The sequence below is a fragment of the Pelobates fuscus genome, chromosome 12 (genome assembly GCF_036172605.1).
Source record: "Pelobates fuscus isolate aPelFus1 chromosome 12, aPelFus1.pri, whole genome shotgun sequence".
NCBI lineage: Eukaryota > Metazoa > Chordata > Amphibia > Anura > Pelobatidae > Pelobates > Pelobates fuscus.
Genome location: NC_086328.1, coordinates 38,673,170 through 38,817,348, shown reverse-complemented (window position 1 = coordinate 38,817,348; position 144,179 = coordinate 38,673,170). Strand labels below are relative to the sequence as shown.

The 144,179-nt window shown below is 42.1% G+C and overlaps 3 protein-coding genes across 3 annotated transcripts in view; all 3 read left to right on the top strand.

The window, feature by feature from the left end:
* LOC134578477 (5-hydroxytryptamine receptor 3A-like) overlaps nucleotides 1-5,458 on the top strand; it is a 62,187-nt gene extending 56,729 nt beyond the window's left edge. The window contains exon 6 of the mRNA XM_063437476.1: nucleotides 5,230-5,458. Within this exon, the coding sequence (XP_063293546.1) occupies nucleotides 5,230-5,458 (229 nt within the window). The remainder of the gene's footprint in view (nucleotides 1-5,229) is intronic.
* A 424-nt stretch (nucleotides 5,459-5,882) lies between these two features.
* LOC134578476 (5-hydroxytryptamine receptor 3A-like) lies at nucleotides 5,883-57,063 on the top strand. The gene is made up of 5 exons (XM_063437475.1): nucleotides 5,883-5,889; nucleotides 11,231-11,376; nucleotides 13,255-13,459; nucleotides 39,980-40,183; nucleotides 56,668-57,063. Exons 1-5 carry the CDS (start codon nucleotides 5,883-5,885, stop codon nucleotides 56,937-56,939), a joined length of 834 nt encoding a protein of 277 aa, XP_063293545.1. The 3' UTR covers nucleotides 56,940-57,063.
* A 27,361-nt stretch (nucleotides 57,064-84,424) lies between these two features.
* LOC134578579 (5-hydroxytryptamine receptor 3A-like) lies at nucleotides 84,425-139,069 on the top strand. The gene is made up of 9 exons (XM_063437548.1): nucleotides 84,425-84,522; nucleotides 101,894-102,042; nucleotides 105,411-105,455; nucleotides 112,449-112,558; nucleotides 119,196-119,377; nucleotides 122,948-123,111; nucleotides 124,470-124,674; nucleotides 131,694-131,900; nucleotides 138,773-139,069. Exons 5-9 carry the CDS (start codon nucleotides 119,248-119,250, stop codon nucleotides 139,051-139,053), a joined length of 987 nt encoding a protein of 328 aa, XP_063293618.1. The 5' UTR covers nucleotides 84,425-84,522; nucleotides 101,894-102,042; nucleotides 105,411-105,455; nucleotides 112,449-112,558; nucleotides 119,196-119,247; the 3' UTR covers nucleotides 139,054-139,069.
* Nucleotides 139,070-144,179: the final 5,110 nt, after the last annotated feature.

Sequence of the window (144,179 nt, the reverse complement as noted above, 5' to 3'; positions counted from 1 at the left end):
TTACAGCTGGAATCTGTCGAAGCCACTCCCCTAACTTGGGGGTCACAGTAAAGAGTACTCCTATCACAACTGGGACTACTACTGCCTTCACTTTCCACATTCTTTCTAGCTCCTCTTTAAGTCCTTTCACCTTCTCATGTTCCTTCTTCCTGATGTTATAGGTACTGGGTTTTGCCACATCCACCACCACTGCAGTCTTCTGTTCCTTGTCAATCAACACAATTTCAGGTTGGTTGGCCAGTATTTGCTTGTCTGTCTGCATGTGAAAGTCCTACAGGATCATAGCCCTGTCGTTCTTATGACAAATTGCTTGGTCACTTTTAACTACTGGCTCCTGACCCTAGTCACCTCGTGCATAACAGAGCTATTTCCAAAATACTAACCCTTTTCCTGCTGTACCTTCCAACCAGAGAGCCCAAATACCAACCTACAGACTCTCAGGGACTCGCAAAAGGCTTTCACAGGTACAGTCCCTCCAACCAGAAGCTATCCAGAAACTTCATGGAACTATGACTCGGATCAGTTTTGTGGTCCAGTTAAACTTCATCGAGGTAGCTCTCGGTCCCGAACCACCAAACAGGGTGCAATTTTGAAGGGAGATCAAGGAGGTGATGAGGAATCCACTCCTGTTCTCAGATATTCTGATACTGTCAGACCTTTCGTTCTGAAAGTACAGTTGTAATCAACATTATTTAACCCTCATTGTTTATTGTCAAAATTTACAGACTTTCAGCTGTTTGCAAAGACCAAATCAAACAAAAGCAATTACTGTATATACTCAAGTATAAGCCGACCCGAATATAAGCCGAGTCCCCTAATTTTACCCCAAAAAACTGGGAAAACTTATTGACTCAAGTATAAGACTAGGGTGGGAAATGCAGCAGCTACTGGTAAATTTCTAAATAAAATTAGATCCTAAAATAATTATATTAATTGACTATTTATTTACAGTGTGTGTATATAATGAATGCAGTGTGTGTATGAATGCAGCGTGTGTGTATGAGTGCAGCGTGTGTGTATGAGTGCAGTGTGTGTGTATATGAATGCAGTGTGTGTGTATATGAGTGCAGTATGTGTGTATGAGTGCAGTGTGTGTATGAGTGCAGTGTGTGTGTATGAGTGCAGTGTGTGTATATGAGTGCAGTGTGTGTATATGAGTGCAGTGTGTGTGTATGAATGCAGTGTGTGTGTGTTGCAGATCCTTGGTGGGGGGTGGGCAATTTTATTATTATTTTTTGTAATAATTTTAATTTTTTATTATTATTATTTGTAATTATTATTTTTTATTTTATTTAATTATTGTTTTTGTATTATTATATTTTTTGTTTTATTTTATTATTATTTAATTTTTTTCGTCCCCCCTCCCTGCTTGATACATGGCAGGGAGGGGGGCTCTCACTCCCTGGTGGTCCAGTGGATGGGCACTGTGTAGGAGGGGGCTGGCAGAGCTCTTACTTACCTCTCCTGCAGCTCCTGTCAGCTCCCTCCTCCTCCGCGCCGGTCCGGTCAGCTCCCTCTGTCAGCTCACACTGTAAGTCTCGCGGCCGCACTATGACCCCGCGGTTCTCGCGAGACTTACACTGGGAGCTGACAGAGGTGCTGAACGGACCGGCGCGGAGGAGAAGGGAGCTGACAGGAGCTGCAGGAGAGGTAAGTAAACTCTCTGCAGCCCCCGCAGCCCCATGTCTGTATTATGGCAATGTAAATTGCCATAATACAGACAATTGACATGAGTATAAGCCGAGTTGGGGTTTTTCAGCACAAAAAATGTGCTGAAAAACTCGGCTTATACTTGAGTATATACGGTACATAGTTACATAGCTGAAAAGAGACTTGCGTCCATCAAGTTCAGCCTTCCTCACATTTGTTTTTTGCTGTTGATCCAAAAGAAGGCAAAAAACCCAGCTTGAAGCACTTCCAATTTTGCAACAAGCTAGGAAAAAAAATCCTTCTTGACCCCAGAATAGCAGTCGGATTTATCATTGAAAAGGTTTCCACACGTTCAACTGAAAATGCACCTTATAATGACTTCTCCATTCTCAAAATTATTCAACCTCTTCATTGCAAGCATGTTTAGTACTAAGTAGAACACCCTTTTGCTTTATGACCTGCTGCAAACGAGATGCATTGCCAGACACCAGCTTCTGGAAGCGTCCCTGAGGAATCTTAGTCATGTTGCTAATAAGCAATGGCCTTCAGTTCCGTAATATTCTTTGGTTTGTTTGCTGCAACCGCCTTCTTCAAATCCCGACAGAGATTTTCTAAAATTTTACAGTAAACCTGATTTTCAGTGGGGGTTGAATAATTTTGATTACAACTGTAGGAACTGTCCTCTCTCAGAGAGAAACACAAAACATGCCACTTCACCACTCCATCCTCTTTTTCTAAGACATGAAGTATGGCCGAAAAGAATCATGACACCAGCAGTAGAGAATCATTTGCCATTATTCTTGCCCTCAAGGAGTGGAGACATTTATGGGAAGGTTCCAAAGATCCGGTCATGATCATTATGGATCATAAAGACCTTTCATACATTAGTGAAGCTAAATGACTCACTTCCAGGCAAATTTGGTGGTCCCCGTTTCGGTCACGATTTCACTACATTATTACTTACAACCCGGGTCATGCAATGCTAAGCCTGATGCCCTCTCTAGGTTTGAGAATGAGGAAAATAAAAGTGTAGAAGTATCCTCTATCGTTCCTCTGGAAATAATCCTTGCCACTACCGTTTTATCTATATCCAGTGGCTCTGGACTTTATGAGGCCTTAGGTGAAATGCAAACATGAGGCTCCACTAATAAAAAAGTGAAAAAAAAATAGAGTTGCAATACATGCACACTGTCACATATACACATTGATGCACAGTTTACCTGTGTATGTGCCTGAGTTTGTGTGTCTGACAGAGAGTATCCTTGTGTGTGTGAATGTATGTCTCTGTGAGCATGTTTGCGTTTTTGTCTGGGACCCTATGTGTATGGTGTAGCTACTTGAAGTGTGTTGTGTGTATGGGGGTGGAGGGTGATGGTGAGAGGGAGGAGGGTGATTGTGTGAGGGGGATGATGTGAGAGGGAAGGGGGTGATGGTAAGAGGGAGAGGGGGGGATGGTGAGAGGGGGAGGCGGGCGATGAGAGTGAGAGGTGGGTGATGAGAGGGAGATGTGGGTGATGGTGAGAGGGGATGATGGTGAGAGGGAGAGGGGTGATGGTGACAGGGAGAGGGGGATGATGGTGGGTGGGATAATGGTGAGAGGGAGTGGGAGTTGATGTTGAGGGAGGGAGGTTGATGGTGAGGGGGTGATGTGAGGGTGAGGGGGTAATGTGAGGGTGAGGGGGGTGATGTGAGAGGGAGGGGGGTTGATGGTGAGGGGTGAGGGAGGAGGGTTGATGATGAGAGGGGGTGATGGTGACAGGGAGAGGGAGGTGATGGTGAGTGGGGGTGATGCTGAGTGTGGTGAGGGGGGGTGATGCTGAGGGAGGGGGGAGACAACATACCCTCCAGTGTGGGCTCCCTGGTGGTCCGGTGGCCATTACTTCCGGTCTTCAACTCATTGGCCAGTTCTCGGCGAGACACATGGTCTGCAGCTCTGCTCACTGTGGAGCTGCAGACCAGTGTCTGATGGCTGGCCAGGCAGCCGGGTCCCCTCCTGGTGTCAGTGACCAAGAACCAGACATTGTCTGCCCTCAGGTGGTTGAGGCGGCCGCGAGGCCCCAGCCAGCATGAGTCCTTAGGCAGCCGCCTAATTAGAGAGCCGCCTCTGTCTATATCCTCATCGTTACTGGAAAGGATACAATCGGGACAGAATCACGCACCACCTGAGAAACCCAGTCATAATTTTATATTAACTGTATATTTGTCCTGAGCATATTTTACAAGCACGTTTACATGCTCAGAATACGGGAGGACATTCAGGAAATAGGATAACTTTATTTAATGTTAGGATGTGATGGAAAAAAGATTATTAATTGTTAGGTGACAGCCACTAGATGTTGATTTTATTCACAGATCAAATGACAAGAGAACAAAAGAGAGAAAAACAAATATATATTAATACAAATTTAAAAAAGAAACAGAGTTTATTTTACGGTTTCTCCTCTTTTTACCTCTATTGGTTACTTCGTCTCACTTCATCTGTGAACCAAATGACACAAATATGCACCTATCAGTACACTGCAAAATATATACATATTTATAGTTTGCTGTATACTGATTGGACAGTTTTCTAGTCCTTTTTGTTTGTCTGTCGTTTTCATAAATAGTTTGTATGGACAAAATTTGTCCAAACCAAATCGCCATATGAATGAATTTCTCAAACTAGATATTTTTTTATTATTATTACAATTATCTGGTTGAGAAAGCGTCTAGTTAGACGTGAAACGTATATCTTTTTTATACATTTGTTTTTAGTTTTCTGTCCCCCCTTCCCCACTTGCAGTTTGAATGCAGGAGATATTAGAACTACATTTCCCCTTTTCCCCTTGTTTCCGATAGCCCCATGGGAGGTGTGGCTAAGGCAGAGATTACCCACTTCAGTTTGGCCATACAGATTCATATCTGCAATGGCACTGTGATAGGCTAAATGCGGTCAGCTGAAATTCTCAGCCAATCACAGCCGCTCATTGCTGCTCAGGATAATTTCTCATAATACCAAGTAGCACAGTGGGGATGGGTTGATGGGGACTCTTGTAAAAATAATTTAATTCTGAATGAAACCTCAGTGCAAGGGTATTCCAGATGCCATAACTAGTTCAACAAGCAGTTATGGTGCCTACAAAGTCCCTTTAAGTCTTACTCTCTAATTCAATGGCCTTATCCACCCCTCAGACTGTAATCCATATTCAATTTCCTGGGACTATATGTGCTCTTTATGATATAATAGCTTATGTAAATGAACAGGGCATCTGAACACTGTTGTAACCACTTGAATGATCCTTCAGTGGCCTGTTGAATAATAGAAGCTGACATAATCGTCAACATATAAAGTAGATCAAAAATGTGGTGGCCCTGAGAAGGGGCAATTGACCTTGGCAATTCTCCCCCTTCCTGTAAAATATATAAAGTTATTTGGGAGATAAAATTTTCCTAGTAATATTTAAAGAATACTGTCTTATTACCAATATTAGAGTTTGGTAAACCACGTTTTTATTTATCTGAGTTTTGAGTTGTGTAGCAGATGTGTAAAACTGCACATCTTGTTCTTCGTGATGTAATGCTTTTTTTTTATTTATCCAGAACTAAATTGGATGAAAACCTTATGATTTCCTATTACATGCTCCAAGCTGATGGACAAATGACACAGACAAAGCCATTACGGATTATTACTACCTGCAACTTAGATATTTCTAAGTTTCCCTTTGACACGCAAACTTGTAACATGACTTTCACTACCTTTGTCTACCCAGGTATGTTTGGATGGCTTATAGGAATCTGTAATATACAGTCTTTGGTTCTAGATAAATGATCAGTAACACTTGAGTTAGTATAATACATTATTTCTTAGACATGGAGCTAGATTAGAAAGGTGAAAACAAAGTGAACCTTTTTGAACATTTTAATATATCCATTTTGTCTGTTTTGACATATTTTTGTGACTGCATTCTGAGTTCTTACTGATTAAATTAAATAAGGAAAAAACAAAATGAAATCAGTAAATACTTGACATTGTCTTGGAGAATTTACAATGAGATTGAGAATATCACGCCATCAGGTCTTACATTGGGATTTGGGTACTTGGGAAATTCTCACAGTAACGGAGCTAAAGTACTCTGGCTGAGAACCTCCATCAAGTCTTCTTCCTCGCTGCTATCAGGGTCCCTGGACTGCAAACTGGAGACCCTGGTCTCCAAAAGTGCTATGAACCCAGCCCTTTCCCCAAACACCAGACAATGCTTGGTGAGGGTTAAAACAACCTTAATTAAGCACAACACAGGTATTTATAGGCACATTCCCCACAGGAGGTCATCAGTTAGAACAATGCAAGACTTGGTGTCCAGGACATAATTAGGCTAAGTTATGATAATTGAGTTTCCTGACAGACACCAAGACATAATGCACAATAGCTGTTTAACAATCATACAATTACCTAATTAACTTCCATTCTGTTTCACATTTTATACAATAACTAAACAATAGCATAACATATCCTCACATTCTATATATCGTTCAAAAGTCCATATTGTCCATATTGTCCAAAAAGTGCTGTGATCAGTAAACCGCTCCAGAGGTAGGAGCTAGTAAAGTTTTACCAGGTCACAGCTATTTTCCAATCCACTTTAGACTTCCAGCCATTTGGCTGCTTTTCCCGGTCTTGCAAAGCAGGGTTTCTGGTACTTTAGGGAGGCTGGTACCCCTACATGTTAGGTGTCCTTGGAAAGCTCTCCCATGCTGGCCTAATAGCGCTCTGATCGGATAGTTATAGCAGGTTAAAGTCTGATCAGGCCATGACTATTCTCCGATCCGTCTCAGAGTTCCAGGCGTTTGGCTGATTTTTCCAGTCACCTTGTCCGCCCTCTAGCAGGTCAGGGTAGGAAGCTCTCTCAAGTCCAAGGTGTCTTCCGATGCCTCTTTTGCTCACAGACCTCCCCTCTAAAAAGCACCTTAATGGGTGCTTCTAGGACCGAGAGCGCTCTTCACAGGTTTTAACAGATCGCGGCAACTTCACAATCTGACTAAGAGTTCCAAAGAGTTTGTGGGTTGCTACCAGTCAGGCGCACCGTGCCTCTGTAGTCTCGTGGTCAGCTTGGGGTGACCTCTGGGCCCAGGGAAAGGGGCACTGAGCTGAAAGGCATGGACTGGAGGAGTAACTGGAAGTGATTATAGTCCTTGGGGCAGTGTACCCACAAGTAGCTGGGTTACTACCATTTAGGGTGTCCCTTACCTTAACTGAACAGTTTATTTTACAACATCAAGATAACATTCATAGACCTTTATCTAATTAAAGTATTCACTTGCTACTAAATACACCTTATCACAATGCTAATTGGGATAATTCTTTCTGAGCATCAACTTCTGTATAGTTCCATACCTTCAGGGGTTAATAAAACAAAACAAACCTGTTTCTTCCTAGTTATACCTGAAAGGGTTAATGGGCTCAGATTTTTTTTTTATATCTTTCCTGACACCCCATTGGTTCTCCAATATTTAAACTGACCAATTACAAACCTTTTCTCCCATTTATAAACCAGACACTGAGCACTTGTCTGGTTCCCCTCTGATGAGCCAGATTGGTGAAACATGCGTCAGGGGTTCTGACAAGCAAACTTCATAGCCACTGTATCATGAGTGAGCCCATGTTCGGCTTATAATGCTTATACACATGGGCTGCCCTTGAAGAGCAATGAACCAACATGCTCACTTTGAGAGGAGGCTTGCTTGTCACTGGTGTCTCTGGCCCGGCCCACTTACAAGTGGACTGCTGTGATTCAAAAATGCCCGGGCCAAATTTTTTTCCCAATCTGGCCCAGTTTGCATGAATTAAAGGTGGAATTAGTGTGCATACATGAGTTGGATGTTCTAGGAAGATATACATTCACATATTTTGGACCCAGAGGCGGCTCTAGACTTTATGAGGCATAAGGCGAAACCTAAACATGAGGCCCCACTAACACCAAAGTGAAAAAAATTGTTGCAATATAATTATATTTATATATTATTAAATATATAATTATTATTTATTATTAAATATCATTATATAGAGAGAGATACTGCAATTAGTGATGTACCGAACTGTCTGCCGGCGAACAGTTCCCGGCGAACTTAGCGTGTTCGCGTTCGCCGCCGCGGGCGAACACATGGATGGTTCGATCCGCCCCCTATTCGTCATCATTGGGCAAACTTTGACCCTGTGCCTCTCGGTCAGCAGACACATTCCAGCCAATCAGCAGCACTCCCTCCCTTCCACACCCTCCAACCTCCCTCCCAGCATCCATTTTCGATTCATTCTGAAGCTGCATGCTTAGTGAGAGGAGGGAAAGTTTAGCTGCTGCTGATTAGATAGGGAAATTGATAGCTAGGCTAGGGTATTCAGTGTCCACTACAATCCTGAAGGACTCATCTGATCTCTGCTGTAAGGACAGCACCCCAAAAAGCCCTTTTTAGGGCTATAACATCAGGCTGCTTTTTTTTTGTTTTTCCTGTGTAATTTAATTGCAGGTGCCTGCCTGCCAGCTTCTGTGTGAGGTTCACATTGGATACTGTGCCTACTTGCCCAGTGCCACCACTCATATCTGTTTTAACAATTGGTTAAGCTTTAGATTTAAAAGAAATTATTTGTTTTCACTGTAATAGAAGAGCAGTTGCCTGCCTGCCAGCTTCTGTGTCAGGTTGGATGCCTTGCCCATTTGCACAGTCAGTGCCACCACTCATATCTGTTTTAACAATAGCTTAAGCTTTAGATTTTAAAGAAATCATTTTTTTTCACTGTAATAGAAGAGCAGTTGCCTGCCTGCCAGCTTCTGTGTCAGGTTGGATGCCTTGCCCATTTGCACAGTCAGTGCCACCACTCATATCTGTTTTAACAATCCATATCCATTGTGATTTAGGAACGTTAGGTGATTTCTGCCCTTTATGGATTAAAAGCAGACTCTGCATCAACTTTGTAATTTTCCATGGGAGTTTTGCCATGGATCCCCCTCCGGCATGCCACAGTCCAGGTGTTAGTCCCCTTGAAACAACTTTTCCATCACTTTTGTGGCCAGAAAGAGTCCCTGTTGGTTTTAAAATGCGCCTGCTCATTGAAGTCAATGGCGGTTCGTGCGGTTCGCCGGTTCGCAAACATTTGAGGAAGTTCGCGTTCACCGTTCGCGAACCGAAAATTTCGGGTTCGCGACAACACTAACTGCAATATCAGTAAATCCTAGGTGGGGATTATACCACCAACTCTGTCACTATAGAGCAGTACAATTTTTATATTCAATACAGCTATTATTGTCTTACTGAGAGCACTATCTGTGGCTATTCTTATTTCCTCTCCGAGCATCTAGACAACTACCAGCCGAGGCCTACCACCACCATATCCCATAAGTGGGGATTATATCCCTATAGGCGATCCATACTAGAGCTGGTCATAGCTCTCTTATATGTTAGTGCAATATTATTATTAATAACAGGCCTACTTAGCCCTGACACTGCACTATCAGGTTATTTTGTCTCTTTCTCACCCACATACGGAGACTAAAGCCAACAAGACCCCCCAAGTATAAAAAACCTAGAAAGCACAATTGAACCTACCTCCCAAAAAAGAGACAATTTTATATGTGACCATTTGCAGATCTGGAATAAGACTATTTTATCTTATTATATGTGGAGCAGCCCTTAACTGTCTTTTGCTTAGATATTCTATATATGTTTATTTTTATCTTGTTTATTTTTAGGAGGATTAAGTAGTGGTGTTGAATGGGTTAGTGGTAATGGAGGAATTTAAAGCATTTTTGGCCATATCAAGGTATTCTCAAGTCAGATTGGCCTTAATGAGAGCAGTTTTTTGCAGGAGGTCTGCAAGGGAGGGGGAGGCAGAGGGAGCCATAGGGCCAGGAATACAGCTTTGTATTCCTGACACTATAGTATCCCTTTAACTCTATATAGGGTGAGGTAGAGGCAAAAAATGCCTACAAAATTCAATTTGTAAACAAAAAAAATTGAAAATTAGACCTGTGCTGCAGAAACTCCACACTGAAGTCCCAACAGTGTATATACAACAGCCAAAAAGCAAACACCAGTCCTGCGCATCCAGTATAGGTGTGCACACCCAGGTGCTACCACAATTTATTTGAGGACAAAGTTAAAGCAGCTTTAACTTTGTCCTGAAATAAATTGTGGTAGCACCTGGGTGAGCACACCTATACTGTATGCGCAGGACTGGTGTTTGTTTTTTGGCTGTAGTATCCCTTTAAGATGCATACACGTCACGTACAGTGTAAAAACAAAATCAATATTAACCAATGTTGCACCAAATAACTATTAAAGTGCATAACATACACCTTTCATAAAATACCAATCTCAGTGTACAAAGAAGTTTTGAGTTTACAAAGAAGGTTATACTTATATATAAAACATTCCAATATTCTCAGGCCATATAAAAATAAAAAGAATACATCAATAGTTCATACATGATAGTACAAAAGTCTAAAAAAATCCCCCTCTTCTAATTGGTGCACTCACATGAACCAAAGCCCAACACCCAGCTCTAGGTAAAGACTGCTCTGCAAGGGGAGGGGTTTTACATGAGTATTAATTTCTTCTTATGTGTATGTTGCAGCAGTAAAACAAAAACCAAAAACAAAAAAAAGAGAACCAGGGAGGCTCACAATAGCATTACACAAATTAATTTATTTCAAATAAACTAAAATAAAAAAGGCTTACACAAATCTTGGTGAGTTCATGTCAAATGAAGCCCACGTGATTGGGTGAAATGCATCACTGAAGGTGAGTCTACGTATACATCGCATCACGAGTAAAAATACGGCTGTGCCAACCTAGTCCCTATTTGTTGTATTACTAGTTTCCCATATTTCTACAATGCCAGTTATATAATTGCCATCACAGCACTATATGTTTCCATCCAGATTTTCCCAGGCTATTTCCTATAGTTTGTGTATATTCTAACCATGTCCTGTTGTGGTGGAATCTCGGTAAAAATAAATTTAGTAGCCGAGATTGCCACGTGGTATGTGCACATGTATATGCTGATGTATCGGTCGGTTGGTTGCACGTGGCAACGATACAATCAGTAGTGTAAGGAGCATGTGTAGAAATACAGGATATACGAGTATTCCCCTCCTCCATTGTGCTGGGCAAGCCAAGTGGTCAAACAGGAACGTTAGTCTTTATTCTGTTGATTGGGTTAGAGTACATGTAGGTGGAACTGATTATAGGAGGAGCTATATGTCTATATAAGGGACCTACACTGTACGATCAGGACTCAGATTTTAGCTGTTTTTGGTGACATTAGTCCCTCTGAGTCCCGGTCGGTGAATCGAAAAAAGATCTCTTCCTTCCTGAAGAAACCTGTGTCCATCTCTCTGTGCTTGGCTTCCGTCAGTTTCTCCGGTATCACTGTCTGGTTTTTTTCAAGTGCTCTCATAGCCACGCACCATCATTCATAATTTGCATTATTAATAATGTTCATTACTTTCACATGTATTGTGTTTTTTTTTCTGTATTGCAGTCATACTAGGGAATGAACCTGAGAAAAATTGTCCTTCAGATGTTTTATATAGATTGTCTTGTTCTATAGGTGTAGATCTTATTGTTAATCCTTCTGTGAATAATTCTGAAGCTGCAACTAGCCTAACAGAAGGAGTGTTTTCTAGTAAAGGAGAATGGACCCTCGTAAACGTCAATGTAATTCACGATGTGGATGCAAACTTGGTGAGGTATCAGGTAAGAATATATTTGCTAAAGCTCAATCATAGACTTCTTTGTTGACTGCTATGAAACTTTGTGATGAACTTGAATATGGGGAATGTTCTGACAGACTAGAAACAGTAAGGCAACACTATATGAGAGGGGGAAAATAACAATCCAGTAATCCAGGTAGAGACTTGTATGGGGACCAAACTTCAATGAGAAAGAGTCAGATGCTATGCCGCTCTTCCTAAAAACACAACATTTACTTGAAAATAAAAAATATAAAGAACAGACAAAACACACAGTGGGATAAGGCCCGTAAGCAAAAAAATAAATAAATAACAAACGAAACATGTTTTGTATACTATGAATTTACTGATAGGGATATCTATAAATGCATCTGAATTGAATATATACCTTAATGAGGTGTTAAACTACCATTCCGACTTTATTTACCCTTCGTGCATTTATTTTTAATATATTAACAAAAAATATATAAATTATTATATATAATACATAATGTCTTTTTCTCACAACCGCTAATTGTCTTTCTGTGAGAGGTGCAGAAGTGAGTGGCTTAAATATCTACGTGGGGCTGCATCTATCCTATCTAGACATAACAGACTTCAGGTATCTGAATGAGACTATTGAAGTGTGACATCAATCAATATGGTGTGCACACTGTGAGGGGAAAGGTTACTATATGCCACGTTGGACCCAGCCCTCTACCTCTGACTTTACCACTAAACCAGTCTAGCTCTGGCTGTGTAAGGGTGCTCCTTGGCACACCCCATGAACCAAGGCAATGCAGAACTTGAGTCTCAGAGTCATCTTTACACCTTTGTCTGTACGAGTGGAAGATAAATATTAAGATACCACAGAACCCTAGGCAGGCTTCTTTATCCACAGAGAGATGGTAAATGGGGGCAGGCAAATGTATGGTTCTTGGGTGCTGTCTAACTCCCTATGTGGGTAACCCTGCTCTGAGCCTATGCAAGTATGTCTGAAATGCAGACAACAAGGCAGTCTGTGATGTGCACTGGCTGCTGTACAGACAAGCTAATAAAGAGCAAAATTACTTTCATAGTGTCTGTACATAGCTACCCAGATAGTATCTGGGATCATAACTAGCTTGAGAATTCTGCCATGTACAGTTGTAAGACTAGTTCTGAAATACTGCTGGTAAAGAAAATATAGAGCAAGTTATCTTTGATCAACAACTTTTAGGTTAAAGGACCACTATAGGCACCCAGACCACTTCAGCTTAATGAAGCGGTCTGAGTGCCAGATCCCTCTAGGGTTAACCCTGCCTGCTGTAAACATAGCAGTTTCAGAGAAACTGCTATGTTTACATTTGGGTTAATCCAGCCTCTAGTGGCTGTCTCATTGACAGCCGCTAGAGGCGCTCCTGCACTTCTCACTGTGATTTTCACAGTGAAAAGGTGCCAGTGTCCATAGGAAAGCATTGAGAATGCTTTCCTATGGACTGACTGAATGCGCGCGCAGCTCTTGCCGCACATGCGCATTCAGCCAGTGACATCAGAAGGAGGAAGAGAGTTCCCAGCGCCGAGGGAGCCCGGTGCTGGAGAAACGTAAGGGATTTAACCCCTTCCTCTCCATTCAGCCCAGCGGGAGGGGTGCCATGAGGGTGGGGGGGACCTATTAACACCACAGTGCCAGGAAAACCCCGCATCACAACAACTTCACACAGACAGTAATTTAATACTGTCTGTATGGCAGAGAACAAATAAAAAATGTCCTTTCTCTTTTATTTAAAAGGTATTGACTGTGCACAATGAAACTCTAAGTCAGGGCACAAAGCTCTTTCTTCCAACCCTCATTCTATTTTTTTTATTAATACATCTTAATAATTACTGGATTTTTACTTTTTATTTCTTTTCTTTCCTTTAGATTTCCTTACAGAGAACTCCTCTAAAGTATGTCATTAACCTTGTTTTGCCAACCATCTTCATGGTTTTCATGGATGTTTCCAGTATGTTCATGCAGTCATACGAAACCAGGTTTAGTTTCAAGATTATCCTGGTTTTAGGATTCTCTGTGCTGCTGCTGATTCTCAATGCTATGCTCCCTAATTCTGACAGTCCACCAATTTTGGGTAGGTACCTACCATAAGCAATTTGTTAATTCTTATTATCTGATAACACATATATATATATTTCCTCAAAGGTGATAAACAGTTCTTGTAGGTATTAGTATAATGACCTGCATGGTCATTTTACCAACAAAAGTAAATTGAGAGGCTGGGCTGACCAGGTAATATCATACTTATATATGACACACACACACACACATATATATATATATATATATATATATATATATACATACATACATACATACATACACACACACACACACACACACACACACACACACACACACACACACACACACACACACACACAAACTTATTACTGGGAAAGCCTTGCATGAGTAAGACTTAAAGTGGCCCTGTCACCGTCTAGACACTTTGCCGAACACCAACGGTGACATTGCTGCTGGGGTACTTTGGCCAGGGTATGGGGCAGGGAAAGATGAGTTCCACTTACCTTAGCCAGTTCCTCCTTAGCCAGTTCCCCTATTCTTGTACCTGCTCGATAGTACAGCACCAGGGCCGGTGCAAGGATTTTTGCCGCCCTAGGCAAAAGAAAGATTTGCTGCCCCCCCCCCCCTCTCCCACCTACCCCCTCCCCCCCCAGTGACATTGCAATGCCCCATCCATATGATCTGCCATATGAACTAATGCCAGTGCTGCACACAGTGTGTGTTTACATTAAAAAGCCTGCAGGGACAAACTATAGACACCAGAACCACTTTATTAAGCTGCAGTGGTTCTGGGGACTATAGTGTCCCTTTAATGTGAGGCAAATTATAGATTCGTGTCACTAATAATATACTAGATTGCTTACTTACAATCAGATGAGGATGGTGATGGGCTCTGACTGCAGTCTGGCTCCACTGGTCTGGTGTAGAACAGGATCTCTGGAGGCTGTTTGTAACTGTGGTCACAAAATTCAATGTTCTGGGAGAACGGGAAGCAGCTCCATTTTTGGGACCCCTTACATAGCTCAAGGTCTGGGCCCCAGGGCCTGACGGTGAGTATGCCTATAAGGCCCACCCATAAGTCCACCTACATGTGTGTAAGGGATGCATTGTGTGAATCTGTGTTTGCATGCATAAGGGATGCAAAGTGTGTTTCTGTGTATGTAAAGGATGCAGTGTGTGTGTCTTTAAGGGGTTCGTTGAGTGTGTGTAAGAGATGCATTGTGTTTCTGTGTCTGAGTAAGAGAAGCAGTGTGTGTTTGCATGTGTGTGTAAGGGATGCATTGTGTGTTTCTGTGTATATGTGCAAAGGATGCATTGTCTTTATGTCTAAGGGTTGCATTGTGTGTGTGTGTGTGTGTAATGGATGCATTGTGTGTTTCTCTGTGTGTAAGGGAAGCATGTTGTGTTTCTGTGTGTAAAGGGATGCATTGTGTGTGTGTGTGTGTGTGTGCGTAGTGTGAAAGAGCTCCCTGTCCTGCCCCCTGTCCTATAGAGATCTCCCCTGCCCCTTAGTGGTCTCTCCTCTCCCCCCCACCTCCCTTAGTGGTGTCCTTTTCTCCCCGACTTTCCATTAGTGATCTCTCGTCTCCCCCTTAGTGGTCTCTGCTCTCCTCTGCCCCCCCCTTTCCATTAGTGGTCTCTCCTCTCCCCCCACCCTCCCCTAGTGGTCTATCCTCCACCCCCCCTCCCTTAGCGGTCTCTCCTCACCCCCCACCCTAGTGGACTCTCCACCACCCCCTCCCTCCTTTAGTGGTCTCTCCCTCCCACACGTTCTCCTCACCCCCCTCCCTGTGTTCTCATCTCCCCCTCATGTTCTCCTCTTCTTCTCCCCCGTGTTCTCCTCTTATTCCCCCCTCCCTATGTTCTCCACTTCTTCCCCCCCTCCCAGTGTTCTCCTCTTCTTCTCCCCCCGTCCCTGTAATCTCTTCTTCTCCCCCCTGTAAACTTCTCTTCTTCTCCCCCCCCTCCCTGTAATCTTCTCCCCTCCCCCCTGTAATTTTCTTTTCTTCTCCCCCCTTCCCTCCCTGTAATCTCTTCTCCTCCCCCCTAATCTTCTCTTCCCCCCCCTCCCGGTAATCTTCTCTTCTTACCCCCCCCTCCCGGTAATCTTCTCTTCTCCCCCCCTGTAATCTTCTCTTCTTCACCCCCCCTGTAATCTTCTCTTCTTCTCCCCCTCCAATCTTTTCCACTCCCCCCTTATTCCCTGTAATCTTCTCTTCTTCTCCCTCCAATCTTCTCCACTCCCCCTCCCTCCCTGTAATCTTCTCCCCCTCCCTCCCTGTAATTTTCTCCACTCCCCCTCCCTCCCTGTAATTTTCTCCACTCCCCCTCCCTCCCTGTAATCTTCTCCCCCCTCCCTCCCTGTAATCTTCTCCCCCCTCCCTCCCTGTAATTTTCTTCACTCCCCCCTCCCTCCCTGTAATCTCTTCTCCTCCCCCCTAATCTTCTCTCCTCCCCCCTGCCGGTAATCTTCTCTTCTTACCCCCCCTCCCGGTAATCTTCTCTTCTCCCCCCCTGTAATCTTCTCTTCTTCACCCCCCTGTAATCTTCTCTTCTTATCCCCCCTCCAATCTTCTCCACTCCCCCTCCCTCCCTGTAATCTTCTCCCCCTCCCTCCCTGTAATTTTCTTCACTCCCCCCCCCCTGTAATTTTCTCCACTCCCCACCTCCCTGTAATCTTCTCCCCCCTCCCTCCCTGTAATTTTCTTCACTCCCCCTCCCTCCCTGTAATATTCTCCCCCCCTCCCTCCCTGTAATATTCTCCCCCCTCCCTCCCTGTAATTTTCCTTCCTCCCCCTCCCTCCCTGTAATCTTCTCCCCCCTCCCTCCCTGCAATCTTCCCCCCTCTCCCTCCCTGTAATCTTCCCCCCTCTCTCTCCCTGTAATCTCCCCCTCCCTCCCTGCAATATTCTCCCCCCCTCCCTCCCTGCAATATTCTCCCCCTTCCCTCCCTGCAATATTCTCCCCCTTCCCTCCCTGCAATAATCTCCCCCCCTCCCTCCCTGCAATAATCTCCCCCCTCCGTCCCAGTAATCTTCCCCCCTCCCTGCAATATTCTCCCCCTCCCTGTAATCTCCCCCTCCCTCCCTGCAATCTCCCCCCCTCCCTCCCTGCAATATTCTTCCCCCCTCCCTCCCTGCACCCCCCTCCCTCCCTGCAATAATCTCCCCCCCTCCCTGCAATATTCTCCCCCCTCCCTCCCTGTAATTTCCCCCTCCCTCCCTGCAATATTCTCCCCCTCCCTCCCTGCAATATCCCCCCCTCCCTGTAATATTCTCCCCCCTCCAATCTTCTCCTCACCTCCCCTGTAGCGTGGCCGAGCTCCTCTCCGGTCTGTGACCTGGACGGACTGACAGGAAGTGCATGCACTTCCTTTCAGTCCGGGTGGGTCGCGGACCGGAGATGAGCTCGGCCACGCTACAGGGAAGGGGAGGTGAGGCAGTGCGGCAGCCGTCTGAGCGCTCTCTATAGAGCGCTCAGGCGGCTGTAGCATTTAAAGGGCCGGCGATGGGGGCGCAGGGTGCCCCCTCCTATATGGCGCCCTAGGCGGCTGCCTAGTTCGCCTTATAGGAAGCGCCGGCCCTGTACAGAACTGAGGTCATCGGAGGATCCCGCAAGACAACAGGATCCTCCATAGACAGAGCCAAATCCCTGCAGACATCATTGTTGATGAGGATTTATACTTCTAGATGGCGGACGCTCCACCTGGTATCCAAGAAAGTGTATCCAGAGTAGTCCATACTTTGTCTTATGTTTGTATTTAGAAATAAATGAAAACTTAAAAAAGAGAGAGTAAGAAAGAGAAAGAAAAGAAAAGTTTGGAATTTGGGAAATGTTAAAGGACCACTATAGTGCCAGGAAAACAAAGTCATTTTCCTGGCACTATAGGGTCTTTGGGTACCCCCCACCCTCTGGGTCCCCCTCCCGCCGGGCTGAAGGGGGAGGAAGGGGTTAAACGCTTACCTTTCTCCAGCGCCGGGCTCCCTCTGCGCTGGGGAATCTCCTCCCTCTTCCGACGTCATCCGCAGAATGCTACTACTCAATGCTTTCCTATGGACGCTAGCGTCTTTTCACTGTGAAATCACAGTGAAAAGCACGGAGCGCCTCTAGCGGCTGTCAATGAGACAGCCACTAGAGGCTAGATTAACCCTAATGTAAACATAGCAGTTTCTCTGAAACTGCTATGTTTACAGCAGGTAGGGTTAACCCTAGATGGACCTGTCACCCAGACCACTTCATTAAGCTGAAGTGGTCTGGGTGCCTATAGTTGTCCTTTAAGTAAGGTGTGATAGTAAGGATGCACTGCAGTTGGTTAGCTTTGTTATTGACTAAAGCAAGAAAACAAAAGACCTTCAAGCCAGATGTTGACAATATGAAATATTTATTTTCGGTCTTTATTTTATTAGGTTATGCTGTCACACAATCACACATATTTTTTACTAGAGGCAGGGAAGATAGTTAGAACATTGACATTTTGTGGTGGGTGGAAGTAGTTTGGGTCAATTATAGGAAGGCAAGTTTTAACCTAAATTGTGATGTTACGTCTTAAAACTGTGAAGATGTTCTGTATTCTGCAGCTGTAACTTGACACTTAAAACCAGTGTTCTCCTGGTGTCATTCATAAGCTATACTTACACCCAAAATAAAAATACACAGGAAATCAACATACCATGCTAAGATGTAAACTCAGAAGCTGTGGAAGTAGCTATCACAGATCTTTTGTTTTTAACTCAGTATGTAACTACATTTTTGAGATATTAATTTTTTTTCCCAACTAGTAAACTGATCTGTTAGTGTCACTACTAAAACAAGCACAGTGTTTTATTAAGTCAAAACCCTAGAGTATTATTGGGATTTTTATAACTTGGTCCTATCCCTCCACACATGGGTGTTTTAGTATAGCGTTGTGTACATAAATGCACTGTAAAAGATGGCATTTAATAATGATTATTTTCTCTATGGGTGTACAAAACACTTGCAAACTAGACCAAATCAAAATTTAATATCTAATGTCTGCTGATAGCTTGGGCTATAGACTGCCAAAAGCTAGCTCATCAAACAAAATAAAGTGAAGGGAAACATTTTTATGATCCCCAAAATTACTACAGGAATCTTCCCAGTAGTTTCTGATAAGGATTGAAAAGTCCATTAAAGGTTTATTCAAAGTACCATTTGAAAGGTTTACTCCAAGGACAGCTGTTTGAAGTTGACATAGTTGTCACACTACTACCATTTGTTGCCCAGGCTGTTAAACAGCCTGGGGACGTCTAGATGGTGGAGAGGGACACTTCCCACAGTCCCTCCACTCTCCTCAGCAGTCCCAAGGCCAACTGCGGTGGCTCCGCACCCTTTTATGACTCGGCACGCACGTGCCGACGTCATGACGCAAATGGCATCATGCCCAGCAAAACGTTCGTATTCAAATATTTTGGGGGTGTGGCTATATAATTAAAGCTACAAACAATAAAAAGGCACCATAGGGCATGAAACTATGATTCCCAATAGTGCTTTACTGTCTGTGTATTTCTGGTATTTTGATCTCGGCTTTTCTGACTATTCTCCATTCTGTAATCCTGTCACTCAGCTATTGGTTTTCGCTTCCCTGATTTCTGGTTTCCCTTACTCGGCTTGTCCCTGACTATTCTATATCTAACAAGGTTTAAGCTCAGCCATTCTAGGGACCTGTATACGTTGTCATTTCTATTATCATATACACTCTGCGTGTTGGGTCACTAGCTATTGTGACAATAGTACTTGGAGTCAGTGTAAGCATTGTTTTGTTATGAAATAGTGTACATTCTGAGTTCAACTCCTTTGCTGCCAGAGTTGTAACTCCACCTCTGGTAGTGTCATTGGGATGTCAATAGGCTATTTCGGAACTCTTGGCTAATGTCGGTTTTGTGCATATTTTTATGAAGTGTGCACAGAGGCTGATGTCAGTAGTGACATCAGCAGAGGGATTTTCAGTTCACTGAGGGCTCTTTGAGCCCTCTATACTGTGTGATTGCAGCATGAAAGCGCACTTTCGTTCTGCTGTTCCTCACACAGAGATGGTGCTTGGCAGCTGGAAAAGCCCATTACTGATCTTGCTGCATGAGGCAAACAGGGAGACCCTGAGGGTCTTCCTTACACAGGTGGCCAGTTACATGCTGGGGGGTAAAGCATTTTTAAATTTATCGTGGCAGCGCGAAGATAACGTCATGAGTAGTATTCACTTTGACTGCTTATAGCTCTTCTGTCAGTCTGGGACCACTATTTAAACACTGCAGTGTAAACATTGCTGTTCTGCAGAACAGTATTTCTTTACATCACAGGGACAAAACTACAGGGGCATGATACTCAGACCACTTAATTGAGAAGTAATCTCTTTATTTCTTCTTAACTAGTGTGTCTTTCTGTCCATGTCCCTCTCTTTCCTATTCTTGTGGGCAGTATTGACCAGGATGTCACTAATCACCGTATCAGCTATATGTGATTGTTTCTGTGGTTAGCTCCAACTAAGCAGTACTTGGAGGTACGGGTTACAGCAAAAGACCTCTTTTCACAATACCTAACAAATGTTTGATACAGATTATATGTTTTAGATATGTGCATTCGTTATCGGACGAATATGATTTTGTCCGAAATTTTTGACTTTTTCATATTAGTTTACTATAACATTAACAAAAGATCTACATACGAATTATATACGAAACGAAAGGGCAAATTCCGAATGCATTACATTTCATTTAATTTCTTTCGTTTAATAGACTCTGTGCTGCAGGATAATTAACCCCTGCAGCAGTGAGGAGAAACAAAAAACCTGGATCTCCCTGCAGCAGGAGACTTAACCCGTGCGTGTAAGAGTCATGTGGCGGAACTTACCTCCTATTCGTATGTTTTACCCTTTATTTCATATGTTTTATCTTTTTTCAGTTTGGAAGTACTCTCGAATGAGGACCCCCCTGTACCCCATTAGAACGTTAACACCAACAATTTAATGGGTGGCTGCCATTTCGTATAACCGAACACGTGGCAGACAAAAGAATGGCGGCCATCTTGTCTACTGATCGTGGGCAGCGGTGCTTGGTCATCGAGTGCCTGGAACTCTTTTCGGCTAGGCACTCGCAAACGCCAGTAAAACTTAGACCGCTGCCCGTTCTATTTCCCGGCCACCTATACAGATGACATTAGGGAGACATGAACTACCGATCAGGGGGAGCAATCATATCCTGAAATGAATAGATTCCCTTGCATGGTGTTCGCATAGGAACCTCACAAACGGAGATCGGCCAGGGCAGTAGTTTTAAATGACAGTAGTAGCCACTGGCTTGTTTGCTGTTTAGGCCACATGCCACGAGTAAGGGCATACGAGAGGATTTAACCTCCCTTTTATTAATATGTGGGTCATAGTGACCCCCATAGGTTTTAATGCAGGGGGGGTTGGAATTGTTATTATTTATTACAAGGAGAGAGCTGGTAGCAGTGCCGGCTCCCTCCTTGCTTTTTTTATTTTTCTTGCACATATGCAGTGTAATGTTCGTCCTAATGGACAGAAACAAATTATTTTTTACCGAATTTCGGTAATTGTTTTATGGACGAAATTCAGAACTGACAAATTATATTTTTATTTAGTAAAAGTTCATTCGTACGAAACGACAATTTCACTGGTGCACATGTCTACTATGTTTCCATGTGCTGCTTCTCGTCCCTTCTATACTCTATCCAGGGCCGAAGATCATGACAGATAATTATGAAGCAAAAAAGTGCATTTTAAAAACCCACTAAAGGCACCCAGACTACGTCATCTCTTTAACCCCTTAAGGACACATGACATGTGTGACATGTCATGATTCCCTTTTATTCCAGAAGTTTGGTCCTTAAGGAGTTAAAGTGGTCTGGGTGCAGTGACCTTTTCGTTCGAATAATCCAATATAAAACATTGCAGTTTTGTAGAAAGTGCAATGTTTCCATAGCAGTATTAACACACTTCTAGTGGCTGTCCTCCTAGCAGCCACTAGAGGCACTTCCACGATGAGAACAAAGTCTAACTCAGTTCTCAATTAAATGCCACTCATAGAGCAGCAGTTGGTTTGTGCCGCACAGCTTTTGCTGCACATGCACACTAGCCTCCCAATGTTTCTCCATAGCGAAACATTGTATCTTGATGATCTTAGCCAAGGAGGCGGAGAAGCAAGACAGAGACTGTCATGGCAAAGGCTGAAAGGTAAATATATCTTATCTTTCAATCTCTTACAAGCAAAGGGTTGGGGGGATCTGAATAGATAGATTAAAACAATAGCGTTACACATACATGTTTGTACTCATAGCGCTACAGCTTCCTTTAAACATTCCTTTAAACTAGAACACTCTGCTATAATATGCAGACACCAGGAGCTAACCTATGATGTTGGCTGAGTATGGTAGAAAGTACAAGTATAAAGATTACAGGTATATAAATGCGTGCTGTGCCTTTAAGATATAAGAAATGTGTGCTGTGCCTTTAAGAAAACTAACATAGTATGCGTGGCAGGTCTAGTGGCAAAAAAATAATAAAATAAAACGGAGGGAAAAAATGTAGAATGATAGTAAAAACAAAGGATGAATCGAATAAGCAACAGATAAAAACAAAGAGAAAAAGATGGAAAAAATAAAAATATAATAATACAAAAATAAAAATAAAAATAGAAATAGGTAAATAGTAAAAATGCAGCCGATGATATGTGCAGTGCAAATATCTCTATCCCTGATATAAAATAGGGTAGTTGATATCCGCTCCAAATAATATACTTTGTATATTTCAAAGATGCGATTCAAATATTTAAAAGTATAGTAGCAATACAGTATAAGGAACTGGATGCTAGGGTGATACAGAAAATGTATCACTAGATATAGAAAGCAATGGTACAAACTGGATGTAAATAACATAAACCAGTTTATTGATAAAAAGATAAAAATATAATTCAGGAACAGTTCATACAGTTGTTACCAGTCTAATGAGGCTCAGAAAAGTGCAGAAACCCTTGGATTTGGCTGGGATTGATGTTGATTGACTTCGGCCGATGAGCTTTGGAAATCCTGCTGCCGGTGAGGACGGCGGGCTTCTCTGTGTGCGTCCCGATAAGAATCTCTCTCCAGGGGACGTGCTCTGCAAACGGCTCCACTCAGCAAATGCGCCAAAGGTCCTGTGCGAATACGGTTCTCTGCTGGTAAACACTCAGTATGCTGGAACTCAGTCCTGATGAATTACTGTGTCTTGTCTAACGCGTTTCGTAGGAGAGTGCCCTACTTCTTCAGAGACGGGATATGGACCATTGCTTTCTAGTTACTTATATATACATGCTTGTAATTGTTAATAAAGCCTTATAATCATACATTACATTCTCATTATTAAAAGGACTTAAAAAACTCATCGGTCTGTACATAATAAATAAACCTCACATAAATTTCCATGTATGTCATGTAGATACAAGTTGTAACATAATTATGTGAAAATTTGAACCTAATTGCCAGTTCAATTAACTGTGTGTTTCTTGATGCTTAACAGTTATACAATGTAATATAACATATAACTTGATGGTGCTACAATGTTGTTCTTATTAATAACTGTGTAATCACTCAATACACAGGGGGAATGATACAAGGAAAATGAGATGGTAAGATAAATAAAATAAAATAAAATAAGAATAAAATAAATTAAATAAACTAAGAATAGATCTCGAGGAATATAAATGAATGGATGACATGCCTTATACATATAGTAAACAATAGTAAAACAATAATAATAATAAAACCGGTTCTTGCATAGTGGTATATAAAATATGCTTGATGTCATATAATAGGAGTATGCATAAAGATGGGAGACATATACATATAAAACCCTATATGCATGATTGACTATAAATTAATACAAAAGGCTATGCGGTAAGATATAAAATATGAAATATATAATATAATATAATATAATATATATAGTCTTCTCATCTAAAAAGGAAACACATTGCTTAGTAACCAGTAGATGGATGATAAAATCTAAGAATGAAGGTTGAGATGAACAAAAAATATATCTAATTGAGGGACAATAATTAAAGTGCCATATGTGAAAAAGTGATAGGTGCATAGTGTAGTGCATACCAGATAGGGAGTGAATATAGAGAATATCTAAGTGTGTGGTGTCAAATTAGAGGAATGCATGTAGCTCAAAATCTATATTTAATCCTTTGGGGGCTAGGGTATCTAATTCAAAGATCCATTTTGCTTCTGTCTGGTCTAGTAATTTGTCAATGCTGCCTCCTCTCCAATGTACATTAACTTTTTCTATAGGTAAAAATTCTAGACCTGTAGGGTCTCCCCCATGTTTATCTTTAAAATGCTTTGAGAGGTTGTGTGTTAAGAGTCCCTTTTTGACATTCCTGATGTGCTCGGCAATGCGTACTTTCAGTGGTCTCTTTGTGCGTCCAATATATTGTTTTGGGCATGGACAGGTGACAAGATAAATGACTCCTGCAGTATTACAGTTCATTCTGCTCTTCAGGTCATACTCTTCTTGATTGATCAATGAAGTGAATCTGGTGGTTACTTCTCTCATTGTGGGATTATTTTTGCATGCTAGACATTTCTTGCACTTTGTGAATCCATGAGTGGGGTTTTGGCCCCTGGTGGTATACGGGGGTTTGATGGTGGGTGCCAACATGAGTTGGAGATTAGGGGCTCTGGTGAATATGATCTGTGGTTGGTGATCAAGGAATTGAGAAAGGGTTGGGTCACTCTTAAGGATTCCCCAGTGTTTTTTCAGGATCTTCTGTATTATCGGTGCTTGGTGGTTGTACTTCGTGATAAAAGTGGGTGCCAAAGTATGTGATTCCAAGGTTTTATTTCTTTCCCTTAGAGTGTCTTCCCTTGGGATAGATAATGCTTTCTCCATGGCTTCTCCTAATAATGTTGCAGGATATCCTTTGTTCACAAATCTGGTCCTCATTTCTTCCATTTGGTTCTTGCATACATCTATTTTGGAGCAATTCCTTCTGACTCTCCTGAACTGGTTCTGAGGAATGTTCCTTAGCCATGTGGGTTTATGGTGACTGTATATACTTATATTTTTTATCTTTCTATCAATAAACTGGTTTGTTATTTACATCCAGTTTGTACCATTGCTTTCTATATCTAGTGATACATTTTCTGTATCACCCTAGCATCCAGTTCCTTATACTGTATTGCTACTATACTTTTAAATATTTGAATCGCATCTTTGAAATATACAAAGTATAATATTTGGAGCGGATATCAACTACCTTATTTTATATCAGGGATAGAGATATTTGCACTTCTCTCTGTTTTTATCTGTTGCTTATTCGATTCATCCTTTGTTTTTACTATCATTCTACATTTTTTCCCTCCGTTTTATTTTATAATTTTTTTGCCACTAGACCTGCCACGCATACTATGTTAGTTTTCTTAAAGGCACAGCACACATTTCTTATATCTTAAAGGCACAGCACGCATTTATATACCTGTAATCTTTATACTTGTACCTTCTACCATACTCAGCCAACATCATAGGTTAGCTCCTGGTGTCTGCATATTATAGCAGAGTGTTCCATTTATGTATAGGTTGTAGTGAATCCCTATTTTCCAGTTTTTGAGCGACCTACTGTTAGTCAGACTCCCTCTCCCCTGGGCATTACATTAGGTATACCAGAACTGTTTATTCACATTCCTTTAAACTAGTATACACATGTTTCTACATGGCCCAATTATCTATGCTCACATATGTTTATATAGCAAAATTCTATTTCTGTGTATTTATATGCAATCAGATGGACATGTTTCCTTATTTAAAGAAAAACTGCCATGTTTCTGGAAAACACACTATTAAATAATACAATGAAAATCAACCATAATTGATGCTTTTTTATTTTATTTTTTTCTGATGCTCCTTTTTAAAAAGAAAAGAAAAAAGAAAATACATATACCCTAAGGAGAAAGCTTTTGATGCCATAGCGCCTCTAACAGGGTGTCGATGTCACCCGACTTCATGATCCACTTTACACAAAAGTGTCGACATTATAACATTATGTGGAAAGGCTGGATAAACGACTGAGGTAATGGATGTCGTCGCAAAGGAAACGCCATCTGGAGTAAAGGAATGTGCCGTAATGTCCAGTGCACGAACATCTGAGACTTTTACAGGAGATGAGACAAAACTACATAATTAACTTTGTCATGAGTCAAAGGACAAGGCTCACATCCCATAAGGAGGAATATTTAGGACGTGGAGGATGTACCAATATGATGCCACGAAGGAGTCGACATACCAAGAGACATACCAAGAGATGTTTACCTGCAGGAAATACGTTCTAACTCTGGTGGCCTGCCTATATGGCTGACCTATAGAGATTGCTAGTCCATGCTAGTCCATGGTCAAACAGTGAAGCGAGGAAACTCAGGACCTGACTCACAGGTGCAGATATGGGATCCACATGTTGTTCCATCCAACAACCATTCCATGAGTTCCAGACATGGATTTTCTTGTTCCTGGTGCCCAAGAACCCGGCAGGAGTTCCAGAGTTGTTCTTGGAACGTTAGGGACAAAACAGAGTCTCCAGACAGGAGCCATGCTAATAGTCTGAGACGTCCCTGGAGGAGAAGGGAATGTGGGTTCCCGTTGAGATCCAGCAGTAGGGGTGCTGTCCTTACAGCAGAGATCAGATGAGTACTTCAGGACTGTAGTGGACACTGAATACACTAGCCTAGCTATCAATTTCCCTATTAAATCAGCAGCAGCTACACTGTCCCTCCTCTCACTAAGAATGCAGCTTCCAGGGGGCGGGGCCTAGCTGTCATGGAGGAAAGACGCACTTCGTGTGAGCTCCCTCAATATCTCACTTTAAGCAGCTATCAACAAGCAAATTTCACCCCAGAAGGGGATGACCCAGCAATGTTGCTCCTACCTGACCGACTCGACATGCTTAATAGCGGTCAGCAACTCAACAGAGTCTTACTTACCTCCACGTGGCCTGGTGCTCACCGGGCATGAGAGGCGTCCGATCTCCCGATCCTGGGATGCCCAGGAGCAGCTACTTCCCGGCAGGAGCTCCGTTACCCCCCCCCTCGGAGCGGTGGGGGTATCCCGGTCCATACCTGAGAGGCTGTCTGGAGCTAATGGACGCACAGAGCACAGCCGCCCGGGCTGACATACTCATCTGCGACTCTCCCAATATGGCGGCAGCCGCGTGTCCTCCTGGTACCAGCAAAGCATGGCAGGATATTGAGTCTAAGCTGTACAGACTCTTTAATCAATTTTGGAAGCAAATAACAAGCAGGAAGCCCCAACAAGCTCCACTACAGCCCCAACAAGCTCCACCACAGCTAAGTGAAGCAGTCCCCCTTAAAATCCACCAACGCAAAAGGCGCCGAAGACGGGACCGGAGGCACAAACAGAAATGCAGAGCCTGCCCCATGTCAAGCACTCGCCTCCACCTTAAGCCACCACAATCCCGCACCGTACGTGAAGCACCACCGGGACAGATCCGACCACCCGACAAAACAAGCTTCCACCACCTCAAGCCACGGACCCGGCACTCAGCCAGAGACTTGCCTTTGTTGTTCAAGGTATCAGGGACTCCCAGGGTCTGCACCAGGCGCCCAGAAGGGATCGTATGAGCACAAGCAGTAAACAGCAGCCTGCCAAGCATGTCCCACTATAGCCGATCCTCCACACAATGCCTTTGATCACATGAACTGCTCTCTGCACATTAACTAATCGTAAAGTAGCAAGCGTTTAAACATGTCATTATTTCACCTCCTAAAGAGTTTATTGTCGTAGTTCCTTACATGCCTTTACCTTAACCGTTCATGTATTATGTTATTCACTAGTCTCATCTCATGGGGCGACTCACACTTGATTTATAACTAGTGGTGGAGCTGCTGATATAAATACACAGTTGATAACGTGCAAGCTACAGCCTAAACATGACAGCCATCTTTCACAACAATGTACTGCTATATACTCATACCCTCAGCGCAACTAGCCATGATATACGCACGTTCAGCCTAGCATGCTCAAATATAACACACTTCTGTCTAAAAAAAAAAAAAAGAAGAATGCAGCTTCCGAATGAATCTAAAATGGATGCTGTCCAGGAGGTGGGAGGGTCTGGGAGGGAGGGTCTGCTGCTGATTGGCTGGAATGTGTCTGCTGACTGTGAGGTACAGGGTCAAAGTTTACTCAATGATGACGAATAGGGGGCGGACCGAACATCACATATGTTTGCCGTCCGTGGCGAACGCGACCAAGCTATGTTCGCCAGGTACTATTCGCCAAGGAACTATTCGGGACATCTCTAGTCAGGATAGATGCCTCTGGAATGGGAGGTACGGGTTGAGATGGTACGCATACCAGTGTCTCAGGGGCCAAATAAGCATTTCTGGACAAAAGTATTTGATGGGCCTGGGCAATCTGGTCCATACGGTGATCCTGTTCTTAAAATCTTGCCTCATAGGAGGCCATTTGCTGTCCTAAACCTGCAGGGCCCATGGTCCTATCATAATGTCATGATGTAATACCCCAACACGCAGAGTTTAGGATAGCAAGGGACAAGACTAGGATATAACTTATTACCTGGACTTAGAATGGCCAGACTAAACGTCAGACAGAGATAAAGCGTAATCAGAAACGAGACGAGGTCATGGAAACAGAGAGACTACGAAAACGAGAACAAGCCAGAGTCGAGTAGATGGTAATCAGTCACACGGGCAAACAAGACAGGAAAGGGTTAAAGATAAATTCAGAGTCAAGAACAAAGCCATGGTCAATACCAAAATAAACAAAATAGATCAAGGAACGCACTAAAGGGTATTGACACAGAAACCACGATAGGACAAAGTGGATAGGGCTAGGGAAGTTTAAATATCCTTTAACATTTGATTGGTCCACATCATGCCTACACCCCAAAAACGTTTGTGTGTGGGGGTGCTGGAATGACGTGGGCCAATGGGAGCCTGAATCAACTTTTGGCTCCCAGTGCCCCTTTAAGAGCGAGCTCGTGACTCGAGCCATGCTCCTAGTGCCAGGCGGGCCACGTGACTGATCACTGCGGTCAGTGCACGTGGCTAAGTCAGAAGAGGACATTAAGCCGCATGCGGCTTGTGTGGAGGCAGGAGTGATCCAACCACGCTTAGGAGCCAGGTCGGTCCCAGGATAAGGTAAATACAGCCACAACCACTTATCCCAATCACACACCTTTCCTAACGTCCTATCCGATTAAAAGCATATTACCGCGTATTTAATAAAACAGATAGACCCCCTACTTCATCCAGGTTACCGATCGATTCGATATTCTGAGCCCTCTCTGATTTACTGTACACGACTATTTGATATTCCCACACATTTTATATAGCATTTTATGTTTGTTTGAGACCACCTTTAAAAATATTGGATATCGCTAAAAATCATGATCACTATATACTTTCTCTACAAACCTCTAAAACGAACCAAACTACTCATCCATCCACTATACCACTTTATCCCACCTAGAACTAGTGCCCAGTTAAAATACTTGACTCTTACTTACCCACACTCAGTCATGCCACACACATTTCACCACTACTCTCACTGAATCCCTCTGACTACGGCTAAATTCATCTTCTACATCAGAACACTACTCCGAAGATTGGGTTGTATCCATGTCTCGGGTCTTTCATTTAGAATAGGGGCAGCTTCGGTCTCCTTCAACACTGACACTCCAGTGCATATTATTAAAAGATTGGGCAGATGGAAATCCTCAGTCTACAACCGATATATTCCTCATCCTGAGAAAGAAATGAGGAAAGCTTTTAAAAGTTTGGCTTTGTAAATTTGATGCAATTAGTGTGTTTTTCTTTAATACCTTTTCACCCTCTTTGCATGAACCCGATTTACATATATTACTAATATGTTTCTGAACATATATATTATATTATACACTCACTTACTCACTCACTCACTCACTCTCTGGGCCGGCCTAAGACATCATGCTGCCTAGGTCCAACGATAAATGACTATGGGGGATAATGTATAATAAACACAGGTTACTGGCTATGGGGGGGGGGGGATAATATATAATAAACACAGGTTACTGGCTATGGGAGGGATAATGTATAATAAACACAGGTTACTGGCTATGGGAGGATAATGTATAATAAGCACAGGTTACTTGCTATGGGGATAATGTATAATAAACACAGGTTACTGGCTATGGGGGGGTAATGTATAATAAGCACAGGTTACTGGCTATGGGGGGATAATGTACAATAAGCACAGGTTACTGGCTATGGGAGGATACTGTATAATAAACACAGGTTACTGGCTATGGGAGGGATAGTGTATAATAAACACAGGTAACTGGCTATGGGTGGATAATGTATAAAAACACAGGTTACTGGCTATGGGAGGGATAATGTATAATAAACACAGGTTACTGGCTATGGGAGGGATAATGTATAATAAACACAGGTTACTGGCTATCGGGGGATAATGTGTAATAAACACAGGTTACTGGCTATGGGGGATAATGTATAATAAACACAGGTTACTGGCTATGAAGGGATAATGTATAATAAACACAGGTTACTGGCTATGGGAGGATAATGTATAATAAACACAGGTTACTGGCTATGGGGGGATAATGTATAATAAACACAGGTTACTTGCTATGGGGGGATAATGTATAATAAACACAGGTTACTGGCTATGGGAGGATGATGTATAATAAACACAGGTTACTGGCTATGGGAGGATAATGTATAATAAACACAGGTTACTGGCTATGGGAGGATAATGTATAATAAACACAGGTTACTGGCTATGGGAGGATAATGTATAATAAACACAGGTTACTGGCTATGGGGAGGATAATGTATAATAAGCACAGGTTACTTGCTATGGGGATAATGTATAATAAACACAGGTTACTGGCTATGGGAGGATGATGTATAATAAACACAGGTTACTGGCTATGGGGGGATAATGTGTAATAAACACAGGTTACTGGCTATGGGGGATAATGTATAATAAACACAGGTTACTGGCTATGAAGGGATAATGTATAATAAACACAGGTTACTGGCTATGGGAAGATAATGTATAATAAACACAGGTTACTGGCTATGGGGGGATAATGTATAATAAACACAGGTTACTGACTATGGGGAGGATAATGTATAATAAACACAGGTTACTGGCTATGGGAGGATAATGTATAATAAACACAGGTTACTGGCTATGGGAGGATAATGTATAATAAACACAGGTTACTGGCTATGGGAGGATAATGTATAATAAACACAGGTTACTGGCTATGGGGAGGATAATGTATAATAAACACAGGTTACTGGCTATGGGAGGATGATGTATAATAAACACAGGTTACTGGCTATGGGGGGATAATGTATAATAAGCACAGGTTACTGGCAATGGGAGGATACTGTATAATAAACACAGGTTACTGGCTATGGGAGGGATAGTGTATAATAAACACAGGTAACTGGCTATGGGTGGATAATGTATAAAAAACACAGGTTACTGGCTATGGGAGGGATAATGTATAATAAACACAGGTTACTGGCTATGGGAGGGATAATGTATAATAAACACAGGTTACTGGCTATCGGGGGATAATGTGTAATAAACACAGGTTACTGGCTATGGGGGATAATGTATAATAAACACAGGTTACTGGCTATGAAGGGATAATGTATAATAAACACAGGTTACTGGCTATGGGAGGATAATGTATAATAAACACAGGTTACTGACTATGGGGAGGATAATGTATAATAAACACAGGTTACTGGTTGTGGGGGATAATGTATAATAAACACAGGTTACTGGCTATGGGAGGATAATGTATAATAAACACAGGTTACTGGCTATGGGAGGATAATGTATAATAAACACAGGTTACTGGCTATGGGAGGATAATGTATAATAAACACAGGTTACTGGCTATGGGGAGGATAATGTATAATAAACACAGGTTACTGGCTATGGGAGGATAATGTATAATAAGCACAGGTTACTTGCTATGGGGATAATGTATAATAAACACAGGTTACTGGCTATGGGAGGATGATGTATAATAAACACAGGTTACTGGCTATGGGGGAATAATGTGTAATAAACACAGGTTACTGGCTATGGGGGATAATGTATAATAAACACAGGTTACTGGCTATGAAGGGATAATGTATAATAAACACAGGTTACTGGCTATGGGAAGATAATGTATAATAAACACAGGTTACTGGTTGTGGGGGGATAATGTATAATAAACACAGGTTACTGGCTATGGGAGGATAATGTATAATAAACACAGGTTACTGGCTATGGGAGGATAATGTATAATAAACACAGGTTACTGGCTATGGGAGGATAATGTATAATAAGCACAGGTTACTTGCTATGGGGATAATGTATAATAAACACAGGTTACTGGCTATGGGAGGATGATGTATAATAAACACAGGTTACTGGCTATGGGGGAATAATGTGTAATAAACACAGGTTACTGGCTATGGGGGATAATGTATAATAAACACAGGTTACTGGCTATGAAGGGATAATGTATAATAAACACAGGTTACTGACTATGGGGAGGATAATGTATAATAAACACAGGTTACTGGTTGTGGGGGATAATGTATAATAAACACAGGTTACTGGCTATGGGAGGATAATGTATAATAAACACAGGTTACTGGCTATGGGAGGATAATGTATAATAAACACAGGTTACTGGCTATGGGAGGATAATGTATAATAAGCACAGGTTACTTGCTATGGGGATAATGTATAATAAACACAGGTTACTGGCTATGGGAGGATGATGTATAATAAACACAGGTTACTGGCTATGGGGGAATAATGTGTAATAAACACAGGTTACTGGCTATGGGGGATAATGTATAATAAACACAGGTTACTGGCTATGAAGGGATAATGTATAATAAACACAGGTTACTGACTATGGGGAGGATAATGTATAATAAACACAGGTTACTGGTTGTGGGGGGATAATGTATAATAAACACAGGTTACTGGCTATGGGAGGATAATGTATAATAAACACAGGTTACTGGCTATGGGAGGATAATGTATAATAAACACAGGTTACTGGCTATGGGAGGATAATGTATAATAAACACAGGTTACTGGCTATGGGGAGGATAATGTATAATAAACACAGGTTACTGGCTATGGGAGGATGATGTATAATAAACACAGGTTACTGGCTATGGGGGGATAATGTATAATAAGCACAGGTTACTGGCTATGGGAGGATACTGTATAATAAACACAGGTTACTGGCTATGGGAGGGATAGTGTATAATAAACACAGGTAACTGGCTATGGGTGGATAATGTATAAAAAACACAGGTTACTGGCTATGGGAGGGATAATGTATAATAAACACAGGTTACTGGCTATGGGAGGGATAATGTATAATAAACACAGGTTACTGGCTATCGGGGGATAATGTGTAATAAACACAGGTTACTGGCTATGGGGGATAATGTATAATAAACACAGGTTACTGGCTATGAAGGGATAATGTATAATAAACACAGGTTACTGGCTATGGGAGGATAATGTATAATAAACACAGGTTACTGGCTATGGGGGGATAATGTATAATAAACACAGGTTACTTGCTATGGGGGGATAATGTATAATAAACACAGGTTACTGGCTATGGGAGGATGATGTATAATAAACACAGGTTACTGGCTATGGGGGGGATAATGTATAATAAGCACAGGTTACTGGCTATGGGAGGATACTGTATAATAAACACAGGTTACTGGCTATGGGAGGGATAGTGTATAATAAACACAGGTAACTGGCTATGGTGGATAATGTATAAAAAACACAGGTTACTGGCTATGGGAGGGATAATGTATAATAAACACAGGTTACTGGCTATGGGGAGGGTAATGTATAATAAACACAGGTTACTGGCTATGGGAGGATAATGTATAATAAACACAGGTTACTGGCTATGGGGGATAATGTATAATAAACACAGGTTACTGGCTATGGGAGGATGATGTATAATAAACACAGGTTACTGGCTATGGGGGGGATAATGTATAATAAGCACAGGTTACTGGCTATGGGAGGATACTGTATAATAAACACAGGTTACTGGCTATTGGAGGGATAGTGTATAATAAACACAGGTAACTGGCTATGGGTGGATAATGTATAATAAACACAGGTTACTGGCTATGGGAGGGATAATGTATAATAAACACAGGTTACTGGCTATGGGAGGGATAATGTATAATAAGCACAGGTTACTGGCTATGGGAGGATACTGTATAATAAACACAGGTTACTGGCTATTGGAGGGATAGTGTATAATAAACACAGGTAACTGGCTATGGGTGGATAATGTATAATAAACACAGGTTACTGGCTATGGGAGGGATAATGTATAATAAACACAGGTTACTGGCTATGGGAGGGATAATGTATAATAAACACAGGTTACTGGCTATCGGGGGATAATGTGTAATAAACACAGGTTACTGGCTATGGGGGATAATGTATAATAAACACAGGTTACTGGCTATGAAGGGATAATGTATAATAAACACAGGTTACTGACTATGGGGAGGATAATGTATAATAAACACAGGTTACTGGTTGTGGGGGGATAATGTATAATAAACACAGGTTACTGGCTATCGGGGGATAATGTATAATAAACACAGGTTACTGGCTATGGGAGGGATAATGTATAATAAACACAGGTTACTGGCTATGGGAGGGATAATGTATAATAAACACAGGTTACTGGCTATCGGGGGATAATGTGTAATAAACACAGGTTACTGGCTATGGGGGATAATGTATAATAAACACAGGTTACTGGCTATGAAGGGATAATGTATAATAAACACAGGTTACTGACTATGGGGAGGATAATGTATAATAAACACAGGTTACTGGTTGTGGGGGGATAATGTATAATAAACACAGGTTACTGGCTATCGGGGGATAATGTGTAATAAACACAGGTTACTGGCTATGGGAGGATAATGTATAATAAACACAGGTTACTGGCTATCGGGGGATAATGTATAATAAACACAGGTTACTGACTATGGGGAGGATAATGTATAATAAACACAGGTTACTGGCTATGGGGGGGATAATGTATAATAAGCACAGGTTACTGGCTATGGGAGGATACTGTATAATAAACACAGGTTACTGGCTATTGGAGGGATAGTGTATAATAAACACAGGTAACTGGCTATGGGTGGATAATGTATAATAAACACAGGTTACTGGCTATGGGAGGGATAATGTATAATAAACACAGGTTACTGGCTATGGGAGGGATAATGTATAATAAACACAGGTTACTGGCTATCGGGGGATAATGTGTAATAAACACAGGTTACTGGCTATGGGGGATAATGTATAATAAACACAGGTTACTGGCTATGAAGGGATAATGTATAATAAACACAGGTTACTGACTATGGGGAGGATAATGTATAATAAACACAGGTTACTGGTTGTGGGGGGATAATGTATAATAAACACAGGTTACTGGCTATCGGGGGATAATGTATAATAAACACAGGTTACTGGCTATGGGAGGGATAATGTATAATAAACACAGGTTACTGGCTATGGGAGGGATAATGTATAATAAACACAGGTTACTGGCTATCGGGGGATAATGTGTAATAAACACAGGTTACTGGCTATGGGGGATAATGTATAATAAACACAGGTTACTGGCTATGAAGGGATAATGTATAATAAACACAGGTTACTGACTATGGGGAGGATAATGTATAATAAACACAGGTTACTGGTTGTGGGGGGATAATGTATAATAAACACAGGTTACTGGCTATCGGGGGATAATGTGTAATAAACACAGGTTACTGGCTATGGGAGGATAATGTATAATAAACACAGGTTACTGGCTATGGGGGGATAATGTATAATAAACACAGGTTACTGACTATGGGGAGGATAATGTATAATAAACACAGGTTACTGGTTGTGGGGGGTAATGTATAATAAACACAGGTTACTGGCTATGGGAGGATAATGTATAATAAACACAGGTTACTGGCTACGGGAGGATAATGTATAATAAACACAGGTTACTGGCTATGGGGAGGATAATGTATAATAAACACAGGTTACTGGCTATGGGAGGATAATGTATAATAAACACAGGTTACTGGCTATGGGAGGGATAATGTATAATAAACACAGGTTACTGGCTATCGGGGGATAATGTGTAATAAACACAGGTTACTGGCTATGGGGGATAATGTATAATAAACACAGGTTACTGGCTATGAAGGGATAATGTATAATAAACACAGGTTACTGACTATGGGGAGGATAATGTATAATAAACACAGGTTACTGGTTGTGGGGGGATAATGTATAATAAACACAGGTTACTGGCTATCGGGGGATAATGTATAATAAACACAGGTTACTGGCTATGGGAGGGATAATGTATAATAAACACAGGTTACTGGCTATGGGAGGGATAATGTATAATAAACACAGGTTACTGGCTATCGGGGGATAATGTGTAATAAACACAGGTTACTGGCTATGGGGGATAATGTATAATAAACACAGGTTACTGGCTATGAAGGGATAATGTATAATAAACACAGGTTACTGACTATGGGGAGGATAATGTATAATAAACACAGGTTACTGGTTGTGGGGGGATAATGTATAATAAACACAGGTTACTGGCTATCGGGGGATAATGTGTAATAAACACAGGTTACTGGCTATGGGAGGATAATGTATAATAAACACAGGTTACTGGCTATCGGGGGATAATGTATAATAAACACAGGTTACTGACTATGGGGAGGATAATGTATAATAAACACAGGTTACTGGCTATGGGGGGGATAATGTATAATAAGCACAGGTTACTGGCTATGGGAGGATACTGTATAATAAACACAGGTTACTGGCTATTGGAGGGATAGTGTATAATAAACACAGGTAACTGGCTATGGGTGGATAATGTATAATAAACACAGGTTACTGGCTATGGGAGGGATAATGTATAATAAACACAGGTTACTGGCTATGGGAGGGATAATGTATAATAAACACAGGTTACTGGCTATCGGGGGATAATGTGTAATAAACACAGGTTACTGGCTATGGGGGATAATGTATAATAAACACAGGTTACTGGCTATGAAGGGATAATGTATAATAAACACAGGTTACTGACTATGGGGAGGATAATGTATAATAAACACAGGTTACTGGTTGTGGGGGGATAATGTATAATAAACACAGGTTACTGGCTATCGGGGGATAATGTATAATAAACACAGGTTACTGGCTATGGGAGGGATAATGTATAATAAACACAGGTTACTGGCTATGGGAGGGATAATGTATAATAAACACAGGTTACTGGCTATCGGGGGATAATGTGTAATAAACACAGGTTACTGGCTATGGGGGATAATGTATAATAAACACAGGTTACTGGCTATGAAGGGATAATGTATAATAAACACAGGTTACTGACTATGGGGAGGATAATGTATAATAAACACAGGTTACTGGTTGTGGGGGGATAATGTATAATAAACACAGGTTACTGGCTATCGGGGGATAATGTGTAATAAACACAGGTTACTGGCTATGGGAGGATAATGTATAATAAACACAGGTTACTGGCTATGGGGGGATAATGTATAATAAACACAGGTTACTGACTATGGGGAGGATAATGTATAATAAACACAGGTTACTGGTTGTGGGGGGTAATGTATAATAAACACAGGTTACTGGCTATGGGAGGATAATGTATAATAAACACAGGTTACTGGCTACGGGAGGATAATGTATAATAAACACAGGTTACTGGCTATGGGGAGGATAATGTATAATAAACACAGGTTACTGGCTATGGGAGGATAATGTATAATAAACACAGGTTACTGGCTATGGGAGGGATAATGTATAATAAACACAGGTTACTGGCTATCGGGGGATAATGTGTAATAAACACAGGTTACTGGCTATGGGGGATAATGTATAATAAACACAGGTTACTGGCTATGAAGGGATAATGTATAATAAACACAGGTTACTGGCTATGGGAGGATAATGTATAATAAACACAGGTTACTGGCTATGGGGAATAATGTATAATAAACACAGGTTACTGGCTATGGGGGGATAATGTATAATAAACACAGGTTACTGGCTATGGGGGGTAATGTATAATAAACACAGGTTACTGGCTATGGGGGATAATGTATAATAAACACAGGTTATTGGCCATGGAGGATAATGTATAATAAACACAAACACACAAAAGAAAATACAAAAAATAAATAAAAAAAGAATGCAGCTTCAGAATTAATCTAAATTGTATGCTGTCTAGGAGGTGGGAGGGTCTGGGAGGGAGGGTCTGCTGCTGATTGGCTGGAATGTGTCTGCTAACTGTGAGGTACAGGGTCAAAGTTTACTCAATGATGACGAATAGGGGGCGGACCGAACATCGCATATGTTCGCCATCCGTGGCGAACGCGAACAAGCTATGTTCGCCAGGAACTATTCGCCAGCGAACCGTTCGGGACATCACTACCCGCAGCACGCGCCCCAGCTGTGCGTACTTGCATCGGGTTCTATCACAATGTATACACTGACTAACTATACACCAATGCAGTGATATATTATAGAAATAATAAAATCAATACAGAGTAAATTGGAGTGATTCTTAGCTGAGGAGGCAGCAGCAAAGAAATCGGAGTGGCTTAAGGTCACACGGGACATTATAGAGCAATGAGCATTCCTATTGGTTAATATGTTGTATGATGGTTAACCCTAGGGTACATGTTGTATTTTTTCTTTAAATATTTACAGTATCCTTTCTTTGCTGCTGAGGATTAAAGAAAGAGATAAAGCATAATATGAGCCTCCATATCCTTTAATAAAATTGGTATTCTTCATGTATTTAGTTCATATCTGATGAATGAGAATGCTCTTCATTTAAGGGGGTACACATGTAATTATTTTCTTTTTTTTTTGTTAGTCTTTCTTTTATTATGTGATTTGCTTCACAAAGTACAGAATAAAGAGAATTATTACAAGGTAAAACAAAATAAAGGTAACAGCATTGTTTGGAATACACTCCTAAGAAAGACTGCCACATTTTTACAATATATCATGAACAGATTAATTCAGGCTAGGTTTAGCTATTACACGAGAATAATTAAAGATTACGTAAACTGTTCTTTTCTCGTGAAAAATATAGTAGAGTAAACATGCTAAGCAAGATGTAGACTAAGTGCAAGCTGAATTAGTATGTCTAATGTGATGGGTCACGCTGGGGTCAACAAGCTTGCAACATTAAACACATCTGCCTTCTCAAGTGTGTAAATGTAGGCTTTCAAGAATATTAGAAACCAGAATGAACAGTAGTAATTCAACTATGTTAGCTTAAATTGACAGGCTAAGTGCCACCTTAAGACACACATGCTTCACTATGTTTGTTGTATCTGCAGTTATGGGGACCCCCAAGGAGAGCCAAACTAACTTATATACGTCTATCTTAAAGTAGTTGCTGAGGTGTTAAGAGGTGTGCAGCATTTAGGGATCGCTAAAAGTCAGTGTCTGCTTATGTGGGTTAGATGTTGCTCAGCAGTAGCGGTGCGATTCTTCCTGGGTGTCAGTCTGGGTGTTGTGCTCGCTCACAAGCTTGGGCGCAATTCACGGATAGATTTGTCAGCCAATTTCCTTGCGTGGAATTGTAGAGTCTGGTGCTTGGGGGTCTGTAGGATGCAGGTGAGTTGCGAGAATGGTGAGGCCTCCTCCCAGCCCCAGGCCTTGTGTGGGGTCTGCATTTGTGTACCACAAACTCGGGTGCTCGTGGAGGCCGAGTTTTTCCCTACATGGGCGTCACGGAAAGCCCAGATGTTCTGTCGCCGCCAGCGGCAGTCGGGCTTCTGGCGATGTGGCCGATGCTGCAGAGGTAACCTCCTTGTGACCCTCAGCCTGGGTGGAGGGTATGTATTACCAGGGACAGGCCTACTCCATCTCTGCCTCCACATCTCCCGTGGTGTACCTCCGTGTGCCGAGGAGGACCTTGCGAGGAGTCGTTCCAGTTTGACTCAGAAATGCTGGAATATGAGGTCCAGGCTTGTGGGTTGGGGTCGTGTATCAGGGAGGTCAGAACCGGTAAAATATGCACTTGTGTGGTGTCATCTCGCAGGTCTCGGTGTCCCCCCTCCCTTGGTAGCCACAACAATTTGGGTTACAGCCTCTGCTCAGCAGGAATCGGCAATACGTAAGGTTAGGAGTGGGAGCAGCAGCAACATGCATCTGCTCCGCTCTGCAGTCAGGCCCAGCCCCCTGTAATTATTTTCTATCTCAGGACTTTTCATGGGTACCTTCCTTTAAAATATACATATACATTATACACATTTTTGAAACAATGCCCATAATTCTTAAAGCAAAAGTAAAAAACAAGGTTAAATACAGTATGTTCTGACAATAAACCATTTTTTAATGCAGGTATATTCTGCTGTGCATGTATGGCTCTGATGATTTTCAGTATAGCTGGATGTGTGTTGACCTCGTACGTGATGGAATTATCTTCTAAGCAATCCAGGATACCAAGATGGATAAAGACTTGCTTGCTAAATAATCTGGCACATGTGCTGTGTGTCAAAGTAAAGGATGTTAAAGACTTGGAAATGGTAATTTCAAAGGACAAAGGTGAGTAGAAAAGACAACAAATTTCAGTTCACTTTGAATATGTAGTGCAATTTTGTCATTAGGAGAATAGGTGGGCTGCAAAATTAATTAGATCAGTAGAAGATTTTATATTGGAAAGGGGGTGCAGGAAAGGAGGGCCTTCAAAGTTACTGGTGAATTAGATAAGACAAATAACACTTACAATTTTGTATATAAGTGTGCTTGGATGGTACAATCCCTGCCTATGGGTGTGCTGATGGCCTTGGACCTTTGTTAGAAGATGTATCAAGGCCAGTTGGTAGCTTTTAATAGTAACCATTTGGAGTGTTCTCCTTCAGTTCACAGTGTTTTGACAGTAGAAATTCACCAGTGTATGGATTGGAAATAAAACAGAAAATAGTGCTCTCTGTATTGATACAATAAAATAAATAATAAAAGGAGATATACTCACAAAGGGAGAAGAAAGGTTTTCCTCAATCCAAAACAGAGTAGGTAGTATATTCCACACCAAGGATTTATAATCTGAATCCTGCGAACAAAATCTTCAGGGAGAAATTCAGGAAGGTCCGGAATAAAAAAAATATTTTATTGAAAACAAATAATAAAACTAATATATAGCATAAAACATAACTAAAGCATTGACGTGTTCTTGCCAAAATGTTGTCTTTTTCAAAGTATTAAAGCATAATGAACCTATGTGACCAAATCTGATAGAGGACTAGAAAGGGATATCAGAATACTTTGAAAAGATATTAAAATACCGTATTTTTCGCTCCATAAGACGCACTTTTTTTCCTCCTCATAAGTGAGGGGAAATGTCTGTGCATCTTATGGAGCGAATGTGTCCCTCTCTCTCCCCCGTAGGTCTCCTACCTTTATGTAGCATGGCCGAGCGGAGCAGCGCGCACAGGGAACCCGGCCGGACTGAAAGGAAGTGAGTACTTAGTGCTCACTTCCTTTCAGTCTGGCCGGGTACAGGAAACTGAATCTCCTGTACCGCGCAATAAAAGTGTAAAAACATGGCTGTACTTTTAGGGAATTAGTATAAGTGACAGCTAAAAACACATATATCATAGATAATTAAAAAGGTTGAAATCAACTTTTACCCATGGGGTGCCAGGGTGTTTAGTTTAAAAACCCAACTCATTCCTTTTCTCCCTAACAAAAGGTTTCCACCTCGACAAGGAGGGGTACTTTTTTCTATTGCACAATATTTTAAACATTTCAGATCTTTATTATGAATTAAAAAAAAAGTTTAGAAACAGAGTGATTTAGAAAGCCTTTTGTTGTGTTTCTACTTTGTTCAGCAATGTGAGTTTTGGGGTTTCTAGTGGTCATGTCGATATATTGGAGTTTACAAGGGCATTCTAATAAATAAGTAAAGTATTTTGAGTGACGACATAAAGGTATTCATATTATATTTTTGAGGTAAATATTTTGACTTGAAAGCAGGAATCCTTGTGACGTCCCTGTTAGTACTTCTACATATAGGCAGCATTTGCATACCTTTTTGTTAATTAAAAGAGAATTTATTGGAGTTGATCTTTTTTGTATAGTTCTTAGTGAGGAATTGTTCTATGATAGGGGCCCTTATAAAAACTATTTTGAATTTATCTGATAAAATCTGTTAACATTTTGTCTACTTTAAAAAACACTCCAGTGTTCCTTAATAAAAAAAAAATATTAAAAAAAACTCATATTGCTAAACACTAAAATGATAGGCAAAACAATATCTTTATTTTATTTTGATCTGAGTTGTGGTATTGCAGGAGTTGGCTTCTATCTAATGGTTTTATTCCTGTGATAGACATGTCAATATCCTTTACATTACCGTTTTTTTCTTTTGGAGGCAATGTCTGTATACAGTTTTATGCCTTTGTCATTATAATTTAAAAAGGATAGGAAATCTGTAAGATCATTTCCTGTACCATCCCAAATACAAAACAGGTCATCTCTGTACCTATGGTATAAAACGAGATTTGTTTTCCGTTTAAAATTAGACCAAATAAAAGTTTCTTCCTAGTCGTCCATAAATCGGTTTGCGTAGCATGGTTCTACCCTCGTATCCATACCATTGCCTTTCTGAATGTCTTTCAAACAATGGCAAAAGCGTTCAACTGATGAGAATCAGTTCTTGGTGAGACATGCAGTTATAAAGGTGTTAATGAGAAAATAATAGTAAATATTTGTAACCCCTTCATGTCCATAAATTACATAAATAGTAAACTCAAAGCACACCAATAAGTATTGCACATAAAAATATTTTATTATATGATAAAAAAAAAAAGAATACATCAAAGTTAAAGTGCAAATATGCAAAAAAAACATGCAAAGAATATACATCATATATATGACAGATATATATCAACTGAAACATGCAGTACAGTAGTGATGTCGCGAACACAAAATTTTCGGTTCGCGAACGGCGAACGCGAACTTCTGCAAACGTTCGCGAACCGGGCGAACCGCATAGACTTCAATGGGCAGGCGAATTTTAAAACCCATAGGGACTCTTCTGGCCACAATATTGATGGAAAAGTTGTTTCAAGAGGACTAACACCTGGACTGTGGCTAGTGCTGTCGCGAACACAAAATTTTCAGTTCGCGAACGGCGAACGGGAACTTCCGCAAACGTTCGCCAACCGGCGAACCGGGCGAACCGCCATTGACTTCAGTGGGCAGGCGAATTTTAAAACCCACAGGGACTCTTTCTGGCCACAAAAGTGATGGAAAAGTTGTTTCAAGGGGACTAACACCTGGACTGTGGCATGCCGGAGGGGGATCCATGGCAAAACTCCCATGGAAAAATTACACAGTTGATGCAGAGTCTGGTTTTAATCCATAAAGGGAAGAAATCACCTAACATTCCTAAATCACAATGGATATGGATTGACACCTGACATATGACATATTGACACCTTGACATATGGATTGACACCTGTCCTCAGAGCCCCTGATAAACACTGACACAGAGCAGAATAGGGACTGTTCCCCCTACATAGCGTCACTTGGCAGATATGGATTGACATCTATCCTAAGGATCCCTGATACACACTGACACAGAGCAGAATAGGGACTGTTCCCCCTACATAGGGTCACTTGGCAGATATGGATTGACACCTGTCCTCAGAGACCATGATACACACTGACACAGAGCAGAATAGAGACTGTTCCCCCTACATAGGGTCACTTGGCAGATATTGATTGACACCTATCCTCAGAGACCATGATACACACTGACACAGAGCAGAATAGAGACTGTTCCCCCTACATAGGGTCACTTGGCAGATATGGATTGACACCTGTCCTCAGAGACAATGATACACACTGACACAGAGCAGAATAGAGACTGTTCCCCCTACATAGGGTCACTTGGCAGATATGGATTGACACCTGTCCTAAGGATCCCTGATACACACTGACACAGAGCAGAATAGGGACTGTTCCCCCTACATAGGGTCACTTGGCAGATATGGATTGACACCTATCCTCAGAGACCATGATACACACTGACACAGAGCAGAATAGGGACTGTTCCCCCTACATAGGGTCACTTGGCAGATATGGATTGACACCTGTCCTCAGAGACCATGATACACACTGACACAAAGCAGAATAGAGACTGTTCCCCCTACATAGGGTCACTTGGCAGATATGGATTGACACCTGTCCTCAGAGACCATGATACACACTGACACAGAGCAGTATAGAGACTGTTCCCCCTACATAGGGTCACTTGTTGTTTCAAGGGGACTAACACCTGGACTGTGGCATGCCGGACGGGGATCCATGGCAAAACTCCCATGGAAAAATTACACAGTTGTTGCAGAGTCTGGTTTTAATCCATAAAGGGCAGAAATCACCTAACATTCCTAAATCACAATGGATATGGATTGACACCTGACATATGACATATTGACACATTGACATATGGATTGACACCTGTCCTCAGAGCCCCTGATACACACTGACACAGAGCAGAATAGGGACTGTTCCCCCTACATAGGGTCACTTGGCAGGTATGGATTGACACTTGTCCTCAGAGACCATGATACACACTGACACAGAGCAGAATAGGGACTGTTCCCCCTACATAGGGTCACTTGGCAGATATTGATTGACACCTGACCTCAGAGACCATGATACACACTGACACAGAGCAGAATAGAGAATGTTCCCCCTAAATAGGGTCACTTGGCAGATATGGATTGACACCTGTCCTCAGAGACCATGATACACACTGACACAGAGCAGAATAGAGACTGTTCCCCCTACATAGGGTCACTTGGCAGATATAGATTGACACCTATTCTAATGATCCCTGATACACACTGACAGAGCAGAATAGGGACTGTTCCCCCTACACAGGGTCACTTGGCAGATATGGATTGACACCTGTCCATAGAGACCATGATACACACTGACACAGAGCAGAATAGAGACTGTTCCCCTACATAGGGTCACTTGGCAGATATGGATTGACACCTATCCTAATGATCCCTGATACACACTGACAGAGCAGAATAGGGACTGTTCCCCCTACATAGGGTCACTTGGCAGATATGGATTGACACCTGTCCTCAGAGACCTAATTGTGTAATAATGGTAATACTATTACCTATTATATAATATTGGCAGGGGCAAGGAAATTCCCTCTAAATAGATGGGTATAGGCAGAGAGTATGGAGACCGGAGTGATAAAGTGTCAATAAGGTGATATAACGTTAAATGTATCACAGACACACAGACACCCTTTATCTTAGCTAGTTTCCAGAAATGCTGGATAGGTAGAAGGGCTATAAAGACCCAGAGAGGTCTAAGAAGAATCCTCTAAACTAGCCCTAATCTCCTTAAACACCTTCAAGGGTGTTCTAAGCTAAAGTTCAATCTAAACGTTTAGATGACTGCCTGATTTCCCATCACAGATGCTGGCTAGGAATAACAGTGTGCAAGACAAAGAGTGGGTCTAAGTGCCCATAGTTCAGTAAAGTGTCCCTAGTGAAGTGAAAAAGAGAATAACGAGCTGGTGCCCAAGAGAATAACGAGCTGGCGCCCTATCAGGGGACGTGTATATGGCATCGATTTTAGGAACCGGGAGATGGAAAAAGATGTTTAGTCGGTCCTCATACTTCAAATTTGGGGCACTGCGCATGCAATCTAATGTGCCACCAGATAGGAGTCGTGTGTTAAGTAGTACTATTCCTATCAGTTGTGCCTTTTTTTGGGTTTGGTTTTTGAAGCCACAGTGCAGCACCAGAGGGCCGAAAAATTAGGCATGTACACATACCTGAAAAATCAGTTATTGTTGCAGCCGCTGCTGTAGCAGCGGGCAGAAAAATTGATGTTTGTTTCCCAGGCAGAAAGTGCCCTAAAACATTGCGGCTTGAACCCTAGTTGGTGGCGGATAAGTCACGCAAGTCAATCGGCATTCAGAGCTAAAATACAGCAGCGTGTGGACCATTTTTAGCCCAAGGCAGCTCATCTCATCAGGCCTTTTTTAGTCGAATGTAGCGCCCAGTGTCAGTCCCTTCGGGATCCATCCCTCATTGATCTTAATAAAGGTGAGGTAATCTAGACTTTTTTGACCTAGGCGACTTCTCTTCTCAGTGACAATACCTCCTGCTGCACTGAAGGTCCTTTCTGACAGGACACTTGAAGCGGGGCAGGCCAGAAGTTCTATCGCAAATTGGGATAGCTCAGGCCACAGGTCAAGCCTGCACACCCAGTAGTCAAGGGGTTCATCACTCCTCAGAGTGTCGATATCTGCAGTTAAGGCGAGGTAGTCTGCTACCTGTCGGTCGAGTCGTTCTCTGAGGGTGGATCCCGAAGGGCTGTGTCGATGCGTAGGACTTAAAAAGCTCCACATGTCCTCCATCAACAACACGTCTTTAAAGCGTCCTGTCCTTGCCGGCGTGGTCATGGGAGGAGGAGGATGACTTTCACCTCTTCCCCTGTTAGATTCCCGTTGTGCTGTGACATCACCCTTATACGCTGTGTAAAGCATACATTTTAATTTATTTTGCAAATTCCGACTTGTTGTAATTCGGTAACTTTTTCGCCACTTTCTGCTTATACCGGAGGTCTAGTAGCATGGACACCCAGTACAGGTCGTTCTCCTTCAGCCTTTTTATACGAGGGTCCCTCAAAAGGCACGACAGCATGAAAGACCCCATTTGCACAAGGTTGGATGCCGAGCTACTTATGTCCCGTTCCTCGTCCTCAGTGATCTCACTGAAGGTATGTTCTTCCCCCCAGCCATGTACAACACCACGGGTACCAGATAGGTGACAACGAGCACTCTGCGATGCCTGTTGTGGTTGGTCTTCCTCCTCCTCCTCAAAGCCACATTCCTCCTCTGACTCCTCTTCCTCACAATCCTCTTCCAGCGTTGCCGCAGGTCCAGCAAGCGATGCTGATAAGGCTGTTTCTGGTGGTGATGGTGCCCACAACTCTTCCTCTTCACGCTCATCTACGGCCTGATCCAGCACTCTTCACAGGGCACGCTCCAGGAAGAAAACAAATGGTATGATGTCGCTGATGGTGCCTTCGGTGCGACTGACTAGCTTTGTCACCTCCTGAAAAGGACGCATGAGCCTACAGGCATTGCGCATGAGTGTCTAGTAACGTGGCAAAAAAATTCTCAGCTCCGCAGAGGCTTTCCTAGCACCCCGGTCATACAAATACTCGTTAACGGCTTTTTCTTGTTGGAGCAGGCGGTCGAACATTAGGAGTGTTGAATTCCAACGTGTTGGGCTGTCGCAAATCAAGCGCCTCACTGGCATGTTGTGTCGCCGCTGGATATCTGAAACGTGCGCCATGGCCGTGTAGGAACGCCGGAAATGGCCACACACCTTCCTAGCCTGCTTCAGGACGTCCTGTAAGCCTGGGTACTTAAGCACAAAGATTACACACATGTGCCATGCACGGCACATGTGTCAACTTGCCCAAATTCAATGTCGCCAACAAATTTCTTCCATTGTCACAAACCACTTTGCCGATCTCCAGTTGGTGCGGAGTCAGCCACTGATCCACCTGTGCGTTCAGGGCGGACAGGAGTGCTGGTCTGGTGTGACTCTCTGCTTTCAGGCAAGTCAACCCCAAGACGGCGTGACACTGCCGTATCCGGTATGTGGAATAGTTCCTGGGGAGCTGGGGAGGTGCCGTTGATGTGAAGCAAGACGCAGCAGCAGAAGAGGACTCAGCCGAGGAGGTTATGGAAGAGGATGGAGTAGGAGGAGTAGAGGAGGTGTCAGCAGGCCTGCCTGCAAGTTGTGGCGGTGTCACCAACTCCTCTGCAAAGCCACGCATTCCATGCTTGACAGCCGTCAGCGGGTTTACCTAATGCGCAGTGAAGGTGATATACCTGCCCTGACCATGCTTTGCAGACCAGGTATCAGTGGTCAGATGGACCCTTGCCCCAACACTGTGTGCCAGACATGCCATTACTTACCTTTTGCACAATCAAGTACAGGTTGGGGATTGCCTTTTGTGCAAAGAAATTTCGTCCGGGTACCTTCCACTGCGGTGTCCCAATAGCTACAAATTTTTTGAATGCCTCAGACTCCACCAGCTTGTATGGTAAAAGCTGGCGGGCTAAGAGTTCAGTCAAGCCAGCTGTCAGATGCCGGGCAAGGGGGTGACTTTGTGACATTGGCTTCTTACGCTCCTTGACAGACATCTGACTGTGGGCAGATGAGCAAGAACTGCTCAAGGCGACAGACGGAGTGGCGGATGGTTGAGAGGGGGCAAGGAGGACAGCAGTGGTTGATGTGGCTGAAGATGCTGGACCAGGAGGAGGATGGCGGCTTTGAGTTTGTGTGCTGCTTGTACTCATGTGTTGATCCCATAGGTGTTTGTGATGTGCGATCATGTGCCTTCGCAAAGCAGTTGTACCTAGGTGGGTGTTGGACTTCCCACGACTCAGTTTCTTTTGGCACAGGTTGCAAATGGCATCGCTGTTGTCAGAGGCAGACACAAAAAAAAATGCCACACTGCTGAGCTCTGCAATGACGGCATTCTGGTGGACGCAACAGCATGCGTTGATTGGCGTGCTGTCTGGCTGACCTCGGGTGCCGTTGCATGCTGTCTGACTGTGCCACTAGCTCCTTGCGATGACCTCCCCCTGCTTCCAACTCGTCTCCTCCTCCTCCTCTCTGTCTCCCCATCTGAACTTTCCCCCTGTTCTTCTTCTGTTCTAGCGGGCACCCACGTGACATCCATGGACGCATCATCATCTTCAACCGCTTCACTTGTATCTGACAACTCAGCAAAGGAAGCAGCAGCGGGTACAACATCATCCTCATCACACCCTACGTCCATGTGTATAATGCTGCCTGACTGAGACATATCCCTGTTATCTACATCCTCTGGCAATAATGCTTGCGCATCACTCATTTCTACTAACTGATGTGTAAATAACTCCTCTGACATACAAGTGAAGCGGCTGTGGTGCTAGTGTTGGTGGTGGCGGCAGGCGGGCGAGTGGTAACTTGAGAGGTGCCCGAAGCTAAGCTGGATGAGGATGGCGCGTCAAGGTTCCGAGCGGAAGCTGTAGAAGATTGGGTGTCCTGTGTTAGCCAGTCAACTATGTCATCAGAACTTTTCCAGTTCAGGGTACATGGCCTCTGAACACTGAGCATTATTCTAGGGACAAAGGGAATCACAGCACCACGACCACGACGGCCCCTGGGGGGTGGCCTGCCTCTGCCTGTAATTTTTTTTCGATTAGTGGTACTATGCGTGCAAGCTACTGTGACAACAGATATGAGTGGCACTGTGCAGTGGCAGAAGTTGGCAGAGTAGACGCTGTAGGCCTGACACACACGCTTGCAGACAACTAACTGCTATTCAAACTATTACAGTCAAAATTGGTTTTTTTTTTTTAAATGTACACTACTGTTACACCAGATATGAGTTGCACTGGTGTGACACTGTGCCCTGGCAGGCCCTGAAACGCACATGTGTGAAGGAAACTGACTGCTATTACATTACAGTCCAAAAAGTTTTTTTTTGTTAAATGCAAGCTATTGTGACACCAGATATGAGTGGTGGCACTGGGCAAGTGGGCACGGTATACGCTGTGAGCCTGACACACACGCTGGCATACAACTAACTGCTAATCAATCTATTACAGTCAAAAAATTTTTTATTTTTTTTAAATGTACACTACTGTTACACCAGATGTGAGTTGCACTGGTGTGACACTGTGCCCTGGCAGGCCCTGAAACGCACATGTGTGAAGGAAACTGACTGCTATTACATTACAGTCCAAAAAGTTTTTTTTTGTTAAATGCAAGCTATTGTGACACCAGATATGAGTGGTGGCACTGGGCAAGTGGGCACTACATACGCTGTGAGCCTGACACACATGCTGGCAGACAACTAACTGCTATTCAATATATTACAGTCAAAACTGTATTTTTTTTTAAATGTACACTACTGTTACACCAGATATGAGTTGCACTGGTGTGACACTGTGCCCTGGCAGGCCCTGAAACGTACATGTGTGAAGGAAACTGACTGCTATTATATTACAGTCCAAAAAGTTTTTTTGTTGTTAAATGCAAGCTATTGTGACACCAGATATGAGTGGTGGCACTGGGCAAGTGGGCACAGTATACGCTGTGAGGCTGACACACACGGTGGCAGACAACTAACTGCTATTCAATCTATTACAGTCAGAATTTTTTTTTTTTTAAATGTACACTACTGTTACACCAGATATGAGTTGCACTGGTGTGACACTGTGCCCTGGCAGGCCCTGAAATGCACACGTGTGAAGGAAACTGACTGCTATTATATTACAGTCCAAAAAGTTTTTTTTTGTTAAATGCAAGCTATTGTGACACCAGATATGAGTGGTGGCACTGGGCAAGTGGGCACAGTATACGCTGTGAGCCTGACACACACGCTGGCATACAACTAACTGCTAATCAATCTATTACAGTCAAATTTTTTTTTATTTTTTTTAAATGTACACTACTGTTACACCAGATATGAGTTGCACTGGTGTGACACTGTGCCTTGGCAGGCCCTGAAACGCACACATGTGAAGGAAACTGACTGCTATTATTTTACAGTCCAAAAAGTTTTTTTGTTAAATGCAAGCTATTGTGACACCAGATATGAGTGGTGGCACTGGGCAAGTGGGCACAGTATACACTGTGAGCCTGACACACACGCTGGCAGACAACTAACTGCTATTCAATCTATTACAGTCAAAAACATTTTTTTTTTAAATGTACACTACTGTTACACCAGATATGAGTTGCACTGTGTGAAGGAAACTGACTGCTATTATATTACAGTCAAAAAAGTGTTGTTTTTTTAATTGCAAGCTATTGTGACACCAATGAGTGAGTGGTGGCACTGGGCAGGCCCTGAAATGCACACGTGTGAAGGAAACTGACTGCTATTATATTACAGTCAAAAACGTTTTGTTTTTTTAAATGCAAGCTATTGGGACACCAGTGAGTGAGTGGTGGCACTGGGCAGGCCCTGAAATGCACACTAGTGAAGGAAACTGACTGCTATTATATTACAGTCAAAAAAGTTTTTTTTTTTTTAAATGCAAGCTATTGTGACACCAGTGAGTGAGTGGTGGCACTCATTCACTCGTGAAGGAAACTGACTGCTATTATATTACAGTCAAAAAATGTTTTTTTTGTTTAAATGCAAGCTATTGTGACACCAGTGAGTGAGTGAGTGGTGGCACTGGGCAGGCCCTGAAATGCACACTAGTGAAGGAAACTGACTGCTATTATATTACAGTCAAAACAGTTTCGTTGTTTTTAAATGCAAGCTATTGTGACACCAGTGAGTGAGTGGTGGCACTGGGCAGGCCCTGAAACACACACTAGTGAAGGAAACTGACTGCTATTATATTACAGTCATAATTTTTTTCTTTTAATGCAAGCTATTGTGACACCAGATATGAGTGGTGGCACTGGGCAAGTGGGCACAGTATACACTGTGAGCCTGACACACAGGCTGGCAGGCAGGCAACTGCAATTACATTACACAGAAAAAAAAAAGCAGACTGATGTTCTAGCCCTAAAAAGGGTTTTTTTGGGGTGCTGTCCTTACAGCAGAGATCAGATGAGTCCTTCAGGACTGTAGTGGACACTGAATACTACCTAGCTATCAATTTCCCTATCAAATCAGCAGCAGCTACACTGTCTCTACTCTCACTAAGAATGCAGATTCACAATGCATGTAAAATGGATGCTGTCCAGGAGGTGGGAGGGTCTGGGAGGGAGGGTCTGCTGCTGATTGGCTGGAATGTGTCTGCTGACTGTGAGGTACAGGGTCAAAGTTTCCTCAATGATGACGAATAGGGGGCGGACCGAACATCGCATATGTTCGCCATCCGTTGTGAACGCGAACAAGCGATGTTCGCCAGGAACTATTCGCCAGCGAACTGTTCGGGACATCACTACTGAACACTGTAGAAATATTTCAAAAAATTTTCTAGATCAGAGTGTTTTTACATTTTTTATTCATAATAAAGATCCAAAATGTTTCATATTTTGTGCAATAGAAAATAATTACCCCTCCTTGGCTAGGTGAAAGCCTTTCTAAAATGTTAGATAGAATAAAGATAGTTGGGGTTTTAAACTAAACATCCTGGTACTCCATGGGTCTTTTTAATTTCTATGATACATATGTTTTTTTAGCTATCACCCTGTATCTACAGTCATGTTTATACACTTTTATTTAAGTGTATTCTAATGATGTTCCCTCCGTTTCTTCTTATGTTTTCATTGAGATTTTATTCTATTTTTTTTAATCTTATTTTTATTTTCTCTTATCTAATATACTCCTACGTGCATTATTTATATTATGTTTTTTTTTCTTAAATATAAATTCTGTTTTTAATAATATCCTGTTTATAAACACATTTGATTATTGGTATTTGTTTATTTCTTTTAGACCTTTTTTTTTACCATTTCCTTTTTTAATACAAGCTATACTTTTCTCCCATTCATGTTCTAATAGGCAGTTTTCACGTTATTTTAGTTCCATCCCCATTCCCACCCGTTGGTCTCCCTCCCTTCTATGTTTTTGTTTTGCTCTATTTTATGATGTGATGGTCCGCGCCAATTACAAGGTGCAGGACGCAGTGCCATATTGCCATATTCCCCTAGTCTGGTGTATCATATTTCTCCCTATTGCACTTACTTGAATGAGGTGGGGAAGTGGTTCCCTCCACTTTCCCATTCTCCTGTGCACTTTTTAGAGCTAATGCAATTTGGTTTTATATTTCAAGCTGTGCCGGCCATACCGCTTTGGCTGGGAGCGGCCATATTGGCACTCCTTGTATGCTATGATGCTGCAGTCTGTATCAATCATTTGGTGCGGGCCATGATGCCTTATTGGTGCACCTAGTTTGGTGTATCCCATTTTCCTCTGCTACGCTTGTTCAGTGGGGAAAAGGTTCCTTTCACTTCCCCACTCTCTCTTGCTCCTTCCACTTCCCCACTCTTTTGCCACTTTTATAGCTATTAAAGTATAGTTTGATATTTCATGCTGCACCGACCATGCCTTTTGGCTGACGGTGGTCATATTAACACTCCTTCCTTATACGGTGGCAGCCATTTTGGTGCTCCTTCTCAGGATTTTTTTTATTTTAATCACATATTTAAATTTTTTACATCTATTTTAATATCTATTGAAAGTATTATATCCCTTTCTAGTCCTCCATTTTAATACAATTTCAAGTTAATTGATTGTTGGTCACATGATCTGTGACATCATCTCACCGTTTTTTTTTAATTTTGTGTAGCTTTTTAAACAAGATAGCTGTATTATACTGTAACATAAAATGCGTCAGTGTTTTACCATTATTTTATGCTATATTTTGGTTTTAATATTATTTTTAATAAAACTAGTTTTTATTCTACCTGGACCTTCCTGATTTTATCCCAGAAGATTTTATCTGGAGGATTCACATTTTATTTCCTTGGTGGGGAATATACTGCCTACTCTGTTTTGGATTGAGCAAAACTTTGTTTGCTTTCCTTTTGTGAGTATACCTCCTTTTATTTTTTATTTTATTGTTTCAGTACCGAGAGCACTATATTCTCTTTTATTTCTACTGCAAGAACATTAAGCACTGAAAAAGAACACTCCCAAAGCTTACAATCAAAAAACTACCTACTGGCTTTGATACATCTTCTAACATAGAGCCAAGGCGATCAGCATATCCATAGGCAGGGATTATCCCGTCCAAGCGTGCAGGGATTATCCCGTCCAAGCGCACATGTCTGTAGAAGTGTTATTTCTCTTATCAAATTCACCAGTAGCTGGATATACTACATTATATTTTGTTCCTTTGTCCTCTTAGCTTTCATATTGCTCCTCTCAGATTTGAGAATACTTTGAAGGCGCTGCTTCCCTTCACCCCCTTTCCCATACAGTATCTACTTACTGCCAGAAAGAAAAGACTCTGGTTTGGGAAGTTTGAGCTGCCTGGATGTCTTTTTTTGGAAAAACAGAATATTCAAGGATACAATAGTTAACATGTGGAGATACAGCTTGTTGATCCAAGGAGAAATCTGACTGCAATTTTGAGCCAAGAAGAATTTTTCCATATGGATTTATGTCAGCCTACTGTTTGTCCAGAGATTGTAATTAGCCAAGAATTGTCAGCTATGCAAAGGGAAGAGGTTCAGGCAGAACTCAAAATGATCAGAGATATTCACCCATCAGCCTGGTTTACAAACCTAGCACAGTACAAAAAAAATACCTTGACAGAAACTGATCAGACAGCCTTAATTAGAGTGTCTCTATAGTAGGCTCAAATAGATTAGATGCTTCTGCAAGGGATACATTAAATTGTTCTGTTGCAAAGCCAAGGTTTAACAGATAACTAGTTTGGAGACTGCTGGGAGAGAATGATCCATATCTTAAGTATGGTTCTGTCTTTCTTCTGTATCATTTCAATTTCATTGCCTATATATAATAGGTCCATTAATGTAGGAATGTGACTAATATTACCCTCTTGTGGCAATTTATGATTAGCAGAGGCGGCTCTCTAATTAGGCGATTTAGGCGGACGCCTAAGGCCTCGCACTTGCTGGGGCCTCGCGGCCGCATAAATTGCCTCAGGGCCCGACAGTGAGAGGGGGCCCGGCGGCTTGCCCAGTATGCCGCCGGGTGGCCCCTCCACATGGTCTGCCCACATGGAGAGCCAGCCTCTGATCTGCAGCTCCGCCGAGTGCAGAGCTGCAGATCCCATAATGTGGTTCTCGCGGGCTTACAGAGAGTTGCCGCGGGTTACCACGGCAACGCTCTGACAGGCTCTCGTGAGAACAAGGTCTGCAGCTCTCGTGGAGCTGCAGACAGAACAGTCATCCCACTGGACCACCAGGGAGTGCTGCCACTGGACCACCGGGGAGTGCTGCCACTGGACCACCAGGGAATTATATTATAAAACAAGGTATTTTAGTGTGTGGAGGCTTGTCACAGCCTCCACACACACTGTGCCTAACAATGCCCACCCACCCTCACTGCCCTCCCACCCTCACTGCCCACCCACCCTCACCACCACAACACTGCCCTCCCACCCTCACTGCCCCAACACTGCCCACCCACCCTCACTGCCCCAACATTGCCCTCTCACCCTCTCTGCCCCAACACTGCCCACCCACCCGCACTGCCCCAACACTGCCCACCCATCCTCACTGCCCCAAAACTGCCCACCCACCCTCACTGCCCCAACACGGCCCACCCACCCTCACTGCCCCAACACTGCACACCCACCATCACTGCCCCAACAGTGCACCCCCCTTACTGCCTCAACACTGCCCACCCACCCTCACTGCCCACCCACCCTCACTGCCCCAACAATGCCCACCCTCACTGCCCACCTACACTCACTGCCCAAAACTGCCCACCCACCCACACTGCCCACCCACCCTCTGCCCCAACACTGCCCGCCCATCTTCACTGCCCCAACACTGCCCACCCACCCTCTCTTCCCCAACACTGCCATTCCACCCTCTCTGCCCCAACACTGCCCACCCACCCCCACTGCCCCAACACTGCCCACCCACCCTCACTGCCCCAACACTGCCCTCCCACCCTCACTGCCCCAACACTGCCCACCCACCCTCACTGCCCCAACACTGCCCTCCCACCCTCACTGCCCCAACACTGCCCTCCCACCCTCTCTGCCCCGACACTGCCCACCCTCACTGCCGCAAAACTGCCCTCCCACCCTCACTGTCCACCTACATACACTGCCCCAACACTGCCCTCCCACCCACACTGCCCCAACACTGCCCTCCCACCCCCACTGCCCACCCACATACACTGCCCTCCCACGCACGCTGCCCTCTCACCCACTCTGCCCTCTCACCCACACTGCCCTCTCACCCACACTGCCCTGCCCCCCACATAATCTGCCTCAAACATGCCCTGCCTCAAACATGCCCTGCCCCAACATAAACTGCCCCGCCATCCACATACCCTGCCCCCCACACTGCCCTGCCCACCACATACACTGTCCCCACACTAACCACCACAGACACTGTCCCCCACACTGACCACCACAGACACTGTCCCCCACACTAACCATCACACTGACCACCACAGACACTGTCCCCCACATTGACCACCACATACCCTGACCCCCACAATGACCACCACATACCCTGACCCCCACATAAACTGCCTCCCACACTGACCACCACATAACCTTCCCCCACATACCCTGCCACCCACAGTGATCACCACATACCCTGCCCCCCACACACAGACTAGCGCTCTGTATCCAGCGCTGCAAACCTGTCATACATTATAACTACAGCTCATTATACACACGATGCAACCCCTATATGTTTTTTTACTATGAGTGTTAGTTGGGGGCCTCTTGTTTGAGTTTCGCCTAAGGCCTCATAAAGTCTAGAGCTGCCACTGATGATTAGTATAGTTGACATGCTAAACAAAATGTAATGTATAAAAAAATCCCTATTTACCGTGCATTTACTGATCTCCCTCGGCGCTGGTTTGGCGTTCTGCCTTATCTCATGTCATCTGATTAGGCCCTCTCCATATTTTTCTATGGGGATTTAATTTAGCTGACACTGGATGTCCTCATTAATATTATTATATTATTATTAAATTTTTTATATAGTGCCAGCAAATTCTGTAGCGCTGTACAATGGGATGCAGAGAGTGAGGACGTCCAGTGTTAGTTAGGCAATCAAAAATTGCTTACCAGCCAGGAAGAGCTTCTAGTGGATGTCTGATTGACAGCCACTAGAGGCAGTCTTAGTCATGCAAAGTAAATAATTGCTGTTTCTCAAAAACCGCAGGGACACTGCACCCAAATCACTTCAATGAGCTGAAGTGGTCTGGGTGCCTATAATCCCTTTAATAAACAAAAAAAAATAGAAGTGTATAATTTTAATCTAGTATAGAGCATGGGAAGATCAGGTCACACGCAATTACATAAACAACGTAATTATTTTCTCACCTTCATATATTTTTCATGTTCACAGATTGTTACAGTGAATACAACCTCCAATTACAGCCTCATGTCAATAAGAACTCTCATTGGGAAAAAAAAGTAAACCTGCAGGAGAAGCTTCTAAAGAAGATTCTAGCAGAGATTGTTAAGTTTCATAAAGAGTGGAAGATGTCCATTAACAAGGAGGATGCAGAGTCAGAGTGGTATACAGCAGCAGTAGTGATAGATCGCCTGGTCCTTATCATTTATCTACTTTTTGTAGTCATTGTGTTTATTATCCTGATTGTTTCTTGGGCGCAATAAAAACTAGGCTAATGTCTTCTGGATGTAAATCTGGTATTTAAAAAAATCTTATTATAATCAATTCACCGTTTGGCTAGATCAGTTCTTTATCTGTATCAATAAAATTGGATTGTATGGATTTGGATTATTTTCCAATGCAAAATTAGTTTCGGTTAAGCAAAATTAGGCCAAAGATATTGCAAAAGAAATACAGAATTGAATTTCTCACCTCACCGGGAGCATCTATTTTTGCTAAATATGCACAATTTTGTAAATTTATACACTACTGATTTTTTTGAAAATGCTATGCACAACAGATTATTACCAGTGACATTTGTAAACTGTGCACTCTAACCCAGTGTTTCCTAAACCAATCCTTTACACAGTCCTGGTTTTGTCAGTATCTCCATTGGAATAAAACTTCATTAATCTTGGATTGTTTATGGGCCACGAGGACTGGTTTGGGAACCACTGCTCTAACTTGTAGATGTAAAATCGAACCAAATAGTGGTTAGTAAATTCACAAGAAACAGAAAGAATGGGGTGAGCTGGGGAATGTAAATGACAGCAGCAGTGTCCAACCAGGGAGATGTTAGAAGTAAGAGAACAAGTGTAGGTTGATGGAGACAACCTGCTTATGCTGATCCAGGTGCACTGCAGCTTGCCATAGAGGTGCTAATGGGACACAAAAGTGGAATCAAGTAGCCCAGTCAGACTAAGGTAGTTTTCAAGAAGGTTTTGTAGGGAACAATTCCAGCTCATTCACAAGAACAAACTAATATGAGGGTTGTTTTTCAATTATGCTGAGAATATGGCTCTGGTCACAAATGTACTGGCCAATGAAAACATTCTTTTTTAACTAAACTTAACGTTTGAAGACCGCAACACTGTGAAGATGGGAGGCCTCCAAACATGGAAGGTAGTACCTTACAGTACAGAATGCTGCCGGAGGATAAGACTCAGAAGAGGTGATTGATAAAGCTTGAAGAAACTGCATGGGGCAAGCAAAACAAAATAAACCCTGTGAGCAAGTGCCATCATCTGCTAGATCCATGTGCCACAGTGATTTTGCACTATTATTAGTGGTACCTAAAATCCCAGTTCTGCATTACAGTTACTTTATTAAATGGACATCTGTTAGATTATGATGAACTTTAGAATTTGCAGTGGTTTTCAGGAGACCGTGATCTCTGCCAGCACTCTTAACAGCAAGGGATCTGTTACCCTCAAACCACTCATGCTCCTTGGAAATACCATTGAATGTCCTCTATACATGGTTCTATGTGAAAAAAAAAAGGGAAGGAAACCGCGCCTAAAATGAAAAGATATATACAAATATATATATATATATATATATACGTACACAGAGGTTGTAGTTTATAGTCTTCTTTACACAATAGACCTCAAAAAAAGCATAAAACATAAAAGACAATGATAGTGTAGTATATTTAAATGTAGTGGGTGGATAGATAATAGTAGATATTCCACACTCACATGGCCCAGAGCTAACTCAGAGCTCAGCTGTTATCTCGCCTGGACGGAACAATCCCCGTCTATGGATATATAGGATCTTCACGCTCTCATATGGGCGGTATATGTAAAATAAAAGGACTCCAAATAGTACAGTATGTATTGTTAAAATATGTGAATAAGTAATAAAAATATCGTACTCACATTTGCTAGAGCAGAACTTGCTCTAGTCTTAATGGCTTAGGTGGTATAGTCCCCACCAAGGAACAAGCAGGTAACCAGGAGTGAAAAAAAAGAAAAAATCCGAAATATAGTAAGTAAGGATAATTTATTTAACAATAGTTAAAAGAGAGATTTAAAAATATAAATATATAGTCTCTAAAATCCACTTGACGCGTTTCACCTGTAGCAGGCTTCCTCAGAAGTGTGGAGAATGTCCTGGTTCCAAACGTTTAAATGAGAGTCCTAATGGTGGTAAATGCTTCCTGGTGTGAGTGATTGCTACTTCCTGTAGCCACCAGTGAACCGCACGAGTCACACCGGAAGTGACGCGGCGGATTAAGTCCATGGTAATAATAGCACATCTTATATAGAATACATAAAAAGAAATACAAAAAAGCCATTAAGTGTAAATAAATTAATAAGTAAGAACAATATAAATACAATCTTGACAACATCTACAATATATAAAGAATATCGTATAGACCCTTCTGGTTTCGCCGACGTCGCCCCGGAAGTGACGCGACGTAAGGGGCTGCAGTTCTATCTTGCGTTCCACACGTGGAACGCAGGCGAAACCGGAACTACTTGGCAATTGGCTCTTTCAATATCGAGAGCTGTAAATATGTTGTGCGTTCCCCAGTGGAGTGCAAACACAAAACCGGAACTACTCCGGTATTCATTATAACTAAAGGAAAACATAATAGAATCCTAAAAAAGATAGTAAATTGCAGAATATATATAAGGGAAGGGGAAAATATGCATATATATGTATGAAGAGAGCCAAAAAAATATGCATGTAATCTGATGTGCAGTCAGTACATGGATAATCAAAAAGAGAGGGGCCAAGCTGGTCTGTATGAATAAGATTACAAAGGCAACTCTAATGATATTAAAAAATAGAATAAAAATTGAATATATAAATAATTAATCAGGGTGCACATATGTAGAAACAAACATATAAATTATCCAAGGTAAAATAACAGAACATTAAAATATATTGAAAATATAATAAAAACACATGTGGTGTCTGTTTATTGAAGTGAGAAAGAGGGGAGTCTAATAACAAGGCAGGATAAAAGATGGGTGGTAAAAAATGGATGACAAAAAAAATATTTAATCTGTAATATAAAAAAATGTATGTATAAGAATATTCTAGAAGATTTATAAAAAATTAAATAAATCAAATTCTATGTTGAGTCCATTTGGATGGAGAGTATCCATATTAAAAACCCACTCCATTTCTTTTTGTCCTATTTTCTTAATTAGATCTCCACCTCTCCAATTGTTAGTTACTGTGGCTATTCCCAAGAAAGTAAGGTGTTTCGGATCATTATTGTGTATGCAAAAGTGTGATGACACTGAGTGATTAGTGTAATTTTTCTCAATATTCCTACAGTGTTCTGATATTCGTACTTTTAGAGGTCTTATTGTGCGACCAATATACTGTAGTCCACAAGGACATTCCAATAGGTAAATCACATTTTTGCTTTCGCAGGTAATGGTTTCTTTTATTGTATATGTTTTGCCTGTATTGTTAGATTTAAATGAAATTCTTTTTTTATCTGTAGGATTTGTTTTCCTACATGCTACACAACTATTACATTTGAAAAATCCTTTGCCTAAGACAGAAAATTTTCTTTGATAAGATTAGGTTTGGCATCTTTAGTGAAATTCTTTGTAAGGTGCATTTTTAAATTTGGTGCACCTCTAAATATAATTTTAGGTCTTTCTGGAATTATATCTTTTAAAATCGGATCTTCTTTTAAAAGGTGCCAGTGTTTATTCATGATCTTTTTTAGATGTCTATTTTTATCATTATAATCTAATATTATGGGAAGTGTGAAATCCTTTTTCTGTTGTTGTGATTTATCTTTGTGTATAAGGTCTTTTTGACTGATTTCCAGATTTTGTGATATGATAGATTCTATTAGTTTACCATTATATCCTTTATTAATCAGACTGTTCTTTATACTATTTGCTTGCTCGATGAAAGTGGTGTTGTCGGAGCAGTTTCTTCTTAATCTAGTAATTTGACTTTTTGGGATGCTGTCAAGCCAAATTTTATTATGGCAGCTTTCGGTGTCTATATAGTTGTTCACGTGTACATTTTTAAAGTGCGTTTTAGTTTTTATATAATTATCCTTGATATAAATATTTAGGTCTAAATATGTGATTTCACTGTTACTTATTTCAGAGGTTAAAATGATACCTTCCTGGTTGGAGTTTAAAAACCTTATAAAATCCTGTGCTTCTAACTTGGAGCCTTTCCAAATAAAAATGAGATCATCAATATATCTGGAGTAGGACACCAGATTATTCGCCCAGCTATGATTGCTCCAAATGTATCTCTCTTCCCATTCAGCCATATACAAATTAGCATAGCTGGGCGCGAATCTGGTGCCCATAGCTGTGCCTCTGTTCTGTAAATAAAATGAATCTTGAAACCAAAAATAATTATTGTTTAAAATTAATTTTATACCTTTGATTAAAAAATCAATTTGATCATGTAACATAGAATTGTCTATTTCTAGCATCTTGGTGTACAATCATTGTACACCATTATCCAACACAGAAAAGGATGTGAAGCAGTGAAAAAGATGCTAGAAATAGACAATTCTATGTTACATGATCAAATTGATTTTTTAATCAAAGGTATAAAATTAATTTTAAACAATAATTATTTTTGGTTTCAAGATTCATTTTATTTACAGAACAGAGGCACAGCTATGGGCACCAGATTCGCGCCCAGCTATGCTAATTTGTATATGGCTGAATGGGAAGAGAGATACATTTGGAGCAATCATAGCTGGGCGAAGAATATGGTGTCCTACTCCAGATATATTGATGATCTCATTTTTATTTGGAAAGGCTCCAAGTTAGAAGCACAGGATTTTATAAGGTTTTTAAACTCCAACCAGGAAGGTATCATTTTAACCTCTGAAATAAGTAACAGTGAAATCACATATTTAGACCTAAATATTTATATCAAGGATAATTATATAAAAACTAAAACGCACTTTAAAAATGTACACGTGAACAACTATATAGACACCGAAAGCTGCCATAATAAAATTTGGCTTGACAGCATCCCAAAAAGTCAAATTACTAGATTAAGAAGAAACTGCTCCGACAACACCACTTTCATCGAGCAAGCAAATAGTATAAAGAACAGTCTGATTAATAAAGGATATAATGGTAAACTAATAGAATCTATCATATCACAAAATCTGGAAATCAGTCAAAAAGACCTTATACACAAAGATAAATCACAACAACAGAAAAAGGATTTCACACTTCCCATAATATTAGATTATAATGATAAAAATAGACATCTAAAAAAGATCATGAATAAACACTGGCACCTTTTAAAAGAAGATCCGATTTTAAAAGATATAATTCCAGAAAGACCTAAAATTATATTTAGAGGTGCACCAAATTTAAAAATGCACCTTACAAAGAATTTCACTAAAGATGCCAAACCTAATCTTATCAAAGAAAATTTTCTGTCTTTAGGCAAAGGATTTTTCAAATGTAATAGTTGTGTAGCATGTAGGAAAACAAATCCTACAGATAAAAAAAGAATTTCATTTAAATCTAACAATACAGGCAAAACATATACAATAAAAGAAACCATTACCTGCGAAAGCAAAAATGTGATTTACCTATTGGAATGTCCTTGTGGACTACAGTATATTGGTCGCACAATAAGACCTCTAAAAGTACGAATATCAGAACACTGTAGGAATATTGAGAAAAATTACACTAATCACTCAGTGTCATCACACTTTTGCATACACAATAATGATCCGAAACACCTTACTTTCTTGGGAATAGCCACAGTAACTAACAATTGGAGAGGTGGAGATCTAATTAAGAAAATAGGACAAAAAGAAATGGAGTGGGTTTTTAATATGGATTTGGATCCAAATGGACTCAACATAGAATTTGATTTATTTAATTTTTTATAAATCTTCTAGAATATTCTTATACATACATTTTTTTATATTACAGATTAAATATTTTTTTTGTCATCCATTTTTTACCACCCATCTTTTATCCTGCCTTGTTATTAGACTCCCCTCTTTCTCACTTCAATAAACAGACACCACATGTGTTTTTATTATATTTTCAATATATTTTAATGTTCTGTTATTTTACCTTGGATAATTTATATGTTTGTTTCTACATATGTGCACCCTGATTAATTATTTATATATTCAATTTTTATTCTATTTTTTAATATCATTAGAGTTGCCTTTGTAATCTTATTCATACAGACCAGCTTGGCCCCTCTCTTTTTGATTATCCATGTACTGACTGCACATCAGATTACATGCATATTTTTTTGGCTCTCTTCATACATATATATGCATATTTTCCCCTTCCCTTATATATATTCTGCAATTTACTATCTTTTTTAGGATTCTATTATGTTTTCCTTTAGTTATAATGAATACCGGAGTAGTTCCGGTTTTGTGTTTGCACTCGACTGTGGAACGCACAACATATTTACAGCTCTCGATATTGAAAGAGCCAATTGCCAAGTAGTTCCGGTTTCGCCTGCGTTCCACGTGTGGAACGCAAGATAGAACTGCAGCCCCTTACGTCGCGTCACTTCCGGGGCGACGTCGGCGAAACCAGAAGGGTCTATACGATATTCTTTATATATTGTAGATGTTGTCAAGATTGTATTTATATTGTTCTTACTTATTAATTTATTTACACTTAATGGCTTTTTTGTATTTCTTTTTATGTATTCTATATAAGATGTGCTATTATTACCATGGACTTAATCCGCCGCGTCACTTCCGGTGTGACGCGTGCGGTTCACTGGTGGCTACAGGAAGCAGCAATCACTCACACCAGGAAGCATTTACCACCATTAGGACTCTCATTTAAACGTTTGGAACCAGGACATTCTCCACACTTCTGAGGAAGCCTGCTACAGGTGAAACGCGTCAAGTGGATTTTAGAGACTATATATTTATATTTTTAAATCTCTCTTTTAACTATTGTTAAATAAATTATCCTTACTTACTATATTTCGGATTTTTTTTTTTTTTCACTCCTGGTTACCTGCTTGTTCCTTGGTGGGGACTATACCACCTAAGCCATTAAGACTAGAGCAAGTTCTGCTCTAGCAAATGTGAGTACGATATTTTTATTACTTATTCACATATTTTAACAATACATACTGTACTATTTGGAGTCCTTTTATTTTACATATACCGCCCATATGAGAGCGTGAAGATCCTATATATCCATAGACGGGGATTGTTCCGTCCAGGCGAGATAACAGCTGAGCTCTGAGTTAGCTCTGGGCCATGTGAGTGTGGAATATCTACTATTATCTATCCACCCACCACATTTAAATATACTACACTATCATTGTCTTTTATGTTTTATGCTTTTTTTGAGGTCTATTGTGTAAAGAAGACTATAAACTACAACCTCTGTGTACGTATATATATATATATATATATATATTTGTATATATCTTTTCATTTTAGGCGCGGTTTCCTTCCCTTTTTTTTTTTCACATTTATCCATCACAAGGTTGGGGTTCCTTGTACTGGTTACTGCTGCCACATCACTCTACTATATATAGCGAGCGCCTAATTCACCCAAGCTACTATACATGGTTCTAGCAGTTTTTCCAACAAATATATAGATTGGGAGAAAAACCTACTTAAAAATAGGTATTTTCACACTTCTCGGTCAAAAATGCGACATAGACTCTATGCCAATGATTTGATTGACAATTGAGAGTAGAAAGTCCACAAACAGGTTGTCTTTCTGCTCTCCAAAGCATAGCAATTGCAGCACATGAGACTCCCTAGCCCACGCTGTTTAAGCTGGATAGGTATTATAGGAACGAAGTGACCGACATCAACGTTCTCAGGCACCGGCATGCTGGCAATGAAGACAGTGTGTCGGCGTCACCGAAGAGCTTTGCCCTGCTTTGGGAAGTGCTTCCGAGCAGGGCAAATTAAAAAAAGAATGCGGGAGTAGCAATATGAGTATGTCTCACAAATTGACATTGAATACATCATGTATCTTTGTGATGTGTGGTGTATTCATGTATATGTGAGTGATTTAAGGTCTTTGATTCAGAAATGTTTAAATTTGAGTGTTTGCTTGCAACATTTGCAATGCTGAAGTAGATTGCTTTGTCCCTAGTTCCCGATATTACTGGCAACAGTTTAACTTGCAGTTGCTGCAATTAGAAACAACTGATACAATAATAGTGGAATAATACATTATAAATGTAAAGTTACAAGAGGAATTTTCTGTATTTGTTTCTGTCATTTTAATGATGTTCATGAATACATATTGGCTTTAACAGTTGTACAAATTGTATCTACTTAATACACAAATTTCTGAGTGTGCTTATCTATAGATTTCTCTATTTCAGTTTGTCTATTCCAGACACATAAACATATATAGATTAAAAAACAAAGTAATGACTAAGAACACAGACGCTGGCAGACAACTAACTGCTCTTCAATCTATTAAAGTGAAAAAAAAAATCTTTTTAACCCCTTAAGGACCAAACTTCTGGAATAAAAGGGAATCATGACATGTCACACATGTCATGTGTCCTTAAGGGGTTAAATGTCAAGCTTAAGCTATTGTGACACCAGATATGAGTGGTGGCACTGGGCAAAAGGGCACAGTATCCACTGAGCCTGACACAGAAGCTGGCAGACAACTAAATGCTCTTCAATCTATTACAGTGAATTTTTTTTTTTGCTTTTTAAATGTCAAGCTTAAGCTATTGTGACACCAGATATGAGTGGTGGCACTGGGCAAATGGGCACAGTATCCACTGAGCCTGACACAGAAGCTGGCAGACAACTAAATGCTCTTAAATCTATTACAGTGAAAAAAAAAATATTTTTAAATGTCAAGCTTAAGCTATTGTGACACCAGTGAGTGAGTGGTGGCACTGGGCAAATGGGCACAGTATCCACTGAGCCTGACACAGAAGCTGGCAGGCAGGCAACTGCAATTACATTACACAGAAAAAAAAAAGCAGACTGATGTTCTAGCCCTAAAAAGGGTTTTTTGGGGTCCTGTTCTTACAGCAGAGATCAGATGAGTCCTTCAGGACTGTAGTGGACACTGAATACCCTAGCCTAGCTATCAATTTCACTATCTAATCAGCAGCAGCTACACTTTCCCTCCTCTCACTAAGCATGCAGCTTCAGAATGAATCTAAAATGGATGCTGGGAGGGAGGTGGGAGGGTGTGGAAGGGAGGGTCTGCTGCTAATTTGCTAGAATGTGTCTGCTGACCGTGAGGCACAGGGTCAAAGTTTGCTCAATGATGACGAATAGGGGGCGGATCGAACCGCCCATGTGTTCGCCCGCGGTGGCGAACGCGAACACGCTATGTTCGCCGGGAACTATTTGCCAGCGAACAGTTCGGTACATCACTAATAGCAGTCAGTTTCCTTCACTAGTGTGCATTTCAGGGCCTGCCCAGTGCCACCAATCACTCATATCTGGTGTCCCAATAGCTTGCATTTAATAAAAAATAAACTTTTTGAACTGTAATATAATAGCAGTCAGTTTCCTTCACGAGTGTGCGTTTCAGGGCCTGCCAGGGCACAGTGTCACACCAGTGCCACTCATATCTGTTGTCCCGTGTTCAGAGGCCATGTACCCTGCCCAGTGTTCAGAGGCCATGTACCCTGAACTTGAAAAGTTCTGAGGACATAGTTGACTGGCTAGCACAGGACACCCAATCTTCTACAGCTTCCGTTCGGAACCTCGACGCTCCAGCTTAGCTTCAGGCACCTCTCAAGTTACCACTCGCCCGCCTGCCGCCACCACCAACACTAGCACCACAGCCACTTCACTTGGTATGTCAGAGGAGTTATTTACACATCAGTTGGAAGAAATGAGTGATGCGCAACCATTATTGCCAGAGGATGTAGATAACAGGGATATGTCTCAGTCAGGCAGCATTACACACGTACGGTGTGATGATGATGATGTTGTACCCACTGCTGCTTCCTTTGCTGAGTTGTCAGATACAAGTGAAGCGGTTGATGATGACGATGCGTCTGTGGATGTCACGTGGGTGCCCGCTAGAAGAGAAGAAGAACAGGGGGAAAGTTCAGATTGGGAGACAGAGAGGAGGAGGAGGAGACGAGTTGGAAGCAGGGGGAGGTCATCGCAAGGAGCTAGTGGCACAGTCAGACAGCATGCATCGGCACCCGGGGTCAGCCAGACAGCACGCCAATCAACGCATGCTGTTGCCACCACCAGAATGCATTTATTGCAGAGCTCAGCAGTGTGGCATTTTTTTTGTGTGTCTGCCTCTGACAACAGCGATGCCATTTGCAACCTGTGCCAAAAGAAACTGAGTCGTGGGAACTCCAACATCCACCTAGGTACAACTGCTTTGCGAAGGCACATGATCGCACATCACAAACGCCTATGGGATCAACACATGAGTACAAGCAGCACACAAACTCAAAGCCGCCATCCTCCTCCTGGTCCAGCATCTTCAGCCACGTTAACCACTACTGTCCTCCTTGCCCCCTCTCAACCATCAGCCCCTCCGTCTCTCGCCTTGAGCAGTTCGTGCTCATCTGCCCACAGTCAGGTGTCTGTCAAGGACATGTTTGAGCGTAAGAAGCCAATGTCACAAAGTCACCCCCTTGCCCGGCGTCTGACAGCTGGCTTGACTGAACTTTTAGCCCGCCAGCTTTTACCATACAAGCTGGTGGAGTCTGAGGCATTCAAAATTTTTTTAGCTATTGGGACACCGCAGTGGAATGTACCCGGCCAAAATTTCTTTGCACAAAAGGCAATCCCCAACCTGTACTCGATTGTGCAAAAGGAAGTAATGGCATGTCTGGCACACAGTGTTGGGGCAAGGGTCCATCTGACCACTGATACCTGGTCTGCAAAGCATGGTCAGGGCAGGTATATCACCTACACTGCGCATTGGGTAAACCTGCTGACGGCTGCCAAACATGGAATGCGTGGCTCTGCAGAGGAGTTGGTGACACCGCCACGACTTGCAGGCAGGCCTGCTGCCACCTCCTCTACTCCTCCTACTCCATCCTCTTCCATAACCTCCTCGGCTGAGTCCTCTTCTGCTGCTGCATCTTGCTCCACATCAACGGCACCCCCCCAGCTCCCCAGGTACTGTTCCTCATCCCGGATACGGCAGTGTCACGCCGTTTTGGGGTTGACTTGCCTGAAAGCAGAGAGTCACACCCGACCAGCACTCCTGTCTGCCCTGAACACACAGGTGGATCAGTGGCTGACTCCGCACCAACTGGAGATCGGCAAAGTGGTTTGTGACAATGGAAGAAATTTGTTGGCGGCATTGCATTTGGGCAAGTTGACACATGTGCCGTGCATGGCACATGTGTGTAATCTGATCGTACAACGCTTTGTGCATAAGTACCCAGGCTTACAGGACGTCCTGAAGCAGGCCAGGAAGGTGTGTGGCCATTTCCGGCATTCCTACACGGCCATGGCACACTTTTCCGATGTCCAGCGGCGAAACAACATGCCAGTGAGGCGCTTGATTCGCGACAGTCCGACACGTTGGAATTCAACACTCCTAATGTTCGACCACCTGCTCCAACAAGAAAAAGCCAATAACGAGTATTTGTATGACCGGGGTGCTAGGACAGCTTCTGCGGAGCTAGGAATTGTTTTGCCACGTTAGTGGACGCTCATACGCAATGCCTGTAGGCTCATGCGTCCTTTTGAGGAGGTGACAAACCTAGTCAGTCACACCGAATGCACCATCAGCGACATCATACCATTTGTTTTCTTCCTGGAGCGTGCCCTGCGAAGAGTGCTGGATCAGGCCATAGATGAGCGTGAAGAGGAAGAGTTGTGGTCACCATCACCACCAGAAACAGCCTTATCAGCATCGCTTGCTGGACCTGCGGCAACACTGGAAGAGGATTGTGAGGAAGAGGAGTCAGAGGAGGAATGTGGCTTTGAGGAGGAGGAGGAAGACCAACCACAACAGGCATCCCAGGGTTCTCGTTGTCACCTATCTGGTACCCGTGGTGTTGTACGTGGCTGGGGGGAAGAACATACCTTCAGAGAGATCACTGAGGACGAGGAACAGGACATAAGTAGCTCAGCATCCAACCTTGTGCAAATGGGGTCTTTCATGCTGTCGTGCCTGTTGAGGGACCCTCGTATAAAAAGGCTGAAGGAGAACGACCTGTACTGGATGTCCACGCTACTAGACCCCCGGTATAAGCAGAAAGTGGCTGAAATGTTACCGAATTACGACAAGTCGGAAAGGATGCAGCAGTTCCAAAATCAATTAAAAAGCATGCTTTACACAGCGTATAAGGGTGATGTCACAGCACAACGGGAATCTAACAGGGGAAGAGGTGAAAGTAATCCTCCTCCTCCCACGACCACGCCGGCAAGGACAGGATGCTTTACAGACGTGTTCTTGATGGAGGACATGCAGAGCTTTTTAAGTCCTACGCATCACCACAGCCCTTCGGGGTCCACCCTCAGAGAACGACTTGACCGACAGGTAGCAGACTACCTCGCCTTAACTGCAGATATCGACACTCTGAGGAGCGATGAACCCCTTGACTACTGGGTGTGCAGGCTTGACCTGTAGCCTGAGCTATTCCAATTTGCGATAGAACTTCTGGCCTGCACCGCTTCAAGTGTCCTGTCAGAAAGGACCTTCAGTGCAGCAGGAGGTATTGTCACTAAGAAGAGAAGTCGCCTAGGTCAAAAAAGTCTAGATTACCTCACCTTTATTAAGATGAATAAGGGATGGATCCCGAAGGGACTGACAGTGGGCGATACATTCGACTAAAAAAGGCCTGATGAGGGGGACTACTTAACACACCACTCCTATCTGGTGGCACATTAGATTGCACGCGCAGTCCCCAAATTTGAAGTAGGAGGACCGACCAAGCATCTTTCTCCATCTCCCACTTCCTAAAATCGATGCCTTATATACACGTCCCCTGATAGGGGACGTAACAGGGATTAAACTGATAAGAATAGTACTACTTAACACACCACTCCTATCTGGTGGCACATTAGATTGCACGCGCATTGCCCCAAATTTGAAGTAGGAGGACCAACTTAATTTCTGAGCGGTGGGTGGGGGCCCTAAATTGGAAAAAGGGGGGGGACCTAGTGTCCTCCCCCCTGGCCCCCACCCCTCAGCGGCGGGTGGGGGCCCTAAATACTAATAAGGGGGGGACCTAAGGTCCTCCCCCATGGCCCCCACCCCTGAGCGGCGGGTGGGGGTCCTAAAAAATGTCCCCCCAGGTGACTAGGGGTCCCCAAACTCCTAGTCACCTCTCCCCCCCAATAAAAAATGATCCCCCTACCTACCACCTTCACCCTAAAACTAATGAGGGGGGACCTTTAACTAAGTACCTGTAAAAAAAAATAAAACTTACAATTCGATGCTTTCTTTCTTCTAAAATCTTATTTTTTCAGCCCCAAAAAAGGCCAAATAAAAAAACCATAATAACCGACGCAATTATATATAAAAAACAAACAAACAAAAAAAAACGAGCGCAAAAAAAATACATCTTCACCCTGCGAGGGCTCCGCGCAGACTGAGCTCTGCAGGGTGGGGCAAGGCTTATAAAGCCTTGCCCCGCCCTGCAATTAGGCTCAGAACACTCTGATTGGTGGGTTTAAGCCATCCAATCAGAGTGATCTGACAGGTAAATGAAGAGATTGACAGGTAAGTCTCTACATTTACCTGTCACAGCACTCTGATTGGTTGGTTTGAAATCCACCAATCAGAGTGCTCTGTGCCATTTTACACTGAAGATACTCCCCCAAGACACTCTGTGTTACTGCAGATACTCCCCCCAGACACTCTGTGTTACTGCAGATATTCCCACCAGACACTCTGTGTTACTGCAGATACTCCCCCCAGACACCCTGTGTTACTGCAGATACTCCCCCCAGACACTCTGTGTTACTGCAGATACTCCCTCCAGACACTCTGTGTTACTGCAGATACTCCCTCCAGACACTCTGTGCTACTGCAGATACTCCCCCCAGACACTCTGTGGTACTGCAGATACTCCCCCCAGACACTCTGTGTTACTGCAGATACTCCCCCCAGACACTCTGTGTTACTGCAGATACTCCCTCCAGACACTCTGTGTTACTGCAGATACTCCCTCCAGACACTCTGTGGTACTGCAGATACTCCCCCCAGACACTCTGTGTTACTGCAGATACTCCCCCCAGACACTCTGTGTTACTGCAGATACTCCCTCCAGACACTCTGTGTTACTGCAGATACTCCCTCCAGACACTCTGTGTTACTGCAGATACTCCCTCCAGACACTCTGTGGTACTGCAGATACTCCCCCCAGACACTCTGTGTTACTGCAGATACTCCCCTCAGACACTCTGTGTTACTTCAGATTCTCCCTCCAGACACTCTGTGTTAATGCTGATACCCCCCCAGACACTCTGTGTTACTGCAGATACTCCCTCCAGACACCCTGTGTTACTGCAGATACTCCCTCCAGACACCCTGTGTTACTGCAGATACTCCCTCCAGACACTCTGTATTACTGCAGATACTCCCCCCAGACACTGACACAGAGCAGAATAGAGACTGTTCCTCCTACATAGGGTCACTTGGCAGATATGGATTTACACATATCCTAAGGATCCCTGATACACACTGACACAGAGCAGAATAGGGACTGTTCCCCCTACATAGGGTCACTTGGCAGATATGGATTGACACCTATCCTAAGGATCCCTGATACACACTGACACAGAGCAGTATAGGGACTGTTCCCCCTACATAGGGTCACTTGGCAGATATGGATTGACACCTATCCTAAGGATCCCTGATACACATTGACACAGAGCAGAATGGGGACTGTTCCCCCTACATAGGGTCACTTGGCAGATATGGATTGACACCTGTCCTCAGGGACCTGATACACACCGACACAGAGCAGAATAGGGACTGTTCCCCCTACATATGGTCACTTGGCAGATATGTACTGACACCTGTCCTCAGAGACCCTGATACACACTGACACAGAGCAGAATAGGGACTGTTCCCCCTATATAGGGTCACTTGGCAGATATGGATTGACACCTGCGCGGTGGGTGGGGGCCATAAATCACAATGGGGGGACCTACTGTCCTCCCGCCCGCCCCCACCCGTGAGCGGTGGGTGGGGGCCATAAAAATAATGAGGGGGGGGGGGGAACTACTGTATGATGTTGTATTGATCAGGTAGTGTAAGGGTTACGCCCGCTTCATAGTGACAGACCAAACTCCCCGTTTAACGCACTGCAAACAACCGCAAACAGTCTATTTGCACAACCGCAAACTCCCCATTTGCACAAGGTTGGATACCAAGCTAGCCATGTCCTGTTCCTTGTCCTCACTGATGTCATTGAAGGTCTCTTCCTCCACCCAGCCACGTACAACACCAAGGGTCCCCGAAAGGTGACAACAAGCCCCCTGGGACGCCTGCTGTGTTTGGTCTTCCACCTCCTCAAAGCCACCTTCCTCCTCTGACTCCTCTTCTTCAGACTCCTCTCTCTGCGTTGCCTCTCTCTGTGTTATTATAAGGTGTGTTTAGTAGTACTATTCTTATCAGTTTAATCCCTGTTACGAGTAGAGGACTATTTCCTTGTTTCGCCAAACCCCTTCAAAGATGGAAAAAGTGGTATGAGTGGAAGAAACGAGGAAATGTGGTCAGGTGGTGGTGCCAGCCCCACCGAGGGCTTGTACCCAGGTATGCTAATAAACTGAAAAAAGAAAAAAATCTCCCAAGAAGGAGATCTAAACCTGGCATAGGAAAAGGTTAGACAACTATAATAAAGTGACACCTACAAATCCTAGTGAGCATAGGTGTATAATAGAGGTAGAAAGGGAAAGCAGAGTAATGCTTCCTAATACCGTGGTTAGTACCCTTTGTTAAAGTAAATTGAGTAATGGACAAAAGTCTTTATTGTATCATTTATAAATAACAAAGGGATACTATACTCATTCCCCTATAGTGGCTAATTGTGTAATAATGGTAATACTATTACCTATTATATAGTATTGCCAGGGGCAAGGAAATTCCCTCTAAATAGATGGGTATAGGCAGAGAGCTGTAGCAGCGGCCAGAAAAATTGATGTTTGTTTCCCAGGCAGAACATTGCGGCTTGAACCCTAGTTGGTGGTGGATAAGTCACGCAAGTCAACCGGCATTCAGAGCTAAAATACAGCAGCGTGTGGTCCATTTTTAGCCCAAGGCAGCTCATCTCATCAGGCCTTTTTTAGTCTAATGTATCGCCCAGTGTCAGTCCCTTCCTGATCCATCCCTCACCTTAATAAAGGTGAGGTAATCTAGACTTTTTTGACCTAGGCGACTTCTCTTCTCAGTGACAATACCTCCTGCTGCACTGAAGGTCCTTTCTGACAGGAAACTTGAAGCGGGGCAGGCCAGAAGTTCTATCGCAAATTGGGATAGCTCAGGCCACAGGTCAAGCCTGCACACCCAGTAGTCAAGGGGTTCATCGCTCCTCAGAGTGTCGATATCTGCAGTTAAGGCGAGGTAGTCTGCTACCTGTCGGTCAAGTCGTTCTCTGAGGGTGGATCCCGAAGGGCTGTGGCGATGCGTAGGACTTAAAAGCTCCGCATGTCCTCCATCAAGAACACGTCTGTAAAGCGTCCTGTCCTTGCCGGCGTGGTCGTGGAGGAGGAGGATTACTTTCACCTCTTCCCCTGTTAGATTCCCGTTGTGCTGTGACATCACCCTTATACGCTGTGTAAAGCATACTTTTTAATTTATTTTGCAAATGCTGCATCCTTTCCGACTTCTTGTAATTTAGTAACATTTCAGCCACTTTCTGCTTATACCGGGGGTCTAGTAGCATGGACACCCAGTGCAGGTCATTCTCCTTCAGCCTTTTTATACGAGGGTCCCTCAACAGGCACGACAGCATGAAAGATCCCATTTGCACAAGGTTGGATGCCGAGCTACTCATTTCCCGTTCCTCCTCCTCAGTGATCTCAATGAAGGTATGTTCTTCCCCCCAGCCACGTACAACACCACGGGTACCAGATAGTGACAACGAGCACCCTGGAATGCTTGTTGTGGTTGGTCTTCCTCCTCCTCCTCAAAGCCACATTCCTCCTCTGACTCCTCTTCCTCACAATCCTCTTCCAGCGTTGCCGCAGGTCCAACAAGCGATGCTGATAAGGCTGTTTCTGGTTGTGATGGTGACCACAACTCTTCCTCTTCCTCTTCCCGCTCATCTACGGCCTGATCAAGCACTCTTCGCAGGGCACCCTCCAGGAAGAAAACAAATGGCATGATGTCGCTGATGGTGCCTTCGGTGCGACTGACTAGGTTTGTCACCTCCTCAAAAGGATGCATGAGCCTACAGGCATTGCGCATGAGCGTCCAGTAACGTGGCAAAAAAATTCCCAGCTCCCCAGAGGCTGTCCTAGCACCCCGGTCATACAAATATTCATTAATGGCTTTTTCTTGTTGGAGCAGGTGGTCGAACATTAGGAGTGTTGAATTCCAACGTGTCGGGCTGTCGCAAATGCCGCCAACAAATTTGTGCCGATCTCCAGTTGCTGCGGAGTCAGCCACTGATCCACCTGTGTGTTCAGGGCGGACAGGAGTGCTTGTCCGGTGTGACTCTCTGCTTTCAAGCAAGTCAAACCCAAGACGGCGTGACACTGCCGTATCCGGGATGTGGAATAGTACCTGGGGAGCTGGGGGGGGGCCATTGATGTGGACCAAGACGCAGCAGCATAAGAGGACTCAACCGAGGAGGTTATGGAAGAGGATGGAGTAGGAGGAGTAGAGGAGGTGGCAGCAGGCCTGCCTGCAAGTCGTAGCGGTGTCACCAACTCCTCTGCAGAGCCACGCATTCCATGCTTGGCAGCCGTCAGCAGGTTTACCCAATGCGCAGTGTAAGTGATATACCTGCCCTGACCATGCTTTGCAGACCAGGTATCAGTGGTCAGATGGACCCTTGCCCCAACACTGTGTGCCAGACATGCCATTACTTCCTTTTGCACAATCGAGTACAGGTTGGGGATTGCCTTTTGTGAAAAGAAATTTCGTCCGGGTACCTTCCACTGCGGTGTCCCAATAGCTAAAAATTTTTTGAACGCCTCAGACTCCACCAGCTTGTATGGTAAAAGCTGGCGGGCTAATAGTTCAGACAAGCCAGCTGTCAGACGCCGGGCAAGGGGGTGACTTTCTGACATTGGCTTCTTACGCTCAAACATGTCCTTGACAGACACCTGACTGTGGGCAGATGAGCGGGAACTGCTCAAGGCGAGAGACGGAGTGGCAGATGGATGAGAGGGGGCAAGGAGGACAGCAGTGGTTGATGTGGCTGAAGATGCTGGACCAGGAGGAGGATGGCGGCTTTGAGTTTGTGTGCTGCTTGTACTCATGTGTTGATCCCATAGGCGTTTGTGATGTGCGATCATGTGCCTACGCAAAGCAGTTGTACCTAGGTCGGTGTTGGACTTCTCACGACTCAGTTTCTTTTGGCACAGGTTGCAAATGGCATCGCTGTTGTCAGAGGCAGACACACAAAAAAAATTCCACACTGCTGAGCTCTGCAATGACGGCATTCTGGTGGTGGACACAGCATGCGTTGATTGCCGTGCTGTCGGGCTAACCCTGGGTGCCGATGCATGCTGTCTGACTGTGCCACTAGCTCCTTGCGATGACCTCCCCCTGCTTCCAACTCGTCTCCTCCTCCTCTCTGTCTCCCCATCTGAACTTTCGCCCTGTTCTTCTTCTTGCCGAGCGGGCACCCACGTGACATCCATGGACACATCGTCATCATCAAGCGCTTCACTTGTATCTGACAACTCATCAATGGAAGCAGCAGCGGGTACATCATCATCATCATCATCACACCGTACGTCCATGTGTGTAATGCTGCCTGACTGAGACATATCCCTGTTATCTACATCCTCTGGCAGTAATGGTTGCGCATCACTAATTTCTTCAAACGGATGTGTAAATAACTCCTCTGACAGATAAAGTGAAGCGACTGGGGTGCTAGTGTTGGTGGTGGCGGCAGGCGGGTGAGTGGTATCTTGAGAGGTGCCCGAAGCTAAGCTGGAGGAGGATGGTGCGTCAAGGTTCTGAGCGGAAGCTGTAGAGGATTGGGTGTCCTGTGTTAGCCAGTCAACTATGTCCTCAGAACTTTTCAAGTTCAGGGTACGTGGCCTCTGAAAACTGGGCATTATTCTAGGGCCAAAGGGAATCTCAGCACCACGACCACGATGGCCCCTGTGGGGTGGCCTGCCTCTGCCTGTCTTTTTTTGGGGGATTAGTGGTACTATGCGTGCAAGCTACTGTGAGACCAGATATGAGTGGCACTGTGCAGTGGCAGAGGTTGGCAGAGTACACGCTGTAGGCCTGACACACCCGCTTAAAGACAACTAACTGCTATTCAATCTATAACAGTGAAAAAAAGTTTTTTGTTTTTAAATGCACGCTATTGTGACACCAGATATGAGTGGCAATGTGCACTGGCAGAGGTTGGCAGAGTACATGCTGTAGGCCTGACACACCCGCTTGAAGACAACTAACTGCTATTCAATCTATAACAGTGAAAAAAGTTTTTGGGTTTTTAAATGTACGTTATTGTGACACCAGATATGAGTGGCACTGTGCACTGGCAGAGGTTGGCAGAGTAGACGCTGTAGGCCTGACACACCCGCTTGAAGACAACTAACTGCTATTCAATCTATCACAGTGAAAAACGTTTTTTTGTGTTTAAATGCACGCTATTGTGAGACCAGATATGAGTGGCACTGTGCAGTGGCAGAGGTTGGCAGAGTACACGCTTTAGGCCTGACACACACGCTTGAAGACAACTAACTGCTATTCAATCTATAACAGTGTAAGAATTTTTTGGGGTTTTAAATGCACACTATTGTGACACCAGATATGAGTGGCAATGTGCACTGGCAGAGGTTGGCAGAGTACACGCTGTAGGCCTGACACCCGCTTGAAGACAACTAACTGCTATTCAATCTATAACAGTGAAAAAAGTTTTTTGGTTTTTAAATGCAATCTATTGCGACACCAGATAAGAGTGGCACTGTGCACTGGCAGAGGTTGGCAGAGTACACGCTGTAGGCCTGACACACACTTATAAAGGACACTGACTGCTATTATATTACAGTCAAAAAGTTTTTTGGTTTTTAAATGCATGCTATTGTGACACCAGATAAGAGTGGCAATGTGCACTGGCAGGGGTTGGCAGTGTAGACGCTGTAGGCCTGACATACCCGCTTGAAGACAACTAACTGCTATTCAATCTATAAAAGTGAAAAAAGTTTTTGGGTTTTTAAATGCACGCTTTTGTGACACCAGGTATGAGTGGCACTGTGCACTGGCAGAGGTTGGCAGAGTACACGCTGTAGGCCTGACACCCGCTTGCAGACAACTAACTGCTATTCAATCTATAACAGTGAAAAAAGTTTTGGGGTTTTTTTTTTTTTTGGTGATTTAATTTTTTTTTATTTGGCTGGTGCAGTTTTCCAGACAAAGTACAACAATTCAAAAAACAAAACATTTTTATAAAGTTTGCAAATGATCTGTTCCTGCAACAAGACCTTCATCTCGCTATGATGCAAAAATTAAAAGCATGAAGGAAATGTTTACTGCTAAACCACTACAGCAAGAACTATCTGCATACATACAAAACCACACAACAGAACTATTCATTATCCGCACTATAAAGAGCTATCATTATTCACATAACCAGCATATACGTATGTAAGTAGCTTTCTTAGCCATACAGCCCATCGGCCCTTGTTGTAAAACGAAATCTTTAAGTGGCATCGCTATGTGCCATAAGCTTCAGTAAAACAAACTCTATGGTGCACTCTACTGGTAACTAGGACAGCAAGATCTCCGTTTTGCAGGAAATTGCAACCTTCAAGACTCAGGGAAGTCCTAAATTGGCTTTTAATTGGTGCTGTGGATGTAAAATAAATTTCGTTCACAGGGCTTTACTTGGTAACCATGGTTACATTCGTGACTTACACACAGATCCCCTACATATAGACTGCCGCAAGAGAGAGGGTGTATTCCATTGAGTCAGAATTTAGTGTCAGTAATTAGGATGAAGGACATGGACTTAAAGAGATCATGAATTGCTATAAATTTATTACAGAAAGAGCGTGCATTCCAGCGGGAAATTGAGAAGGGAGCTTGACATACTGGCTGACACACTACAGAGGTGAGGACTTTATCTTTGCGGGTCTTAGTGAGAATTTGGAAAGGGATGATTCTAGTGCAGGGTGGCATGTAATGATGGCCATAACTTGGAAAGTATTTTCGGAATCCGAATGCGGTACTGGAATATATGTCCACATTTTTACAGAATATGCGGAAGATTGTACTCTTCTGACAGTATAAAGATAAAGGTTCGTTTGTGCGATTCTTCTGGCGCAAAATGATTGTTCTCCATTAATTAAAATATCTTATTGAGACTTATCTTATTGTTACAAAGCAAGCTAGCATTTAGGAATAAAACAATAGATATTCGATTAATAGATATTTGGAACTTAACAATTTTCAAACTGCACATTGTTACAATATTACCCTAATTGCAGATAAATAGGAAATATAACATAGAATCCACTGGTTTAAAAGAGGGACTGACACTTCTCTGAAATGTACACAATGGAATAAAAATATAAAAAATCATCTGTAACTTTTTAATTTGATTTTGGAGCGCTCTGATATTTAAAAAATTTATGCAACTTAGAGTTGGTAGGAATTATTTATAATGCTGCTAACACACTCAATGTGTTGTACCCCCAAGACACAAATCAAAATAAGACAAAGAAAGTATATAAATAAGAGCAGAGCAGTATAATAAAATGAACTAAACGTTTAGGTGATAAACCCAAGACCAAGTATAAATTGTGAAAAATTTTGAAAATATTGTAGTACTACTCAATAGTCAGTAGATGGCCCCAAGTTGACACATCTCACAGCACATGTAACGAAAATGCTTAAATACACATAGTAGTGCAGATTGTTTTAAATGAGAAATGCTTTCAACATCATTAATGTACCAAAATTCCCATAAAATTCCACTAATAATTATGCTAAGGAAATCAGGTATCTGTCATATAATGGTAAAGCTCTGTCATAGGCAAAGTGCAAAAAATGTATTAAAAACTCAGTGATAGCAAAAAACAAACAGACTGTCTCCCACAAGAGCACGCGGCGAGCAGGCCCGGCACACGCCACCACCCACCGCCAAGCCCCGCAATGTATCCGGCCGTGGAGCCGGAGACACCGACCCCGGACAGCCGCAACGCCCAGAATGCAGCGACTCGACCCCAGCGCAGCCCGAGCGACGCGAGCGCGGCACCCCCAAGTCCCCGCAGTCCCAGCCCTCCCTGAAGTCAACGCCTATCAGGAATAAGAACTACCTCCCTTCAGACCTTTAAATACCCTGTTTGAAGATGGCGAGGACAACATCACATCCTGAGGAAGCCAGGCAGACAGGAGAAACGCGTTGGCGTCATTAAAGGAGATGGTGACCACAGGAACTCGGAAGCACCACGCCCACACCGCCCGGGCCGCACAGAAGGCGGACCACCACACTCCGGACTCCACAGCCACCCAGAACCAGCGCCTCCAACCCCACAACCAGACACACCACAAAGCCCGGCAAAGAGCAACGGCGCACGCCGAGCCCACCCACCATGCCCACCCGCAAGAGACAGTCCGTCCACCCTTCACGATCACTGAGTTTTTACCTTCTTTTTTTTTAAATTCTTTATTTTATTGTGCTTGTGAAAGAACAATTAGGCTTGCATTGCCACAACAGCGTTTGCGGGTAGGTAGGTATTAACAATGCACATTTTATATTATATAATACGGTGCTTTCAAGAGAAATCTCAGTGTCAGTTATAGAATACTATACTATAGAGTCGATGTTGAGTAACAATATATGTAGTAGGTAAGCTGCCTGACTGTAATGCAAGTAATTTGAAAAGAACTAAATAATAATGAAAACACTTAAATGTCAGAGCAGGCTAGGGATGCTGAGATTAGTATCGGCAGAACTAACAGCATAGAGTAATTACTCTGGCGCTAACTTCGAGCTATATATGACTATTGTGAGAATACATGCTTAATGCCATAAATAATCAAGCGTTTCTATGCTGTGGAGGACAGGTTATAACATTGCGAACATGCGTATTCTAAACAAGTGTTGCATTAACATAGCGTTTCCCAGGGTTATCAACAATTAGGGTTGCCTGTGGCATAGGCAGGGTTGTCGGCCGTGAGCCGTGTATTGCATGAGTCCGTGTTGCTTTACCCGATGCCCATTTTGGCAGCCTTGCTTGCGCGGTTGAGTAGTTGATGTCGAAGGTGTCGGCTGAGATGGGACTGCTGCTACTTGCGGGGGTGGTCCAAGGGTCTGCAGAGTATCAAGGATTTTGGCAGTATTAGTGATTCTCATCCAGGAATGTGGGTTTGGTTAATCGGTACCCAGTGCAGGCTTGCTCTGATGGTTGCTTGTCCATCTGGGAAGGGGTGCACCTTGAGGTGGTGAGGGGTGCGCTGTGTCGCCCAGGAGAGCAGTGGATGCAGCTGCAGCTACTGTATATGCCTCTAGGAGGGATAGGGGCCTCAGGAGAGTGATGGTGCTTTCCACAGGCACAAAGGAGTTTTTCCACCACATACATATGCCACTAACATCACTTTGTTTAGCGTAGTGTAGTGAGCTGACACATCCCTGGAGCAGGTTACTGTGGTGCTCAGATGGCGCTGGATGGTTTCCTCTGTATGCAAGTTCCAGTCTGTGGGTACTTCGCACATGTGGCTGGTGTGCGGCGGCCATCTTGGGAGGGTGCTGCCGGTGAGTTTTTCCCAGCAGGGTGATTGTTTGCCGCCTAGCTTGGCGTGATAGTAGTTGCTGATGTAGACCGGGATGACCCCCCCGGTCCAGAGGGGGGAGAGGAGGCCGGACACCAACCGGAGACCCAGGAGAGCGGCCGTCTCTTCCCGGCTCAAGCTCCAACACGCCTCGGGCCTTCGTCGGGTTACTGTAGGTGCCAGATAGGGACTTGAGGGGTATCTCCTCATGCCCCAGGGTCTGGGGCTCAGTTTAATCTCCGTTACCGGTTGCTAGAGAGAGTTTGCCTCCAGTTTGTGCCGATTTTCGGTCCCCCAAAGCGGGAGCTCAGACAGAGCACGTCTGATCCCGTTGGCGGTCCGGCCCCGCCCCGCCCCAGTTTTTTGGTTTTTAAATGCAATCTATTGCGACACCATAAGAGTGGCGCTGTGCACTGGCAGAGATTGGCAGAGTAAACGCTGTAGGCCTGACACATCCGATTGAAGACAACTAACTGCTATTCAATCTATAACAGTGAAAAACATTTTTTGTTTTTAAATGCAAGCTATTGTGACACCAGATACGAGTGGTGGCACTGGGCAAGTGGGCACAGTATCCACTGTGAGCCTGACACAGAAGTTGGCAGGCAGGCAACTGCAATTTGACAGGAAAAAAAGCAGACTGATGTTCTAGCCCTAAAAAGGGCTTTTTTGGGGTGCTGTCCTTACAGCAGAGATCAGATGAGTCCTTCAGGACTGTAGTGGACACTGAATACACTAGCCTAGTTATCCATTTCCCTATCAAATCAGCAGCAGCTACACTTTCCCTCCTCTCACTAAGAATGCAGCTTCAGAATGAATCTAAAATGGATGCTGTACAGGAGGTGGGAGGGTCTGCTGCTGATTGGCTGGAATGTGTCTGCTGACTGTGAGGCACAGGGTCAAAGTTTACTCAATGATGACGAATAGGGGGCGGATCGAACCGCGCATATGTTCGCCCGCCCTGGCGAACGCGAACACGCTATGTTCGCCAGGAACTATTCGCCATCGAACCGTTTGGTACATCACTACTTATGAATGTGCAGATCGTGCAGAGAGTTATTGTTGCTTTTATAAAGCTTATATAGGTTTGATAGGTTTGAACTGGCTGTAGTATATAAAAATTTGATTCTGTCTCCTTTATATGCTTCAAGATTTTTGTTGCTTCAAATGATTTGATCAGAGCATCCTCAAACCTATTAGAATACTCATAGAATATTTATATGTATTCTTCGTATATATGATTAGTCTCTTTTTTAGTCTAACCTAGAAAGATAGTCGAAAGATGTCTGCCGACAAAATAGCAGAGAACTGATTTTTATTTAATACTCTAAAATTATATATAGCACAGTCTTAAGCAGGGTTTATCAATACTTTTTGAAAGTTTAAATACAAGCCTAAAGGTTATCAAAATGCATGTACAATAGTGATGTCCCGAACGGTTCGCTGGCGAATAGTTCCTGGCGAACATAGCGTGTTCGCGTTCGCCACGGATGGCGAACATATGCGATGTTCGGTCCGCCCCCTATTTTTTTTTTTGTTTGTTTTTTGGTCTTTCAGCCAAATTTACTAATACTAAGTAAAAATTACTTTGTATTAGTAAATTGTGCCCCTACTCGCAATACCACGAGTAGGGGCCTGTCTATTAAACAGTGAGCAGCCTGTGGCTGCTCACTGTTAAAAAAAAAAAAAGTGTCCCCCCCTCCCTGAGCGGTGGGTGGGGGCCCTAAATATCAATAGGGGGGGACCTATTGTCCTCCCACCCGGCCCCCACCCCTGAGCGGCGGGTGGGGGCCCTAAATACCAATGGGGACCTATTGTCCCCCCCCAGCCCCCACCCCTGAGCGGCGGGTGGGGGCCCTAAATACCAATAGGGGGGGACCTATTGTCCTCCCCCCGGCCCCCATCCCTGAGCGGTGGGTGGGGGCCCTAGAAATAACAATAAGGGGGGGACCTATTGTCCCCCCCTGGCCCCCACCCCTGAGCGGTGGGTGGGGGCCCTAAATACAAAGGGGGGGCCCTAGTCACCCCCCCAAAAAAAAATTAACCCCCTACCTACCCCCCTCACCCTAAAAATAATGAGGGAGGGACCTTTAACTAAAAACATGTAAAAAATTTTAGATAAAAACAACTTACCATTCAATGTTTTCTTTCTTCTAAAATCTTCTTTTTTCAGCCCCAAAAAAGGGCAAATAAAAAAAGCATAATAACCGACGCAATTAAAAAAAAAAAAAAAAAAAACGAGCGCAAAAAAAAAGAATCCATCTTCACTCATGGAGTGCTCCGCGCAGACTGAGCTCTGCAGGGCGGGGGAAGGCTTATAAAGCCTTGCCATGCCCTGCAATTAGGCTAAGAACACTCTGATTGGCTGGTTTAAGCCAATCAGAGAGCTCTTTGTGATTTTACACAGCGTGGGAAAATTCCAAAGAACTTTCCCACGCTGTGTAAAATGACACAGAGCACTGTGATTGGATGGCTTGAAATCCATCCAATCACAGTGCTCTGTGTCATTTTACACAGCGTGGGAAAGTTCTTTGGAATTTTCCCACGCTGTGTAAAATGACAAAGAGCACTCTGATTGGCTTAAACCAGTCAATCAGAGTGTTCTTAGCCTAATTGCAGGGCGTGGCAAGGCTTTATAAGCCTTCCCCCGCCCTGCAGAGCTCAGTCTGCGCGGAGCCCTCAATGGGTGAAGATGGATTATTTTTAATTTTTTTTTTTTTTTTTTTAATTGCGTCGGTTATTATGGTTTTTTATTTGGCCTTTTTTGGGGCTGAAAAAAGAAGATTTTAGAAGAAAGAAAACATCGAATGGTAATTTATTTTTATCTAATTTTTTTTACAGGTTTTTAGTTAAAGGTCCCCCCCTCATTACTTTTAGGGTGAGGGGATAGGTAGGGGGATAATTTTTTTGGGGGGGGGAGGGGGTGACAGTAGGTCCCCCCCTTATTGTTATTTTTAGGGCCTCCACCCACTGCTCAAGGGTGGGGGCCGGGGGGGGACAATAGGTCCTCCCCCTTATTGTTATTTTTTGGGCCCCCAGCCACCGCTCAGGGGTGGGGGCCAGGGGGGGACAGTAGGTCCCCCCTTATTGTTATTTTTAGGGCCCCCACCCACCGCTCAGGGGTGGGCTCCGGGGGGGACAGTAGGTTACCCCCTTATTGTTATTTTTAGGGCCCCCACCCACCGCTCAGGGGTGGGGGCCGGGGGGGGGGGACAGTAGATCCCCCTGTTATTGTTTTTTTTAGGGCCCCCACCCGCCGCACAGGGGTGGGGGCCGGAGAGGGGGAGGACAGTAGGTCCCCCCCTCATTATCTTTATGGCCCCCAGCCGCCGCCCAGGGGTGGGGCCAGGGGGGGGAGGAGAGTAGGTCTCCTCCCCCCCTTCAATCACTATTGTGGCCAGAAAGAGTCCCTGTGGGTTTTAAAATTCGCCTGCCTGTTGAAGTCTATGGCGGTTCGCCCGGTTCGCCCGGTTCGCGAATATTTGCGGAAGTTCGCGTTCGCGGTTCGCGAACCGAAAATTTTATGTTTGCGACATCACTAATGTACAACATTCTCTCATCCCCGCTGGCAATCCAGTAATCCAGTTGTGCTTCTGATCCCCGTTATTCACATATTTGCTTGGAAAAGAGAATTATAGCAATACGTAGTGGTTATGGTGTTTGGAGTGCTGCTTTAATGTGAACTCCCAACACAATACTCTTGTAGGTTTTAGTTATGAAGTACTATAACTTTTATGTTACTGTTTGGACGAAAACAACATTTTTGTTAATTATTTCAACTATCTCAAATACCATAGTTTTTAACATACCAAAGTTATTTAAAACTAGTATTTCTGGTCTTGGATTCCTTTGCATGTAACAGTTAAAAACCATCTACATGCAGAACGTATTGTGACCGTTTAACAACAAACATTTAAAACTTGGGTCTCCAAATCAACATATCTCCATCTCATCAAAATGCTTCTCGTTATATCCCTGTTGATCTCATCCACATTTTTAGGTAAGTGATTATATGCTACAGCAGCTTTGGAAATATCAGAAACAAAAATGAAAAGAACTATTCATTGTAGACTAGACTGTTTTATTTCTAGAAAATCTGCATTTCTGAGAAGGATTGAAATGTGGAAAATTCATTTTTGGACGCTATAAATCTTCTACAAATAAAGCATCATTCCCTGTTTATTTAAAAAGAATAGATATATAATTTATTGAGAACTGGTATGGATTTATGTATTTATGTATATGTTTGTGTTATGAGAATCAAGTATTTCTGTAGTATTTGCAGTTTGTTCTCTCCCAGTATCTTGGAATTATGCAGCTAAACTTAGAATGGACAAAATAGTATAAATTAAGAATTTAAAGAAGATGATCCATAAGGGTTCATGAGTATTAAAGGGATCCTATAGTGCCAGGTAAACAAATCTGATTTCCTGGCACTATAGGCTCTTAAAGTGCCCCATTCCCTTGGCGCTGGAGGGGTTAAAACCTCTCCTCCCCCACCAACGCCAGATTTTTGTTGAGCCAAATGCACATGCGCGGCCAGAGGCACGTGCGCATTTAAACCCACCCATAAGAAAAGCCTTACTCAATGCTTTCCTATGGCGATCTTTTTTGATGCTGGAGGTCCGTGAGGATGTCCAGCGTCAAATGAGTGTGATTTACTGTGTAAACTGCGGAAGCACCTCTACTGGCTGTCAGTGAGACAGCCACTAGAGGCTGGATTAACCCTGTAGTGTAAACATAGCAGTTTCTCTGACACTGCTATGTTTTAAGCTACAGGCTTAAAACTAGGGGACCTGGCATCCAGACCACTTCATTGAGCTGAAGTGGTCTGGGTGCCTATAGTGGTCCTTTAAACATATTTTACACTCTCAATATAAATAAGATTTTTGTTATCAGTCAAAACATAAAGAAGCTCTAGAATAACAGAAAGGAGATGATGCTGTGAACAGTTTTACTGCTATAAGATCCAATGTTTAGTGAAAAGCTAGTGCGTTGCACGCATTGCAGTTGCCGCACTGCACCAACCAGCATTTCCTTATAGAAATGCATTTACTCAACGCAACCCTATGGGAAGTGTTTGATGTCTCGATGCAGAGTGGTGCAGAGAGGCTCGAACAATGGACCTTCAATCTTTGCAGGACTGAACCCAGTCTGTCCCTCTAGTGGCTATCCGAGTGACAGCCACTAGTGGGTGCAATAAGCAGCATCAAACACTGAAAAGGGTCTATGAAAAGGCAGTGTTTACCTACATACATCTGCAGTAGTTCTGGTGCATGGCGTGTCCCTTAAACATTCAGTCATGATTTGGCCAAATTCAGGATTAATCCAGGCCCAGGCCCATGGAATAGGCCCATTGATTTAAAAAAGTGTCTCAGTGTTCCCATGTCTCCCAGTTTTCCCAAGTATCTCAGTGTCCCTATGTCTGTGTCTCCATGTGTGTCTGTTTTCTCATGTCTCAGTGTCCCCATGTGTGTCTGTGTACCCATGTCTCCAAGCATCCCCTAGTGTCTCAGGGCTTCCAGGTCTTAGTGTCCCCTAGTTTCCCCATGTGTCCCCTAGTGTGTCTGTGTCCCCGTGTCTACAAGTGTCCCCAAGTGTCTCAGCATCCCCAGAGGTCTCCCTGTGTCCCCATGTTTAACAGTGTCTCCTAGTGTGTCAGTGTCCCCATGTCTCCCTGCAGCCTTTACCCCATCCCTCACTTCCCTGAGCTGTAGGCTGTCTCTGCAGGTTGGGAGCTGCTCTCTGTACTCCCTGTGCTTTGTAGCTGCTCCCCCGCAGATCAGTGAGTAAAGAGATGCAGGTATATGCTGTAACTTCCTATCCCTGCCTCGCTCTACACACACAGTGACCCCTAGTGGCCAGTCATGGTATTGCAGAGCAATCTCTGTTTATACTGAGAAAAATACCGGCATTTGTATTGCTGGTATTACTGCAATATCGGCACCGGCCAGGCAGCCCCAAATAAATACTGGCCAGATGGCAAGATGGCAAGATGGCAACCCTAAGAGTAGTTTGTAAAAAAAAAAAAAAAAAGTAAAAAAAAAAGGTGTTTTTTTTTAAATCAATGGGCCTATTCCATGGCCCTGGGCCTGGAGCTGCAGCTCCATCAGCCCCTATGTTAATCCAGCCCTGCATACAGCTCATTTTCAGCCTGACGATCAACTGTCAGTTCCTACCCCTCCTGTTGTGAGTGTTCCTATTGTGTATAAGGCTCCTTCGATATCCTTATCACCTCCTCCTCATTTTAGAGGCGATGCTCAGGAGTGTCGTGGATTTCTTAATCAAATAGAATACCACTTTGAGGCATCTCCTGCATCATTCCCTTCTGATAGATCCAAAATAGGTTATCTAATGAACCAATTGACAGGTAAGGCCCTAACATGGGCCAATCCTCTAGGGGAGAGCAATAAATGTATAGCTTATGACTATAAAGAATTCCTTGCTGAGTTTAAACTGACATTTGAGCCATTGGGTAAAGAGAAAACCGCTGCCAAAGCATTAATGCATATAAAACAAGGCAATAGGTCTGTTCCAGAGTACGCTATTGAATTTCGTACCCTTGCTTCAGAGGTTGACTGGATTAATACCGGTTTAATCACTTCCTTTTCCGAAGGTCTGTCTGATGCAGTACTTGATGAGACTGCTGCTAAATAATTACCAGAAAAACTTAATGAGTACATCACTTTCATGATGCATATTGGTAACAGTCTAAGAGATAGAGACAGAACCAGAAATAGAACGTTCCCACTTGTCTATTGCCCCCCATTTCTCCACTCCTATTTAACCCCCTCCTGAACCTGAACCCATGCAATTAGGGGTGATGAGATTATCCGAGGCTGAAAAACTATATAGGAGAAACGAAGGACTGTTTATATTGTGGGAAAAAAGGGTAATTTGAGAATATCTTGTCCTATTCGGGCCGGAAAACCTGCGCACCTAAGAACCATCCTGGGACCGTCCTCAGGTGTGATGTATAGGTTTATGCTTTCTGTTTTTGCCCAAAGCAATAATGTAAATTTCTCATTTGATGCCTTGGTTGACTCTAGTGCAGCTGAAAACTTTGTAGACCAACTGTTTGTTACCAACCATGTAGTGCCGCTCAAAGAAAGACACCTTTGGCCGTTGAGGTCATAGATGGTAGACCACTGTCCCAACCTCTTATCACACAAGAAACCTTACCTTTTACCTTAACGGTAGGGGCTTTACACACGGTCCTTATCACCTTCCAAGTTATTTCGTCTCCTTCTTGTCCCATAATACTTGGTTTTCCATGGCTTTTCAAGCACAATCTGCGAGTAGATTGGGTTAAGGGTGAGATTCTAGAATCGAGTGGTGAATGTAGGCTTAAGTGTTTAAGAGCTTAGTCATGGTTAATATACCTACTACTGCTCCTCTTTCTACTGAGGTTCCTGTCCTCTATTTGGAGGTTAAAGAAGTGTTTAACAAAGTACACACTGAAGTTTTACCTCCTCACAGGTCTTACAATTGCTCCATTGATTTCCTTCCTGGTACAATACTCCCTAAGGGTGGTGTAACGATATAATTTCCTTTGGTTGAGATCTACAAATCCAAAAAATGAATCTTTTGTTCACTACACTCCTGGGTCAAATGAATGTTCCACTGATTCGAATTAAGGAAATTAAAAAAATCTAGAAAATAATTTCAATCCCCTTTCCAAATAATAAAAATGTCATCGATATAACATTTGTATAGGGTAAGGTTCGCACTCCAGCCATGTTGGGAGTAAACAAAATGTCTCTCCCAATATGCCATGAACAAATTGGCATAGCTGGGTGCGAACCTGGTCCCCATAGTTATCCCCCTACATTGTAAAAAATAACAAACCAGAAGAAATTGTTCTGAAGGATAAAAGAAATTCCCTCTATCACAAAATCTACTTGTTCAGTTGGATATAGAGTAGATGTTTCAAGAAAAAAGCATGTAGCTAAACACCCTATATTGTGATCATTACACGTATACAGACTGGTAACGTTACAGGTGACGAATAAAAAAAATCATTTTCCCACTTAAGATCTTTCAGTATATATAACAGACTCATAGAGTCTTTTAAATATGAGGGGCTTTCTTTAACCAGGGGTTGAAGGAGGGTATCTGTATCGACTACATTGTGATGAAGGATTAGCTGTGCAGCAGTCAAGCCGTCAATTTGAACATCTTCAATACTTCTATTGGAATCCCTTAGTTTATGGCTTTTCAAGCACAATCTGCGTGTAGATTGGGTTAAGGGTGAGATTCTAGAATTGAGTGGTGAATGTAGGCTTAAGTGTCTAAGAGCTTAGTCATGGTTAATGTACCTACTACTGCTCCTCTTTCTACTGAGGTCCCTGTCCCCTATTTGGAGGTTAAAGAAGTGTTTAACAAAGTACACACTGATGTTTTACCTCCTCACAGGTCTTACAATTGCTCCATTGATTTTCTTCCTGGTACAATACTCCCTAAGGGTGGTGTATATACCTTATCCCCTCATGAAAGAAAAATCATGGAGGAATACATAAATGAGTCCTTGTCTAAAGGTCACATACGTAGATCTTTTTCTCCAGCCAGTGCTGGTTTCTTCTTTGTATCTAAAAAAGAAGGAGATCTAAGTCCCTGTATCGACTACATTAAAAAGGTTCACTGTGAAAAATGCCTATCCTATACCACTCATTTCCAAATTATTTGACAGACTCCAAGGTGCCAAAGTTTTTACCAAACTCAACCTTAGGAGTGTGTATAATTTGGTGAGGATAAAGGAGGAACATGAGTGGAAAAGGGTTTGAATGAAGGCTTTTCTTTTTCTTCTTTAACGTAAATTCCCCTTTGAGATTTGTTTCTTTAACCACAGAGTTTAGATTGAGACATGTATATATTTTGGTATTGGCAGGCGTTGGGATGTGTGTGGGGTAATTTAGGAGTGTCTGCAGATTTAGTACTGCTCTCCTAGGGACAGGACTACTCTTCAGGGTCAGTTTCCCTTTTAGTGTGAGAGGAGGATTTCTGTTCTCTGCAGCACCTTTTTATACCCTATTAAGTTACTGTGGAGGTAGGGGTTTATTGCTATGGGCAGGATTTGTTTCCTCTTAACTTTGCATATACCGATTATGTGGGAGCTTTTGGGGTATTTTTAAATTTTATTGCTCTCACTCATCTCCCCCCTCAAGTATTCAGCTTCCTTACTATACCCTACCGACTATACCCCATTTAGCTATCGTGGAGGAAGGGGTTCATTTTTATGGGCAGGAGTTTTTTTTGCTGTATACTCCGTATATACCTAAAATGTGGGGGCTGTTGGGGTCTGTTTGAGACTTGTTGCTCTTACTCATCCAGCCCCCCCCCCTAACATATGGTTACCCATCCCTCCCCTCCCTTATCCCCCTTTTTGGCCTGCTTATTGTCTCTCCCCTATTCTAGTACCACGACTAGATTTTGGGCATCTTTGTGTATATTGAGCTACTTCCTAGATATGAGGGTCTCTGTCCTTTTTGGTTACTCAGTTTGCCTGCTCATGATTATGCTTCTTGCAGTTGTGTTCCTCAAAGTTCTCTATCCTGACTCATGTCAATATGAAGTCTTCTTTTACTGTCCTGCCTGTTCTTACCATGGTACCAGCATGGACTGTGTAAGCTTTGCGTTATTCTTTTGTTGACCCTAGACCTCTCCAGATGTTTTAAAACTAGTTCTTCTATGGTGCTTTTCCATTTTTAATGGCACAACACCATGTAGTTCGTGGTTCAACATCTTGGGATCTACCTTTTGAGCATCCTTGAATCAGCCTACCAGGTGCTGTGCAATGATTCAGATCTTATATACCCAAACTACTTTAGCATCCATGTGCTGATGCCATAACTCAAGAGATCTGACTATGTTGCTGTTTCTTTATCAGCCACCAAATTCTAGCCTGCCATTGTTAAATGTGTTTGTGCTAGCAAAATCCCAATGAATGCTAAATGACAAGGACTGAACTAGTAGATGACACCATACATAGTTGTCTAGGTTGACAAAAAGACTAAAGTCCATCATGTTCAGCACAAGCTGTTGTGCTAAACATTCTTTTGAAACAAGTCTACCTAGCTTATATATACAGTTTCTTGAAAGAATGCCACAAAACAAGAGTCATTCAGGCTTTTCTTTATAATAAACTAGACAATTTCTGGAGAAAGCAGCAACCAGTACCCTGTAGGCACTTTCTTACATTAAACAGCAAAGTGCTGTGGAACATTTTGCTTCAGTAGACGGTATAAATGAGACATTTACTGTTCTGTGTAATACAATTGTAAAAAATTAAATTAGCTCTTTCAGAATGTGGTGCAAAAGAGTAAAAATGTAATTTTACTTACTGTAAATTCCTTTTTCCTAAAATGGTGGCAGTACAACAGGGATGTACTCTTCCCTGGGACAAGCATCTTAAATTAAAATTAATATAAAAAGTTCCTCCCCCAACAGGTACAAGACACCAACCTGCCATGAATCTTCAGTACATCACAATAAAACATCCGAGACTTAATACTGCAAAAATATCAAATTTAATAATAAAAAAAGGGGATTGTGTACTGCCACCATTTTAAGGAAAAAGGAAGTTAAGGTAAGTAAAATTACAGTTTTTTCTGACATATGGTGAGAGTACAATAGGGATATCAAGATCCCAGAACTTTGGGCAGTAATTATCCAACCACAGCTTGTAACACCTTATGCCCGATAGCAGCGTCAGAAGCAGAGTATACGTCTAGTCTGTAATGTTTTACGAAGGTGTTACATGAAGACCATGTAGCTGCTCTGCAGATATCTTTTGGTGAAGCTTGAGCTTTTTCAGGCCCAAGAAGTAGCCAGGGCTCTCAGAGAATAAGCTTCCGAAGAGTTAGGCAAAGGTATATCTGATGAATGTATTAATGATATTAAGAAGCCCTTTCACAAAAAATGATAATGGTAATACAATAAAACAAGGCACTTTACGTCCACTGGCTTAAAAAAAGTTAGTGTAACGATATCATTTCCTTTGGTTGAGATCTACAAATCCAAAAAATGAATCTTTTGTTCACTACACTCCTGGGTCAAATGAATGTTCCACTGATTCGAATTAAGGAAATTAAAAAAATCTAGAAAAGAATTTCAATCCCCCTTCCAAATAATAAAAATGTCATCGATATAACATTTGTATAGGGTAAGGTTCGCACTCCAGCCATGTTGGGAGTAAACAAAATGTCTCTCCCAATATGCCATGAACAAATTGGCATAGCTGGGTGCGAACCTGGTCCCCATAGTTGTCCCCCTACATTGTAAAAAATAATCACCCTCAAACCAGAAGAAATTGTTCTGAAGGATAAAAGAAATTCCCTCTATCACAAAATCTACTTGTTCAGTTGGATATAGAGTAGATGTTTCAAGAAAAAAGCATGTAGCTAAACACCCTATATTGTGATCATTACACGTATACAGACTGGTAACGTTACAGGTGACGAATAAAAAAAATCATTTTCCCACTTAAGATCTTTCAGTATATATAACAGACTCATAGAGTCTTTTAAATATGAGGGGCTTTCTTTAACCAGGGGTTGAAGGAGGGTATCTGTATCGACTACATTGTGATGAAGGATTAGCTGTGCAGCAGTCAAGCCGTCAATTTGAACATCTTCAATACTTCTATTGGAATCCCTTAGTTTATGGCTTTTCAAGCACAATCTGCGTGTAGATTGGGTTAAGGGTGAGATTCTAGAATTGAGTGGTGAATGTAGGCTTAAGTGTTTAAGAGCTTAGTCATGGTTAATGTACCTACTACTGCTCCTCTTTCTACTGAGGTCCCTGTCCCCTATTTGGAGGTTAAAGAAGTGTTTAACAAAGTACACACTGATGTTTTACCTCCTCACAGGTCTTACAATTGCTCCATTGATTTTCTTCCTGGTACAATACTCCCTAAGGGTGGTGTATATACCTTATCCCCTCAAGAAAGAAAAATCATGGAGGAATACATAAATGAGTCCTTGTCTAAAGGTCACATACGTAGATCTTTTTCTCCAGCCAGTGCTGGTTTCTTCTTTGTATCTAAAAAAGAAGGAGATCTAAGTCCCTGTATCGACTACATTAAAAAGGTTCACTGTGAAAAATGCCTATCCTATACCACTCATTTCCAAATTATTTGACAGACTCCAAGGTGCCAAAGTTTTTACCAAACTCAACCTTAGGAGTGTGTATAATTTGGTGAGGATAAAGGAGGAACATGAGTGGAAAAGGGTTTGAATGAAGGCTTTTCTTTTTCTTCTTTAACGTAAATGCCCTTTTGAGATTTGTTTCTTTAACCACAGAGTTTAGATTGAGACATGTATATATTTTGGCATTGGCAAGCGTTGGGATGTGTGTGGGGTAATTTAGGAGTGTCTGCAGATTTAGTACTGCTCTCCTAGGAACAGGACTACTCTTCAGGGTCAGTTTCCCTTTTAGTGTGAGAGGAGGATTTCTGTTCTCTGCAGCACCATTTTATACCCTATTAAGCTACTGTGGAGGTAGGGGTTTATTGCTATGGGCAGGATTTGTTTCCTCTTAACTTTGCATATACCGATTATGTGGGGGCTTTTGGCGTATTTTTAAATTTTATTGCTCTCACTCATCTCCCCCCTCAAGTATTCAGCTTCCTTACTATACCCTACCTACTATACCCCATTTAGCTATCATGGAGGAAGAGGTTCATTTTTATGGGCAGGAGCTTTTTTGCTGTATACTCCGTATATACCTACAATGTGGGGGCTTTTGGGGTCTGTTTGAGACTTGTTGCTCTTACTCATCTCCCCCCCCCCTAATATATGGTTACCTATCCCTCCCCTCCCGTATCCCTTTTTTGGCCTGCTTATTGTCTCTCCCCTATTCTAGTACCACTACTAGATTTTGGGCATCTTTGTGTATATTGATCTACTTCCTAGGATCCCCTTGATATAAGGGTCTCTGTCCTTTTTGGTTACTCTGTTTGCCTGCTCATGATTATGCTTCTTGCAGTTGTGTTCCTCAAAGTTCTCTATCCTGACTCATGTCAATATGAAGTCTTCTTTTACTGTCCTGCCTGTTCTTACTATGGTTCCAGCATGGACTGTGTAAGCTTTGCGTTATTCTTTTGTTGACCCTAGACCTCTCCAGATGTTTTAAAACTAGTTCTTCTATGGTGCTTTTCCATTTTTAATGGCACAACACCATGTAGTTCGTGGTTCAACATCTTGGGATCTACCTTTTGAGCATCCTTGAATCAGCCTACCAGGTGCTGATTCAGCTCTTATATACCCAGCCTACATTAGCATCCATGTGCTGATGCAATAACTCAAGAGATCTGACTATGTTGCTGTTTCTTTATCAGCCACCAAATTCTAGCCTGCCATTGTGTTTGTGCTAGAAAAATCCCAGTGAATGCTAAATGACAAGGACTGAACTAGTAGATGACACCATACATAGTTGTCTAGGTTGAAATAAAGACTAAAGTCCATCATGTTCAGCACAAGCTGTTGTGCTAAACATTCTTTTGAAACAAGTCTACCTAGCTTATATATACAGGTTCTTGAAAGAATGCCACCAAACAAGAGTCATTCAGGCTTATCTTTATAATCAACTAGACAGTTTCTGGAGAAAGCAGCAACCAGAACCCTGTAGGCACTTTCTCTATAATTTTAAAAAAACAGTGTAAAATGTCACATGTGTTGCTGAAAATAACTGTATATCCCTGCCAATGTTTCAAGAAAAAAGCATGTAGCTAAACATTCTGTTATATATACTGAAAGATCTTAAGTGGGAAAATTATTTTTTATTCGTCACCTGTGACGTTACCAGTCTGTATACGTGTATTGATCACAATATAGGGTGTTTAGCTACACGCTTTTTTCTTGAAACATCTACTCTATATCCAACTGAACAAGTAGATTTTGTGATGGAGGGAATTTCTTTTATCCTTCGGAACAATGTCTTCTGGTTTGAGGGTGATTATTTTTTACAATGTAGGGGGACAGCTATGGGGACCAGGTTCGCACTCAGCTATGCCAATTTGTTCATGGCATATTGGGAGAGACATTTTGTTTACTCCCAACATGGCTGGAGTGCGAACCTGGCCCTATACAAACGTTATATCGATGACATTTTTATTATTTGGAAGGGGGATTCAAATTCTTTTCTAGATTTTTTAATTTCTTTAATTCGAATCAGTGGAACATTCATTTGACCCAGGAGTGTAGTGAACAAAAGATTCATTTTTTGGATTTTGAGATCTCAACCAAAGGAAATGATATCGTTACACGCACTTTTTTTAAGCCAGTGGACGTAAAGTGCCTTGTTTTATTATATTACCATTATCATTTTTTGTGAAAGTAAAAACGTTTAATCCTGATCCATTTGGTCGTGGTATCCATGGTGTGGGAGAAAAAATATCTTACTACCAGACACCAGTGGAGATAGCGTGAATAAGATTATTATTCAAAGCCTTCCTAGTTAGAGCCTGCTTTTTTAAGGCTCTGCAGATCGTGAGTGACCCATTACCTCCGATTTATATTTCACACAAGTGTTACAGTGTTATGCTATGTGTATTTGTTTTATTCTTTTTAGGTTGACCCAGAGATTCACCTATTATACGTATATTACTTATTTATTTATTGCACCCCCCTTCCCTTTGTTTTCCACTATTGGATGTATATCTATAGTGCCTTTTGGTTATTTTCTGGCACTTGGGGGTCGTTGCTCTGTTCCTCTCTATTGATAGCGCCAATCCACCTATATATTTTTCTCTGGTTTTCCAGGAAATATATATTTTTTGATTGGTATATCTGATGAAGCATAAGCCAATTTTATAGTGTCTACGAGCCATCTAGCTAATCTTCCTAAATACAGATGAGCGGTCTAGGTAGATTCTAAGGGATCTTTTGACATATAACTTGTGCCAATTTCCTTTCAGATCGGAGGCTGATGGATCACCAAAAGAAGGCAGGGAAATTGGTTGATTAATAGCCCTAGAAGAGATGACTTTAGTCAGAAACTATGGTTTTGGATATAGGACAACCTTGTCTGGAAGGATTTTTGTAAATTCTTGAGAAGATGACAGAGCCTGAATTTCTCCGATTCTTTTAGCAAAAGTTATAGCAACCAAAAATGCTGATTTTATCGACAACAGCTTTAAGGAAGATTCATCTAATGGTTTGAATGGTTGGGCACAAAGAGCCTTTAACACTAAAGACAGGTCCCAAGAGGGGAAGACATGTTTTCTTGTAGGTCTGATGAGCCTGACAGCCTTGAAAAATCTTCTAATAAGTATATCTGAAGTTAAGTTCTTGACCAGAAATAGGCTCAGAGCAGATACTTGAACCTTCAGGGTTGATAATCTAAGACCCGCTTGAAGGCTGTCTTGCAGAATATGCAAAATTATATCAGTTGAAAGAGAAGGTCTTAGGCAATGATGATACTTGCACCAATGAAGGAATTTTTTTCAAAATTTTCAAGTAGATATCAGAGTTAGATCTTCTGGTAGAATCTTGAATCTTTATTTTTTAATACCCTTGTGATGAAGGATTAGCTGTGCAGCAGCTAAGCCGTCAATTTGAACATCTTCAATACTTCTATTGGAATCCCTTAGTTCTCCAGGAGCTCTGTTGACAGTGGAAGTTCCCAGTACTTCAAAACCATTGTCTTCAAAACCAAGAACCAGCTCCGGTTTGGCCAGTATGGAATTATGGCCAATACGATTGCCTTCTCTGTTCTCACTCTTTCCAAAATTCATGGAATTAGGCTTTCTGGGGGAAATATGTATGCAAGGCTAAAATTCCACTTGATTGAAAGACCATCCAGAACCAGAGGCAAGTCTGAGTTGAAGAGGGAGGCAAATGCTTGTGATCATGCAACACAATAAAATATAAAAATTATATAATGACCACAATAGCTAGGATCACCACACTGACCACAAATAAAAATAAATATTAAAATATTCAATATAATGAGGCAATAGGCATATACACTAGATCAATCTATCTACTACTATATGCAAAGTGTATACAAAACTTCATTTATTGTATAAAAAACGAAACATCAAAATATGAAACAACACCTCAAATGTCCAGCTCAAATCTTAATATAGTGAATAGTATGGGGCCCCTTATTCATAGATAATTTCCACAAAAAAGCTGATATAGGAAATAGGAGATGTGCACATAAAAATAAAACAAATGGATGATGAATAAATTCAACCGAAAAAATGATGTATATTCCGTAAAAAATAAATATAAGATAGAAAGATAGTGTCTAAATGAGTGCACCGTCTCACGAGGAGGGAGCTCGAAAACCAACCCAAACACCCGGGTCAAGGCTAAGGGGGTTGCGATTGGGATGACCCCGAATATGAAGTCACATCCACCAGATATGAAACACTATAGGGGTATAAACCAAGGCAACTTACCCTGTTCGTCCAACCTTCGGGTGAGGTACTGGGAGCACATCAACTCCAAACAGTGAGAGATGCCGATAATGCCATTCACGCCAGGTCAATCGCCGGAAATCAACGTCAGATCGTAAAGGAAGGACCGGCAGGAAAATTCAAGCAGGTCGGCAGTGTGGTGAAGCAGCAGACAGCACGTCTACGCGTTTCGTCCTTGCTGGAGGACTTTTTCAAGACAAAATATGCTGTCTAAGAGCAGGGTATATATACCCCCTCTTAATTGATTTACAAAGTGGTCATAATTTGTTAATTGATGCAATAAAATCATTTATATACATATATATATATATAAAAAATGCTGTATGTTATTACAGTAACACAGACTGCAATAAATAAAAGTGTAATGAAATCACTTATAATTACTGAACAATGTCACATAATTAACTTCAAAACTACATAATAAAAAAATACATAAAAAAATAAAAATAAAAATAAAAATAAAAATGAAAATAAAGATAAAAATATCTGACAGAGTAAAATAATTACTTATCCATTTACAAAATATTTTCCCAAAATTGGATTATATTAATGGACCTTAATTCCTTAGTCTTATTTGGGAATATAATGCAGTTAAATAATTATTTAAAACCTGGAAAATAAATTACGGAAAAGAACATTAAAATAATGCTGAGAACTCATGTATAACTCATATCGATATCATAATGGATCATAGGGTCTATAATAAATATCCAATATATATGAGATAGCCTTGACCCGGGTGTTTGGGTTGGTTTTCGAGCTCCCTCCTCGTGAGACGGTGCACTCATTTAGACACTATCTTTCTATCTTATATTTATTTTTTACGGAATATACATCATTTTTTCGGTTGAATTTATTCATCATCCATTTGTTTTATTTTTATGTGCACATCTCCTATTTCCTATATCAGCTTTTTGTGGAAATTATCTATGAATAAGGGGCCCCATACTATTCACTATATTAAGATTTGAGCTGGACATTTGAGGTGTTGTTTCATATTTTGATGTTTCGTTTTTTATACAATAAATGAAGTTTTGTATACACTTTGCATATGTGTATTGTACATTTATTTAGATAGATTGATCTAGTGTATATGCCTATTGCCTCATTATATTGAATATTTTAATATTTATTTTTATTTGTGGTCAGTGTGGTGATCCTAGCTATTGTGGTCATTATATCATTTTTATATTTTATTGTGTTGCATGATCACTTTTGTGTATTTTTATTGGAGCGCTCACATACCAGACCAATATCCTTTTAGTTCTACTAGACAAGTCGCTCGCTTGTATGTGATGCAGCCCTGCTGTTATTGATCCCATTTGGATCTTTCGATTTCCACCATACTCACTGTCAGTTCCTATATATTTATATTTAGGCAAATGCTTGTACCTTTGCATTTGATAATCTCGCCATGAGATCTATGACAAGGAGACTGAATATTTTCACAAGCTGAGAAAAAACAACTGGATTCAGAGACCATTCAACCTGGGACCATCTTGATCTGCTTAGGTCATCTGCTATGATGTTGTCTATCCCTCTTATATGAGTAGCAGATAGGTCTTCTAGATAATTTTGAGCCCACAACATAATATTTGTGCAAAGAAGTGCAACTTTCTTATCCTTGTACCTTCTTCTTTGCTCAGGTAGGTAACTGTAGTCTGGTTGTCGGACTGTATTTTTACAGCTTTCCCCACAATGAGAGGTTTGAATTGATGAAGAGCATACAAAATGGTTATTAACTCTTTGTAATTTGATGCTTCTACTCTTTCTTCTGTGGACCATGTCCCTTGCCTCATATGACACTGCAGGTGCGCTCCCCAACCTGTATTTGAAGCATCTGTGGTTATTATGGCCCACTCTTTTGGTCGAAAAGATAGACCCTCTAAAAGGAATCTGGTCTTCTTCCACCAATTCAGCTGTCCTCTTTCAGGATCTGAAATATTTATCACAGTATCCAAGTCTTCTTCTGTCTTGAACCCCTTTGTAAAAATCGCCCACTGTAAAGGTCTTGATTCTGCTCTGGACAATTTTACTGCTGGGATAGTGGAAGTGAGGCGTCCCAATACCTGCATGGCTTTCCTTATCGAGCATTTTGGTTCTTTCTGAAGGTCTGTTATCTGCTTCCTTATCTTCCTTCCTTTCATAGCAGTCAGGTGGATTGAAAGAGTATCTGACTTGATTAAAAAAAAAAAAAACTAGAAATTGAATGGACTTTGTTTGTCACCCAACCATGCTCTTTTAGGATTCTGAGGGTGTAAGTCACATCTTCTACAAGAGCGTTTCTTGACTTTGCCTTGATAAACCAGTCGTCTAAGTAGGGAATAGCTATGATTCCTTCTTCCCTTAAGAGCGCTGTGATAGGCATTAGGACTTTTGTAAATAACCTTGGCACTGAGGAAAGACTGAATGGAAGAGCTTTGAACTGAAAGTGGTGAACCTTGTAACCCTTTTTTTATTGCAAACCGCAGGATTGTTCTTGAGCCTACTTCCATAGGTATGTGTAGGTAAGCATCTTTCAAATCCAATGTTGCCATAGAATCTTGTTTCTGAAGAATATGCACGACCAAAGCAATGGTTTTCATTCTGAAATGTTGATATGGAATCCTGTTGTTTAATCCCTTCAGATCTAGAATTGGATGGGATGACATATCTGGTTTTAGGACCAGGAACAATCGAGAGTAAACTCCCTGATATTGTTGGGCCCTTGGAACTCTTTCAAAAACTTTTTTTTAAATAGTGTAACCGTAGCAGAGAAGTGTGCTTGCTTTTTTAGATTTGGTCGGTAAGAAGATATAAGGAAATCTGGTCTTGGTAAATCTAAGAATTTTATTTTGTGTCTTCTTGCAACCAGATTCAAAATCCACAGATTTGCAATGGTCTCTTTCCATGTGTAAAAAATAGTTGTATCCTCCCGCCCACTCGTATGGCATCAGAATATTTTTGCTCTATCAGTTTTGACGTCTTTATGTTCGTCAAACTTTTGATCAGGCAAAAGAGGACAAACCCATAACACAGGCAGATAGTTTAATCACTTATGTGATCACATCTAGCAGGTATTCATTGGATAATCTTAGATTGTGAAGCAGGTGTGAAAGATCATTGTCTTAGTGCTCTGTCAGGCAATCTTCTAATGCATGAATCCACTAGGCCACTGAAGCTCCTGTCATAGCCACTTTAGTCTGAAACCCTGCAGCTTGATATGCTCGCCTACTAGATGTTTCATCCCTTTTATCTATAGGGCCCTTAAGTCCAAAGACTTCCCCAATAGGTATAGTAGTCTTCTTAGACAACTGTGCAACCTGTACATCAATAACTGGTAAGTCTTCCCACTTGTCTTCTCCTTGCATTTTAAAAATGCTCTTAAATACCTGGATATCAATGGCCTTTTTTTCTCCAGGGTTTTTCCATAAGCTCCAGAATATGCTGGCAGGGCTCTTTTACTTGTTTCTTTCTGATATCTCTTTAGATAAGGTAACATTAACCTCTTTAATACATTTTCTTAGCTCTTCATGTGGGAAACCGATTTCCGTTATTGAAGAATTGAACATTCGCCCTAAGATAGCTCAGATCTAGATAAAGATCTCTTCTGTTTTTGCCTCTTATTAGCTGGTACTTGAACGGGTGCTGTAATATTTGATTTTGCTGATTCTTTGAACGATTCAAATGTTTCGGCAAGATTGTCTTGAAACCAAGATAAAAATTATTTCATTTCCTGTTGCTTGGACTTTTCCAGTGTTAAGGACGAACACTGATTGCAGATTTTTCTCTTGGCACCATCTGGTAGTGGTGTGGTGCTACATAGCAGATTTTTTTTTATAATTAGCCTTTTTAGGAAATGGAGCAGTCACTTTGTCTTTATCCATGATTTCAGGAGAGACCGCACTAGACATATCTGCAATAAATTACGATAAGTAAATTAAGTCTATTAAAAAGAACATAGAAATGTTAAAGATTTGAGACTAGTAAAATCTCACCTCTAAAACCTCTGACCCGTGTGGGGGTTGGTGACACAAGAGATCCTTTCTGTCTAGCATCCATGCTGTCAGTAGAATCTGCACAGCTTAAAAAGGCACTGATTTAAAAATGTTGTGCCAATTTTCAGAAGTTCTGATCGCGCATGCGCATAACTTCGGTGGAACGCATCACCTCCCGGGCGTGCATTTCACTGCTGTGCGCATGCATCTTGATCGGGCAGTGATTTGCTGCCACTAAAGACCTCCTACTTGCTTTGCCGGTGACTCGGCATAAAGCAAGACGCTCAAACCTACTCTATAATTCCGCAGGCTAGAAAGAGGCCACTCGGCCCTCCACCCGGTAGGCTATCAGGCCAGATCCCCCTGGCAGCAACCCATGTGCCTCATCGATCTTTTTCCAGATGCTGTTCGTTTCTGATGGAACAAGAAAGAGAACTGAGGGTTCATGGCAGGTTGGTGTCTTATACCTGTTGGGGGAGGAACTTTTTATGTTAATTTTAATTTCAGATGCTTGTCCCAGGGAAGAGTACATCCCTATTGTACTGCCACCATATGTCAGGAAAAAGAAGATAAGCAATAGAAATAGGGGATGAAGAAGGTGATAGGCCTGAGTCAATAGATTGTTTGGCCTACGTAAGACCAAGAGTCCCAGATTAAATTAAAAAACAAAAAGCACCATAACCACTCACTGTTCAGAAGATATTCTTGTGCCTCCACAATGTAGGGCCAGTAAATATAAATTTAATATTATTATCTCTCTTACTTGGTCATGTCTCTATCTCAATGTATAACATAGGGGTCAAAAGTGTGGTCATGGAGCTTTTTAATTTGGCATCTACCCAAATACAAGTCTTATTACTAATAGTTTTAGATATCTTATTTAATTGTGCATACTTGATGTAAGGGTGAGATTTATGAGTATGTGAATAACATTTCTCTTTATGCATTTTTATTTATCGTGTCTTTACCAGGTATAGGTCAATGCCAGCAGATCTGTGATTTCATCAAGCTTCAAAAAAGCCTGGAGAATGGTTTATCTATAACTGTGCGTCCAACAAATAACTGGGTAAATCCAACAACTGTGTTTGTGAATTTCAACTTACATTCCATTGTGGAGATGGTAAGCACCCAGTCGTACTTTTAAAATGACTTTTTCTAAGACACTAATCAAATGTTATTACCACTTTACATCTCCATGTTTTAGCTAATTATCAGAAGATTGTTAAAGGGACTTTGTGAATGACATGCTAACGTGCAAAAGCATGTCCACAAAGAAAAGTGGCAAAATCATTCTTATCTGTCTCCCTTATAGCAAGAAAGCAAGACTACTCTGCACCTACCTGACCAAGTTTAGGAACTATCTCCAGCATGATATTCAATTATGTACCACGGCTAAATGCCAGGGCAAATTGTCATTACTATTCAATTGTATGTACTTCATGGTACATTTCAGCATACTTTCTAATTTGAACAAGCACACGGCATATGTAATATATACATGTGCAGCCAGAAAACATTCCAATGCAGGTTCTTCTATAACACCTGATTTGCCATCTACATATTGCCCAGTTGCTTAGTAGCATCTCTGTCATCAATTATGTTTATATGATAAGGTCCTCTGTCAGGATGATACAAGGTGAAGAAATTTGCCAACATCACATGTGTGAGTCGGAAAATGCACTTTTCCATAATACTAGGGATAGGACACTGATTGGCTAAATCAAGCCTGCCCCCTTAAGTAGGCATGGACAGCACAAGAAAAAAGAAGCAGGTAAATAAGAAAAAATAAATCAGCAGAGCGAGGGCCAAAGGTGTCATCCTTCCCCCCCAGCAGCAGTTCATCTTACAGGGAGTGCAGACAAGCAATCTCCCTCCCCAGCAGCAGTGTGCATCCCAGGGGGCCGAAGGTGTCGTCCTTCCCCCCCAGCGGCAGTTTACCTTATAGGGAGAAGAGACAGTCGGTCTCTCTCCCCAGCGGCAGCTTACCTTCCAGGGAGAGGAGACAACCGGTCTCTCTGCCCAGCAGCAGGACAAGTTATTGGGAGTGGAGATGGTCGTTCTCACTCTTCAGTGGCAGTGTGTGTTACAGAGAGAGGAGCATATCGCCCTCTCTCACCAGTGGCAGCTTACCTTACAGGTAGAGGAGACAACCACTCCTGTCCCCGATGGTGCGGATGGGACCGTGGTCCCTGCACCAGACCTACAGGGATGCTGGCTGGCCAGTCCAAATCCCCAACCCACACCGCAGGACTGCCAAGGGAAGGATGTAGGCAATTCCTCCTCTCCACAACCGGTCCTTGGTCCAGGGCCTGAATACCTGCAGGCCACCCCGTAGAAGGGGGGTTGGACTCTGCCCACCAAGTACCTACAGCTCCATGCCTGGGAGTTCAAGGGAGACCAGGAGTACCAGATGCCCACTTGATCGCTGGGGACATACAGGACAGAGATTGGCTACAGAGGCCACCAGGTCCAGCAATTGTTTGTCGAGGGTGGGTCACTCGACTAACTCAGGCACTGACCGACAGAAGGTCAGGTACCTGGTTAGTCTCCCCCGGGAAGGGAAGGTGTGTGACGAAAGCCATTTCACCACTGAGTTTTGGAGGAGGCCTACTTGACAGCCTTTTACCCTGTGACTATAGCCCCTTTAATTTATTTTGTCTGAGAGACCCTAATTGTGCCTATTGGGACTTTAAACATGTTTTTTTTCGAACTCCTGAACAGTCGAAGTGGCCGCCATTCGTCATTCGAACACGTGGTGGTGGCCATCTTATTCGCATGGGCTAAAACCGCGAATAGACTTCAGGGGACTTAGCTTGCGGTTCCCGGTCGGTCCTCCAGCGCCACTTAGCCGCATATCTATGGAACTGTTTTGGCCATGAAATCCTGGGTTCACCTGGGCAAAAATATAACCTCCATAAAATTTATAAACCCCTGATCTGGGTGGTTTTTGGATATGTTGGTCACCCAGATCAGAGCTATCAGGAGATGTGACATATATGGTGTGCATTGGGGTACTTATGGTACTTTATAAAAATGTGTGTTTTTTTCTGCCTGGGGATAATTAAGTTAATGCATTAACTACCTTAATTATATCACAGGCAGAGGGGAGGGATTGTTTACTGTATATGTGGGAGTGTTGTGCATTGTTACATTGTTTTTATTGGTCTCTACAGTTTGTAATGCGGTGCTCCATCAGGTCCAGGGGTGTGCCTCTGGCCCAAGGAATTGTATATAAAGCCAACCGGTACCATTAAACCTTCAGACCTCTTCACCCTCAATACTGAGTTCTGTCTCTTATTGTAGGGAACTGCTATATCACTGCCAGGGATTGCTATACTCAGTATACTCCCTTGGATAATCACTAGCTCTTGTAAGAGCTGTTCCTGCTATGCTCTCTGAAGGAAGAGAGGTTCACCCACTGGAACCTGGAACCTTGTCATAGGTCCAGGGTGGGTAGAAGACGGCGAGACCCCAACCAAGCTGCGGTTGTTCGTGGGGTCTGCAGTGCTGATGGTGTCTGGTGGAGTGCTTGGAGTCCTCAGGGAGCACTAGGAGCATCTGTCGGCGGAGGTACCCAAACGGGGTACAGGAAGCTCCGTTACAGAAGTTGTCTCAAAATGATGCATGTCCCTTTAAGAAGCTCATCTCTGTGAAAAAAATAGGGTCTCATACACCCCTAGATAGCAGATCAAAATTGCAAAAACCTCTCTACTATGTGATGTTTAGGGTGCTTAGCGCCCTAAAGCTGTGACATGCACATCCCAGTATAAGCATTAAAATGGGGTACACAGAACCCTTTATGAAAAATTAGAGCCCCTACTTCAAATTAGTAATCACATGCTCAGGCAGCTATCGGCCGATCACAATTGAATCCATAATCCCTTGATAACAAATTTGCCATGGGTAAAAACAGCAAAGAAGTGGGGTAGCTCCATTTTGCCCCCAAAAATACAGTTGTTAGAGGCCTTATTTGAAAACAGAACTCTTCCTCTTTCAAATACGTGGCCTTATATATATATAGGATCATTTTTGGTGCAATTATTTTGTGAACATTATTATTATTATTTGTATTATTTTAATTCTATGCTAAGGGAGTTAGGACATTGGTTGATTAAACATATGCTAATACAATTATATACCATTCACCCACTGTGAAGGTACAATTGTGTGGGGTTAACAGCTACTTTCTCATCCTGCAAAGACTGAATTACCTAAACTCAGTTATTTTCAATGTAATAGAAAGAGCAATGGATAGTATGTAAATGAAATTGATGAGAAAAGCAACCATCACAGTTACAAATGGTTATTTTCATTCACAGAAATGTTTATTTGTTTCTCTCCAGTTTGTCTTTCCTTACATTTGTTTTATCTGTATATGTTTTATTGCTGTCAAGAAATATTTATTTTTATAATAGATTGGATACATGCATTAAATGCCAATATATAGTATATCTTATTCCCTCAATAATCATATATTATATTTTTTAGAATATGAATATGCAGACTTTAACCACATATATCCTGTTTGAAATGGTAAGATCTGATTTTCTAAAACAGTCATTAAATCTCTTCTTCGACATCTGCCACCTTTTTGTTTAAAGGAACACACCAATCATCATAAGTAGTAGACCTGCGCATTCATTTGTAGACGAATACATATTTGTCAGAAAATTTAGCAATTTGTGTATCTTTCAGAATGACAAATGGCTGAATGCAAAACTCAGCGAAAGAAACTTGTTGGGTGATCAAATAAGTTGGTCATTTGATTGTTCGTTTAATTACAAGCTGAGACCTACAGGCTTCCTCCTTGAAATATTATTATTAAAACCTAGAATAAATCCTTTTATGCCATGAGTGAGTGAGGGAATTAATATGACCACCATTTAGTACATGGTAGATCCAAATACTTCCTCATGCCTCCATCTACCATGCCGCAGGTAGGGGCATGTCTATTAAATAGCTATTGCTGCCCAGTTGCTAAGGATTAGTAGCTGCCCAGTCACACACACACACACACACACACACTGGAACCCTCACCTATACACACATACTGCACCCCTCACATACACACTACACTTCCTCACACACACCCACTGCTCCCTTCACACACCCACTGCACCCTTCACTCACACACACTGCACCCCTCACACATACACACAGAACCCCCCCAACACACTGTGCCACACACACACACAACACATACACAATACTTCCAAACATATATATATATATATATATATACATATATATATATATATATATATATATATATATATATACACACACACGGCAGAACCCCTCAAACAAACACTGCACCCCTCACACACATACTGCAACCCCTATGCACACACTCTCTACAGCCCCTAGCCAAACATGCATTACATTACACCACAAACATGACTAAAACCGACCTTATTACACAATACCACACCACAATTAGCTCACTCTACACACATGCAATCCCACAAGCAGGCTCCAAACACATGCACAATGTCTCCTGGTATCCCATTTATAGAGACACCAGAGACAAATTGCAAGGAAACACAGCACAAGCATGTTATTAAATTTGCTTTCACTGTGCAGAACAAATACAGGGCCTTTTTCTCATGCTAGAGCTCTTCAGCAGAGCTCTGCGCATGGCCTGCCCTGGAAGAGCGTTGAACCAACATGCTCACTTTGAGAGGGAGCGTACTTGTCTTTGGTGATGACAAAACACACCCTCTCTGACCTGCTCCCTTCTTAGTGGGCCGCTGTGATTAAAAAATACCCGGGTCGAATTTTTTTCCAAGTCCGGCCCTGCACCTCACAGGTGTGGATTATCAAGATGCTGATTAGACAGCATGATTATTGCAAAGGTATGCCTTAGACTGGTCACAATAAAAGGCCACTCTAAAATGTGCAGTTTTATCACACAGCACAATGCCACAGATGTTGCAAGTTTTGAGGGAGCGTGCAATTTGCATGCTGACTGCAGGGATGTCCATCAAAGCTGTTTCCCGTGAATTGAATGTTAATTTCTCTGCCATAAGCTATCTCCAAAAGTGTTTCAGAGAATTTGGCAGTACATCCAACCGGCTTCACAACTGCAGACCACACGAGCCCAGGACCTCCACATCCAGCATCTTCACCTCCAAGATCGTCTGAGACCAGCCACCCGGACAGCTGCTGCAACAATCGGTTTCATTTTAGAGTGGCCTTTTACATGGGCGTCCGCAGGAATTTTTCCAGAGGGGGGCATAATTGTAATGACATCCATGCTTGGTCCCTTTTTGACAGTGTCATGAATTGGAAGGGGCATAGTCATTATCACATAAAGCCAGGGTGAATAGCGTTTTTACAACTATGGTGTCAGGAATTCATGTTTGTATTAGGCTTCTGAAACGGAGTGTCAGGAAGTGAAGATTGACATCAGGCATGAGTTCTACAGATAGGCTAGAGTGGTCAGTTGATGCTCTAAGCCAATCGCTAGTTCCCGGTTCATAAAAATGTTTTACTTTTTTATGAATGGGGAGCAACTGATTGGCTTAGAGTGCCAGCTGACTGGTCAAGCCAATCAGCGACACCCCTACCCAGCAGCACTCTGTGCTTCCTGACACTCAGTAAATACAAGTGAATACATTAACCCTGATATTTTTTTTTACCTGTGGAGATGAGAAGGTCCAAAGTTTCCCTGCCAGGCCCAGTTACCAAAGCCTTATAATGTGGTGTCCAGAATAAAGTGTAGGGTTCGCTTCACTTGTCCTTCCTGCTCCAATCTCATTTTCTTCTCCTTCATTTGACACAGTCTTCTTTTTCTTCTGACACTGTCTTCTTTCCTCCTTGGCTCCTTCTGCTCCTTTACCTTTCTGCTACTTTCTGCTTATTTTGCTCCCCCTTCTGCTCCTTTCTCTTTCTGAATCCCTTTCTGCTCCTTGCAGACCCTTTCTGCTCCTTCTCCTACTTTTCCTTTGTACTCCTTCCGATTCTTTCTGCTCCTTTACCTTTGTGCTCCTTCTGTCCCTTTCTGCTCTTTGCCTTTCCTTCTCCTTGCAGACCCTTCCTACTCCTTGCTGCCCCTTGCAGATCCTTCCTGCTCCTTGCTGCCCCTTCCTGCTCCTTGCAGACCCTTCCTGCTCCTTGCTGACCCTTCCTGCTAATTTCTGCTCCTTCTTCTAGTTTGCGTTTGTGCTTCTTCTGCCCCTTCCAGCTCATTGCTGACCCTTTCTGCTCCTTGATGTCCCTTCCTGATCATTTCTGTTCCTTCTCCTACTTCACATTTGTGCTCCTTCTATAGGCTGCTGCCCCTCCCCATGCCTCACTTCCCTGATCTATAGGCTGCTGCTATAGGCTGCTGCTCCCCCCATGCCTCACTTCCCTGATCTATAGGCTGCTGCCCCCCATGCCTCACTTCCCTGATCTATAGGCTGCTGCCCCCCTATGCCTCACTTCCCTGGTATATAGGCTGACCCCCATGCCTCACTTCCCTGATCTATAGGCTGCCCCCCATGCCTCACTTCCCTGATCTATTGGCTGCCCCCATGCCTCACTTCCCTGATCTATATGCTGCACCTCATGCCTCACATCCCTGATATATAGGCTGTCCCCCATGCCTCACTTCCCTCATCTATAGGCTGCCCCCTATGCCTCACTTCCCTGATCTATAGGCTGCCCCCCATGCCTCACTTCCCTGATCTATAGGCTGCCCTAATGCCTGATCTATAGGCTGCCCCCCATGCCTCACTTCCCTGATCTATAGGCTGCCCCCCATGCCTCACTTCCCTGATCTATAGGCTGCCCTAATGCCTGATCTATAGGCTGCCCCCCATGCCTCACTTCCCTGATCTATAGGCTGCTACCCCCCATGCCTCACTTCCCTGATCTGTAGGCTGCCCCCTATGCCTCACTTTCCTGATCTATAGGCTGCTGACACCCACGCCTCACTTCCCTGATCTATAGGCTGCTGCCCCCATGCCTCACTTCCCTGATCTATAGGCTGCTGCCCCCTATGCATTACTTTCCTGATATATAGGCTGCTGCCCCCCCATGCCTCACTTCCCTGATCTATAGGCTGCCCCCCCACACCTCACTTCCCTGATCTATAGGCTGACCCCATGCCTCACTTCCCTGATCTATAGGCTGACCCCCATGCATCACTTCCCTGATCTACAGGCTCCCCCCCCATGCCTCACTTACCTGATCTATAGGTTGCCCCCCATGCCTCACTTCCCTCATCTATAGGCTTCCCCCATGCCTGATCTTTTAGCTGCCTCCCATGCCTCACTTCCCTGATCTATAGGCTGCCCCCCATGCCTCACTTCCCTGATCTATAGGCTGCCCTAATGCCTGATCTATAGGTTGCCCCCCATGCCTCACTTCCCTGATCTATAGGCTGCTGACCCCCATGCCTCACTTCCCTGATCTGTAGGCTGCCCCCCTATGCCTCACTTTCCTGATCTATAGGCTGCTGACACCCACGCCTCACTTCCCTGATCTATAGGCTGCTGCCCCCCATGCCTCACTTCCCTGATCTATCGGCGTCTGCCCCCTATGCATTACTTTCCTGATATATAGGCTGCCCCCCTATGCCTCACTTTCCTGATCTATAGGCTGCCCCCCATGCCTCACTTCCCTGATCTATAGGCTGCCCTAATGCCTGATCTATAGGCTGCCCCCCATGCCTCACTTCCCTGATCTATAGGCTGACCCCCATGCCTCACTTCCCTGATCTATAGGCTACCCCCAATGAAACACTTCCCTGATCTATAGGCTGCCCCCATGCCTCACTTCCCTGATCTATAGGCTACCCTCATGCCTCACTTCTCTGATCTATAGGCTACCCCCCAATGTCTCACTTCCCTGATCTATAGGCTGCCCCCCTATGCCTCACTTACCTGATCTGTAGGCTGCCACCCTATGCCTTACTTCCCTGATCTATAGGCTCTCCTCCCCCCTACCACCATGCATCACTTTCCTGATCTATAGGCTGTCTCTGGCTGCATGTGCTGCTCCCCTGCGGATTCAGTCAGGAGAGAGAAGCTGGGATACGATGTAGCTTCCTATCCCTGTCTCTCTCCATACACAGCGCCACCTACAGGCCGGCACCGGTATTGCAGTGTATTTTCAATCTCTAAAAGAAATTGTGTCTCAATTTCCAAAGGCTGAACTTAGTGCATATATAATATATTTACACCTCAACAGTCCCCCCCTTCTCTGTTTTTTCTTTGATATCTTTTATTTACCAAATGGAGTACCAGGCGCAATCCAAGGCAGCGCTAGACCAGCTTTGCCGGAAGATATCTATTCCCTGTCGGGGAAAAACAAAAGAGGAACTATTGCAAGCACTGGTGGACTATGATATGCAACAAGCGGTGCAAAGTGATGTCTCAAACTCTGCAGAGGAGATACCTGTAGCTTTTGTCCGTGATGTACCGAGATCTGGAGATCCTTTGGATTGTTACTTACAAACGGTGTTAAAATATGTGGACTCAGCAGACGCAAACCAAAGACTACAGCTTATCCTTCAATATCAGGAGGCTGAGAGAGAGAGAGAGGCTGCTGAGCGCCAAGCTGAGAGAGAGAGGCTGCTGAGCGCCAAGCTGAGAGAGAGAGGCTGCTGAGCGCCAAGCTGAGAGGGAGATAGAGGCTGCTGAGAGGGAGAGAGAGGCCACTGAGAGGGAGAGAGAGGCTGCAGAGCGGCAGGCTGAGAGAGAGGCCGCGGAGCAACAAGCTGCCAGAGAGCATGAGCTAAAAATGGCTGAGTTGGAGAGGTTGACTGCCTCCCCTATAAGTATTAATTCCAGAGACTCTTCTGCACCCAAACCACGAGAATTTTCCAACTTTGGACAAAGATGGTGATTTGGATGTTTTCCTGCGCAGTTTTGAAAAGGTTTGCAGGCAGTACCAGCTATCAAAGGACCAGTGGGCAAAATACCTCACCCCTGGTCTCAGAGGTCCTGCACTGGAAGCATTTGCTGCGCTTCCAGCAGAATTTGACCAGGACTATGATGTGATTAAGGCTGCCTTGCAAAAACGGTACAACCTTACTCCTGAGGTGTACCAAAAGAAATTCAGGACTTTGCAAAAGCATCCCACAGAAAGTTATGCAGCAGTTGTGGGGCACCTGGCAACAGCATTCCGACAGTGGACTACAGGGCTGGAGATTATCACTTTGGAAAGTTTGCAAGACTTGTTAATAAAAGAACAGTTTTTGCAGCTCTGCCCAGCCAATGTACAGGAATGGTTGCTGGACCGGAACCCCAAAACGGCATTGGAGGCGGGTGAGCTGGCAGATTTCCACACTGCCAATTGAGCAACAGTGGACCGGAGCAGAGGTTTTGCCAAGGGAACATCCAGCTGGAGGACCACACCACCACGACTCCCCATCACCAGGCCTAGCGGGCCATCTTTTGTTTCAGCTCCTACCTCAGGGAGAGGGGGAGCTAGTGCCATGTCTGCACAAGGAGATAGTCGCAGATGTTTTATTTGCAACCGAATGGGGCACTTGAGGAATACCTGCCCAGAGAAAAGGAGGCCAGCACCCTCATTCGGAGGGGTTCAACCTGCAAGAGCCCCATCTTCTGTGTTGTTCGTGACCAAGTCAGAGGGCAACAACAATGTGAACCTGCAGCCTGTTGCAGTGGGAGAGAAGGTAACAGTGACCCTATGAAGGGGGAACAGTCCCTATTCTGCTCTGTGTCAATGTGTATCAGGGGCTCTGAGGACAGGTGTCAATCCATATCTTCCAAGTGACCCTATGTAGGGGGAACAGTCCCTATTCTGCTCTGTGTCAGTGTGTATCAGGGGCTCTGAGGACAGGTGTCAATCCATATGTCAAGGTGTCAATATGTCATATGTCAGGTGTCAATCCATATCCATTGTGATTTAGGAATGTTAGGTGATTTCTGCCCTTTATGGATTAAAACCAGACTCTGCATCAACTGTGTAATTCTCCATGGGAGTTTTGCCATGGATCCCCCTCCGGCATGCCACAGTCCAGGTGTTAGTCCCCTTGAAACAACTTTTCCATCACTTTTGTGGCCAGAAAGAGTCCCTGTGGGTTTTAAAATTCGCCTGCCCATTGAAGTCAATGGCAGTTCGCACGGTTCGCCGGTTCGCGAACGTTTGCGGAAGTTCCCGTTCGCAAACCGAAAATTCCGTGTTCGCGACATCACTAACAATATTAATATGTCCTACGTTTTTTTGTTTTTTTTGGTTAAAATAAGGTTTGCTTAATGCAATTTTTGTGAATTTTACAAGTGTGCACAAACAGAAATGATATATAATTACACATATGAATTAATATAGATTGTTTGTTGAAAGAAAGCTGATATTTGGATGATGTGACAATTAAAAGTATAGTTTTAACTCATCATATCACTTTTATGTGGACCCCTTGTTTTGATATCCAATTTTCAAAGTAAATTAATTGAATTAAATTGCTCTAGTCATTACAAACGGATACACTAATAGGCTGTGCCTTTCCTGCTTATTATAGCAAACATTTTCATTTTGTGTCTTCTAAGCAAATTTACTGTACATTTTTTTTAGGCATGGATGAATGATTTTATATCCTGGAATGCAAGTAATTTTTGTGACATTGACACTGTGATTGTTCCTGATTCAACCTTTTGGAAACCAGACCTCTACATTTATGAACTGTAAGTTTGATATTAGTTTATATGTAGGATAAACCTTCTTTTACAGAAAACAAATTGAATAGCATATATATTATACAATATTTTACCTAAGCAGAATTTGAGTTGACTAACATTTTTGAGATTTAGTTGAATAAAACTAAAACAATTCAGATTAATAAAATACGACTAAAAGTAAAATGGCATTTTAGTCAAAAGACTATGAAATGTAAATTTGCCGCCAAAAATAACTGCACAGAGGGGCTGTGGAAGGGGCAAAAGAGGCAGACCAGGGCTTGGGAGAGATACACCTAGAGGTGCTGGTGGGGACACAAAGAGACACCAAGGAGCTGGGAAAGGGGCAAAAGAAGGCTTCCCCAAACTCCGGCCCTCCAGATGTTGTTGAACTACATCTCCCATGATTCTAAGCCTATCTATTTCATTCATTGAGTCATGGGAGTTGTAGTTCAGCAACATCTGGAAGGCCGGAGTTTGGGGAAGCCTGGGAAAAAGAGAAAGATAGAGGCTTTAACTAATTTAGTCATGTCAACTAAAATCCACTGGAGATTTAGTCGACTAAAGCTAGACTAAAACCGAAACAATTCAGATTACTAAACTACGACTAAAACTAAAATGGCTTTTTAGCCAAAAGACTGACTACAAATATATTGAAATTTGCTGCCAAAATTAACACTGTACCTAAGCTACTTTTGATTTGAATCACAGGTAAAATTTAGATGCACATATCTGGATGTATAATTTGGTATGTATAGACCTCTATAGTAGTTATCATACAGGGCATACATAAGTGTACACACTACAATAATTTACTACCAGTGAAAATACAGAGGAAAACTGATATTGTAAAATCCTAATATGTAATACATTCTGAACAAATAAAAATAAACATTGCATAGTGTATTAACAGTGATACATCTCAGAAACCAGCAGAAACACTGTCAATCAACTCATATATGATTCATGTTTTGGTCTCTTCTTCATCGCAGCATAGGCAAGGTTATTTAATCTTCTCTTACTAGTCTGTCAGCTTGGAACATTCATTTTCCACCTATCTCTACTCACAGTGCAAGCCGAACATGATGAGAAAAACAGACCAGGCAGAGGAGAAAATATGCTTTCTCTATCTATGTAGCGCTCAGCTGTACTAACATAGGTGAAAATGGTTAGGAAGGTGGTTGGAGGCACATATAGAAAGGGGGGTGGATAGAGGGTATGGGGGATGGTCAGACTGCAAAATCACAAATAAAAACTATTAAAGGGACCCTGTAGGCACTTTGACAACTTCGTATTAATTAAGTTCTCATAGTGCCTGTAGTCCTGTCCCCCTCTCCAACCCCCTAAAGCCCTCTTGGTAACTAATTATAGGGCTTAGAAGCACAGCCTCAATCCACGCCCCCATGCCTTCTGGAAATGAGAGCCAGGAATCTTATTTCCTGGTTCTCATACCGTAACATACCCTGATGTCAGGCACACATGTGCAGTGCCGTCAGGGTCGACCACAGAGAAGCATTGTGTTCAATGATTCTCTATGGCACTAATTTTAGCACATCATGGTGAGCATCGCACATGCACCTAAGGTGTCCAATACTCCTCTATGAGGAACACTGGATAGGTCCATCATCCTGGAGGCACGCCTCCAGAATGACATCACTAAAGGAAGAGGTTGCGACAGCGCTGAGGGAGACTCGGCGCTAGAGAGGGGTGAGTAATTAGTTTTGAAATTTATTTAATTTTAGGTTTTTTTTGTTTACTGTTGGGGTATAGGAGCCCCAGGGCTGTAGCATTAGGAATACAGTTATGTATTCCTAACAGTACAGTGTTCCTTTAAGCAATTCATTAAGAAAACAAAAATATACTGCAAGTATGCTAGTAGCATATAGTTATATTGGTTACTCCTGCAAGTTGATACTGGCTACTGGATTTTGGAATTAGAGGGATAGTAATATTGTCTTTGATTATTTACTTATCTTGGATTAAAAAAAAAAGAAAGTACCGTATATACTCGAGTATAAGACGAGTTTTTCAGCACATTTTTTGTGCTGAAAAACCCCAACTCGGCTTATACTCGAGTCAATAGTCTGTATTATGGCAATTTGCATTGCCATAATACAGACTGGGGCTGTGGGGGCTGCAGAGAGCGTTACTTACCTCTCCTGCAGCTCCTGTCAGCTCTCTCCTCCTCCGCGGCGGTCCGTTCAGCACCTCGGTCAGCTCCCACTGTAAAGTGGGAGCTGACAGAAGAGCTGACTGGACGGCGCAGAGGAGGAGAGAGCTGACAGGAGCTGCAGGAGAGGTAAGTAACGCTCTCTGCAGCCCCCCTCTCCCCCCCACTTAACTGCCAATGCTGGACCACCAGGGAAGGAGAGCCCCCCTCCCTGCCATATATCAAACAGGGAGGGGGGACGAAAAAAAATATAGTAATAATAAAAATAAAAAAAATAATTAAATTAAATAATAAATAATAATAAAAAATAATAATAATTAAATAAAATAATAATAATATTTTTTTTTACAAAATTGCCCACCCCCCACCAGGGCTCTACAACACACACACACCACTCATACACACACACACTGCACTCATACACACACACGCTGCACTCATACACACACGCTGCTTTCATACACACACGCTGCACTCATACACACACGCTGCACTCATACACACACGCTGCACTCATACACACACGCTGCACTCATACACACGCTGCACTCATACACACACTGCATTCATACACTCACACTGCATTCATACACACACACTGCATTCATACACACACACTGCATTCATTATATACACACACTGTAAATAAATATTCAATTAATATATTTTTTTTAGGATCTAATTTTATTTAGAAATGTACCAGTAGCTGCTGCATTTCCCACCCTAGTCTTATACTCGAGTCAATAAGTTTTCCCAGTTTTTGGGGGTAAAATTAGGGGCCTCGGCTTATATTTGGGTCGGCTTATACTCGAGTATATACGGTATGTATTAGAGAACCCATTCTTGCTAATACAATCTAAAAATGCAAGTATTTCAATCTAGCTTCCAGGGCTTAAATCTATAACAACTAAATTATGAAAAAAATACAACAATAAAATTGAAGATAAGTTGGCTATCCACTAAAGTAAAGTAAATACTAAATACATATGGAAAAAGTCCAACAGTACTTTAAATTAATTTGCCTCCTCCTCTTCAGATGAAACTTCTGAAAGTCCTCTGAGCTAAGCAATGCAGTGCAGGGCTGACTCATTGGCAGAGATGAGCATCAGATTGCCCTCAACCAATGAGCACTTACTGCTAAGCTAGGTCAGTTCAAGGAGTTAGTTTGAGGAGGAGGTAACCCATGACCAGAAGACCCAGGGTAAGTTGGAAAATTGCTTGCAACTGTTTTGACTTCTAACACTGGGAGGGCATCAAAACACTTTTTGCACCATAACCACTACTGTGGACTAAAGTGCTTATGGTAATGAAGGGTTCCTTTATGATTTCAGGGGCTTTTTAATATATAAAGAGCAATACAAGATAGTGAGAAGAAGATCAAAGCCCTAAGTCCAAAAAAGGAAAAGTGCTGGTCTGCACTCACAATCCTGTGTACCGCACGGGGACTCCAGGGGCTTAACCCCAATCTTTAATGAAAGTAGAAAGAAAAAAAGATAAGGTCTCAATAAAGGACAAAAAATGAGACCTTTTGCATCACCTGGATATTTATATATATATAGCCATGTAGGAGTAAAACAAGTATGTAAATGTACACTAAATAAGCCCTAAGGACCAGTGAGATCATATAATTGAAAGAAAAAAAGAAGAAGAAATAAAGTATATACAAAAAAATAGTACCACTATATCTCCATAATGAGAGCAAAGAAAGAGAGATAAACATGCTAGATAAAAGGGTATACTCTACTAGAATAAAGCTTTATTAAGAAATGGGCTAACCTATGAGTACCAATCCCAGCAGTGTATCTATTTAGATCTCTTCCAAGATACTGGCTAAAAACCACAGGGAGTACTAGGACTTCAAGAATAATAGTACAAGAGTACAAGGTCCAGGGGAGCCTCCTGTCAAGTCCTCCAAATGGATAATTAATAAAAGATGAGGTCCCTAAATACAGGGACAAATATAAATCCTTTTAGCCAGAGTGAAAGCATAGATAGATATAGCAGGGAGGAGGGATATATAGTAAGAAAATCCGTTCAAAGTGAGCTGATAGTGTCAATTATAAAGCCTCTCTCCCTTTTAAACTATCTAGATAGATATAGTGGTAGAGAAAAAGAGTAAAATAAATATATTATTTCAAAGCATATTTAAATCAAATGCCCAATTCCCATTTTAAAAAGTAGTATGGGAGAAACGCCCGACGCGCGTTTCGGTGCTTGTATGCTGCACCTTCGTCAGGACCCAACATGATAATGATCAAACCTCGCTTTAAATATATTGGGCGCCAAAGTGAATGGATACCTTCAGCCAATTGTATCCGTCGATAAAAACCACTCCAGGTGATACTGCCATAGGTAATCCCGTGGTCCAGTATTGACGAACAGGTCAGACCTTAATACCCCACGTGGTTGCAGCCTAAAAGTATCTGATTGGTGGTTGCTCAAAGTTGTGTGGAAACCACTCCCCATGTAGGCGGGGTTACTCGTAGCTTAGAACGGAGTCTATAACAATGTCCAGCGCCCCTGAGCGTGATTAAATGCTTGCTCAGAGGCGAACTCGGATTATGATCCTACGGAATCCAACTCATATCGCTTCTAGGCAACATGAAATCCATTCCATTTAATTGAGAACGAATACAGAGGCCATAGAACAAATATAAAAAAGCCGTGTTTAAGATATTATATCTCAGAAAAGTAACAGATTTAATTGGTTACATATAAACATTTTCAAATAAAAATTATAATAGACAAGGAAGTACAAAGTCTGACTATATATATACCAAAATTGGCTATACAGTTACATGTATCCCAATGCATATAGCCAATAGTAACTGTATAGCCAATTTTGGTATATATATAGTCAGACTTGGTACTTCCTTGTCTATTATAATTTTTATTTGAAAATGTTTATATATAACCAATTAAATCTGTTACTTTTCTGAGATATAATATCTTAAACACGGCTTTTTTATATTTGTTCTATGGCTGCTGTATTCGTTCTCAATTAAATGGAATCCACTCGGGCATTTTCGCCATGTTGCCTAGAAGCGATATGAGTTGGATTCTGTAGGATCATAATCTGAGTTCGCCTCTGAGCAAGCGTTAAATCACGCTCAGGGGGGCTGGACATTGTTATAGACTCCGTTCTAAACTAAGAGTAATCCCGCCTACATGGGGAGTGGTTTCCACACAACTTTGAGCAACCACCAATCAGATACTTTTAGGCTGCGACCACGTGGGGTATTGAGGTCTGACCTGTTCGTCAATACTGGACCACGGGATTACCTATGGCAGTATCACCTGGAGCGGTTTTTATCGACGGATACAATTGGATGAAGTTATCCATTCACTTTGGCGCCCAATATATTTAAAGCGAGGTTTGATCATTATCATGTTGGCCCCTGACGAAGGTGCAGCATACAAGCACCGAAACGCGCGTCGGGCTTTTCTCCCATACTACTTCTTTTTAAAATGGGAATTGGGCATTTGATTTAAATATGGTTTGAAATAATATATTTATTTTACTCTTTTTCCAATACCACTATATCTATCTAGATAGTTTAACAGGGAGAGATGCTTTATAATTGACACTATCAGCTCACTTTGAACTGATTTTCTTACTCTATATCCCTCCTCCCTGCTATATCTATCTATGCTTTCACTCTGGCTAAAATGATTTATAATTGTCCCTGTATTTAGGGACCTCATATTTTATTAATTATCCATTTGGAGGACTTGACAGGGGGCTCCCCTGGACCTTGTACTCTTGTACTATTATACTTGAAGTCCTAGTACTCCCTGTGGTTTTTAGCCATTATCTTGGATGATATTTAAATAGATACACTGCTGGGATTGGTACTCATAGGTTAGCCCAGGGGTAGGCAACCTTCGGCTCTACAGATGTTTTGGACTACATCTCCCATAATGCTTTTACAGCCATATTGCTGGCAAAGCATCAAGGGAGATGTAGTCCACAACATCTGTAGAGCCGAAGGTTGCCTACCCCTGGGTTAGCCCATTTATTAATAAAGCTTTATTCTAGTAGAGTATACCCTTTTACCTAGTAGGTTTATCTCTCTTTGTTTGCTCTCATTATGGAGATATAGTGGTACTAGTTATTTGTATATACTTTATTTCTTCTTCTTTTTTTCTTTCAATTATATGATCTCACTGGTCCTTAGGGCTTATTTAGTGTACATCCACATACTTGTTTTACTCCTATATGGCTATATATATATCCAGGTGATGCAAAAGGTCTCAATTTTTGTCTTTTATTGAGACCTTATAGCATCTTTTTTTCTTTCTGCTTTTTAATATATATAGATTGTAAATCGCAGAGATTTTCGCTGAGATTTTGTAAATGCACTGTATGGTAAGCAAGGGTTCCATGATCTTTGAGAAAATGTGTTTTTCATAATTTATTGGATGTATAAAACTGAACATAGTTCTTTCAGTGATTTAACATCATTTTATACACAGGATTGAATCTAGTTAAACAGATGACAAGCCGATTGTAATTCCTTATTACATTATGCATGATTTCGGAATGATGAGACAGTTTAAACCATTACGGATTGTTAGTACCTGTACCGTAAATATTTTCAAGTTCCCCTTTGACACACAGACTTGTGATCTGACTCTCGGTTCCTTTGTGTATTCAGGTATGTTTCTTAAATAGGAAAATGGAAACATTGTTTATAATGATTGCATTTAATCTAAAGTCATAGATTCTAGTTAAATAGCTAGTCACCAGATCAGGATTAATGATTTCTTTATAATATACAACATGAAATAAAGATAGACTAACACAATTTTGAATTCTTGCGATGATAATTATATACACTGCTCAAAAAATAAAGGGAACACTTAAACAACACAATGTAACTCCAAGTCAATCACACTTCTGCGAAATCAAACTGTCCACTTAGGAAGCAACACTGAGTGACAATCAGTTTCACATGCTGTTGTGCAAATGGGATAGACAACAGGTGGAAATTATAGGCAATTAGCAAGACACCCCCAATGAAGGAGTTGTTCTGCAGGTGGTGACCCCAGACCACTTCTCAGTTCCTATGCTTCCTGGCTGATGTTTTGGTCACTTTTGAATGCTGGCGGTGCTTTCACTCTAGTCGTAGCATGAGATGGAGTCTACAACCCACACAAGTGGCTCAGGTAGTGCAGCTGATCCAGGATGGCACATCAATGCGAACTGTGGCAAGAAGGTTTGCTGTGTCTGTCAGCGTAGTGTCTAGAGCATGGAGGCGCTACCAGGAGATAGGCCAGTACATCAGGAGATGTGGAGGAGGCCGTAGGAGGGCAACAACCCAGCAGCAGGACCGCTACCTTTGCCTTTGTGCAAGGAGGAACAGGAGGAGCACTGCCAGAGTCCTGCAAAATGACCTCCAGCAGGCCACAAATGTGCATGTGTCTGCTCAAACGGTCAGAAACAGACTCCAGGAGGGTGGTATGAGGACCCAACGTCCACAGGTGGTGGTTGTGCTTACAGCCCAACACTGTGCAAGACGTTTGGCATTTGCCAGAGAACACCAAGATTGGCAAATTCACCACTGGCGCCCTGTGCTCTTCACAGATGAAAGCAGGTTCACAATGAGCACATTTAACAGACGTGACAGAGTCTGGAGACGCTGTGGAGAACGTTCTGCTGCCTGCAACATCCTCTAGCATGACCGGTTTGGCAGTGGGTCAGTAATGGTGTGGGGTGGTCTCATGTGCTCGCCAGAGGTAGCCTGATGCCATTAGTTACCGAGATGAGAGCCTCAGACCGCTTGTGAGACCATATGCTGGTGCGGTTGGCCCTGGGTTCCTCCTAATGCAGGACAATGCTAGACTTCAAGTGGCTGGAGTGTGTCAGCAGTTCCTGCAAGACAAAGGCATTGATGCTATGGACTGGCCCGCCCGTTCCCCAGACCTGAATCCAAATGAGCACATCTGGGACATCATGTCTCACTCCATTCACCAACGTCACGTTGCAGCACAGACTGTCCAGGAGTTGGCAGATGCTTTAGTCCAGGTCTGGGAGGAGATCCCTCAGGAGACCATCCGCCACCTCATCAGGAGCATGCACAGGCGTTGTATGGAGGTCATACAGGCACGTAGAGGCCACACACACAACTGAGCCTCATTTTGACTTGTTTTAAGGACATTACATCAAAGTTGTATCAGCCTGTAGTGTATTTTTCCACTTTAATTTTGAGTGTGACTCCAAACCCAGACCTCCATGGGTTGAAAAATTTGATTTCCGTTTTTTAATTTTTGCGTGATTTTGTTGTCAACACATTCAACTTTGTAAAGAACAAAGTATTTCAGAAGAATATTTAATTCATTCAGATCTAGGATGTGTTCTTTTTGTGTTCCCTTTATTTATTTTTTTAGCAGTGTATATTTTTTTAAATGCTCTTTTTCCAATATATTTTAACTAGGAAGACAATGGTAAAATTAATCCTTTACAGATCCATTTTCAGTTAAATCCTCAATTATCAGCATTTCTTTGCTTTGGTGTAAGGCAAAAAGAGATTTACATATTTTGGTAATGTACAGGATTTGAGATGGCTTTGGGACTGCACAATAAATGCTGACTTTTAGTGTAAAGCTTTTTGCTTTCTTCTGAGAGATCTCCATTAACAACCACTCATTTAACAGTAAACACTTCTCCTTCTTCCTACAAATACAAGAGTAAGACTATTGAGTGGCCTTTCTCAAATAACAAATGTTAGTAGATATGAGGAATAATGGAACATTGAGGACATTATTTGCAAACAAGGTTGAGTAAACCACAGGACAAACCAGGATATGTCATCAATACAAAATCTGTACACAAATTAATGTTTAAAGTTAAGTTTAATGTTAAAGGGACACTATAGGCACCCAGACCACTTCATCTCAATGAAGTTGTCTAGGTGCAGTGTCCCTGTCCCACTTTTTCCTCCAATGTAAAACATTGCGGGTTTTGAGAAACTGAAATGTTTACATTGCAGCACTAAGACAACGTCTAATGACTGTCTACTAGACAGCGACTAGAGGTGCTTCTGGGAGTTTACCGGACTCAAGGTTGCCTAACAGACTCCAGAATCCAGCGTCAGTAAAACCCCATAGGAAAGTATTGAAGCAATGTTTTCTTTTGGGGATGGCTTAAGTGGCAGATGGTCACTGGAGGTGCTTTCTGGGGCAGTGCTGCAAAGGGGGCAGCATTGCCGTTCTGTGTCTCCATGCACTGAACTTTCCTCATAAAGATGCATCGATTCAATGCATCTCTATATGGAGATGCTGATTGACCAGTCTGTGTTTGGCCCCGACTCCTTGATGATCAATTCTGATGATGTCAGCCAAAGAGGTGGAACGGGAGCAAGGCCAAGGACAAAATAATATAGAACTAATCAGCCACAACATTAAAACCAAAGGCAGCAGAAGTGAATAATATTGATTATATCGTTACAATGGCATCTGTCAAGTGATATACTATGCAGCAAGTGAACTGTCAGTTCTTGAATTTAATGTGTTGAAAGCAGGACAAAAAGATCTAGGTGATATTGAGTAGGGCCAGATAGTGAATGCTAGACCACGGGTTCAGAGTATCTCTAAAACAGCAAGTTTTGTGTGGTGTACACGGTATGCAGTGTTTAGTACTTACCAAAAGTTGTTTAACCCCTTAAGGACCAAACTTCTGGAATAAAAGGGAATCATGACGTGTCACACACGTCATGTGTCCTTAAGGGGTTAAGGAAGGACAACTGCTGAATTGGTGTCAGGGTCATGGGCATCCAAGGCCTCACTGATGCAAATGAGGATTGAAGGCTAGCCCATCTGGTCTGATCACACAGAGTCCATGCCTCCACGCATCAGAGCTGTTTTGGCAGCATGAGGGGGAATCGACAGGTGGTTTTAATTTAGTGGCTGATCAATGCATATTACTTAAATATGTAACTTGTTCTCTCCATAACATCTATGTTCTATATTTTTGCAAGCCCTGCACAGTTTGTGCCCTGATAGCTTAATCCATGTTTAAGCTGCCTAGTGTTTCCATGAGCCTACAGTTTATCTGTATAATCCTGTCTCATTACACATATTTTGCATTGTTGAAAATTCACATTATGTATCCTTATTTTCTTTTTTGGTAATCTTTTTCTTTTGTAGAATACATTTTTTTGTTAACATATTTTGAATGAATTTTACAACTCATAGTTGAGGTTTACATAGGTTCTCTTCTTCTGCAGTTGATGATATCCTTATGGTACCATTTACTAATTCCAGTACAGCGACCAATGAATCTAAACAATCATTTTCCAGTAAAGGAGACTGGGACCTGATAAGCATCACTGTACTTAACAAGACAGACGAGTATGATGATGGAGCAAAATTTGATGTAGTGAAATATGAAGTAAGTGATACAATGACTCCAGTTACTTACATAATTATGGTCGTTTGTACTCACATTTCTATGTGTTTTATTACGTTGAGTTCTATGATGTATGCAATTGAAGAAATATCATGAAGTCATAGTAGAAAAACCATGAAAAGACAGAGATGAGGAGGAACTATACATACATACCATAAAAAAAGCTAACTACATAATACTTGTTATTAAACTTCATGAACCTTTGATATGTATAGGTGCCAGGAAGATAGTTGCAGTATGTTTTGGAAGTTGTGGAAATATCATTTCTCAAGTTTCTATGCCCAATAAGTACTTTTCAACTTGAGATATGCCGGTGATGCATAATAGTAATTTCTCTAAATGTACTGTATTTATTATGTTTTATCTCTCCACAATGTTTCTGGTTCCTAGTTATATACTCTAAGACAGACTTCAACTTCCAGACCAGAAATGGAGCTATTCAGTTGATATCTGAAAGGGCAAAACTGCAGTCTATGACTGGTTTATGATCACTGGACCTCTTGGATCACAAAAGAGTAAATTGATAAGATTTGTTCAGACACATGTATAGCAATGAAAAATAAATTGATGGATCAATTCGGATATGGATTTTAGAATAACAGTATGTCATAGTTCAGATTTCCATGATTTAATATGCCATATTGCTTCATATTATGATCTCTTATGATCCTTATACCATTTTATTGTTATTATTATTATTATTACATATTCTGCAGTGTTATACAGCAAGTATTTAAAAAACAGAATAACGTTGACCAACAGAGGTAACTAAAAGCTAAATCCTTGCCTTTCCTTTCTTGCTGTCCTGGAGGCTGTGCCCTGTGCCAGTGGGTCCCAAGGAAAGCTGTCAAACCATTTGTAAGCAGTTTGACTACTTATCTTGGGAAGATACTCGCGCCACCTTAACCACTAAAACGCACTTTTTAATTTCCTGGAGTATTCCTTCAAATGTTTTGCCAAAGTCAATGTTTTAATAGTTTTTTTTTTTTTTTAAATAATAAGTATAAAAGAAACATTAATGATACATAGTTATGGTCATTTAAGAAAAATCATTTATTTTTTCCATTGGACACATAAAATGTATATATGCTGTAAAGATTTTTTCTGTAGAACACTGGCCTATTTAGATGTGAGGAGCATGTTACCAGATATGCTCTATTCTTTGTTTTATTTTAAAGGAATAATTGATTCCACTTTATGCTACTGGCTTTTAATAAGGAGTTTGACTTTGATGAATAGAGAGCTATTTACACTTTCAGCAGATACTGATTGTTTAACCTTAATGTTAACATGCATTTTTAATGAACAGAATCATTTTTGTACCTTTTTTCTTTTCCCAGATAAAAATAAAGAGAACTCCTCTAAATTATGTTATTAACCTCATTATCCCAGCTGTTCTCATGCTTTTCGTGGATATATGCAGTATGTTCATCCAGTCATATGAAGACAGACTAGCTTTCAAAATTACTGTGGTCTTGGGATTCTCTGTGCTACTGCTGATTTTGAATGATATGCTTCCTAATTCTGACACTCCACCTATTTTAGGTAAGTGGCTAGTTTTATATGTAGTTGATTATTGCTTATATTATGATTGCACTCAAAAACTCCCCAGGGCAATCAACAAATGAGTCTTTAATGTCTGTCTTTATTGTGGAACGGCTGCAAAGGCTATGAATGTGTTTTTCAGGAGCACATGGCGCTCATTGCCCTGATGAGATTATCCATACCAAATCACCTTCCCAGATAGTTTACTCAGTCACAACTCACATGAAAGAAGATTTGACAATGTTTATTCGTCGTATGATCTGTATAATGTGCAGTTGCGACAGGTAAAAGAACAATTCTTCCATACAGGTTAGGAGAGAAACAAGTCCCATATGAATGTACAGCATAGAAAACACTAATACTGGAGAGGGGGAGGGGAGTACCTGAAGCAGCATGCAAACTATGGAGTGGCACAATAGAAAAACTTAAGATGAACATTAAAGAAACAGTACATTATAATAAAACAATATCATGTAACATGACAGTCTTCCAACTCTGGTGTGAATCGGGACATTGATCGGGGGGAGAAGGGGGAGGCGGGAGGGATTGTAACAGTAATGCAATCACACAGTAAGGGGTCAAGTTGTCCCAAAAGGATTAACAGGTAAGCCTGGCTGCTGTCATTGAAGCACGCTGACTAAGAGCAAACCCTGCAGGTAGCACTGAGCATGTGCTATGCTTGTTGGGGATAGTTCCGTGGTTCCTTCAAGTCGGGATGGCAGAACTGGATCTGGAAATTTAGATTGTCCCACCAGAATTGGGGCAGTTGAGAAGTACAGTGTGCTTGCACTGGCACATATTTTTCCACTAGGAATGAAAGGCTGAAAGGCTGCACGAGAGCCAATTATCACTTATTCTCTTTCTCGTTATACGCTGGGATTGGAGCTCTGTTACAGGCATTGTATGTAATACTCTTGTGAAATGAAGAGGGCCACACCACAGGACTAGCAAACAATTTAGTTTGTTAAATCAAGTGATCACCACTGGGGATCAGTGGGGAAAAAAAAGTATGATTTTTACATTTTGTTTTGCATTCCATGAATGATTGTAGATTGTGCTAGTGTAGTATTTTGTATAACTTTCTTTACAATAAATCTCCAGCAGCACAGATCAGTCAGAAAAACTTAAAGGGACACTATAGTCACCTGAAGAACTTTAGCTTAATGAAGCAGTTTTGGTGTATAGAACATGCCCCTGCAGCCTCACTGCTCAATCCACTGCCATTTAGGAGTTAAATCCCTTTGTTTATGAACCCTAGTCACACCTCCCTGCATGTGACTTGCACAGCCTTCCATAAACACTTCCTGTAAAGAGAGCCCTATTTAGGCTTTCTTTATTGCAAGTTCTGTTTAATTAAGATTGTCTTATCCCCTGCTATGTTAATAGCTTGCTAGACCCTGCAAGAGCCTCCTGTATGTGATTAAAGTTCAATTTAGAGATTGAGATACAATTATTTAAGGTAAATTACATCTGTTTGAAAATGAAACCAGTTTTTTTTTCATGCAGGCTCTGTCAATCATAGCCAGGGGAGGTGTGGCTAGGGCTGCAGAAACAGAAACAAAGTGATTTAACTCCTAAATGACAGTGAATTGAGCAGTGAAATTGCAGGGGAATGATCTATACACTGAAACTGCTTTATTTAGCTAAAGTAATTTAGGTGACTATAGTGTTCCTTTAACCAATAAAAAACAAGAGTCTTTCTTTGATGTGAACGTAAATAGTCCATTTAACAGAAACTGAGAATTGTAGCACTTGATAAACCATCCAGTAACTTTGGATGAGAGTATGTAGCTTGTAAGGAAGTAGCATTTGTAGGAAAACCGATGACGAATTTCACACTGAAAATAAGAAGAAACAAGCGAAAGGTACTTGAACTTGCAACATAAACACAGTTGTGTATTAGCCATATCAAACTAGCTATATTAAAATGTTAGCAGTTAATTAAGAAAACATGGAGAAAATTACAAACCAACTATCAAATCCTGACCTTAATATGTAATCGTGAATTTATGTAAAGCACTGTCCAAACTATAAAACTTCCATTTGAAATTATTAGTAGAAATAGAAAAACATACAGAAAGATTATGACAAAATATGAGAGGGTAGGGAAATATGGGAGGTAAAATACTCGCCTTAAAATTAAGATTATAAGTACACTACGTTAGCGTAATCTACAATTTTACCACATGACAGGAGGCTTCATATTTTGCATTTTAACACTATTCAATTAGAGAGAAAGAAATGTGAGAACAAGGGTGGAACTGAAAAACTGGAAATGTTGTCTCCTGAGATCTGTTCACTGAAAGGCATGATATCCGTGAGAGATGTAACCGTCGAGAAAGCATGTGTCTCCGCTGCACCCCATACAGAGAATGAAACAAGATTCGACACCTGCTAAAGTCAGAAGCCAACGTCCGCATCTTGCGAGAGTAGTTGTAGAGACCAGTTTGTGCGGTCTCGTATATGACACAATGAGCTGACCCATAGAAAAGCCACGTAACGAGGCAGCATTCTCCATGTAGTGAAGTAATGTCTTGACCACGCAAAGTTCTGTAGGAAAAAACAGATTTAAAAAAGTTGCAAAATTCGTCTTACTGCGTCTCGAAACCGAAAAAGACACTCCATCCGGAGTAAAGGTCAAAATGTTAATGTCAAAAGCCTGATGAGGTGTAGCAACACCGTAAGTTTCACAGAAAGTTGGCGTAAGGACAGCGAAGCGTTGTCTGGCCAATCCCATAAAAATCGTAGTACCACATCGATGTCCCAGAGCCTTGAATATTTCTGAGCCAGAGGATGTGATATGTGAATACCTCTCAGGAGTCTTTAGATCAGAGGATCCTGACCCACTGGAAGGACTCAGACCAGAACATGTGCCATTAATGGAGCGATACGAACGTCCTGAAGAGAATAAATTAAAAAGGAAATTCAAAATCATGGGAATAGGTGTCGTAAAGGGATAAGAGCCCATCTCCAAACACCAGCTAGACCATTTGTTTCAGGCTGCAAAGTAACATCGTCTGGTGCAGGGTGCCCATGAATCCCATAGCAGGTCCTTAGTGATCTGCGATAAAGCATCTGTTAACCAAGATCCCCTGTAATAGTCCAATCCACTAATTCCATTTGTTCTTGCAGGATGAGGGGATGAGGTTCTCCAGTCAATAGAAGGGGATAGAATGGCAAGAGGAGAGGGTGATCACAAGATAGTTCCAGCTGGTCCGGAAACCATGCCTGACTCTGCCACAGTGGTGTCAGTAGAAGCAGGGAGATCCTCTGGGTTCATACCTGATGTATCACCCTCGCCAATATGGAAAAAAGAGGGAAGGCATTTGCTCCCAGGCTTCGCATTCTGGATCTGGTTGCCAGCAGAAGAATCTTGGGAGTTGTGGGTTGGTTCGAGAGGTGAAAAGGTCAATAATTAGAGGACAATTTGTTGAAGATAGTTTTGTGGAGGTGCCATTCACTGCCATCTCTCCAGTGTCAGGTGAAGCAATCCCCTGTGAGGTTGGAAATTCCTGGGAGGTATTCCGCACATAATGTTATGTTGAGGAAGAGACAGAAGTTGGAAATGTCTTTGGTCGCCTCCTCTAGCGCCTGTGAGCGAACCTCGCCCAAGCAGTTTATATATTGTATCGCTGAGTAGACATGTGCAATTTGTTTCAGCCTGAATGTAAATTCGGAAGTCTGAATTGCTGAATTTTTGAAATGACGAAGTGATGAATTTCGGAAGTGCAGAACCAAATTGAATTGCCAAAGTGGTCCGCAAAGTTGAAGCTGGTAGAAGGCAGATGATGGTTGGGTTAATTCTGGAGTCTTAATTCCAGAAGCAGCTGGTGGCATGGCTCCTTTGTCAACCAGCCCTGCCAAAAAAATCTTGTCCTGGAAGTGGTCTGAATACTTGTTTCATGGACGACTGCGCCTTGTTGAAAGTAGTGAACAATGAGACATGTTTCTTGAGTTCTGCGATAAATGAATCGCCGAAAAGCAGACTGTTGGCTAAAGGACCCTTTAGTTGGGCCCTGCATATCAATAAATGCCCTTTGATGACCCATATGCGTACTGAGAGAAGTAATCCTCAGCGTACGATTCTTTGACGTACTTGGAGTCTGAGGCAGGTATGTCTTGCCAATTATCCTCCTCATCCAATTCAGAGGCATCCTCCCACCATTCGTCTATGACATCTAGAGATGTCAAAAGGTTAAGCGTCCTCATCCTCCAAAGATACCACTGGTGGGGGTATCTCCTATATTGAAAGGTTTGCTGCATTTAGCAGGTGCTTTTCCTTTTGACTGAGTGTGTGGCACTGTGAGGCCAGCTCTGTGGAGTTTTGTCAGGAATTGGAGGTCCTCGGAATGAGCCTCAGAGCTCATGTTGTCTTCCGTGTCTTGTGGTGTCGGCCCCATAGCCTGCGTGGGGAGGTCAGGCGGCAATTGTGTCAACATCTTGGAGATCGCTTTCTCCATGGATGTTGCCACTGCATCATTGATCATCCCCTGGAAGTATTGGCTTTGTGTAGGGGAGTCCGACATTGTAATATAGTGTCCTGTGGAGGGGAGGACGTATACTTTAGAACACTTGCTTGTAAGCAAGGCCTGGTGGGGAGACCCCTTGCTCAGCACAATTGGGGATTGCCTGGTATGAGTGTGGGTGTATGAAAACACCATTTGGATGTTGTGTTGTGAGAGGTCATGAAGAGCGGCTTGCTATGTAAGGGCACAAAGCCAATTTAAATATGGGGAGGTGTTTATAGACACCAATAGCCAAAGGGGGTTCCCCCCTAAATCCCCAATATGTTGGGGAGGTACCTTGCATACTTTAAATCACAGTTCCTAGGTGGATGAAGGAGGTACTGCAATCAGGGGGCTTTCCCCTATACTTCCCTGTTAAGCCATAAGCTGGGATTAGATCTGTAGGGCATGTGGGGGGCTCTCCCCAATAGGTTAGCAGGGGGCTCACCCCTGGGTGCTGCTGTTTCCACAGTTGGCACACCAGGCACTCCACAATATAATGTACACAGGTAATGTAACCACAGTATGCTTATTTGCCCTTAGATTGAGTATATATGTATATACATCACAGTACATTCCTCATAAAAATCAGCATTTCCATGTATTGCACCTTAATTACTGTTCAGCAGTATGTCCACTCCTGTTGTTTGTATGCCAATGGGCCTATTAATTAACAATTGCAGGCCCAGTTTGGTGTTAGCACTTGAAAATGTGTTGCAGGCCATCACTGATTACCTGTAAGTAAAAACAAAATGGCCAGCATGAATCATGCACTCGCGAGATCCAAGATGATCACCGCGCATGAGGACCCACGGGAGTCCACACAGAAACAGGAGAGGGTTAGTGAGTACGAAGCCGCCTCCCTAGCCCCAGACATGAAAGCCTGATTAGTTAGCAGACAAGCCTCAGAGATATATAGATGAACGTCTTGCGGCACGACGCTGGCTGCGGTGCAAGAGCTTAAGGGTAGAATAGGCTGTCGGGAAAGCCAGGGAGCTGGAGCAGCAAAGAAAGAGGAGGAGTAGGAGGCAGGCCTGTCTTATGTATCATATATCTCTTGTTTTTGATTGGTTAGGTTTTTTTTTTTTTTGATTGATCTGTGCTGCTGGAGATTTATAGTATACAAGTTATGCAAAATATGAAGCATCCTGTCATGTGGTAAAATTAGGGATTTTTTTCCTGTGTGTAAGCTGGAATGATATGGAAGAATCTAGTTTATGAATCTCTCTGTATGTAGTTACCTATTAATATACACTGAAAAAGGCTCTTGCAAATGAAGCTCAGCCTTTCACATATCTTTATGCTGCTACTGATCCAGTAAAAAGTGAATAATCCAATTGAAAGCAATTTCGATTTTTTTTTCCCCTCACAATATCAAACAATCTTATTGACTCCAAAATATCAGTCAGATTTCTCATTGGATCAACAAGCTGTTCTTCACAAAAAAAAAAAAAAAAAGCCTTGTGAGAAAATATACATAAGTTAGTTTAATTTGCATGTGTAGACAAAAATCTATATATTTGTTAGAAGAGTGCTAATTTGCCACCTTAGCACATGAATGCGTGCTTTCTGTTTAATGTATATGATTATACACTGATCAGCCACAACCTTAAAACAACTGATAGGTGAAGCTAATACTATTAATTATTTTGTTACAACGTCACCTGTCAATAGGTGGGATACATTAGGCAGAAAGTGAACAGTCAGTTCTTGAATTTCATGTGTTGGAAGCAGGAAAAAATGGGCAAGCTAAAAGAAATAACTTGGGCAAAAGTCAAATAGTGATGGCTAGACGACTGGGTCAGAGCACCACTAAAACAGTAATTCTTGTGGGGTGCAGGCCGGCAAAGGCAGTGTTATGCCCTGGGCAATGTTCTGCTTGGAAACCTTGGATCCTGGCATTCATGTGGATGTTACTTTAACATGTATCACCTACCTAGAGAATGTTGCAGGCCACGTACATCCCTTCATGGCAAATGTGTTACCTGATGGCAGTGACCTCTTTCAGAAAGATAATGCACCCTGCCACACTACAAACTTTGTTCAGGAATGCTTTAAGAAACATGACAGGGGTTGCCTTGACCTCCAAATTCAGCAGATCTCAATCTGATTGAGCATTTGTGGGATGTGCTGGAACAACAAATCTGATCCATGAATTCCCCACCTCGCAACTTGCAGGACTTGCTAACGTCTTGGTGCCAGATACCACAGGACATGTTCAAATGTTGTGTGGAGTGCATGCCTCAACACATCAGAGCTTTTTTGGGAGCATGAGGGGGTCCTACATGATATGGCAGGTGGTTTGATATTGTGGCCGATCAGTGTATACCACAATTTAAATCTCATTAGTAACATATCCTGGATAGTTGTTTTGTATATTTTATAGTACAGTATCAACACAATCAAACAAAAATGATAAAAAACTAAAAATATTAGGGACCAGGGTAGATTGAGGACAGTGTATTGTTGTTAGAAAGATTTTTTTAATGATTTCGCTGTTTGATTTTCGAACAGGTGTATTCTGCTGTGTGTGCATGGGTACAATGATTTTCAGTATAGCTGGCTGTGTGCTTACCTCTTACTTGATGAAGTTATCTTACAAGCAATCTAAAGTTCCATCGTGGATGAACAATTGCTTTCTACGAAATATAGCACGTGGGATGTTTGTCAAATGCAATGGTGCCCAAAAAGATCTGGAAAAAGTACTCCCCTTGGACAAAGGTGAGTGCTCACAGAAGAAAAAGGGACAGTATAGGAACCCAGTAGAGTTGCATTAATATACTTATTAATAAGTTATCCCTTCTATCTCAAAGGCTTGCGTCAAATATTTCAAAATCTTATAAATGTAAGATAACAGATGAAATTCATATCTTTTAATACTTTTTTTTTTTTTAAATTATACTAACCGAATTTTGAAATGACAAGCTTTCGGGAGAACCTCCCTTTCTCAAGTCTAAAGCATATTTAAACAAAGACAAAATGCTTTAGACTTGAGAAAGGGAGGTTCTCCTGAAAGCTTGTCATTTTAAAATTCTGTTATTCCAATAAAAAAGGTATTAAAAGATACAAATGTTATCTGTTATTTTACATATGCATCACTGGACTAATACGGCTACAATCTCTACTCTAGCAAAATTCTTATGACATTTGTCAACTAAATGGCTAAAAAAAATCCCATAAGAACATATGTTTAAACGGGGGCAAAATGTATTTATTTCTTAGTTCTAAAAATAGTTTAGCTTTTGAAAAATATAGTGCAGACTATAAAAAAGTAGAACTTTGCATCACCTACAATAGTTGGGTTATTCACTAAAGTGTTAACTGCTGTAAAAATTGAAAGAGAAACTAAAGTGAATTTCAAAATAACCACATAAAAATATCCACTTCAGTCATATTTTTATTTTGGCTCCTTTGGCTAAAAATGTTAATTCACTTTGAATTCCTGACAATTCTCACTTTAGTTATTAACACAGATATATACCCCTAAGTTTAATGTTAATGTTTGAAATAGGGGATTTCTTTCTTTCAAACAAGGGCTCATATAGATTTTTCAGTATAACTGATTCAACTATCTTGTGGAGAGTTATGACAGGGTTAAAAATTCTCACTTTTCACCTGCCATTAGTGGGTGAATATTCACCCACGGTGCTTGTGCCATGACTTCTTCCAGGCTTGTAATGGCTAGCCACTTTAAGGTCTAGCTAGTAATGTAAGACTTCAAGAATTTGAGCCCTGGTGTATGGCACACACAAACATTATTTTTTTAATTATTTTTTTAAAACAAATATATTTTATTATATTTTATTTTCATTTGGCGGATATATTATATACAAATCTACGTACCAAGGGGCATTGTTTTTTTTTTTTCAAACAAGAGCCTTTTGATGTATCTCAATTACACTGATCTGGGCATTTAAACATTAATAACCTTCTAAAGATTATGAGACCCGGGGACAAAATGAATTCAAATATATTTATATTTTATTTAATAGTCCTCTAAACACTAATAAGTTGATTTATAATTAAGCTGGAAAACATTTTTTTTACCATCAAAAGTCAATAAAAAGATCTGTGATATTTGCTGTCATGGCTTGTGGTCCTGGTTTCTGAGCTTAAATGGACACTCCAAGTACCCAGACAACTTCTGCCCATTGGAGTGGTCTGGGTGCCAACTCCCACTACCCTTAACCCTGCAACTGTAATTATTGCAGTTTTTATAAACTGCAATAATTACCTTGCAGGGTTAACTCCTCCTCTAGTGGCTGTCTACTAGACAGCCACTAGAGGGCACTTCCGTGTCTATAGCACAAAGTTCAAGTTCTGATGGCATTGCTGACCCCTACGATTCACTGTTTAGTGAATAATTTGTAAAAAGAAAATAATATAATTTGCTTATTTTTAACCAGAATTTTTACTTTTTAACCCCTTAAGGACAGAGCTTCAGAAGCTTGACTTACGCTTAATGACACAAGCAATTTTTGCATTTTCTTGCTGTTTGCGTTCAACTGCAATTTGCATCTCTCTCATTTATTGCACCGACACATATTATATACTGTTTTTTAAAGGACAGAAAGGGCTTTAATTTGATATAACATATAAATATATAAATGCTTACTTATTATAAAAAAAATACAGAAAAATGCAAAAAAAAATAAAAATATTGTTTTTTTTTACAGTTTTTGCAATCATAATGTGTGCATAATTAGTGCAGGTTAAGGAAAGTAATTAAAAATAAATTCATTTAGTTGTTCTGATTTACAGAATATATAATGTGTCTGGGATTTTAAGTTTTTTTTGGTAGTTACAGGTCACAAAGCACAAGGAGTAAAATAAAATTTTAATATGGAGCGATTTTAGAATTTGGTATGTTTGTCTTGTAAGCCTAATAGCCATAAAATAAAACAAAATTGCCACACAAAAGTATATATTTATATAAAGTAGACATCACAGGCTATTTACCTAAGGTTGTTTTGACACTTTCTACGTAGCCATTTTACCGCCAACCTCTGCTAAATATTGGAGTAAAATTGTGTTTTTGGGGGGTTTTTCGCACACAAACGTATAACAAAGAACTTCTCATGTGTATTTTGTAAAGTTGTTGTGTGCTATTCCTGTACAAAGTTTTATTATGTGTTCAGTTACTTCTGCTGAGTACAACGGTACCCCCATTGTATGTCTTTGGCACTATTTTGTGAAGCTACAGTGCCATATAGGAGACCTGTCCTTTTCAGTATTCACAGTAGAATTTTGAGAGACGGATATAATGAGCCTATGCTTCCATTTGGGGTATTATAACAGTTTGACTGTTCAAAAACCCCCACAAAGGCCTACCATTTGTAAAAGTAGACACTACAGGGTATCTCATAAGGTGCATATTGTGCCTTAACATGCCCCCATTTTTTTACCATTACATGCCAAAGTATGTGGTAAAAAATAATTGTGTGCATTTTTTACATACGGATTGCATTTTTGCTGGGCATTTTGTATATTTCATATGTGCCACTAAGTTCAAACCCCCCAAATTATGCTCAGCTAAGTCTTCTGAGTAAAAGGACACCCCCATTGTATGTCTATGGCACTATTTCGTGAAGCTACAGTGCCATACAGGAGACCTGTCCTTTTCAGTATTCACAGTAGAATTTTGAGAGACGGATTTAATGAGCCTATGCTTCCATTTGGGGTATTATAACAGTTTGACTGTTCAAAAAAAAAAACACAAAGGCCTACCATTTGTAAAAGTAGACACTCCAGGGTATATCATAAGGTGCATATTGTGCCTTAGCATGCCCCCATTTATTCACCAATATATGCCAAAGTATGTGGTAAAAAATAATTTTGTGCATTTTTTGACATACGGATTGCATTTTTGCTGGGCATTTTGTATATTTCATATGTGCCACTAAGTTCAAAACCTTCAAATTATGCTCAGCTAAGTCTTCTGAGTAAAAAGACATCCCCAATGAATGTCTTTGGCACTATTTTGTGAAGCTACAGTGGCATATTGGAGACCAAGCCATATCAGTTTTTACAGAACTTTGAATTTTGACGCTGGACCTATGTGCAATTTCCAAGCATCTTCGTAAGTTTTAAATTCAAACTACCCCACAAAGGCCTACCATTTCTTAAAGTAGACACCCCAGGGTATTTCAAAAGGCATATTTTGAACCTTAGCGTGGGATAATTTTTCCGCTAGCTTGTACCAGGTGTAGTGGTAATAAGCGTTTTTTCTGCCTTTTTGACACACAAAGTGAGTTTGCACAGTATATTTTGCAAACCTTATGTGTACCACCACTCTATAATACTTTATATGTTGCTCAGCTATGTCGGCTGAGTACAAAAATACCCCCGTATGTACCTTTGCCAGGTATATGTGGACATCGGAGGGGCACATTTGGGACACAGCCATTCCATTTTTTTTTCAAACTTTACATTTTTACGCTGTGCCCATGTCCCATTTTAGAGTATTTTACCAGGCTATATAATCCAAATACTCCAGAAAGCCATACCATTTCTTAAAGAAGACATCCCAGGGTATTTCAAAAGGCATATTTTGAAAATTAGTGTGGGATAATTTTTCCGCTAGCTTGTACCAGGTGTAGTGGTAATAAGCGTTTTTTCTGCCTTTTTGACACACAAAGTGAGTTTGCACAGTATATTTTGCAAACATTTTGTGTACCACCACTCTATAATACTTTATATGTTGCTCAGCTATGTCGGCTGAGTACAAAAATACCCCCGTATGTACCTTTGCCAGGTATATGTGGACATCGGAGGGGCACATTTGGGACACAGCCATTCCATTTTTTTCAAACTTTTAATTTTTACGCTGTGCCCATGTCCCATTTTAGAGTATTTTACCAGGCTATATAATCCAAATACCCCATAAAGCCATACCATTTCTTAAAGAAGACATCCCAGGGTATTTCAAAAGGCATATTTTGAACCTTAGCGTGGGATCATTTTTCCGCTAGCTTGTACCAGGTGTAGTGGTAATGAGCGTTATTAAATGTATTTTTTTTACTTTTTAAAACTTTTTTTACTTTTTAAAACTATTTTTTAAACTTTTGTTTTGCTTATTCATTTTTTTAAAGTTTCCTAAACTTTCGTAAAACTTTTTTTTACAGATTTAACATTTTTCTAAGCTTTTTCTTTTACCGTTAACCCCTAACTAGCAGTAAGCAGCACTAACAGTAAATTCCCCATTTTCCCATAACTCCCACCCACCCCAGCTAACAAAATATTTCATTATACAATATTTAAATTAGTTAATTAAATTAATTTAACCCCTGAGGGTTAAAAAATAAATAAGTTAATCGTCAGGGGTTAAAAAAAAATTAGATCACAGTATAATACTGTGATCTGTATTTTGATCACTGTAGGCAGTGATAGACTGGCAGGCAAGGGGTTAATTTTTATTTGGACTGGGTAAAGGGTTTATATTTTTTTTATTTTTTACTTAAACGTTATTAAAACTTTTTTTTTACTTAATTTTTTAACTTTTTAAAGCTTATTTTAAAACTTTTTTTAACGTTAACCCCTAGTTAGCCTAACACTAAATCCCCCAATTCCCCACTAACTTCCACCCTCCCCAGCTAGCTAAATTTATAATTTTAAAATATTTAAATTAATTAATAAAATAAATTTAACCCCTGAGGGTTAAAAAAAAAAATAATTAACCCTCAGGGGTTAAAAAAAAAATCAGATCATATTAAAATGTAATCCCTGCCAATTGATCACTGTAGTCAGTGATCAATTGGCAGGGAAGGGGTTAATTTTTTATTAATATGGGTAAAGGGGGGGTGGGATTTTAATTTAACTTTTTTTTTTAACAGCAGGGGGCAGGATCACTGAAGATCCGTCTCCCTGCACTTCACACTGAACCCGGAAGTGCAGGGAGGCGGAGGTGAGTATAGAGAGCACATGTGCCCGCTCTGGCATGCTGTCAGAGCGGGCACATGTACTCTGACAGCCCGATCCGGTGCTCCCGGTCTGCCTCTAATGCAGAGGCAGACCGGAGCACCATTAACCCCACGATCGCCGCGATTGCGGCGATCTGGGGTTAATTTTACCGCGTGACGGACGAGGTCCGTCACCCGTCGTTAAGGGCATCCCCAGGATGACGGACCTCGTCCGTCACCCGTCGTGAAGGGGTTAAATCATTGGTAAACTTCCTTAAAGGAACACTATAGTCATCTAAATTACTTTAGCTAAATAAAGCAGTTTTAGTGTATAGATCATTCCCCTGCAATTCCACTGCTCAATTCACTGTCATTTAGGAGTTAAATCACGTTGTTTTCTGTTTATGCAGCCCAAGCCACACCTCTCCTGGCTATGATTGACAGAGCCTGCATGAAAAAAAAAACTGGTTTCACTTTCAAACAGATGTAATTAACCTTAAATAATTGTATCTCCATCTCTAAATTGAACTTTAATCACATACAGGAGGCTCTTGCAGGGTCTAGCAAGCTTCTAACATAGCAGGGGATAAGAAAATCTTAATTAAACAGAACTTGCAATAAAGAAAGCCTAAATAGGGCTCTCTTTACAGGAAGTGTTTATGGAAGGCTGTGCAAGTCACATGCAGGGAGGTGTGACTAGGGTTCATAAACAAAGGGATTTAACTCCTAAATGGCAGAGGATTGAGCAGTGAGGCTGCAGGGGCATGTTCTATACACAAAAACTGCTTCATTAAGCTAAAATTGTTCAGGTGACTATAGTGTCCCTTTAACTATTTCCCAGCTCAGTCAATGCCCCCTTAACTCTCTATCACCAGCGTCTCCCTCTCCCATTTCTTTTCCTCACTACAGTATTACCACCTCCAAGTACTATTTCATCCCAGCTGTATCTCTCATGCATAAAGAGTCAACCTGGATTTTGGATCTGAACTGTTTTGTGGTGGGATCATTGTGATATGCAAATGGTTTCAAATGGTTTCCTTTAATAATATGCTCAATATAGATTAATAATAATACGTATAAAATTAGACAACTAATTTATAATGGTGTTACTATTAGTTAAATAATCAAATTCACAGAACACACCATGTTTATTATAGGTATGTCATTTTAAAGTAAGTTATCATATGGCATGGCCTTAAATTTGAAATTCTCCTTAAAATCACTTTGAATTCTAGTCAATGACCTTGTTAATATTGTTAAATAAATTTTTTTAATGGGACACTGTAGGCACCCAGACCACCACATGTTTACATTGCAGCACTAAGTCAGCCACTAGAAGGCTTCCTGGTTTGAACCGAACCTGTGGTCCGGTATCTGATACTGGACATTCTTACGCTCTGCATGAGGACCTGCAGCGTTAGATTTTTTTCCCCATAGGAAAGCATTGATTAAATGCTTTCCCTATGGTGAGGTATAATGCGCGATCGGCAGTTGCCGCGCATGCACATTAGAGCCTGCTCGTCGCGGGATGGAGGAGTAGCTTCGACCCAGCTGGGATAAGGTAAGTAAATAATGGGGTATTCCTGGCACTATAGTATCCCTTTAATATTTTTATAGGGGTATAAAATGGCCTGGTCATGTACCTCACACACAATATAATTTAGTGTTTAATTAATATATTTCTCGTATTTGCAGATTGTTACAACAATAATAACACAAAGAGAAAATCTCTCCTGCCTGAGAAGAGGAAGAAGTTTCAGAGAAAAAGAAAACCTAACCCAGAGGTAAAACTTCTAAGAAAGATACTGGCAGTGATCGTGAAGATCCATGAGAAGTGGAATACATCCATTGACCAAGATAATATGAAGTCCGAGTGGTATACAGCAGCAGTGGCGTTAGATCGCCTGATTGTTATAGTTTATCTCATTATTGTGATTACTATGGTAATTATCCTGATTATTTCTTGGACACAATGAAAAGAAACTAGACTTTAATAAAGACTTCTGAATGCAAATCTAGTATTATTTGCTATTTTCTACACTTTGAACATCTGTGTTTTACTTTATCTCTCATTTCATAGTTCCGTTTCCCTCTATCTGTCAAGAATTATTTAATTCTTTCTCTTGAGGTGATTCACTAAACACCAGATTTTGTTGGATGGAGAAAATCCAGTGAAAATGGCAGAATTCTGACGAAATCCAAATGCGGTCAGAATTCATTCAGTCAAAGCCCACCTCCTGTCAAAATACGGGTAGAGTTCGTGTGGGAGTTGGTCTCCCAGCTGTTACCATTTCTCTAATATTTACTGGGAGGAAGTGATGCTTTTGAGACCGAATTGTGTCACTTCCTCCTCCTTTTTGACCAACTTTGCTTCTGGTACGTTCATTCAAAATTATGATCTAGGAGTGTGGTATATCACAATACCAAAAGGCAAAATAGTTTAACCTAGTGCAGACATTGTGTATAAGTTGCTGTAGCCCCAACAGCAAGCAAAATATAGCAATCCAAAGTATTCATCCACAAAGCACAGCTTAGCTATAGGGGCCCACTAGAGCAGCCAAAATTTATTCAAAGATCATTCAAAGTATACACGTTTCGGGACCCTGCCATGTCACGATACTGTCACATTTGGAGATAGAAGCCAGTAAAGTCTCTGTGATGGTAGTCAACATCACCAAGAGCTTAAGATGGACAATTACCAGGCATAACTCTGCATCACTGTGGAATCACTGGAACCCTACTCACAAAATATAACACAAGCAAAACTACTTATCGTTTCCGAATTGCAAATATACAGCAGCTGGCTACAGAGAAACTCTCAGCAATTACACAGGTACATTTATATAGAAGGAGTCAGGACTATATCCTAGCGCAGTAAAAACCATAGCTCCATAACACCCAAACCTTGAAAATCTGCTCACACAACATTAGGGGATTTAACTCTCCCCAGAAATGACAATTGCTCTTGACAGAGGTAAAAAAGCATGGTGCGGATATTGTGGGTCTCCAAGAGTTCTAAGACCCTCACTGGGTCTTAAAAACTACCCACACCAATACCACTCCATGCATGACCACAAATCCAGAGGTGTTAGCATCTTAATACACCAATCAGTGACACATGAACCACTCAAAATCCTCACAGACAGCAAAGGTCGATATCTCATCTTAATATGCAATCTCAACAATGTGACCTACACCATAGTTAACATGTACGTGCCAAATGGTAACCCAAGACAATTTCTACAACATTTACTGACTAAAGTCACAAACCTAGAACAAGGCATACTGATATGCTGTGGAGAACTAAACCACGTTCTTGAACCCGAGCGCAACTCTGGACCCTGCTACACCCAGGTCGAAGAAACTCCAATCTGCATGCACCCTCCTCAATAAACTCTTACTCCAATTAAATCTGTATGACATATGGTGCATATTACACCCTTGGGACAAAAAATACTTCTTCACAACTACCGCAGGACTCCCGCAAATACACCACTGCACTCATGGAGACATCACCTGGTCAGATCACGCACCAGCCACCCTAAAACCTACAGATGCGTACACCTAGAAAGGTAGACATCTAAATAGACAACGACGAGCTAAACTCATGAAACACCTTACAGAACTATAAATGTAGAGAGCGAGAGAACATAATATGTCCTAGTAAAGATAAATTCCTAAATAAATTAATTTGACACATAAAATATAATGTTTAATCAGTATTGTTAAAAAAGGAATAAATATCCTAAAGACACAGGGATACAATAGGTTAAAGAAATATATACAGGGGATAAATATATACAGGAAGAGTAGTAACAAATGATAGGTACTTGTGATGGACCACCTGCCACCCCGACTGGGTACCTCCGTCAATTGATGCTCCTAGTGCTCACTGTGTACACCCAGCCATCCGCCAGACATAATAAGCACTGCAGAACCCACGAACTGCCGCTGGTTGGTTGGGGTCTCGCCGTCTTCCACCCACCCTGGACCCAAGACCAGGATCCAGCTCCCAGTGGGTAGACCTCTCCTCCTCCAAACAGCGTAGCAGGAACAAGCTCTTAAAAGAGCTTAGTGATTTTAATCCCTGGGGAGTATAGTGATATAGCAATCCCTAGGGTAGATGCAGCCTTTCCCCCCACACATGAGACGATGCTCTATGTTGAGGGTAAAACAGGAACTTAGCAGATCTGAGGGTTTATTGACTTTTATACAGTTTTCCCCACAAGGTGACCACCCATGTGGACCTTGTGGAGCACAGGACACAAAGTCACAAAACCAATCAAAGCAGTATTGTATAGTTAGACACTCCCAGATAATGTACACAAACCCTCCCCTCTGCTTGTGATACGATTAACAAAGACAATGGGCTAACTCAATTACTCCTAACAGAAAAAAACATAAATTTTTACAAACCCCAAAAAGTACCCCAAAATACAACACATCCCCTGATAGCCCCGATCTGGTTGAACAACATATCCAAAAATAACCCAGATCGGTTCAGGGGTTCAGGAATTTCCTTGAAGTCGTATTTTTGCCCTACCTTGCACATGGTTCCTTGCCCAAATCAGTTCCATACACTCAACGACAAAACACTGCAGGACAATTTAAGATGTTTGAAAGGGGCATTGTGCTAAGTCCCAATATGCAAATAGTGGTTTTAAAAGGCAATACACCCCAGGGGTGATAGTCACAGGGCAAGAGGCTGACAAGCAGGCCTCTCCAAAACCCAGTGGCGAGGTTACTTTCGCCACAGTACCTTTGTAGAGAATTTAGCATGTAAGGGAGAGAATTGTTGGGTGTCCACCAGGATGTAACAAAAAATTGTTACATTTGTATAGACTCCTGGTTGAACTAATTAGTTGCTTTCAGTACAACAGATGACTGAAGAAAAGCAGCTATCAGAGATTATATTAATATATGAAACAATGCAGAACGGGGACACAATGCCACACCACTAACGACATAGCAGAAGCGTTCTGCGACTTTTATCATACCCTATATATTCTTACCCCCCCCGAGACAACACCCCTCAATATACAAGACTATTTGAGCACAAACCTCCCCTCCAGGGTACCAGACACCACAGCACACACACTGGAGGAGCCATTCTCTCTTGCTGAGCTTTTTCTTGCAATCAATACAATGCCGAAAGGCAAAAGTTCGGACCCAGACGGCCTCACCGCCCGATACTACCAGACACTGGTGGGGGAACTGGAACCACACTTTCTTAAAATGTTCAATGGACTGGACTCCTCCCTACCCCCACCGATGCTGCGAGCTTCTATTACCCAGGGCCGTCTTTAACGCGGGGCAAACGGGGCACTTGCACCGGGCCCTGTCCCTGCTGGGGGGCCCAAGACAGCTGCTCCGTTTGCCCTCTGCCCGCAAACTATGGGGGCCCATCGGGTGGCCCATACACTTAGGGCCACCCGGTGGGCCTGTGTCAGCAGGGGCCCGGTCAGGCGCTGTGGCGCTTTAACAGTGCGACCGGGCCCTTGCTTTTCGGCAGCCGACTGGGAGGAAGTGACAGCCGCGTGTCACTTCCTCCCACAGAAACAGGAGCTGCACGGGACGAAGAAGCTGTTCCGGAGGGGGCCAGGCCGGGAGAGCTTAACTCCCAGCCACCCCAGTCAGCCCACTGGACCCCAGGGAAGCCACCCTCCAGGAAAAGGTAAGAAACTGGAGTGTGGTTATCAAATTTTGCATGTGTGTGTGTGTGTGTCAGTGTCAGTATATATGTATGTGTGTTAGTGTGCCAGTATGTCTGTCAGTGTATCTGTATGTCTGTGTGTGTGAGTCTGTCAGTGTCTGTGTGGTTCAGTATGTGTGCATGTCTGTCAGTGTATGTGTGTATATCTGTCAGTGTGTCAGTATGTCTGTGTGTGTGAGTCTGCCTGTCAGTGTGTCAGTATGTCTGTCTCTGTGTGTGTGTGTGTCTGTAAGTGTGTCAGTATGTCTGTATGTGTGTTTCAGTATGTCTGTCTGTCTGTCTGTGTGTATGTGTGCCAGAATGTCTGTATATCTATGTGTGAGTCTGTCAGTGTCCGTGTGGTTCTGTATGTCTGTGTTTGTCAATATGTCTGTCAGTGTATGTGTGTTTCAGTATGTCCATCTGTCTGTGTGTATATGTGCCGGTATGTCTGTCAGTGTATCTGTATGTCTGTGTGTGTGAGTCCGTCAGTGTCTGTGTGGTTCAGTATGTCTATGTGTATGTGTGTTTCAGTATGGCTGTCTGTGTCAGTACGTCTGTCAGAATGTGTCTCTGTATGTTGTCCATTTGTGTTTGTGTGTGTATCTGTATGTGTCAGTGTTTGTATCTGTATATCTGCATGTGTGTCAGGTTGTGTATCTGTGTGTCTGTATGTGTGTCGGTGTATTTATATGAAGTCAGTGTGTGTACCTTTGTATCTGCATGCATGCCAGTGTTTGTATCTGTGTGTGTCTATGTGTGTGTCAGTGTATCTATATGTAGTCTGTGTGTATCTGTATGTTCTTGTGTGTATCTATATGCGGTTAGTGTGTATCTGCGTGTGTGTGTCAGGTAGTGTATTTGTGCGTATCTATATGTAGTCAGGGGGGCCCAAGTAAATGCTTGCCCAGGGTCCAATCCAAATTAAAGACGGCCCTGCTATTACCATTATACCCAAGCCTGGGAAGGACCCAGAGGTATGCGGCTGTTATAGGCCCATCTCCCTTATCAATCTGGACCTCAAACTAATAGCCAAATTAATAGCAAACCGCATGAAACCCCTATTACCAGATCTAGTCCGCCCTGATCAAGCGGGTTTTGTGCCGGGACGTGAGGCCAGGGACAACACCTCGAGAATATTAAATGTAATACACGGAGCAAACAACTCACAGGCTGACAAAATTGTTGGGTATATATGCAGAGAAGGCCTTTGACAGGGTGGACTGGACATATCTGTTTAAAGTACTAGAAGTGATAGGTTTTGGCCCGAAATAGAGAAAATGGATACAAATCCTGTACAGAGGACCAACAGCCAGTGTCAGAGTCAACGTACAATTGTCCGCGCACCCTTCCAGATAAACAATGGGACCCGCCAGGGATGCCCACTATCACCCCTTCTATTTGTCCTGG

What these genes read in the sequence shown, in the direction of transcription:
- LOC134578476 (XM_063437475.1), top strand. An exon ending in TGACAGTCCACCAATTTTGG is followed by an intron (nt 13,460 to 39,979) that starts GTAGGTACCTAC and finishes TTTTTAATGCAG; the next exon opens with GTATATTCTGCTGTGCATGT. An exon ending in GGTAATTTCAAAGGACAAAG is followed by an intron (nt 40,184 to 56,667) that starts GTGAGTAGAAAA and finishes TCATGTTCACAG; the next exon opens with ATTGTTACAGTGAATACAAC.
- LOC134578579 (XM_063437548.1), top strand. Translation starts at nt 119,248, where the DNA reads ATGCATGATTTCGGAATGATGAGACAGTTTAAACCATTACGGATTGTT. An exon ending in TTGATGTAGTGAAATATGAA is followed by an intron (nt 123,112 to 124,469) that starts GTAAGTGATACA and finishes TTCTTTTCCCAG; the next exon opens with ATAAAAATAAAGAGAACTCC. An exon ending in AGTACTCCCCTTGGACAAAG is followed by an intron (nt 131,901 to 138,772) that starts GTGAGTGCTCAC and finishes TCGTATTTGCAG; the next exon opens with ATTGTTACAACAATAATAAC.